We start from the raw sequence: 144,179 nt of genomic DNA on the forward strand, positions 1-144,179 counted from the left end.
GCCATGCTAACTTTCATAAAATGAATTGATGAAATATTCAATATATCATTCAAATTTTAAAATTTATCCTAAGGGAATAGCTTTATGGGAGATTGTAATGATGTTTCTAGAAATATTTATCTTAAAATATCACTATGTAAATATTTAAAATAGAGGCATGCTTGAACAAATTATATTGCGATTATGTCAATGACTGTCACAGTAAATATATCATATTTAAAAGAATTATTAGTAATGTAAAAGAAAGATTATGGCATAATTGGGAAAGTATATCTCATTGGAATATTTTAAAGGTTAATTTTGTTAAGGTAAACTTATGCTCCTGCACTTCAATGCACATTGAACTGCATTTGTGTGTATTAGAATTATAAGTTAATACAATTTTTATACTTCACAGTATAATGCAGATTTCTGATTGTAGCAGTAAATACAATTACCTGGAGAACTCTTTACAGTACGTGAACATAAGTAAAATATAATGAATGCTACAGAGGTCGAATTCAGGAAGCATGTACAGGGAATATTAGTCAGAAACCTTACCTTAACAAATGATAAATACAAAGTGTAAACCCTCTGACTGCTATTGCTTAGTACTGACATTTTAAACAAAAAAGGATTTTTGTTACATCTGGATTTTAACTAATTTTTAAATGATGAAATTCTTTATTTTTCATTATATGTTAACTACCAGTCAAATAAGTTACACTGATTAATTCTTAATCACATTGTCTAATCCATTTTTAAGGGCTGCTCTATTTAGGATATAAATACTATTCTACATTAGAAAATCTTTTTGTTCAAAGTCTATAAGATCCCAGAGCAGTCATTTGATTTATTTTTATTCACTCAAAGAGAGATCATGCAGTTTGGGTAACACAATTTGAAGGAATGTTCCAATATAATACCAGAAGGATTATAATTTGTTCCTGTTTTTATCCTGATAGAAATAGTGTGTGTTAAATCATTTTGAGCCAAATTGTTACATTTAAACTCAGAGCCCCAAATGAGGTAAAGCCTGACACATTCTGAGACATTAGAAATTCAATTACATAGGAATCCAGCTGTATGAATTTGGACTTATTCCTGGAATGATATTTTTTGATGTCTTACACGCCAGTGTCTTCCTACTTTAATCAGCCAAGGAGAAAGACTGAATTATCAGAAAGTACATTCTAAAATGCATACACACATTGAGTATGCCCATACAGAAGACATTAAAAGTGTCATATTATTCTGAATAATTATATCATTTGAATAACCTGCATTAGTAGAATCAGAGTCATTCTGAATAAAATTATTATTATGGATAGTGTGGGTGAATACTACTATATTACTTTGAAAACATGGCATCTTTAATGTGTAACATAAATTTACACATTGTCAGAAATTTATAATGACTATATTTGGAAATAACCACACTTTCCTTACATCTAATAGATAAAATTTATGTTTATGTTTTTACTTTATTTTCCTGTATTAAGAACTGAACCCAGGGATTTTGTTATGGCAGGTAGGTGGTCTAAAATCAAACTATTTTAATGGCTTCTTTAAACTATTTTTTATTTGCTGATGTAGTTGCCAGACTAACCTTGAACTTGCCCTGAAATCAGGATTATCTAAAAAGTATAGTCTTTATGACCCACAATCGCCTGTGGTGGGATCACAGGCATTTGCATCCATTTAAGCATTTTTTATCAGCTTTGATTCTAGGTTCTTGATGGAAGTTTCTTTCCTGCCTGTTCCTGAAGTTTCTGCCCTGCCTGGTCTTGCAGCTGTTCAGTCCCAAATCAACACACAGAGGCTTATATTAATTATAAACTGTTTGACCTATTGCCCAGGTTTATTACTAACTAGCTCTTACAACTTAAATTAACCCATAATTCTTGTCTGTTTTTAGCCATGTGGCTTGGTACTTTTTCTCAGTAAGGCATTCTCACCTTGCTTCCTCTACGTCTGGGTTGCAACTGGGTCTGGCCTTGTCTCTTCTCAGAATTCTCTTAGTCTAGTTGATCCACTTTTACTTCCTATCTAACTACTGGACAATGAATGTTTTATTAAATGGATATGAGTGATAAATCTTTGCAGTGTACATGAGCATTAGTCAAGTAAAATATCACAGAATAAAAGCCATCATTATAGTGTTGAGCTTACGTAGAATATATATATATATATATATATATATATATATATATATATCGTGTGTGTGTGTGTCTCTGTGTGTGTGTGATACAATTGTAGAAAATGATTTTGCATTTTGCTGGGTTAGAAACAATTGCATGGCCGGGCGATGGTGGCGCACACCTTTAATCCCAGCACTCGGGAAGCAGAGGCAGGCGGATCTCTGTGAGTTCGAGGCCAGCCTGGTCTACAGAGCTAGTTTCAGGACAGGCTCCAAAGAAAACCTGTCTCGAAAAACCAAAAAAAAAAAAAAAAAGAAAGAAAGAAAAAAAAGAAACAATTGCATGTGGATGGGTACAAAAATCGTATGTAGATAAGGATACGGATGGCGAGAGATAGGAACAGATTTAGATTATTTAGATATCTATGGGCATCTGTGAGAATGGCCTATAGGACAGGTATGTGGTCCAAGAATGAGCAACTGCACACAGGAGTTGCTGATATGTTGAATCTGCTCTGTCCATTAACCTGTATTCTTCAGTAGTCCTATTCTGATATTAAAACAAGGTTGTTGGTTTTCGGTTCATACAGGACGATCGAAGACACTGTCACCTGAAATCTCTGAAAGATAGTGATAGATGCTACAGCAACAGTAAGAAGACCAGAGGCACTTACCAACAAGAAGAGAAAGCACGCAGCAAAGTCTGACTGCAGTCTACTCAGACTGCTCTCTTTTCCCCTTAGCTATTCTTTCCTGAAAATAAACCCACGCATGGGAATGCTTCTATATTGGCCTGTAAAGTGAAAAATCAAGATTTCCTTTGACAGATAGGAAATTACCAATTACTTTGTAAAATCTGTTTGTTATAGCATCCTTTAAAATACTGGAGAGCTTCCTTTATCCCAATCCTACTGTTTCCCCAAGCCCCCCCCCTCCTTCCCTTCTAACTTTTCTCTCCCCATCTCCCCTTACCCACATCCCACCCACCCCCAAGATCCCAATTTTCTCCCTGGTAATTTTGTCTACTTCCCTTAGCCAAGAGGATAACTATATGTTTTTCCTTGGGTTCACCTTCCTACTTAGCTTCTTTAGATTCACCTATTGTAGACTCCGTGACCCTTATTTATGGCTAGAAACCAATTATGAGTGAGTACATCCCATGTTCATCTTTTTGGGTCTGGGATACCTCACTCAGGATAGTGTTTTCTATTTCCATCCATTTGCATGCAAAATTCGAGAAGTCATTGTTTTTTACCGCAGCGTATACTCTAATGTGTACATATTCCATACTTTCTTCATCCATTCTTCCATTGAAGGGCATCTAGGTTGTTTCCAGGTTCTGGCTATTACAAATAATACTGCTATGAACATAGTTGAACAAATGCTTTTGTCATATGATAGGGCATCTCTGGAAACAGGAGGATTGGGATAAAGGAAGGTTGGACAGGGGAGCACGGAACCACAATTCTTAGTTAAGGGAGACACTTTAGGGTTGGCAAGAGACCTGACCATAGAGGGGCACCCAGGTGCCCAAGCCGAGGTCCCCAGTTAGTTCCTGGGGCAGCTGAGGATAGGGAACCTGAAATGACCCTATCCTAAAGCAATAATGACGAATATCTTGCATATCATCATAGAACCTTCATCTGGTGATGGAAGGAGATAGAGACAGAGACCCACACTGGAGCACTGGACTGAGCTACCAAGGTCCCAATGAGGAGCAGAAGGAGGGAGAACATGAGCAAAGAAGTCGGGACCACGAGGGGTGCACCCACCCACTGAGACAGTGGAGCTGATCTAGTGGGAGCTCACCAAGGCCAGCTGGACTGTGACTGAAAAAGCATGGGATAAAACTGGACTCTCTGAACATGGCGAACAATGAGGGCTGATGAGACGCAAAGGACAATGGCACGGGGTTTTGATCCTGCTTAATGTGCTGGCTTGGTGGGAGCCAAGCCAGTTTGGATGTTCACCTTCCTAGATATGGACGGAGTGGGGAGGACCTAGGACTTACCACAGGGCAGAAAATCCTGACTGCTCTTTGGTCTGGAGAGGGAGGGGGAAAGGAGTGGGGGGAGGGGGAGAAGGGTGGGAGGAGGGGGAGAAGGGTGGGAGGAGGGGGAGGGAAATGGGAGGCTGGGAGGAGGTGGAAACTTGTTTTTTTTTTCTCCTTTTCTCAATAATAAATAAATAAATAAATAAATAAAATACTGGAGAGCACTTAATTTGATGTATCTAAATCTCTAATTTAAAAATGCAGTAAAGACTCAAGACCATCAAAAAATGTGTGTGCACATACTATTTTAATTCTATTAAAGTGAGGTTTTAAAAAAAACTAAACTTCTAATAAAGGAGATAAAGAAAACACTACCTCAAATGGAATATAAAATACATGTAATATTAAATACATGAACATATAAAACAGGAATATTAAAATTAATAAATGTATACTTAGCATGAAGTTCTACCTGAAACTTAACTTTCTTTATGTTATAAAACACTTAGATTATATGTGTTTTATAGCTTTATTTGCAGTGTTCATAAAAACGCAAATACAGTCAATTTTCATATCTGCATATGTACACATTGACATTCACAGATGCTGTCAGAACACAGAACCTGAGAGCCAAAAATTAGGAAACAGACTCAAATTTGCTTCTCTGTATTACTGGAGTTTATCAAAAAAAAAATTATTTAATTTTCTTCTTTGAAATTCATACAATGTTCATATATTGTTGACTATATTTTAATATTTTTGACCTCAACTTTTACAGTATAATAATTAATAATAAAAACATTTTATGTCTACAACTAAAACTAGCTACAGTTTTGGATGTAAAAATTCTTATTAAAATGTAAAGTAATGACTGATGCTAAATTTCCATATATATACATGTATTGTGATAGTATACACATAAACACTGTGGAAATAATAGATATACTGATTTACAGTAAAACCGTAAACATATTTACACAAATATATCTAACATTAGCAAAATGCTCTTTTTCTACTTCTGCCTCTCATAGTTTCCTTACATTTATATATATCTTAGACTTGGTTGTGTTCACATAGCAAGAAAGGGAATAGATGCAGATGATAATTTTAGTTTTTAAGAGTACTACTAGAACATCAAGAGTAAAATCTTCTGCAGAAGTCCATTTTTGTCATGAAATTTCACCAGTGTGTTATGTTCTCATCATTAAATATTTCTGGCTCAGTAGATTTCAGATTTCCAACAAATTATTCAGCACAGAAGCACAGAAGCCCCTCTATGTTCAGTGAACCTTGTGGTGGCCTCTGTAACAAAGGCTGCATCTCAGCCCTGGAGAGGAGGAGTTTTCCCTGAGTGGTTCAGCCTGGTTAGTGGTTGTACCTTATTGTTGTGCCATCTTCCCAAGAAATCTCCTTACTTCTCTTCTTGGCCAATGTTGTCTTGGGCTAATCTTTCTTGAGAATCAATCATTTTTATATAAAGCTTCCTTAGTAAAATAACTGTATGGTTGCTTCCCAACGCATATCTTGCTGTTTAATTATATTGACTCAAACAAGCAGACTGAATATACTTATATCATCAGTTTTTATTCTGCTATTTATTTCAGGTCCTCCCAGCACTCACCATGTTGCAATTACTTCTGTATTTCAATTTAAAAATAGAAAAGTTGACTGTAGTGACTTCAGTGGATGTTTGGATGGTAAAATACCTTCAGGTTTGAGATAAATTCAGGAAACTCAGCATTTTAATTGAAAAACCTAGAAGGGGAAATTTGATTTCAAATATTTGAAATCTAGATTCTTACATGTCTAAAACGCTAAATTTGCTGTATAGTTTCATGGAGGGAAAAATGAATCATTATATTAGAAACACAAATGCTGTCAAAATAATAAAGATGTCTACTAACAAGTTTTCATATTAAAGTTGAGCAATAACTTATCCCCTTTAAATGTTTGAAGAAATCAAGGGTACCATCATCACCTCGTATATATTATTTATAGGCGATTTTTATTTTTAAAGTAGATAGCGTTAGACTTATGTCCCTGAAGGTGAATCTCTCACCAAATATGCTAAATAACTATGTCACACAAAACAAGTTGTGAAAGGTTTAAGATTTATCTTTGAAAAGACAGTTGTAAACGATCTTTCCATTTTTATCAACAATTTCATCTCTTCCTGGCCAGTTTAGTGTATGTGTGTCAATGAAACAAAACAATAAATACCATTCATTCAAATGTTTTATTAACTGAAGTCAGTTTGCTTGAAACATGCAGACATTCAGTAGAAGCAACAATAAAATCAATATTAACTAAAATGAAGATTAAAATATTGCTATAATCTCATATCCAAAATCATTTTTCTTTAATGACCACATTTTCTGTAATCTTCATTAGAAAATTAGGCACCGATGGGGCTCGTGAGAAACGAGAAACATGGGCTGCTGCTTAAAGTACTAGCTAACAGTTCAGGCACAGCAGCCTTTGAGTAAACTCCAGTGGTAATTTAAGGATACAGAATAAAATGAACTGTGCTGGCATCTGTCCCGGCACTGGAGTGACATGAGAGCTTCAATGAACAGGATCAGTCAGGAATCTGATTTCACTTTTCAGCCTTGTCATTTTAAATCCCTCTACCGTTCTTGGGTACTGGTGCATCTCCAACTTTTCTGAAACTGCAATATCTGATGATCCTTAGGCACCATTATGTACTGCCCTTAAAAGTTCTATATAGCAGGTTCCTAGCCTCAAACTTATAAATTCAGCTCTTTTCTACTTTGTATTTCTCAAGGCTTTTCTCCTAAAATAAGCTGGCAAGCATGCTGTTCCGTTTACTATTTTTCCAGTTATTCAATTTAATTATTCTGAGTGTATAAGTATTATAATATGACATATGGTTGTATGGAATGTTCATACACAATGTTCATACAATACCTGCTACATGCCCAGACAAGGCTTATATAGAGTAATTCTTGTATAAGAATGATTTTTATTTTCTCTAAATAGTAAGTTGCATCACATTGGAAAGCAATAAAATGCAATATAATTTACAGAAATTTTTATTTACAAAATAGTTTATGTTTAGTTAGGTATAGATTAGATTTCAATTAAAAGGCAAATATGGATCAAAAAAATCAATGATAATATTTCCCAAATAGATTCATAAGTAAAGAGTGAGATTCTTCGGGGCTGAATTTGCCCAGCTCACAATTTCACTTAGTGTGAAAATCTTGGAAGCTAAGGTTTACGGGAAATAGACAGGCAAGATTAACCTGGAATATTAGGTAGATATGAGGAAGGAAAGAGCATCCAACCCTGAATCAAATATAGTGTTTTATTTCTTTCTATGTCTTTGTACATGAGGCAACATCTCACTGGCATTCAGATGATGTAAATCCTTGATATCATCTTTGACTCTTTTATCCTTCCTTTAACTTCAAGTGAATCACAGACATAATGAAACAGATGGCATACCTGAAACTGAGTAATATTGACGTCAATTAAGAAGATGTGATTCAAAGGTGACGGGCAAAGACAGAGACAACCATGGAGATGGTGTTTGCTGTGCTCTGGGATGAGTGAGGAGTTGTCAGAGGCATGACAAAGTCCTACTGGGAGGGTTAGAGGGAGATCAGAGAGTAAAACTTGGGAAGACAGAACTCAAACTCACTCCTGCCTTTCTACTTAGCTCCCAATTTTATTGCTCATCACCCTGTCACCTAAACTGATAAAATCTGAGTCCCCACTAATATGTCTGCTGAAAAATACACTTTAAGCTTTCATTAGTAGAAGGGTACCTGCTTCAGTCTTCTAAAGAAGCTTCATGATCGGCATTACTGTTTATACTAACATTTCTCCTTTGTGGTAGTTCAAGACAGCAGTCTAAACAGAAAAAGGCATGGAAACACCAAAGATAAGACTCCACCGACAATGAAAAAGATTGTGGTCTAAAAGGAAGGCTAGAGGAAGACAAACTCCAGAGGGAGAGATGAAGATATTCAATCTTCTCTTCTATGAGTTTGAATTTTAAGTTCAAATAGGTACATAATTCATTCAAAGGAATATGCAAAAAAATCAATAGGTATAGGTTGACAAACTTTTATTAACATTAATTCAGATTATTTTAAACATAGTATTATATTATATCCAGAAATAACTAAGAATGATTATGTAGCCTAATAATATGGTTTGTTCAAGAAAGTAAGACTGATTTTACAGATAGGGAAATAACATGAAATGATAAGAGAAAAAATGATTTAAATCTATTAAAGGATACAGAAAATTATTTAATGAATTTCTATATTTATTTATAATATATTCTCAGTCATCTATATCTAAAAAGAAAAAAGACTCCTGTTGCTTTTAATGCTTTTTTTTTTAAAAAAAATTTTGTTACACTTTGCATGGGAGAATATAATACTCCCATGCATGCAGAGGACAACTTACATTGAATAGTTTTCTCCTTTTAATTTTCTCTGCATTTCCCAGGGATTAAACTGAGGTTATCGGAATTGGCAACTCATGCTACACCTCCAGAGTCATCTCTGACCTCATTCTGTTTATCAGTTTTCTCATAAGAGATATCAAGTAAGGGATCTCTCACATAGCTTGAGTTTGCAATGCAAGCATCTTTGCCATTTCTACTATTGAGTATGGGTGGAGGGAGACAGAAGCAGTAAATGTCAACGGATATGAAAGAACATGTGTAAAACATATCGTGCCCACCATTGACAACAAAGAGGGAGTAGATGTTTATCAGGGGTTAATTTAATCTGTGTTTGCTAATCAGTTGTGTGTGCCTATGTTAATTGATGGTGTTTCCATGAGGGGGTCACAGTGTTAGCAAATGATTAAATTAAATATGTTTGAAGTCCATTTAGGTAATGGTAGTGGCCTAAATATAGGAAGGGAAATATATATTTACTTGTATTTTCAAGATTTCAAGTTAGAAATTATGGCTTGATTTAGCATGTTTTTTTTTAAAAGTTTCAGTTATTAAAATTATATTTGATAATTAAACATAAGAAATTATATTTTACCATCTTAAAAATTCTGCTTTCTTCATATATAAAGAACCCCTGTAAGTTCACAATGCAATGCCTAATAATTCAAAAACATTTGAGAAAGGCCTGGACTGAAATTTCACAAGGCATAGAAAAGACAAATATCTCATATGTCCAATCAAAATTTAATAGTATTATTAGTTGTACGTTATATTTAAAATCATAGATAAAATTTACAAAACCATCTTTAGAACGGGTGACAAAGATTAAAGCTCAATATATCTCAAAGGAGTCATTTTCAGTAAAATGGAATGTGAAATAAACTCTTTAGAGAAATGTTGTGTTATAAAAAGTTAAAACTAGCTCTAATATTAAATGACATTTCCATTCATCATGATTATCTGAGATTATTGTAAGCATTTATTAATGAAGTTGTGGGAAACCATTTGTTTCATTCACTATAGTTTTAAACAGAAAATACATCAGGCATAATACAACAAGAGATTTCATAAGCAACTATCATAGTTACTCAATGAAAAATATTCTGAAATTCAGAAATAACAGTGGTGTAACTATTATTACCCGGAACCAACCCAAAACATAAGAATTTTTTTTTATTTTTTATTTTTTTAATTTTTTTTTTTTTTTTGTTGAGCGCAAAACAAAAGATACAAATAATTGTGTTGGCTGAAATCCAGAAGGGTCCAGCGAGCACCGCGGGGCGGGTGGAGGGAGGGAGGGAGGGACGGAGGGACGGAGGGAGGGGGGAGAGAGAGAGAGAGAGAGAGAGAGAGAGAGAGAGAGAGAGAGAGACTGCATCTCCTGTTTTTTTCTACCTGGGCTCCAGGCGGCCACACCCTAACCAGATGTGATTGGTTGAGCTTCCCCATCAAAAATGATATACTTATAGGGTTTTACTTATATGACACAGAAGGGGCAAAATGTTAATGCAGTCAGATAAATGGCTCCTCAGTGTGGAGGGTATGAAGGGATAAACAGAAATTTTTAGTGGAGACAGAAATAAATGATGTTTTGTTACAGACATACATTGCAAAAATGCACTAGTTTCACATAATTCATTAAACTACATACTATATATTTGTATAAGAATCACACAAAACTAACGAAACTAAAGTCAACTGAATATTTAATAGATTATTCTTATATTACAGGACAGCTTTTTTTTGTCTCCTAAAAGAGCTTATAGCATGTAATCAAACAAGAGAATTTCTTCCCATATTTACTGTGATTTATTTTCAGTGAAAACAAATGATTTTGGTTAATGCAAAACAGCTGAACTTTATTATGAAAGAAGATGATGGGGCTATTTAGGATACATTAAAAACTTAGTGATTATTTCAATATATGATGATGCTATTCTTTGAAGTCATATCTTGAATTTAATTAGACAAAAAGAGTGGCTCAATAATAGTCAGTTTGGGTAGGAAATAAGCTAATATCCATGTTAAATAATAAAAGAAATTCATCAAGACTTCTTAGAAAATGTCATCTATCAGTAATGGTGTGCTTTATAGAAGTGATCAAAATGTTGCCTGATGAAGCTACAATTAAACAGTATATTCATAAGTAATTTAGATTTCAAATTAAAAATACATTGTTGTATCTGAAGCAGCTCATAATTTAAGAAAAGTAGAGAAAAGTAGTTGATACACACCGTTCTATAGTAATGCACACTTCACTTCAGATTACAAAGAACAACTGAAGCTATTCATAATACATAATTCCAATAAACAATATTTTCTTGATAGTATTATTAGCTTTGAGGTGAGGCATCATGTCAATTTTACCTAGATTAACTGTCATATCTTACTTCTACTTTATCTTTTTTTCACATTTCACTTGGGTTTTGTTGATACAAAAAAAGCTGTAGCAAAAATATCAAAAAAATATTTGTTGAATAGTTCTATGCAGAAGTCAATAACTCTGAGACACAAATATTAGTGATGGTGGAGATTCAATTACATAAGAGAGGAAAACATTTGGGTTACTTCCTGAGCATGAATTTAAAGGTCAAGTAAAATTACAAATGGTTTTGGGGTTCACTCTTGCTACTGAGAACGCCATTTGAGAGACATAAGAGAAAGACAAGAACATGTATGAATAGCTATGGAGTTGGCTATCATATGTCAACTTGACTAACTACCCAGATATTTGGTCAGTTCTTCCCCAGTAGGATGAATGAGAGACTAAGTTGTTTAGAAGCAACATAAGACTGTCTTAACTCTATTAGACAGTTTTCAAGAGTGTGGGAGACAGCATCCACTTAGGTTAAAATCTAAGACAAACAATGAAACAGATCTTCTTGAGAAGAAGGAATCCTTCCAGCTGGTGAGTGACTTTTAACTTAGCAAAGTCTTATTGTTGTTTTTATATTCAGTCTGAACCTGGACATTCCTACGCTTTTTTACTGGCTTCTAGATTAGAAGTGTACTGGGATATTTCCTGTTTTTAGGTGTTCATTTTGAGTTTTGAGCTTATTGTGAAAATTATGGGATTTTTAATCACCCAAGAGAAGGTGAGAAAAATCAATACAACAAAGTCCCTTTTTACTGTATCTATTTCATTTTAATTATGTATATAATTGTGTACTGTATGAGAATAGACTGGTGCCACAGATGACAGCTTCCTGGAGAGGGTGTCCGATCTCCAGGAGATGGATGTATAGGTTCTATGATATGAATGCTGAGGACTTAAGTCAGGTCTTCTGCAAGAACAGTCTATGCTCTTAGCTTCTAAGCCATCTCTGCATGCCATCTTTTTGTATTTCTGTATACATCCTGGGGTTACAATATTCCTGAAAAATTCTCACTCAGAGAGAGTAGTAACAGCACAATTCTGCTCAAAAGAGAATAAGGCCAATTAAGGCTCATTAGTAAATCAAGAACAGTATTTTCCCTGAGATTTTCACCTCTGGATAGAGAAAAATTTGGTTTGATATATTCCACAACAAGGAACCTAAAATGGATGTTGCTGACAATGCGTCAAAAGCATGGGCGAAACTAAATTGGTTATTTAGACACAAAGGAGCAACGTTATCTGATACAATCCTGTCTTCTTCAATACACTAGTGACATTTTCATACTTGTGTTAACTCCCTCTGATATTTCTCTTTTTACAGCTGTGAAGATATGTGAGAATCTTTTATTATTTTGAAATTAATTCTGCACACCCAAACAACATGAAAAAAATGTAATGATCACAAATACACTTCTTAGGTAACAAATAAAATTTACACAAAAACTCTGTTTATCTTCCCCCTTCCATATTATTCCTCTTCTTCTATCACACATGACACAGACTAATTATTATATGGAATTAGACAAAATTTTTTACAGATGTTTCCAAATTTATCTAAGTCCTTATCTTGTAACCATGTATTAAATACTTTGTGCTATTTTGATTATCAAAATCAAATTTGAATGTCACTTTGTAGCTTTCTTTTTTCCATCAGATTTTCTATGTCTATCAAAATCCTTTCAGATTTCTATCAGAATCCTTCATGATGATATCTACTGACTCATTCTACTTATTTCCTATTTCCTACGCCCCTATTTGCACCATATCCAATGGAAATAAGCAGGTGAGATTTCACATGGATCATTTTGTCCCCTTTTTGTCTGTTTTCCTTTGGTGAAGTTGAAAGTAGCCTGATGAGTATTACAGGCATTTTCTGGGTGACAGCTTTGATTTTGGCAGGAGTTTGTATGCCGCAGTTGTATTCCCCTTTCAGAGCTGAGCTGAAGTGTTAATTACTTGTTCCAACTGGCAGTCTCGCAAATTTCAAAATTTCTTTGAAAGCAAGGGCTAAAAATGTAGAGATAGTAGCTATGAAATGAGAGCAAGACAACCCACATTTATACAAAATGAGGTTAAAAACATGGATTAAAGCAATGTCCCTAAAGCTAACACAAAGTCAAGAAAGAAGGAAAAGAAAACAAAAATAAAATATCCATGTATTCCCAAATCACATAGAGTGGTTTAGCTCATTCTCCCTTCAGTTCTATAGTGCACTCTAAACAGGAAGATGAGACTCTGCACAGCTTGCATAGGATGAGTTGTTTTGGACACATTACCAAGGAGTACTGAGCTAAGATTTATTTTTCTTTCACTTGTGTTTTGATGGCTTATGTTTTCTGTACATAGATGCAGTGAACATCATGATAACATTATTTGAATACCTACTGAGAGTTTACCAGTATTCTACATGTTTTCTATGTAAATGATTAATTTCTCAAAATAATTCCATGAGAAATAATATATTAGTTTTGCAAATTTTAAAAGAGAAAGTTGAGCACAAAAGTACTGAGTGCCCATCTTATATATAAATCTTGTTTTCAAAAATTCTGAATTTAAAGCCATGCTAGAATTATGTGAGTCAGATGCTATCTACTGGTATGCAAAAAGTTATACAATGCCATGCTGTCAACATAGTCCTAGGTAAAAATCCTCCCAATTGGATAACACAAAGCCTATTTAGATATTTGGAAGGCTGACTTCAGTTATCCCTCACCAGTCAAAACAAAGTGAAAGAAATATTTATGAATTGATTCAAGTAGACATTAATTCAATTTAAATGTAGATATATTTTTTTAAATTGTAACAATGCTTGTGCATTGCTTTATTGTTGTGGTACAGTACCTGAAGCATTGTTAAGATAATTAAACTGTGTGTAAGAACTTATCTAGAATGAGATGTGATAACTATTACTAAGGACAAGTGTTCTAAGTGCCCAGTGTTGTGAAATCTGGGATATATCAGATATTAATATTTTTAAATTAACAAGATATTCTTAAAACAATCATTTTGACAGAATTAGTTCAAACATCTTATTTATCATTATCTGGACTAATAAACATAAAAATTTGAAAGAGAATTAGATATGGTAAGGTGATAACAGTTCATGATAATTATATTTTCACTTTTAATTCTATAAAAAAAAAGGAAGGATAAAGTCCTTAAAATAAAAAAAAAAGAAAAAAGAAGAGTAGTTGGATGTGGTTGCACACACCTTTAATCTTAATCCCAACACTTGGGAGGCAGAAGCAGGTGGATCTCTGTGAGTTCGAGGCCAAACTGGTCTACAAGAGCTATTTCCAGGACAAGCACCAAAGCTACAGAGAAACCTTGTCTCAAAAAAACAAAATAATAAAAAAGAATTTCTTATAATAATATTTGAAAGTAGTGGTTTTATTTAGTATATTTCTTCTTCTTGATTTAACCATGATTTACAAAACAAGTACAGTATTTGCAGACTTGATAAATAGTATGTCCTTTGCAAATAAACTTATATATTCCTGGATTTACTATTTCCTTAAATGTTATAGGAATTTACCTGTATAATAAAGCATGGAAATACTTATGCAAGAACCTTGCAATAACAATATACATATATAATGTATTCATATATATTGCTAAATATATACATATGTTATGAATACATATACAAATACACAAAAACAAACAAATATGTAAATATGTCAGAACACAGTACAAGAGTAGAGTCCTGTGTGGTTTCTGAGTTATAGTGAGAAAACGCCAAGAAACCAAGAGTCATAACACCTCAGTTTCCTCCAAAACATAGTGTTGAGGTAAGAACAGGAGTGTTGAGGAAAGAACAGGAGTGTTGTATGAGATAAAGGAGGTAGTATTTAGCATATATAGAGATGGGCCTTACTATATGTGAGTGTAGGTGGGCTTTCACATGGCTTTATAAACACCTGGGACCAATGTGTCCCTTTGTATTATTCTATTGGGATAAATTAAATAATTTTAAAGTAAAATTAACTTTTTACTTTGAAATTTATGTGGATGGAAACATAAAGACTCCTTTTCTAAAAGTAAGAAAATATTTTGAAAATAACTTTATTTTGCTCATTGAATTAACTGCATAACTTGTTGTAGGGAAAAGTTAATTTCTGTGCCATGGCCATTAGCATTTGTGTCAGCAAATATGCAACAATCTTACTATGACATGTGTAACCTGATATGTAACTTCATCACACAAAATTGTTTAAAAATAGTGAAAGAAATTCTGTATTTTTAACCAAGATATTAAAATACATACTGCGTGCCAATCTCCTTATTGACATGGCACATATATCAACTCATTCTACTGGCATAGTATTTCCATAAGGTTGGAACTCCTTATGGATAATTTAAATATGAAAAATCGAGTTACTGTTTGCTCAGAGGCATATCGAGAAACTGTTTTTGCCAGCATTTGTAAATAGGCAACACTGTATTCAATTTAGCCTTTTCATTTTTAAGAAAATTGTATCCTCATTCATCTTTGACTTTCTTCCTATTCGTCTTATTTATATGCTAACACCTAGGGAGTGCAGGTCAAAGAGCCAAGAATAGAGGCTTCCATTTCAACTCCAGTAGGTTTGCAATGATGTATTTCTTTTACTGAAGGTCACGGAAGTTACTGCAGCCCACAGCTTCCCCAGAGAGGCTTTCCTTTATGGGAATGCATTTTATAAATTCCCCTGTGACTCATTCTGCCACTCTCTCTTTCTTGTCTCCATCCCTCAGGTGATGGAAGAGAAATATGGTCCTTAATGGCATTTTTGCCATTCGGAATGATGAACAATAGCATAAACTAAAAGAAAATTAGGGGGTTTTTAATTCCAACTTCTGTTTAGTTCAGTTCTTTTTTTAAATGTGACAATTTAAACAATTAAAAGGAAAGCCCATTTTGATACCATTTGGTTCACTGAGAACTTAATTTTCACAGGGTCTTCAAACATGTAAAAAGCATACAACAAGCACTCCATGATTCTGTGTCCAGGAAGCTCTTCTGAATTTTAACAAATATTTTATTTTTTTTAACAATTATTTTAGAATGATTGAAATTGGAAGCGATTCTTAGCTGCAACAAAAGCACATAGTCAGAATGTAGCTCTGACTTGTCCAGCACTCGCACTTTTCACATCTGTATTAAACCTTTTACAAAACTGGCAACACTAATTATATATTGTGAATTTTGAATTGAAGTATTTTTTCTTTAAGATGGCAATCTATAAACTCAGTGTACACTATTTGTGATTTACAGGTTTAATGCTGAAGATGCTTCAGTTCATGAGGCAGATAAACCTCAGCTGAGATTTTGATCCTGTCAGAATTAAAATAACAACACCTTAAAATAAATGAAAACTATAAATTTTATCTGTATAAAAAGGGAAGCTGAAGAGAAGGAAGAAAGGAATTTGGATAGGTTGGAAATAGAAGGCAGACCCTATTTCATCTGGTGTGGATATAGAAGTCTCACCCCGAGAAAGCAGAGACATAAATGAAGTTGTCAGTAGAGCAAGGAAAATGTCAATACTTTAGGCCAGGCATTAGACTAATAGTCTAATAAGAGAGATGGAAACTTAGGTGCATGTTAAAGTTGAGTTCTTTTTCCTGAGGGGCTGGACTGTTTCTGTATGTCAATGTAGACCTTTTGCATGTGTGATCTCTCAAAGAAAGAATCTATGTGAATGAGCTACCTGTAGCAGCATAGAAAAGTTTAAGAACTAGCCAGCAACAGTTTTGACATCCTTGCACCACATTTAAATAACACATGTGATGATAAATAATTTAGGGAGACAGAAATGAGTCTATTAAGAAATTCACAATTGATTTAATTTCACTGGCAAATTAATGCAAGATTTAAGGGGAAAAAAGAAGAATGCCACAAAATTTATATTTTCAGAAAATCATCTCCAAGGAGAACATAAAAACATGACAGTAGCATTTGAATGTGTGGATACAGATCATAATTGAAAGAAATCAGACAAAGGCTACAAAATATTTCAGAAATAAACACTTAATATTCAGATATAAGCACTATGCATGGGTTGATTTGAACGGATATGGCTAATTGTAAATTCTTAAATTTCTAGCTACCTTTTTAAAAAAATTCAAAAGAAACAAGACTTCTAGTATTTTCAGCAACTTGTGTTTTACAAAACCTTAGAAACCGACACTTTGCAGAAACTCAGAAACACATGAAATTGCACTGGTCTACTTTGCATAATTAATTTGTTTCAGTTCATAAAAACCACTTAATTGTCTTCCTTCTTGATTGTTGAAAAAGCCCAAGAATTGTTAAGGGTTAGATGCAAACCAGCACTTCATCTTTCTATGAATATATTGATATTTTTTGTCAATCATAAGCAAAATTGCTGCCTTTTGCTCAAAGAATTTGAGGAAACTCTTATTTGTTTTATGAGATTTATTTCTACATATTAAATGAAAATAAAAAAGAACAACAGAAAAAAATCATGATAACAAATAGGAAAAAAATGTTAATTTTTGACAAAGATAATTATTTAAACTTTTGTTTATGTCTGGTATGTATGTTTGAAGCACTAAGAAAAAGGTTTGCTTGTATATTTTGTGTAATGCATCTTTATATACAATAAAACTGCTTTTTATTCTATGTTTCTCTTCAATAGCAAGTTTTAAATATTGCAGATGCTTGCCTCATTCTATAGTATGGTCATATTATTTCTTCACATGCTGACTACCAGCTGGGTGTTCTTTGAAAACTAGAGTATTTACTAGTAATTTGTAAAAGACATTTTTACAGCTATACCTAACTGGCTCTGGGGAAATGGACTAGGTGAGCCCAAGAAAATCATTTGAGAGAGTAAAAATTAAACATTAAAAAAGTAACAAAATATAAGTGTGATATTTAACTTTTCAGTGTAGGAGGATGGAAGTGAAGAGGAGACAGAGGGAACTATTTGCTTCTCCCTCTGATCAAATTGTACTGATAATAGTCACTAGTCATAACAATCTTCTAAACATAATCAATAGAAAGAAAGCACTTAGCATACATGTAAACCAGCCTACACCAGCATATTATAATATAATTAATATGCATAATCCATTTTGTGTATTAAAGGATATAAAGGCCGGGCGGTGGTGGCGCACGCCTTTAATCCCAGCACTCGGGAGGCAGAGGCAGGCAGATCTCTGGGAGTTCGAGGCCAGCCTGGTCTACAAGAGCTAGTTCAGGGATGGGCACCAAAGCTACAGAGAAACCCTGTTTCGAAAAAAAAAAGGATATAAAGACTGGGAAATGATGGGATGAGTTGTAAGGTATACATACTCTCAAGAAGCGGTGACTTGCTTTAGTCTGCAGCAACTGAAAGACTGTGTTGCGTTAGTCACTGGATTAAGTAAAAGATGAAATGAAGAGAAAATCGTGGTGAAGTAATTGGTATCTGCCTTAGTAGGCATAGATAGTTTCTGTGGCTGTCACTGTTCATATGAGTAAATATCAACAATGTTACTGTTTATGGAACAGGAGAAAATTCTCATGTGACACTGGCAAGGAGAGAAGACAATGAAAATTATGCTAGGTGATCCTCAGATCTGTATGATCTCTTGGCAATTAAAATGATCCAAAGGAGTGAAAAGTAAAGCATGGAAGAATCTTGTTTCCAGAATATTGGGCAAAAGCATCATTTTCAGAATTTGACTAGTTTAGGCTTGGCCCTGTTTTCAATTTGACAGACACATGATGGTGGACAAATAAGGAAAAGCAATGGATCAATAAGGTACAGTAGGAAGGGTGGAAAATATAGGGGCCTGTGGACCCTGAGCCCATCTTCTGGGTCCTGACCATAGCTTTACATTTAAATAGAAAGAATTGGGATGAGAGAAGATGTATGCATGAAGTAATAAGGGCAGCGGCGGGGCTGCGTCCCCAACACCCCAGCCGCCTGCCCTGCTAGCTTATGCCCAAAATAACAACACACAAACTGTATTCATTTAATCACTGCTTGGCCCTTCTGCCCTAGCCCTTACTGGCTAATTCTGATATCCCGATCAACCCATCTCTAATAATCGGTGAGCACCGGTCTTACCGGGAAGATTCTAGCCTAGTCCATCCTGGGTAGAGCTTCATGGCATGTGTCTGCCTGGGAGCTGGGAGTATGGCGTCTCCCTGAGGCGTCTGCTCCCGAGAGCAGAGCTGTGGAGTCTCTGAGCTCACTTCCTCTTCCTCCCAGCGTTCTGTTTACTCCACCCACAGGGCCAAGTAGTTTCTTTATTGGCCAATGACCTTCCTCCATCATATGCATAATTAATTAGTAGGGACAAAGAGTGGTCAAGTTAAACACGCATTTAGAATTGTAGGACTGCTTGCACAATATTTTATAATTAGAGACAACACTGTTCATAAAGCAAGGGAATAAATAATAAGCTCTTTTCAGCCATCTGACTCCCAGACACCATTTGGGATGTGTGAACATCAGTATGCCAGCATCCTCTAGCACAAATATTATCATAAACAACATAGTATTTGTATTAGGTAGTATTAAGTAGGCAAAAGGTGCTGAATTTGTCTGGGCAACATCAAGGACATTCTTTAATACGAACTTCCTGCACTGAAAAAGTAATCTCATTCTACATCCTAAAAATGATCAGCATAAGTCAAAATGTGAAAATAAATGGGATATACCCAAGAACAAAAATAAAAATTATGAAGAATAACACACCCTTTATGAATTAGGACTGTATTGAAAGCACCCGCCCTGATACACACACCTTGAAGCATTATGCACAGAATCTCCTTGGTGACACTTCTGTCACCCTGCATCTACCAACATAGAGAGTTTGTTTGCTTTGTTGATGAAGATGTCTTTCTAATTTTAACAAGCTATCCTTGAAGTCTTTCTTGTGTCTATTGTTAATACTCTTTTAGTTATAAGAAAAGCCAGCTAGAAAGGTCACTCCGTCTTTTAACATGAGACATTAGAAGACAGTCATTCATTCTTCATTAATTTGATGGGTCAAATAAAATATTTCATGTATTTTAAACAAAATGAGGAATATGTAAATTAATAAGGACTGGCATGATGCCCAGAAAGATGCTGTGAAAAAATAACTAATATTAGAATAAATGAAGAAAATATTTAGGAAAATCTGGGACTCATTGATATAAATTTTAAATATTTAACAGTAATTTAATAAAATAAATAATGTGAAATAGGAGCAAGACTAGTGTAGGATAGTAGCTTTAATACTACCTGCCAACACATGTGCACGCAAAAACAATCCTTAGTAACCCTTATTATTCATTCTAATCCTCACATGGAAACCATTACATTGACTTTTTTGATACTGTGGGAAAACAAATCACATCATTAAAGTGTGCCAGGACCTCGTATTTGCTATTTAAAGGGATATTTTCTTGCTTACATTTTTCCCTATTTTTAATGACCGGCTTGTTTCTAAAGTAGACACACACAATTTGGCACTATCTTCTCTGGTTCAGCACAATGTGGTTGAATTGGCAGTTTCTGCTCTGAAGAAGCCATTATTGTTTGGGCACTGAAACTTCATTAATCAAATCCCCACAGTATGAGATTTTACAAGTCAGGAGTACGATAATGGCAAGCTGAGGTCTCCTGTATGCTAATCCTCACACTTGGAGGGAATTTACTCTAGAGAATATATAGTTAACCAGTTTTTAGAGACAGTGGCTTTTCTTTGGCCATTAGTAGTTTCCTTTGTTCCTCAATAATTTATTTTAATAAAGAAAAATAAAAAATCTTTAGTATAAGCATATATTAATCTTAAAATTATGGGAAATTTAAATGTATTAAATTATAAGCAATATATTAAAAGTATTTTATAATTTTTATATTTATAAAGTAGAATGTAGCATAGTATTATATAAACTCTGCAGTTATCAGAATTATATAAGTGCATGTGCCTTTATAGTGAACAAAATCTCGTAACCTACAGGTTTACTAACTAATCTTTGAAGATATTCCATGAATAATACTTTCTAAAATTGTAGATAAAATGATCTAAAAATGGAGAAAGGGGGTAGGAATGGAGGGAGAGAAAAAGAGAAGGAGAGAGAGAGAGAGAGAGAGAGAGAGAGAGAAATTACTCTTAATGACATTCTGTTGTACTCATAGATCAGTACAGTGTTCGGTTATCATCAGAGAAGCTTCCTCCTGTGGCAGTTGGGAGCACCCAGAGATAACAACAACCAGACATTATGTAGAGAGTAAGAGACTGTAGAATAGTCAACACTAAATAGGGTGGCCCCATGAAATCACTCTCTCAGAGCTCAGAAAAGTTTGTGGAAGTGTAGACAGAAACAGTGGAATAGCCAGAAGAGATAGAGGACACCAAGACAACAAGTACCTCTGAATCAACTGGATTGACATACATGAACTCAAAGAAAATGAAGCAGCATACACTGGCCTTCATGGATCTGCAAGGGATAAGGATTTCTAAAGCTGAAAGAAGTGGGCACATTCCCCAGGGCCTAACTCAGAAGCTACCTTCAATTTATAACCATTTTCAAACAAAAATTTTGTTGTTTTTTAGGAGGTCTCACTAGGGAACAAATTCCTTACTCCTTTTTTTTTTTTGTTGAGTATTTTTTTTTTTTTTTCATGACAGGGTTTCTCAGTTTAACAGCTCTGTTGGCCCGGAACTTGAGTTTTAGACAAGGATAACTTCAAGATGAACAGAGATCGGCCTGCTTATGCTTCCCAAGTGCTGTGATTAAATACAAGTGCTATTACTGCATGACAATAACTTCTTTAAAAAAAAAACGTGTTATTGATTCTTTGTGAATTTCACATCATGCACCCCAATCCCACTCATCTTCACCATTCTTCCATCCCTCCTTATTGATTTTTTGTCCTTGCAACACCCCTCAAGAAAAACAAAACAAAATCTTGCCATGGAAGTTACCCTTTCCCCCAAAGTTTTACTTGCAAATGCTGATCGCAAAGAATTACCACACTGGTTCAAGATCTCTGGCTTTGTTACATTACCAATACTGGATCTTCACTGGGACAGCAGTGATACCCAGCAGAAAATGAACTCCAATGTATCTTTGGAGGTTCCCTGTCACAATATGTCTGTCTCAGCTTTTTCTTTCTTCCTTTTAAAATGAATTATGTATGTAATTTTCTCTCTTTATACCCCTTGGGTCTTTTCTGTATATGTTATGGTTGTCACTTTAGTTTGTCTATGGGATTCCTGGGTGTGCGCATGAGTGAGTTTCCAGCCATTGGGCCTTCCCTTAGGCAATTTTCCTTCTGTTTATTTTGTCAGATTTTCATTCATTATTTTTATTTCATCTTATATCACTACTACCTTTAGATGTCCATTTGTTTATCATGAGAGACTGAAAGTTCTTGGATCAAGATGGGAAGGGAGACAGGGAATGGAAACCATAATTCGAATGTATTATATAAGAAAAGAATTATATTAAATAAAAGAAATAATCTTTGTAAAATTTTGATAATACCAGTGTACCGTGATCCATATTGCATATAAATCATGTCATACTTAATAGTGGTGAAGATATTACATTATAACTGGTAGTTAAATTTTGATTTACATTTACTATGTGATTTTTATATATTTATCTCCTCTATCTTTTCACTCATCCGGAATGTTACTATTTCCTGGGTGCTGTGTTCTTTATAGTATTTAATTAGAAAGCTTTTAGATTGTAGGAGTCCTTGAGATTTTCTCTTAGATGTTTCACTGCGACATAACTGCGTATTTCTCACTGCTTATCTGAAAACATTTATATGCCATTAACAAGAAGGAATGTTATTTATGTTTAAGTTTGAATCAATAGACCAGGAATAAAGTGTGCAGATTCCTTTTTCTAAATACACATGGAAAGTCATTCGATTAAATGCACAGAACCTAATATCTGGTATTTAGGAAAGTGAGTAAACTCATAATTTTATCAGAAATAACCAGCTTCAGAGACTATTGTAACTAAGCTATTAAGAAACTTCAGAGGAAAATCTTACAAGTTCTATGCACCTTTCAGGTTCTGTATTTTTAATTATACCAACTGAATAATTTCTACTAGTATCACTTAGTATAAGGGGTCACTTCAATCTTTCCTAACAAAGGTACTGTTGAAGAAATTGTGGTAACATCTACAGTCTGATCTATTGCTCAACCTTCCTGAAAGTTCATCTTTTGAAAGATTTCTTCCTCTAAGAATTTTATGGAGGCAATAGCCTCTATACCTCTGAATGTGTGAAATACTAGTTCATGACTTCCAAGAATTATGGAAGACATTTCATATAATTCTAGTAGTTCACAATTGATATAAATGAGCAGAACAGCTGCTGAGTACTACAGTTTCATGTCTGCTGTGGGCTACAGTTTCATACCTGCTGTGTGCTACAGTTTCATGCTTGTTCTGTATTACAGTTTCATACCTGTTTTGTTCTACAGTTTCATGCCTGTTGTGTGTTACAATTTTATGCTTGTTGGGATTGACCATTGCTGGATGAGGAGTATTACCTTGGGCAGTTGACTAGAACATATAACACATAGAACAATGACCATGAGAATGATTGAAATTACCTGGATTTTGGTTTCTTTCATAGAAGGCTTTAAGGGTGACAGACTATTTTTATACTTTACATGTGTCTTTGGTACTGAAACACAAACAAGGATGAAAACAGATTCAGTTTTGACCATAGTCAGTAAAATTAGTACCCTCTTGGGAAAATAACAAGTTTCTGTGACCAAGGATAGGATTTTTTTTTTTAGATTTGTTATATTTCCTTTCACTAATAGTATTATGATGAGAGATATAAATCTGGTCTCATTTTATGTTTGTTTTCACTTTTCTCAGAGAATAGCTTTTGAATGTCTAGAACTGAGAAAAAGTCATATCTGAGCACAGACATCTTAAAAGTTCATGTTTGTCCTCCTCATGTTTTACCTGCCATCACCTCCCATGGCTTCCATATCAGTCGATCAGATAAGAACTCACAATGAGTGAAGAGATAGGAAATGGCTTCTTCCCCAAAGGCATTTCAGAGCATTGCTGATCATTTCCCAGAAGAGATGAGCTAATGGAGTGAATACGGTAGAATGGGAGTGATGCAAATGGACACCACGGCAGGTAAGAGTGAATGATTTGGAAAACCTATGACTCAGGATTTAAGTTCCTGGCAAAGAAGCAGGGAGTGGAATTTTGAATTCTGGAGATATAATGGTTCATAGAAAATGCAGAGACATTACAGAGTAGCATTGGTAGAGTACCGAGAAAGGGGTCAGATGTTTGGATATTTGAACATTATAGAATACATTCTTCACTTAAATCTAGACCACCGTTGATTCTGTTTCCCCTGAAACTGTTCCTCACTATAATGATAAAGAATTTGTTCTTGAGGGAGCACTACGGTGGGCAAGGGCTCTGGTGGCAGCACACTGCAGTCTAGCTAGGCTGAGCTTGATTTGCGATAAAACTGCTCAGTAATGGCAAAGTGAATAATATCATTTGAGAAAAACAGAAGCCAGGCAGTAGTATCTCATGATGTCAGGGTCAAGTTAGGCAGTTTTTAAATGCACAAGAAGTGAGGAAGACCTGCCTTACTCAGAACTCATAGCAATTCCTTGGAAATAGCTGGGGTCTTTGTGGCTAAGTAGGCAGCCAATGGCTTCAGTTTGCTAAATTAATTGGGAGGCTATGGATATTATTCAGTAGTAGAACACTGACTTAGTATATATATGAGGTCTCAGGTTCCATCCCTAGCACCATAAACCAAAAGGATGGTCCTAGCGTTTGAACCTGATACTTTATATATTTTAGGTCAGTACTCAAATACTGAAAGAAAATTATAGAACCTATAGTCTGTTGATGGCAAACACCATTGTTCTCAGAGTGATAATCACTCAAAAGGAGCAGTGATAAGAAATCTTTTTTTATTATAATGGAAATATTTATTTGAAAGAAGAAAAAATGACACGATTTGCCGTTAAGTATTTCAAAATGCATATTTTTGATCATTTATACACATGCAAATAATGAACATTTGTTAGAGTGTTTACTGAATTCTGAATTAGACTTCATGGTTAAACCTCTATGTTGCATTCAGGTATATTCACAAATCTCTCATGTGAAAAGCTGACACCAGAGACCCTGTCTTCTTGCTATGAAGACAAAATTCTTATCTGTTTATATCAGTGATTTTGAAAGTCAGTCTCTCTGTTGAGTGGATTTGATGATGAGCAGATGCCACAGAAATGACCACCACTGATCTCAATGAATTGTATTTCAAGTCTTTTAATTCCTCATATATCTAAAACCATAAATTTCATCATTTTTCTTACTCTATGTTGTGCAGGAATTTTTTTAGCACACAGGAGCATGTTGAGACTATATACCATTATGTATCCTAATAAAATTAGCTATTTATGAACTGATGTGCCACTGTAACATGATATTGTGAATATTCCTATCAGCCCGCAGTTTGAGGCACTAGTGTAATGATATTTCGTGTTGATAATGAAGCTCCCAAAATGTACTCTGAATCATCAAAGAAAGATGAGATTAGCTTCAGAATAGCTTTAGTTCCAAGTGACTCATCTGTCTCATTAATCTACTAAATTAAGCCTCAAAGTCCTTTAGAGTATTTCTTCAGAGAAATACTCCACAGAATTTCTATTAAATTGTGTGAAAATAGGAACCCTTCCCCTTCCTGGGGCTTGGTGTCAATGTGAGCTTGCTGAGAAAGACCTTCCCTTGCACCTCTTACTGCACGGGAGGCTGTATGCGACAGAACAACCTCCATAGATTTTTGTCCTTGTCTGTGACAAAGTCTACTTATGCTTTGCTCAAAATAATTTTGAAAATACGTGTAATTTGCAAAGCTTCAAGTTGTAAATACTTTCACTCTCCAAAATGGAATTGCTGTGCTAATTCTTTAGAAATATTATTTTAATCACATTTTTATTGTTTTCAGTACCAAAAATTAGGAATTTTCTATTCTTTTATATTCACTATTCCAACTCTCTGAGCATTAGCAATGTACTTTTGATCTTCCAGAAGCTAAAACAGGGCAATATCTCTTTCTTTCTCCCTTGATCTTCACATCCTGATTGGATTTTATCAACAATAACTTGACTTTATTCATGAAGTTCAGATTTATTGTGATTTTAAGCTTACCTAATTTTCTCTTTTATATATGTGTTTCCACTTTTAGTCACGTTTGTTTTCTGAATGATGAGTGCTCATGAACCTTTGAATTGTGGATTGATTCATTAAGCTATATTTGGAGTCAAATAATAAAATTCCTGAGAAATAATTGGCATGCATTATTAGAAGCAAAGTTTATAAATAAGCAGTTTTTAACTCCAACGTCTCCCAGTAAATGACTGATATTACTGTTTCCTCTGACTCTTCTCTTCCTGATGTGGATTGTACTGTACCAAACTCATGTGTGTGTTTCCATGGGTGAGTATAGGCCCAATGAGGTGCAGCTCTTAGGAAGTAGGAAAACAAACTCTCCTGTTGGTCTTCATCTTCTACATCTTGTCTGGGACAAGGTCTCTTTATTTGCTACAGTACTTCTCAGACTAGCTGGAGCTGGGGCTTCTGTGGATACTCCTGATTCTACCTCTCACTGAGCTGAAGTAACACAGGAGTTGCACACATTACTGTGTCTGACTTAAAGTGGGGATTGAAGATTTGAACTCAGGACCTCACGATTGCTTGGCAACCATTTTATACACTAAACCATGCTCCCAGCTCTTGAATTTTATGTATTAATCTATCAACCCCCTTTCCTGAATAAACCTTCATGATTTTCCAAGAAGAACCACAATTTGACATAGAAAATTTTTAATTTGTGTGAGCAGTATTAACTTTCATTATGACTTTTATGATCAAAATTTGCTTTGATTTTCTTTATCCTCTTTTTCTCCATTTCCCTGATCAACCCTTTGAACCTTCCACATATCCCTAATAGTCCAAGCATCTGCTTTCTACTCTAAAGTCTCATGTTCTGTATTGGCGTTCCACTTTCTTTAACATTCTTTTCCTCATTTTCTGATGCCCTTTCTAATTTCATAATATTAGTATAAAGAAAGGGAATTATTTTATTTATAAAAATGCAAATTCATAAAAATATAAATTGAATGTTCACTGCCAAGTTTATGGATTTTTTTCTGATCTTACCTCAGTTTCATAATCCACAAGGATATTTTCATCATCTAAAATTCTGGACTCTCATACAGCAAATACTCATTTATGAACATTATCCTTGGAATTTGTATTAAAAACTGAATATGGGCATAGCGATGCAAATGAACTAGGTTCGAAATTAGTATGATCCTGAGATAATTAGATCATCAGACTAAATATTGATGAGATCACAGCTTCTGTATGAGGAATGGGAGCCCTGTGAAATCATTTTGACTGGTAAGTCAAAAGAAAGAATAGTTTTAAAACAGCAAGTTCACAGAAACTGTTTCCAAAGGAAATAGAGTTAGAGCAAACTGCTTCTTCCAACTTCTGCAGTGATTTCTTATGGGACTCCAGTGTTAGTGAATTTGAATAAAGTTTGTGTAGCTTAATTTTTAAGAACTACATATAGCCATCACAGTGCTGCTTATAGAACTACATATGTAACTACATAGTGAAATCATGCAATGGAACTAAACATTGTGATAAATCCACACAGCTCCTGTTCATGTACAAATACCCAATTGAGAAGGGCAAAAAACAGAATCAGCAGCTGCTGTTTCTTTGCCTAGCTCTCATGAGCTTGAAGGATCAGGGAGAAATATATGGGATGGAGGCTGGAGGAAGGCAAGAGAAATGATAAAGTTTGAAATGAAAATGCAGTCTCCAAAATAAACAACAAAACCATATTTGTTGTCTTGTAATCTCTTGCAATGTCAGACAGGTCACTCTGCTGGAAATGAGTTATGCACATGCTTAGTAGGAATCAGTTAAGTGACTAGGCAGCCAGTAAAGAATGTTTGCTGTCTTTCCAGAACTGAACATGGTTCTCAAAACCCAAGTTGAACTATTTATTACAGCTTCGAATTAAAGTTCCAGATGATCCAACACTATCTTCTAACCTAATCAGGAAGACACACACACACACACACACACACACACACACACACACACACGTGTGTGTGCTCACTTGTGCTGAAGATTTTACATTCTAAGTTCTTGTCATTTTTATTTTGTTTTTAATTTTTATTGAGCTCTACATTTTTCTCTGCTCCCCTACCTGCCTTTCCCCTTCCCTTCAACCCTCCCCCAAGGTCCCCATGCTCCCAATTTACTCAGGAGATTTTGTCTTTTTTATTATTAATGAATAAAAACAAGTAATATCCTGTAAAGTATAATCATTTTATTTTATTTGTGTATCTTTCTTCCTCATTAGATTGCAAACAGTACACTTAAAGACCCTTAAAATCCAAAATTTACCTCTGATATTTTCTAATCTTTGACTTAAGTATAGATTCTGAAAGACATTAAAGATATGGGTATATATCCTAGATATGATATTATCATACGAATGTCCAGTCTGTATGTTGTTAATGATTGTATGCTTGGAAATATGCCTTATTTTACAGGAAAAGACTAGCAAATTATCTGCAGACTTACCAACAATTGGCTGCTTCTGTTCAGAAAATTCTTTTAATTCATTGATATTCAGATAAAAATAATTAGTACTCATCTTTATGGGAACTATCCTAAGTCAACTTCTTCACAGTATGTAAATTTAAGACAAGTAAAAATACAAATGTTGTATGAATCTATCAGGGGAAGACTTATCTCAGCCACATTTCTTCTCTTGACAAGCAGGGAGTACACACCAAAGTAACAATTCCAGTAATGTAGTATGAGGTTGCTTACACTGGACTTCTCTATGGAAACCATGAAAGCCAGAAGGTCCTGGATAGAAGTACTGCAGACACTAAGAGACCATGGATGCTAGCCCAGACTACTATACCCAGCCAAGCTATCGTTCACTATCAATGGAGAAAACAAAATATTCCAGGATAAGAACAAATTTAAACAATACGTATCCACAAACCCAGCCTTACAGAAAGTAATAGAAGGAAAATCACAACCCAAGGAATCCAACATTGCCAACACTGCCTATAATAACTCAGACAACTAGCGACCCTTCACCAGCACAACTCAAAGAAGGGAAACACACAAACTCTACTACCAAAAAATAATAACAACCGGAGCCAACAACCACTGGTCATTAATATCACTTAATATCAGTGAATCTGTCTTTATTGTGTATTTGTAATCCTTTTCTCACCGGGACAGCTTCTTAAAATGCTAAGCATTTCTTTAAAACCTAAGTCACAGCATTTCTGGGGAAAATATAGCCCTCCCTGTTTGCTTTCCCTAGTCCAACATGGCAGAAGTGAATTAACTGCCTCTGAGACTGCTGGTGGGAGCTGTCCTCACCACCTCAACTCAGATAATTAGTTAGCCCATGCTGCCACCAAGTAACTTGTGGCACAGTGCCCACAAACCCCATTCAAGTGCTTGGCCTCCTGAAAAAGCCAGAGTTTGCTCTGGCACCATGCCCAGAAATCCACTGTTTCAAGTCCATGAGGCTTTTTTTTCTGCTACCGCTGAATCAGCAAAATCTTTCTTAAAGGAGCCACAGAGTTAAGCAGTGTTTAACTGTTTTTATTTTTATTTTATTTTTATTTATTTATTTATTTTTTCCTAGAATTTCTTCTCAAACTTTCTCAGGTTTTAAATGGATTTTAGTTTTTAAGTTGGCCACGATGGTCATAAATTTGTAGTAAGAAGCTGCTTGTTTCTGCCTGCTCATGCCCTAAGTAACCACATAAAAATTGTATTAATCAAACCACTGCCTGAACCATTAGTTCTAACTTCTTATTCGCTAACTCTTACATCTTAATTTAACCCATTTCTAATAATATGTATATTGCCACGAGGCTGTGGCTTACTGCGTAAAATCTGGCGTCTGTCTCCAGTGGGGCTACATGGTTTCTCTTGACTCCGATTATTTTCTCCCAGCATTCAGAGTAGGTTTCCCCACCTAGCTCTACTCTATCCTACCACATGCCAAGGCAGATTCATTATCTATTAAGTAATCATAGTCACAGCATACAGAGGGGAATCCCACATCACACTAAAGTTCAATCCATTGAAAGAAGAACTCTTATTGGAGCTACTTACAGGATGATGGAAAGTGATCACTTCCAAAAGCAGGGAAGATTCAAGTGGAAGCCGTGTCAGCAAATATTCCACTCCACCATGGGCAAGGACTCTCTGAATCTTCAGGACCTTCATGGAATCTTGGGGGAAGGACTGTGACGAATCTTGAAAGTTCAGTTTTCCCAGGCATTTGACGGTTAGTGACTTCTTTAGTCACATGAACCTTGCCCTTATTCTTTGCAAGGAATATTTTAATACAGAGGCGATTGCTATGAAACAGTTGCTTCTTGCAGAAATCTTCCCGACAAAGCTATCAAAGAGTAAGTAGTATAACCCAAGGGAAGCAAAAGTGGTAACAGTGCATGTCATGTCTGTCTTCAGCCTGAGAACTGGGAGAACTGTGGAATCTACACATTTTTTTTCCTGTTTATCCAAGAGCCAATCTAACTGAACACTGTGCTTCTGTAAATAAATCTTTGTCTGTCCTGGAAATTTTATTCACTAGACAAGCGAATGTAAGGGGCCACACTTAGTCCCCCGGAGGGTACAGCAGCCACAGATATTGGAAATAGAGAATATAGACAATGTTGGACTATGTATTAAATGATATTAAGTGTTTGGACACATTCCATCAGAGCATTGAAAGCCCCCTGTATGACCTTCCAAATATTTGCTTGAAGGGTCAGCCATTTCCAATTGAAGGGCTAGAATGATGCTGCACCAGGTAGATAACAGTATTCCTCCCACAGAAATGGATGTGGAAATGGGCAAAATAATGGAATACAGAAACAAAGTGGAGGCTTCACCAACATTTCTCTGAAATCACGAGTGGTTGATACAGTTTCCATTCACTTATGATCTACATATTTTCTTATTCCCTATATAGAACATTCCTGCCATTTGATGATAAATTTCACTTACCTACCCTGTTTAATTATCTCTAAGAACTGCGTTCTCAGTAGAAAGCTTTCATTTGGAAATCCTGGAATGATCCCTGTGAATTCTGAATGTGTTAAGAAAACTAACTAATCTAATGAATCATAACTTCTCAGAAAGTAGATATACTATAAGCCAGCCAAAAAACTTTTATTTATTTACTTAAGCAGTCTACCAAAGTGTCCAATATGTTCAGTGAATTGTGGCTAATGGAAGACGCAGTAAAGTCTCAAATTACTCTCTGCAAGCTTCATTTCTCCCTGACTCCACTACCTGCTGAATAGAAGGGATGGAAAAGAACATTGCATTGGAGATAAGCAAAGCAAAATGTGGAAAACATAATTATAGGATATGTCATTAAGAAAAAAAAGTTAGAAAAATGATTATTCAGATGTTGTCTCTTTATAAGTTGCTATTCCAAATAGAGGCCTTCATTGACTAGATGGTGGCAATATCTGATTCAGAGCATTGACATCAAAATTTATTAAGTGGTTAATGTGTATATCTGTCAGCATTAAAGGTATGCTATCTAGGAATTTCAAATGCAATTTTTAACATGTTCTAAGACTAGTGCCATTTCCCTTTGTATATTTTGAAATTTAATAAAATAAGACTGATACAGAAGTAAAACAATATGAACAGAAATATAAATATGGCTTCATGTGGGATGATGTTAACAAGGGAAACACATCTACTTTGAAATAAGTATCCATCAACTAAAGCTGCCCCCAAATATCCTATAATCAGAAAGGTATACAAAATGAGAAGTGCTAAAACTCAACTCACAATGTTTTTACCATTACAAAGCAGCGGAAATGACTCTATTGAAAGTTTTCTAAACAGAAACCACTGCAACTAGACTATTTTCATGTGACAAAGTAGTTTGGAATCAATCCTTTGTTAATTGAGGCAATAATGCTAATTAAGCAAACACCTTGTTTCAACCCTTCATAATGATGGCAAATCAAGAGCGCTATTCAATATCAGATGTTTATCTAGAGTAGAAGAAAATAATGGTAGGATCTACTCTATATTTTTTCTGGAAGCTTTGTCCAACCAGCCCCTCTGAGATTAATTGTTTTGACTGAAAATGGCTCTACAATTTTCTTGAAATGATTACTATTCATGAGAAAAAATAGTGTTCCTGAAAAGTTTGACTAGAGAGCATGCTAAAAACTATACTGATAGTCACAACTCTGTAAAAATATGAAGTAGAAACAGCTCCAAATTATTTGCAATTGAATAAAGGGAAGGGCTTAATGCTATATTTGTTTGTTTGTTTTCTTGCTTTGAAATATTTTCAGCTAATATTATTTATTCCTCTAGAGTCAGTTAGGTGATAAATATTCTGAGAGAAAATGAAAGAGACAGTAAACACTTCATCATTTTATAAGCCTAATAGTAAATTTGTAATTTTTAATCTATTGTTAAGATTGGAAAGACAGAGTGCTTGCATGCTGATATCCTATCCACAGAAATAAGCATTAATGCTACCAAGTCATATAGCAATATTGGAGAAATGGGAAAGGAAATGAAGTGAGAAAAAAACATTGCCAATTTTCTTAAAATTTTTACTTATTTGATACACGGTCTTTCAGTGCAGCTCTGATTGTCTTGGAACTCACTATATAGTTCAGGGTGGCCTCTAATTCATTGAGCTCTCCCTGCCTTTGCCTCCTGAGTGATGGGATTGAAGGTGTGTATAAAACAAAAACCTTGAAGATGACTGCGACATGGCTTGAACCATGTCCTATGTGTAGGTTTGGTTGTTGGTTTGGTTAGGCATTCCTATGCTGAAAAGAAAAAAGTATAAACAAATATGTTGATAATTCATTAATACTGTGTCATGTAATGATTCAAATAATGTGGTATTTACTTCTCAGAAAACTGAATATTTTTTTATTGTGATGGTAGCCAGGTCTATTCATTTGAATAAAATTAACATATTTTTATTCTTCTTCATGGCTAAATTGCACTTCATTTTCCATTTTATATCACATTTTCTTTATACATTCTTTCATGAATGCATATCTGGATTGATTCCATAATTTGGAGAAAGTATAAAGAGTTCTATTTCTATTAAACTGAAGATAATTTGCTTCATTATTTTCATGTCATATTTTGTTGACTGATTACATGGATTGAAAATATCTTTCATTTGTGTATCAAGTGGTAATTTTTATTAAATAGATTCATGTATATATGAATGATATTCCTGCATGTATACATGCAGGTCAGCAAAACATAGGTGAGAGAAATTTCAGAAGGCACTGTGACTAAATTAATAAATAAATGAATAAATAGAATCAAGGAGGGAGAATCTCATTTGTTTTACAACACTTAAAATTTGATAGTACTTTTCAAAATTGTCTTAGACTTAATGGAAGTGACACACTCAATACATCAATGAGAGTTCCAATTCCCATTTCCTTTTATTTCATTTTACACTAGGTGACGGATGAGAGGTAAATGTTGGGGTGAGGAAATGAAATTATTGGGGGAGGTAATATGCACTCTTGTAATCCTGGATGCCTTAAACTGTCTCAGGAAAATTATTTCTTCATTTTCAAACTTCAAATGGAATCTATAGACCTAAGTTGTTCCGTTCCTCCAGATCTAAGAACCAATGAATAAGCCATCAAGCTTTCCATCAAGTGGATCTAGCTTTAGATTTGCTACCATTAATTCTGTGTCCAATTTTATTTGATCACTCACCATGACACCCAGTGGGAGGAGAGGGGAGGCAAGCTCCGTGAAGAAGTTTTTCAATCATGCTTTGTTCCATCATGCCCTTTTGGACAAGGAAGCTACAACCACACCAAAGACAAACAAAAGGTACGGACAATAGGGAACAAAATAGTTTGTCAGACACATTTAATTTTGTGTCACCAAAGTAGAAATTTGTTTCTTTTTGTAAGGGAGCAAAGGAAGATTTTTGTGAAGTCACATAAAACTGTTGATTTGTTTGGACTTATGAGATAAATGTGGCTAAACTTTGTTTTTTAGTATCTAGAATTCCTTCCCAAACTCTCACAGGTTTTAAGTGGATTTTAGTTGGCCACATTGGAGTTCCAATTTGTAGTAGGAGGCTGCTTTTTTTTTTTCCCAGCTGCAGACTCCTGAAATAACAACACATATACTGTATCAATTAAATCACTGCTTGGCCTATTAGCTCTAACTTCTTATTGGATACCTTTTACATCTTAATTTAATCAATTTCCATTATTTTATATTTTACCATGAGGCTCTTGGCCTACCGGCAAGTTTTCAAAGTCTGTTTCTAGTAGCAGCTCCATGACTTCTCTCTGATTCCACCTCCTTTCTTCCAGCATTCAGTTTAACTTTCCCTGACTAGTTCTACTGTACCCTATCACAGGCCCAAGACAGTTTCTTTATTAACCAGCGGTATTCACAGCATACAGTGGGGAATCCCACATCACAATGAGATATTTAACTATTGCATTTAGAGAAAGGAGAAACATAATTGAAATAAAATATGAATTTTGACTGTTTTCTACACTCCGTAAAACCATAAAGCTAAAAGGGAGGATACAATTCTCAGTAGAACCTAAATTATAATCTTTTTCCCAGTTTTGCAGTAGTTTCTTACACATAAATGATAATTAAAGGTGTGTTAAATGTTATATTGCTTGAGAATATTGTATATGTATATAATGTATTTTTATCAAATTTATACCCCATAATTATCCTTTCAATTCTTTCCATAGATCATCCATGACTATTTCCATTCATGTGCCTTTTGATTTATATGCCAATTATCTCTGCTTACTGTTACCTGTACGTACATTGTTATAGGACCATCTTCTGGAAGGTGGGTAGGTAGCCTCTCTAGGGTGAAGTGATCCTACTCTTCCTCCCTTAACAGTCATCGATTGCAATAGCTCCTCATATTTTAGTGGGTCTTCATTATCTACTCATCCATCTATTCTGGGATTTTGTCCAGATCTTCTGTAAGTCTTGGTCATGTAGTCAAGTCACAGAGACTTAACGTATGTGAAGATCATTTCATCACCCCAAGTCTCCCTATACATAAATATTTTGCTGAAGAAGTCCACTCCCTTTAACTGTTATATCTCTTGCATCTTTCGCATGATAATTCCTGAGACTTGAAGATATTATATACATGTCCCACTAAGATTTGAGCACTCCATTTCCCTTCTTCTCTTAATGTTAGCCATTGTGGGTCTCTTTATCAATTGCAAAACTATCTTTTAAGATGAAAGTTAGGAGAGGCAATAATCTGTACAAATAAGCACAATTTGTGGTCATTTTAATACTATATACATTCCAAGAATAATAGCTTGAGGCTTTTCAGTCTTGTGACCTAGCAAGTCATGATTGCTCTAGATGATTCAACTTCCTGTTTTCTTTGGTTTCCCTTCATAGCTGGAAAAAAAATCCCTGGATTTTCACTTAGAACCAACACATATTATTTCAATGATAAGTAATGATATACCCCAGAGACTTCCCTATTCTCACATGAAATCTTTTTTTACTGAGGAAAACAAAACGGTTACATGATTTAAACTGTAGCTTTTTACCAAGCCATTATTTACAAACCCTCAGGAATAAAGAAATGCTATATAATGAGGAAAACACAAAACACAGCTAGCTAAGTAAGACTCTATTTAGCTTTCGCATCAAATCAACAGATAAATTTTGGCCCATTCCTGCTCTTTTCTTGTACTTTTTCTTATAGTTGGCAGCTATAATGTTTAAGTCAAGCAATAACTGGATTATGAATGTGTGCCAATTGCTTTCTTCCTTTGCTAGCAAAACAATTTTTAGAATCTTGGCTCAGTCTAGTAATTCCTGAACTGAATTAAAAATAATTAACCAATGCCAATTAAATTGAAAGAAATAAACTCAGCTAAATAATCCTGGACAATTTTTGAATTGATTTGTTCTTTGATGTAAGAGAGTGGAGATCGAAATTAAAGAAAGAATACTTAAAATTAAAAGCTGCATGTCTTTTCTCTTTACACAGCTACAGAAAATCAGTATAAACAGCAATTTTTAATCAGTAGAAGTGTACTCCTCTCTCTTTTCTGTAGCCTGTATATCCCGATATCAGAGCAATCTTATTTCAATCTGGGGGAAAGACCACGCTGTTCATATGTAGTTTATTCATGATTCTTTCATTTGGACCACTGCATGGGACAAAGGTCAGACTAGTTCTATACTATCTCCCAATGACTCACTTTCTAATTTTGCTACTTTGGGATCAATATTGCAATGCTAATTTCAGGAAAATAAACATTCATATTGGGGCACCATATACACAGTAAATGTTTGTTTTGATCAGTAAACACATGTGTATGTTTATATATTTACATTCACCAAAAACTGTATTAATAACAATGATTTTTCACTAAAAGTTTCAAGAAATCTTTATTTTACTTTTCTTGCTGTGTGCTTGTAGAACAAAGAAAAATGTTGGTAAGTATTTTAATAATACTTGACCATCTGATGCTTTGAGTTGGGTTTACTTTAATGCTGGTATAAAAGGCAATGAACTGTGAGATAATTTATAATTAGGTTCATCTTGCTTTGTTAGTAACTAAGTGTTTAAGGTGGTACAAGAAATAATTGCCTCCACAGAGTGATTTTCTTTGTGAAAATGCCACAAGCAATTTTTAATGCTCTTTCTAAAGCAAACCGAAATCTTTGTGCTTCCTAATACTTGATTCCATTAATTACACTCTCTATGTGAAAAATATATGCAAATCTATTGACTGAAGAAACTTGCCCTACTTTTTAGAACAATAGCTCCTTAAATACAGTCACAATATATTTAATGGAGCTAACATAAAATCAGATACTTAAAAGCAAAGAAGAGAGGAATGTAAATTAGTGTTATTGGTGTTCTAGGATGAAAACAAATAATTGAGCTAACAATTTGGGAATTTTACTATGGTCAGGATGACAACTGTGTATGATGGATTTGTTTTGTTTTCTTTTGTAAATACAAATTGTAGCTTTTGTTATTAGGCTAAAACAGCCATTGAATGAGAAGAATGACCAAGGAGGATGGTGAACATATATTTACTCAGTGTTTACACTAGAAAATTTATTGCCTACAAGGATGGAGAGATTAGGAAATAGTCTGATGTTAAAGAACTCTTTGTAAACTAAGTCCATTATTTCTACCATAAAGCATGAGGCTTCAGAAATGAGAAGGCATGAGTACATACTTACTTTTATAAATATTCTCTAACTCTCACAGGGATAGAGCATTGCAGTCTGAAGCTTGGTGGAAAGCATTGTGATCTGGAGGAACTCTGAGGATAGAGGTTAAAAACTCTCTATTGGCTTGGTTGCTTTGCTTTTCTGATCTTCAGCTTGACTCTCAATATCTGTCTCTGAGCTTTTATTAGTCATGCAACAGAACTGGAGTTACAGACAGTTGTTAGCTATCAGGTGCGTTTTAAGAAGTAAACCTGTATCCTTTGTAAGAGCAACAACATTTTACAACTGCTGAATCATCTTTTCTTCCCAAAATTGTCTCTTTCTTCCATTTGTTACTTCCTCTTCAATGCTCTGTCTTATTGCTCAAATTTTCTCATACTTTCCAACACAAATATAATTTTAATGAATTGTACCTTGTTATGACTCCAGTGATTTAAGATATAATCAAGTGCAAGTATTGTAGGATAGAATCTTGATTCTTTTTATTCAACATTAGTGTTATAGGGAAAACTACTAATCAAATTGAAAATAGCTAGTAATCTTGATAAAATGAGAAGATCTTTCTTTTGATAAATACATAAAAGTCTTTTCTAAAATAATTCAAATATATCAATGATATCAAGAGCAAATCAAATTCCCACATGTTTGTAAAGAATAAATTTATACCTCATGGCTGTATGCACACAGAGGTATGAATGATGGGCAGATAGAGAGATGTGGTTAAGATCTATTCTGATTATAAAAGGTGTGGTTATGATGTTGAATGTTCTTTTGTATATAAGTTGCTTTTATTGCTTGATGGATAAAGCTCTTTTGGCCAAAGACTAAGTAGAGTAAAGTGTTGTGGGAAATCTGAACAGAGATAGAGAGAGTAGACAAAGTCAGGAGACACCATGTAACTGCCAGAGAACACCAGAACTTTACTGGTAAGCCACAGCCTTGTGGTGATACGCAATTAATAGAAATTAGTTAACTTAGAAATACACCTAAGTGATTGGTCAAACAGTATTGTGATTAATATAGTTTCTTTATGATTATTCAGGTCTGTATGGCCAGGAAATGAATGAAATTCTCAGTTTACATGGTAATAGGACAGATACGACAAAAGCATTTAATTTTTAGCTATATAACAGAATTAAAGTTTATGCCTATGTAGAGATATAAAGTAGTAAGTAACATCTTTAAGAAAATAAAGAATTCAATGTTTGTACAGGATTTATAGCTTTTGAGAGAAAATGTATTCAAAGTAAGTTCACAAAATATTTTGAATGGTAAAAGGGATTTCATGATTAATAAAAAATTGAAATTATTCTCAAAAGATAAAATCAAATCATAATCACATATATATTAACTATTCAGCCTATGCATTCTCTTGTATTTATATTATTTCTAAATACACTATCTTCTTCTACTCCTACCAGGTCTTCCATAACTTCTCTTGAATTCACAGTCTCAGTCTCTTCTTTAATACCTTACAGTTACGTTTACACACAAAAAACACCCCTCGGTCATACACAAAAAGTACACATTTTAGACACATATCGCTCACAGAGAAACTTACATCATAAACACACATACATCACACACATCATACACACATTTGCTAAGTATTTAAGGAAGGTTGTTTCCTAATTTTCTGAGAAATGGCCACATCAACATCCAAAGGGGCTGTACAAGCTTGCATTTCCACCAAAAATGCAGTGTTCCCTTTACCCTACAACCTCTCTAGCATCAGTTGTCATTAGTGTTCTTGATCTTGGCCATTCTTCTTTATTAGCAACTATTAATTGTCATTTGCTCTTCATCTATGGTTAGTTTCTTTGGTTTCAAAATTAAACAAATGACACGAATGTTTTTGTAATATTTGAAATCTTTTTTTATGCAGAGTTTTAATTATTTCCTTTTAATTTATACTTATATGCAGTATAAATTTGTAATTGAATATTTAGTAACAGAAATGGAGCATAATATTATTTATTAATTCTATTTTCATGCACTACTACAACAATATTTATTAAATGTTTTATTGATTGCTCAACTTATTTTGCTTAAAATATTAAGGAAATAAAACAAAATGTGAGCAGCAGTTTCCTTGGATGATGGTTCAGAAGAAAAAAGTTTATTTTTCTATAGAAAAAAATAATACTATCAGAAAAGAAAAACAAATTAAAATGTTGGGGAGGAGATACGATGGAAGGAGCCAGTGGTATTTGGAAGGAGGTAAATGGGGATGAGTTTGATTAATATAAATTGTTGAGATACAGGGAATTTTTAAAAAATAAATAAAAAGTTTTAATAATAATATAAAATAAAATTTTAAAGATGATTACATGTAATGCAAACATATCAGCAAACAATCAAAGCAAAATAAACAACAAAACTAAAATGATGAACAGACTAAAATGGAAGACCTAATGGGAGATGAAAATAAAGTTATATTATAAAAGAGCTTCAAGTGTTTTCCTTCATGAAAAGATTGTAAAGAGCCAAATGTCTGGTAGGGACAAAGTAAAAACTAATCTCCTGGAGATGAAAGAAAAACACTGTACTCATGAACTCATCAATGTTGAGGTTGCCTATTCATGTCCTGAACAAGGTCAATCTAGCTAAGTTCGCATTTCAATACAGTAGGGATGCTGTTTTTGCTCCCCATGCCTATATATGAAGCTATGGGTAGAAGATGGACACTGAAGGAGAGAGAGAGAGGTAGTTTTACCTAAGCATGTGGCACAGGGAGATGGATGACATTCCAGTGAACAATTTCATACTTGGTATTATAAGGGCAACATAAAGTAGACACTATACGTTTTTTTAAAATGAGGACAGATATAGGTTGTGGTGATAGAGAGGCAGTGGTTATCTTGGAAAAATTAAGGGGAGGGTGAGGTTTAAATATGATCAAAATCCATGGTATGAAATCATTAATGAATTGATACTGTTCTGTTCAATAAGGGATCTGGAAGCATGAATTAATTGTGGACACAAGGAAAGCATGACTGCTTATTTTTTTTTTAGTTTATAAAGAAATAATGGACACACTGCTGAGTTAAATTCCTATTAATGTTATGCATATCATCTTAGAAACAAGGACTCCAGAGGTTAGGCACCAGGTCTAGGGGTTTCCATTTCACCTGCTGCCAAAAGCAGAGGGAAGACAGGAGGTGAAGTGCAGGATAAGATATTGTTTCTCTATCATCCTGACAGGGTATGCATTTTCACAATATACAACTAAAATCAAGTACTAAAACAACTAACCACATAGTTGCTTAACAGAATGACATTAACAATTAAGCAATTAATAATTATATTAATAATTAATCAATGAACATTAAAAATTCATAAAAATATTCAATGTTTTACTTGTGTGGGAGATACAAATCAAAACATCAGTGAGATTTCATCTCAGCCCAGTCAGAATGAAGACAACTGAAGAAAGAGAAACCAAAAAAATACAATGGTTACAGCCAATAGTTGTGGAAGACCATTCCTCAGTTTTGTAGATCAGTCTAGTCACTATGAAATTCTTTGAGAAGTGTCTTTAAAATATGAAAAAATGAGTTATTATTCTACTCTATCATTCCTTAGTTCATAATCAAAGTACTTAAAACTAGGCTATTACAGTCATACTTAAACTTTTCAGTTCAGCATGGCAGTGTTCACACCTGCCAAGTTATGTAGTTAACCGAAGTGTCCAGGAATAGATTAATTGACAAAGATATTGTAGTATATGTGAATGGGAATATAAAAGTTAAAGGAATTGTGTCATTCTCAGGAGAATAAATGTAAGTGGTGATTGCCCTGGTAATCAAACTACGTCAATCACCATGAAAAGTATCATAAATTTTTTTCTTGTTGTTAATTCAGAGGAAGAAATGCGTAGAATGTGGGAGGTGGTGTATGCTGCGAATATGTTTTATTCCCATTGGTTAATAAAGATGCTGTTTGGGTCTGTGATAGAGCATCATAGAGCTAGGTGGGGAAAGTAAACAGCATGCTGGAAGAAAGAAGGTTAAGTCAGAGAGATGCCAAGTAGCCACCAGAGGGGAAAGATGGGAGCTGCCAGCTGGAATCTTGCTGGTGGGCCATGAGCCTCATGGTAAAATATAAAATAATAGAAATGGGTTAACTTAAAAGATAAGAGTGAGCTAGAAATATGAATAAGCTAATAGGCTAAGCAGTGTAGTAGTTAATATATTTTTTTCTGGTTATTTTGGTTCTGGGTAACTGGAATGAATGAATGGCCTCCTTACAACAGTTACCCATGTCTTTTTTTTTATTATCACTTTTGGATATGCAAGAGTCTTGTGAATGTTTTATCCTGTCATAATCACAGATAGGCCATGCTTTGTGCTAATATTCTGTGAAAACATTATTTTCACTAAGAGAACAATTCAGCTTAGAGGATAAGAACCAGGTTAGCTAGTGTTGTCAGACTCCAGGCTTACATGGCCTCTCATTTTCATGAGGCAGAACTTATAAGCCAAGATCTGTTTTTATATGCAGAGTGCAGATGATTTCATGTTTGTAATTGTCAAGACACTAATCAGAAAAGATGCTCAAAACAGTGGAGAAGTAAATAAAGGAGAAAGTGACAATAACTTTACATTAAAATAAATGAGCAAATATTTAAAAAATCCATAAAGCCTGTAGGAAAGACAAATTGACAGTAATTTGTAAAGCATGCTACAATTATTTTATTTAAGGCCATTTTATATGTTTAAAAACTAGATATGTGCTATTTGATGATGAAAAGTAGTGATCTTTTAAAAAATATTATGAATCACTGAAGAGTTTCAGTGTGAAAGTTATGATTAAGACATTCATTTCCTTATACCATATCAGGTACTGTCTTCACTTTCTTGAATTATAAAAAACAGTTTTCTGAAAACATAGTGGGATCCTTGAATATCAAGCATAATTTTACCACCTGTCATGTGGGCATGGTTCTTGTTATTCTAATGATACAAAATTGAGATATTACCCTCAAGAGCTCTGACAATGGAGTATAATAAAAGATAACAAAATACATAATAAAAACTGGAGTAGGAGTTAGGAAGGTTCCATGTGGAAAGTGCTTGCTCAAGCATGGTGACCTTCATTTGATTTTCAGCAAGGGTGTAAAAGCAGTTGTACCCCAGTTGCCACAGAACAATAGAGACAGTCAGATCACTGGGACTAACTGACTGTCCACTCTTGCCAAATGGATGAGTTCCTGATGCATTGAAATATACTGTTTCAATAAGTAAGATAAAGTTCATTGAATCTGTATTCAGTGTCTGGCGTACAAGCTTATGCACACAAACATTGTAGTACACCACAGATGCATTCTCATGCATACACACATGCACTCTCAAGGAAGTATAGCATAGTATCATGTAGTACAGTATAGTGTAGGTCTTACTAATATTCAAATAATTTACACTTCAAAGTTTATAAAAGTTTTATTACTAATAACTTAAGTCTGATATTTTCCATATTATTGACAAAAGGAAAAAGAATTGAGTGACACATATTTTCAATTAAAATAATAGATTCTGAAAGCGTATTTATCAGAAGTAATATTGAATGGTATCATGATTATTGAACTTACAGCTTTCCTGCTAACATGGAACATCAACGACTTTTAAATATCATACAAGAAATGGGAAATGAATATTTCATCACACATATACACACATATCACATACACAATACACAAACAAGGAATTTCTCCAGTTTTTTCTTTTGCTTTGGTAACTGTTGCTTCCATTCACGGAATAAACCCTCAAATGAACTCTAATGTCTTATTTTCATTTGTTGCACAGGCAAATCCAGCAGTTCTAAAAACAGTGCCTTTCTATAGTTTCTGAAGTTGTGTTATTCAAAAACATGCTCCACTCCCTTGGCTTGACAAATGCATTATATAGATAAAAAAGAAGCAATGGCCATGGATCGTTAACTTAAGTGTGGTACATTTATGAGGCTTTATTTTAGGTCCAGGGTCATTCACGAGATTGCTGACATTCAATAAGCACTACCTAAGCCCCTGTTGTCTCTCTAAAAAACTGGACTTCCCTTATTCATTAACAAATTTTGTTCCCACATTAATAACTATGAACTTCTATTAAATTATATTTATGATTCCTTTTTCTACATTAATTACATTTGCTTTTAGATAATTTCCCAAATGGATTGCAAAGTATATGAACCTCTCATCTCACACTTTGCCACCATCTGTCTACATGCTTCACCCTTACCCATTTATTCCATTTCCTGTCTGTCTGTTTCTTGTATTTTGTGACACACTGAGGTTAACCAGGGCTTTATGTCTGTCCATGGGTTAGCCATCAGAACCTGGTAAACTCCCCAGTAGGTACAAAATAGAAGAGAGTGGTTCTTCTCTCCCAAAGTCTACCAATATTCAGAAGTTTAAAAGAGAGATAATAAATACAATGGTTATATGATGGGTCTCTTGACATTGAGCGTGGTGGTTTAAATAAGAATGGCCTGCATCAGCTCACGTGTTGGAATGATTACTGACCAGGGAGTGGAACTATTTGAAAGACTTAAAGGATTAGAAATTTGTAGCCTTTTTCGTGGGAATGTGCCACTGGGAGTGGGCTTTGAGGTGCAAAACCCATGGCTCACCTAGACTCTTTTGATTTGTCTCTGTGTAAGGGTGTATAACTCTGCTGTAGCTTTAGTGTTCTCTTCTGCTTGCCACAATGCTCTTCACCATGATCATAATGGACTAAACTTCTGAAAATTTAAACAAGTCCCTAATTAAATGCCTTCTTTCATAAAACCTGCCTTAGTCATTGTGTCTCTTCACATCAATAGAGCAGTGACTAAGACATTGAGATAATAGATTTAATTGAAAATAAGGAGAATAAAAAGATCAACCACAGAGTTATTATTCACAAACATACATTTCAGTTTTTAAGGGCGGATCTCAGTTTTCAAAACAACCTGTACTTTTATGTATGTTGTAGTTTATATCTGATACTTTGAATTACTTCCTTTCAAAGAATAATTTTCTGAACTGTCACTTCTTGCAGTGCTTTAGAGCATTTCAGTTGTAAATTCATCCTCTATTCCACTGAGATGTAAAAGTTCACCCATGACCCCGCCTTTCTCATTACCCGCAGCTTTCTCCTTGTAGCCCTCCCTCCATTTTAGGTGAAGTAAGAAGTGACCCTGTCTTGCTGTGTCTGTAGGGAAGTAGGAGACATCTCAACTGTGGAATAAGAATGGCAAATCATGCTGACTAGCCTCTCTCTAAATTCCACCAATATTGTGTTCAACATCTCACCTTGGTGCTTTAATCTCTCCTCTTTGAGTTCTGTAAAATTCAATCTTTCTTTCTGCAATAGTCTTGACCTTTACTGGCAGTATATTTACAAAAGTATTCCTTGTCTTACTTCTGGTGCAATATTTTTTGAAAACAATGTTTGTGTTCTTTTATTACATTTGAAAAATGAGAGATAGTGATCAAATAAATCAAACTACTCCAATAGTATAATTTATGGCCTATTGTTTTGAGACCAAAGACAATACATATTTAAATTTCAGTTTATGTACTAAATATTTTTCTGGATTAAGAATAAAAATATTTTCTCTGTAATGATTTAATTCAAAAAGTATGTATTTGATCTTGTTTTTGTTCTGTAATTGTACAGCATTTAATGATCATTAAAGATATTGTTGAAGACACACCTGTTAGACATAATGAAACATTCCTCTGCATTGACTTTGCATTTATGATAATGTCCTAAAGAGGATTTCAGTGGACTTCTACTGTAAATGCTTTCTTGAGATTGTCCAGCACTTTTATTGTTGTTATTTATCACAGAAATCCCATTGTCAAGATAGGATACACTTATAAAATGCAATTAAACATGATGAGAAATAACAAAATATTATTGAATATAGAAATAACATCTCAAATCTGTTTAAATTTACTGTTACTATATTTCAAGCTGAATTGGTTTTGTTGTTTCTAGGATGAATCTGTATTGTTGACAACAGTTAGGAATTGTAATGTGCTTAAGCCTATAGTTACCTCTGATAGTGGATACTTTTGCTCGCTTATATATTGTGTAATAATATTCATAAAATATGAAAGACAAAGTATCATTTTACATTTTCAATATGTTAGGCATGGCAACACAGTATGGCTTGGGCTGATAAGCGAATCCTACAGGAGCCTATCAATCCTGCACTGCCATGCTATTGAAGAGAGAAATTCTCCAGCCAGAGAGATGAAAAGCAAGCTATAAATACTATGCATGTAAAGTACCCCTGATAACGTTGGCCCTGGTTTTGCTGCAGCTAGATTTATACGGATGTCTTTTCTCCTTTACCAGAGTACGCAGCTTTACAATTCAAATATAAAGCATATGGCATTCCTGTTCAGTGGATAAAGACTTTGAAATAATTAGTTTTCCACTTATGCAAAAGGAAAAATCCACAGGCTCTTTATACAAATGTTGTAATTTGATTCTGATTATCATTTAAGTGAGCCTGCTTTCATTCTGTACTAAGATGTGAGGATCTTTACTGATCTTTATTTTCTAAACATTCATCTTAATTCACATTTTAGATCAGTAAGTCAGTTAAGAGTATGTCAAACACACATTTCAGACATACTTCAGTTCAACTTCTGTGTATTATGACTCTGACTTCATGGATCAGTATTAACAATGTCCTTATTTCTTTCTCTTTTCTTCTTTGCTAGGTGGAAAGATAATTCAAAATCAGTTGGAATCATCTTGTAGAAATCCCAAGGTTTTATCTTAAGGGCAAATTTCTCTCTGAGAATTATATGTAGATTTCATTTAAAAATCAATATTGTATTTTATGCGAGTGGAGGTCAATGACAGGGTATCTCAGTACAACTAAAGGATGTTTCCCCTAAATATACGACTTATTCTGTATCACTAATGCACTTTAGAGTTCAGTGAACTTCTCTTTTGGTGAATTCTGAAATGTGCTGGTTTATGAGAAGTGATTTAAACAGCTTCTCCACGGCAAATATGATGGAAATAATTTCTTGATCACCACACATCATTTATCCCATAGCAAGTACTGTCCACTTGGTACACCATGCTATTCCAAAACATAATTAAAGGTATTCAAGATACATTCCATACTTAAAACTAATTATGTTATACTTTCCAGAAGTGAATCAGTCTTTCTTTTATATTCTTTTGTAATAAATTTATTACATTTATGGTCTTTGGATTATATTTTCAAGAATTTTTGCATTTCATATTCACTCTAGTTTATAAGTTCATGATGACTACAAATTTCTCAAGAGGCATAATACGTGATAAATACAAAGTCTATAACATTAATTAAACTTATTTCAGAGAACAAAGATAATGCTACTTTATTTTATTACCTGTGTTCCTATTAGCAAGAAATAGTTCCATTCTGGTATATATTGATATAAGTAAAATTTCCACACTTCCTACTTAAGTTAATACATTTTGAATTCTATTCAAAGATATTTTGGGGGTCATTTGGCACATGTGAAAAATTTTAACTTTGTCCTATTAAAATTTTATAATTACTGTCATGTGATTTGTTTCTGTTTCAGTTGTTAAAAAGAAGACTATATCATTTTACTTGTTGCATATTGCCATATCCTAAATGCTTTTGAATGGTCAAAGGTCAAATTAATATGTGCCATTTGTCACCTGCTTATAACTAGGAAAGGCATTTTACTTTAAAATTACTTTTTCATAAAATTAACTTCTAAATATAAAAATACATATTTTCTGTTATTAACATTGTAATTACAATATTCCTCTCTTTCTTTTCTCAAAATCATTCTATGTATTCACCATGCTCTGTTTTAAATGTATGGCCTTTTTTTTTAATTGCACAGACACCAAATTTCCATATATATATATATATATATATAATACATATATATGAAATATATAAATACAAAATTCAACATCATCATTCTAAGTAATATTACATATGTGTGTGTGTGTCTTCAGAGCTCTTCAAAACTTGCATGAAGAACAGATAATAAATATAAAATCCTCATGTTCCATTTGGCAATTTTGTTTTAAAGAAAACATGGTTCTGATGCAAGGTTCACTACAAATCTCATTTTATTGTTGTGTGTTCACTCACACTGTACGAAGTGAAATAAGGCATAATAAAAATCTATGTAGAGTTAAGAAACAGAGGATAGAAATGGAATTAGGTGCCAGTCTTTGGGGAAGGAAGAGTTGATTTGAAAAAAAAAATGTTCTTTCTAGTAATCGGTCTCCAAGCTAGATGGATATAATAAAGACCAGAAGACAGAGCCAGTATTACTGTAATATAGCACCATGTTTTCTCACCAGGAAAGGTAATGTGTGGTGAGAACAGGGTCACAGAACTTCTCAGTGTTAACAACGAGGATCCCCCTGTGACTAAACCTTCTGCCCTGAAGTCATATTTGCAGAAGCTTCTTACATATGTTCTTACTTTTTAAGTTAATCCAGTAATTATAGTATTGTTGATATTAGCTAGGATCTGAGTAGTGAATACTTTATGCAACACTTCTAACTATGGCATTATACTCTGTTTTTTAAATAAAGTTTGTAATTACCACATGAATAAAATCCAAGTTGACTTCTTCTCTGCTACTTTAGCAGAATGTCTGAGACTAGGTTAGTTACAAATAACAGATATTTTGTGACTTAAATTTCTGAAAGCTGAAGTTCATCGTGAAGGCTGGAGCATCTGATAAATAATGCATATATCTTCACAGGATGAATGGTTGAAAGGCAAGAGAGAAGAAGCTCTATTGTAAAGAAATCAAATCCATTGATCTTTCACAAGGAGGCCACCCAACTGTGGTATCAACTTTGAAGGCTTCAACTTCTTTTTGGAATTAATTGACTTATCATTGCACTTTAATTAAAATGAAAGTGAATTTCCCTTTCCTCCCCCCAGGACCACTCCTTCTACCCTTTCCCATATACCTCCACAGTGAATGTCATACTGATACCAAATTCCAGAAATACACTCACACAATGGAAGGCATCCTTTTCATCCCATTTCTAAATGGAAGTACTGTGATACATTGGGGAATTGTTCAAAATGATTTTCTGGAAAATAATGTAAAGTACTGAAGCCACTGAAGAAAAAAAGGTTGGGTGAAATTCAGAAGTAATAATATAAAATAACTCCATAACTATCATTTATAAATTTTAGTACCCAAGTCACATTACCTTTAGACAATGGTGGTCACGAATGTTAAAGCTACACACTATTCTAAAACTGAACTCTGCGTTTTAGTTGACTGCCTCCCTTTTACTGGAGTCAGTAAGTTAAATCTAAAATAGTTTAAAATGAAAGGGACAGTAAGAAAAGTAGTATTTAACGTTGTGTAGAAGTAGTATCCTTTATTTTTAAGTTTGTGTATGATTTGATTCAGGTATCCATGTCTAAGCAGATTAAAAGTCAAGTAAAGCATGAGATTTGAGAACATATGGAGCATTTGTCAACAGTGACAAGACCGATGGTAGGAATTATTCATGAGCTCGTCTGGTTTTAACACTTGCTCTATTTTCTAAAGCATTACTATTAACATAAATAAAATCTAAAGACAGCATTCCATAATTAAACACTCAGTGGGTTAAAAATGAGGACGTTGATATCATTTGCATTTGTCTCTAGGAGCACCTGCATTTATTTCTAGGATCTTTCGGTGACAGAGAAACACAGCTGGCAATGTTATGACTAATGAAAGCCATGAAGTTAGTGTCATGAAGAAGTAGCAACATTATTTATTCCTACAACCCTAAATACTAATAGAAATCAGAAGACCTGCATCAGACTCAAGATGGATAAGGAATATTTTAATAATAATTTTGATGTAAACATGTTGATGAGAATTTTGAAATGCTGGTAAGTAAAATATTTAATGATGAACAATATAGATTGCATCTAATGGATGTAAATTCATCAGGTCTCAGCATATTATGATATTTAAGCACAAAGTCTAAGGCATACTTGCTTAGACACAGAAACATTAATGTGATTGATTAATTTGAATATTTTATCTTCACAAATAGAAGGAAGTAATGTTTATTGTATGCTTTTGCCAATAAGTTACAAGATAACTGGTTTATTTGAAATTTTTATATAAAGAGCAAATGTATCATGCATGTATTAAAAATGTAATTATTTGAAAACTTCAGGCATATTTTTGACAACAAATAAACTTGTATTGAGAAAAATAATATGCAATGGTTAACAATCTTTGTTTCAACCCTGATCCTGAGATATTGCAAGGCTCAAAAATTTGAAATAAGGACATATGAAAGCGGTGAAAATGAAAACCATCCTTCCTGCTGTCCAAATAAAGACACTCATCTCCTAATTGCTTTGTTCTATTATTTTTAAATAAGAGCTGAAATTTAATAAGATATACATCTAGACAGTTCATATCTTTACAGTCTTAAATTTTCATTTAAGTTGTATTTAGATCACTTTAAAAATATATCTTTTAGTATTCCTAAATATGATTTCATTAATTATACTATTGAAATATAACAGAAATAAAATTTTGAAATATTCATTTATAATCTCTGCTAAATTTCATTCTTATTATTTCAGATAGCAATTATTAGCTCATTATTATTATTTTAGATATAAACCCTTCACTACAGACATTCATTTATTAAATGACAAGGAACTTATCAAATTGAATTATTTTTTGTAAGAAATTTATAAATTTTATACCTTTGAATAATATTGAAATGCTATTTTCTCTTTATCAAGTTTTATTCTAATTTATGATTTACATTTATCTTTTCTATTTCATTTTGTCTTATAATTCTTGGTTATGGCATATTGATTTCAACCTGTATTTTTATTTAAATGTGATTTCATAACCATTGAAACTTTCTGTGGGACAATGGTCTTATACCCTGTAAAGTTTTGAAAGTTGTACTGTTTAATAATATGTTTAATAATATGCTGATTGAATTTGGTTTATATTTGTACTTCTGTAGAGGCCAAAAATGTGGTTCTATTTCTACCTTGTCTGAAAGTCATAGAGTTTGAGGTTGTTCAAAGCTATTAACAAGTGTGGTTACACACCCTGACCTAGGCTGTGGTTACTTTGTGTTCAGGACATTAGGATGGCCTGTACAGGTAGATTTTCTCTACCCCGAACAAAGGTCGGAGAATTAAAGCACACTTCTGCTCCTTCTTTGTAATTAAGGGGTTTGGCCTAGGGAGTGAGTTGAGGATACCTGGTCTAGGGTAGGTTCACTCCCAAACAACTGAATGCTTTTCTCATGAATTTATGACTTGATGTCTCACGTTTTGGGAAAATAGCTGTTTTAATTGTCCTTTGTATCACATTAAATCAGTCTTTTGCTTTCTCCCCTCTTTTGCATTGGGGTATAAAAGTGTATGGAAATTTAAGCATAGACAATTTCAGTATTCCCCTGAACTCCCTTCCAGTACTATCCTATGTTTCTGTTATATTATTTTCACTCATGTCTTCATTTTCTTTATTAACTTTTGTAGTCTCCATGACTCTACCCTGGTAAGTTATATACTTGTTGAAGCTGGTCTCTGACATACTTCTCCATTTATTTTGTAAACCTGGCAAACACCAACTTAATTTTACAGTTTAAAAATAGATTTTTTCCTAACCTACTTCTAAAAAATTTATAAAAATTGGAAATTAGTTTCTGCACTTTTATTTTGGTTTATATGGCTTGGCGTTTTATGTGTAAGTTTGTATCAAGGTGTCTATAAAACAGCTTCTAACAGATTTTCTAATTGATCTTGAAATGTATTTTTCAAAGCTAATTCTAATCACATGTGGCTTGACCCTTTCAGATGAAAGTTGGTTTGATGCCAGTTTGCTTCCCATGATCTTGCTGAATTGGTTTGATTTAATAACTTTGTATTTGTTCATTAAACTAATTATGCTTTATAAATAAATTTCATACCTTTTATGTAGAGTAATTTATGTTTTAAGTCAGGAACTAATCAAAATATTTACAAGAGTACATTGTAAGATTTTTAAGGTTCATTTCACAATGATTTTAAACATCTTAGTATATGCTTACTTGCCTATATGAGGGTATGTGCTCTTGAGTGAATGTGACTATGAGTGTCAAGAGTCAGAGGTGCTAAAAGGACATGGGCATTTTGATGTTGTTTTGTAGCAGTCTTCTGAATACTAACACATCCAACAACTGAGGGACAGGATAGGGAAAGAAGGCTCCCATTCCCATACAGTGTCTGGTTATGACACAATGGAATTTGTAACATGAATATAACTGAAAACCATTATGGTAAGTAGAACAGGATGGAAATGATGTAACATTCTCTGTGATACCACAGTTAGATGATTTGAAAGTTGATGTCAGGAATGGTTCCAAAAGGTACTTGGGAGCAGCAAAGTGTGTGAAGGGATGAGGAATGTGAATGGGTGCTAAATTTTATGTTATTAGAAGTAAGATGTTTAGTGTCTCTTTGCAACAGGACCTGACTAGGTAACAATAATGTACTGTATATTTGTAAAATGTTAAAAATGTGTTTTTACAACAAATAAATGATCATGGAGACTAAAGACAGTCATCTATACACTATAAAGTATATTAAAGTATGTAATAACACTTTTTAAGTATGTACAGTTGTTTTGTATGTTAGTTAAAAATAAATTTAATTCAGTTATAAATTTTATGCAAGTAAAAACTAACGACATAAAGATAAATAGGTATAGGCATGTGGGAACATTTCCAATGTGCTTAATAAAAATTCATTTTCAAAACAGGATATTTTTCCTTATAAATCAATTGATTAATGCATGTTGTCAGTATTATTTTTCTGACAAAGAATAAGATGAAAAGATTACATATTGAAAATAGAGAAATAGAATAATTTGGTTATCAAATGGCTTGTTGAAAATGTGTCCAGGGATCCTACTAAGAACAAAGACAGCCAAATGCTAATAAATCTGCTCGAGTGACATCATATCTGAGATTATGCTTCAAAATAATAGTGTCCCACTTTGGACCACTCAGTCCTAAAGTGGTGTCTCTGTCTAATCCCTTACCCTAGGGATCAGGGATCCCCATAGAAGAGGAGGCAGAAGGGGACTAAGAGTCAGAGGGGATGGAAAACACTAAGAAAAAAAGGTCATCTAAATCAACAGAATCAAAGTTCATATTAACTCACAGAGTTCTAAGAGACTGAGGCAGCTTGCACAGGGTTTGCATAGGTCTGCACCATTTCCTAGAGTGGAAGCTCCAGAAGTTATCTCCAACTGATAAGCACTTGCAAATGAAAATTTAGTTTTCTCCAAGGAAATCTCACTGTGTAAACAAGCTACTCGTAAGGTTAGGCTCATTGCCAAGCATAGGCGGACAACAGAAAATGAGCTCAATGTGATCTTTGGAGGTTGTTCTGTCTCATAATATACTTTCAGGCTTCTAAAAATCTGTAATTTTTAATCTGTTTTATATTTTCTTAAATTTTACTCTCTCTTCTTATCCTACAGAACCTTTGCGTATAATACACTTTGTCTTCTAATTAGGTGTTTTTATTTGAAACCCTGAGTTTGTTCAGGAACTGGTCTCTGCATCTCTACCTGTGTCTTCTGTGGTATTTGGGCCCTTTTTCATCTGTTTGTTTATTTTGACCAATCTTGATGTAATTATTTTTTGTTTTACATCATTTTATTCTATTACTATCCTTAGGAAGCATGGTTTTATGATTTTATTAATTTATAAAGCTTTTTATCTAATGAGAAACAGAATGGGATAGATCGAGATGTGCTAGGGAAGGAAAGAGAAACTGGGAAGATTGGTGGGAGAGGAAACCACTATCAAGTATGTTATATGATGAAATAAATTATGTATTTTTATTCTAAATTTAGAGAATACCTTCTAAAAGTATTGTTATAGCACTATTTGTTTTTCTGTTTATCTTAGGATATATTTTTCTAAAATATTGGTTCAAACATACATAATTAGAACAGACATCATTACAATAATAATCTCTCATATAAATATGTGAATTCATTTCATCTTTTTCTAATATTCTTTAGAATAGTCCAATATTCTAAAGAATGTATTTGACAGATATGTTGGGAAAGAAAAATGAGATTTCTCCAATGGAGCTTCAGTAGGTATATCAACCCTACCCTGGGGCAGACCAAATGCCCAGGAGTATTAGCAAATACAAAATGGATTCCATAACATATTTTTTATGTGTATGTGTGTCTCTATGTCTCTCTGTATTTTTTTGGGGGGAGAATCATTTCATTTCGTTTCGTTTTGCTCTGTTTTATCTTACTGTTATTTTGCTGTTTTGATTTTCATTTTGGCTTGTTTTGCTTTGGCAGAAAGAGACAGAGACAGAGAGAGAGAACGCGAAATGTAGGTAGGAAGGTGAAGAGTATGTGGGAGGCGTTTGCAAAAGGAAAACATGATGAAAAATTATTGCTTCAAAAAAGTTATTCACAGCCGGATGATGGTGGCACACGCCTTTAATCCCAGCACTCGGGAGGCAGAGGCAGGCAGATCTCTGTGAGTTCGAGACCAGCCTGGTCTACAGAGCTAGTTCTAGGACAAGCTCCAAAGCCACAGAGAAACCCTGTCTCAAAAAAACAAACAAAAAAAATAGTTATTAACATGTTTTAAAATGATGAAATGCCTAACTACTTTTTAAAAAATGTCTTTAGTTGAATTATTACATTCTGTAATGATGTTTTATTTGTATTTTAATACATAAAACTTGGCTGAAATTCAGGGTACAATAGCTGCACTAATCAGCCTTACACATCAGGCAGTGGTGACACACACCTTTAAGCCCAGTAGCCATACTAGTTTGTCATAGAAATCACGTGGTAATAGTGCATGCCTTTAATCCCAGCACTGGAGAGGAATATAAAATAGAGGGAGACATCTCACAGACACAGAATTATTCTGAGATTCCTGGAGGCAGGATTGCCATTTCAGACTGAGGTTAAGTGCCAGTGACTGGCTGTTTTGTTTTTCTTACCTTCAGGTTGAACTCCAATTTCTGTCTCTGGGTTTTTATTAATTGTGCTTCTGATGAGAATTCTCTTTAGCTCTATATCCCATCCTTTAATTTGATTATTTGCATTTTGATACCTAGTTTCTGGAATTCTTTACATATTTAGGAGATCAACCCTCTGTCAGAGGTAGGTTGATAATGACCTTTTCCCATTCTGTAAGTTGTTGTTTTGTGCTATTTACTGTGTTCTTTGCCTTACAGAGCTATTCAATTTTAGAAGGTCCCATTTATTCCTTGTTGCTCTCAGTGTCTGTGTTGCTGATGTTATATTAGGAAGTTTGATGGGACCATTTGGAGTCTTGGCCTTCAGCTGCTCTTCTTTGCTAGAGCCTTCTAATTGGAGTTACTAAAAGCTGTGCCTTGCCTTGAGGATTAGAGGTTGGGGTTTTCACCTGCTAGCCCACTTGACTGCTGATATATAAGCCTCCATGGTGCTATTGAATAAAGGGCTTCTTACCAGTGATGAGACGTCCTTGTGTCTGTCTGTCTCTGTGTGTTTGTGTAATTTGAACCTCCAGCTCCTTGGCTGAAGTTCACAACCTGTGTTGTAGCGCATAGAGCGCAGATGGGGGCGCAGTGTGCAGCCAAAGTTGTCTTCAGTGCCAATGCGTTCAAGGCTGCTTTCCACTTTCTCTTCAGTCAGATTCAATGTAACTAGTCTTATGTTTAGGTCCTTGATCCACTTCACTTGAGTTTTGGTCATGGCAATAGATTTGGATCTATTTGCAATCTTTTACAAGTTGACATCCAGTTATGCCACCACCATTTGTTAAAGATTCTTTCATTTTTCCTTTGTACTATTATGGCTTCTTTGCCAAAAATCAAGTGTCCATAGGCGTGTGAATTAATGTCAGTGTCTTCGGTTTGATTCCATAGGTCCACATGCTTAACTGGTTCTAATTAAAACATAAATTCTGAAATTTTGAGTATGATAATTTGTCCACAAAGTATTTACTAAGAATCTCTCAAATATACCTTGATCAAAATTGTGTTTTAGCAGAAAAAAATTGATAAAATATTCCATCTTATGAAAATATTGTTCTGATTAACATGCCAATTAATTCATACCTAAAGTTTCTTAAAAGGAATTTACTTAGTTACTTGTATATGCATAGGCAGATATTTTCAGAGTAAAACTTTAAATTACTTTTATTATTAGTAATTATTTTATTTTTGATATCATGCTATTTTATTTTTTATATTACACTTTAAATTTAAAGTCTTATTTAATTAAGTATAATTTACATTTATACTAATTGTTTCCACACATTATGATAGTAAAAGATTGAATTTTACCTTGACAAATCTATTTGTATAGTCAGGGTTCTTAAAGGTGCTTGCAAGCTTACAAACCCTTAAGATAATGCTAAGTTGTCAAAGGGATTAAAATTCTTATGGGTATTAGGCTTAGCATTTTTATACTTTAAGTTAAATATTAGTCATTTTTTTCTTTAATTGAAAATAGATTCTTTTTTCATACAATGTGTCATGATTGTACTTTTCCCTCCTTCTACTCCTCCATGTTCTTCCCCACCTTCCCTCCACCTCATGTTCATCCCCTTTCTTCTCTCTTTAGACAACAGACTTCTAAAAGATGACAGTCAAAATGATAAAATAAAATAGAATAAGTTGAAGAAAAATTATCAGATTGAAGTTGAACATAGCAACTCAACAGGAGGAAAAGCATCCCAATATCAGGAATAATTCAGAGACTCTTTTGGTCCTGTAGCCAGGAGTCCCATGCAAATAGGAATCTAGTTACATATGTAGAAGTATAGACCCTTGTAGAGCCTGTGTAAATCATGTAGGACCTGTGCTTGTTGCCTCAGTCTCTAAATTCTTATTAGCAGTGCTTTGTGGATTCACAGAACCATGTTCTGCTGGTGTCTTTCATCACCTTTGACCTCTACAATCTTTGAACCGGCTCTTCTGCAGGAGTCTTTGAGCTCCTAGGAAATATATTTGATGGAGACCTCCTATTTAGACTCTCTCTCCACATAAATCTGGCTGTGGGTCTCTGCATCTGTTTCCATCTGCTGTCAAAGGAAGACTTTGTGATGACAGGCAGGCAAAGAACATAACCAATCAGAAAAAAGAGCACTGTGCAGAATGAAAAGAATGATTTACCAACTCTATGATTGATATCTGAGGACTAATAGTGAAAATATATGAATAACTAAAGAAATTGAACTCAATGAAAAATATGTAGATCTAAACAGAATTCTCAAGAGAGGAATCTCAAGTACTTGAGAAACATTTAATGATATGTTCAACATCCTCAACCATCAGGAAAATGCTTCTGTTTTCATTTAGTTTTGACAAAATGCATTATAGTTTAAAAATGAACTTTAAACTTAATGAGCAATTTTTTAAAAATAAACTTATTACAAACATAACGAATGCATTAAATGTGCTTCTGATCAAATTAGAGCCAAAATATCATGTTTCTTATACTTAAAAATGATAATATAAACCAGACAATAAAATGAATGTATTCATGGGTTGATTTTCTGCAGTATGTAAACCAGATAGTCTATATGATAATAAATTTTAATCCTGGACTATTTTATCTTTTGTGTTTATCTAGAACCAAATTGAGAGTTAAAAAATTCTCCAGAAAGGTATATGTAATAAATTATGCCAATATAAAGCTATTAAAATTTAGTAATGTATTATTAGCATAATAGATAAGGTGGTAGGGAAACTAACTTACAGGTTTATTTAATATTGGACAACTATTTAAGAGCTGAGTACCATGTACATTTCATAAGGGATTAATAAAAGAGATGTCTAAAACCCAAGAAGGCAGAGGCAGAGAAAATTGTTTCTTATTTAAAAGGTAGGGATTTAAAATGAAAAGTAGTTTTGCTCTTTTACTTTGATGTCACATCAATCTGATTTATTTGCTATTAGAACAATATGCATATATTTACTCATACTAAATCCTTAGAAATAACAAGTTTTGCTCAGATTGATTGAGCTTTGGAAATTATGCTTATCTCTATCATTATCTATCTATCTATCTATCTATCACACATGTTGACACAAAATATAGATGAGTTGGATCAATTGACTTAAATTTGAGCCCTTTGATAAATAAAATGAAAATAGTCAAATGCTTAGGTTCAAGGCATTTTAACCTAAAATTTGTATGCATGCGCTTGATTTCCACTTCAAGGCCTCCTTGACAGATTTTGTATTAACCGACTAACTTAATAATAACCCTATTTAAATGTGCCTTTGAAATTAATCACAGGAGTGATTCCAATGTCTAAAGACGGCATAGTATAACTGTCCTTGGACAGCAGTTTGAAAATTAAGCCCAAATTTTAATTCCATTTCACAGGTAAAGAAAAGCTCTCCTTTTAAAAATCAGTTTTGTTTGTGGTTTAACTATTATTAAAATACTATCTTTTCACATATCTCTTTTATTTTCTTCTGATTATATTTACACATGTGTATCCTGTTTTTCTAGTATGATAATTCAGGGTCAGCAACACTGTGGGCTCAGCACGAGTTTTCTTCATAAAAGCTTAGTATATCACATTACATTCCCAGCACATTCTAATTAAATTCCTTTTCATTTCAGTCTGTCTCACAGGGTTAGAGATCCTCAAGAATATTTAACAGAATTCAACAAAGCAACTACCTGAAGTTGATGCATTAACCTTGGCACCAAGACTTAATCTATTCAGTTCACGTACACTAGCAACATCATTCCCACAATGACCTAAAAATGGCATTATTTCACTCTAACTAGAGAGGCTATAAATGAATAACGATCATTTCTGACTCATTATATGCATTATGCATTTTGCCCTGGGAAACTTTAAGGAAAAAAAATTAACAACAGCAAAAGTCTCCTTTGACTGCCTACAAATACTAAAATATGCAAATTTTTTTTATTTATTCATACTAAGGACAATGGACTTTGATCCTTTCAGTGAAACAGTTTATATTACAATATGCCTCACCAGCTAAATTATATACTGGACACTAGCATCCATTCACTGATTTTAATACAGCAACATACAGTTTGAGAGAAAATAACTTTTCTTATGTAGCATTGACTTAGTGAAGATGTATTCTGACTATGCTTCATCATATCTTGTATAAAATAAACCATGAGCACATATGGCTGCTTATGTATTTTAAAATTCAAGATATTTCCTTTGGCTGATGAAACACCTGAAAATTTATGATCATTTTGTTTCTGATGTATTGCCAGAAGCTGACACAGATACCCCAGATATAGGTTTGGATGTTGGTAGCTAAATTATCTGTCTTGCTTAAATTATCTATCATGCTTTTCCCTCTTCTCTTCGCTTTCTTTCTGAAAATTCTTCAACTGTCTGAATATCATCAATGCTGTGTCTTCATTCCTAGTACCTACATAGACTGCAAAATGGTTCATTGAGAGGTGGCTTATTCCTACATTGTTTTTACAGCTTTATATATTTGAAACAGAGACATTGAACACCTAAAATGAGTTACTCATCAGTAGATACTCACAAAATTCAATTTTCTCAGAAAGGATATTAGTCTAGAAAAAATCTGAAACAATCAGAATGCCAAAACTAGAATAATATCAAAAGTCAGTACAGTGACAAGATTTATCTCAGTTTATTAAAAGTATAATAATTGGTGCTTTTTGATTGAAAACAACTCAAAGTGGTAACAAAAGTAACCTGACCACCGCTGATGGAGTTAGGGCAGAACATATAAAGTCCTTGACCTGATTCCAGAAATAAAAGGATATAATGAAGGTTGAGAATGAGCAAATTACAAAAGAAAATATTTACTTGTTTCCAGTCATATTTATTGTCAGATATTACAATCATATGTATTTGGAATCATCAGCGTAACAGCAATGGAAAAACAAAGTCAGCCACTGTAGAGTCTAGAATGGACAGAGATGAGACTATAAACACATTGGAAGTGAAGATTGCTAAAAAGAGCCATGCAAACATGTCTTTGGGACAGCAAATGATAAGTGTTATTGCTTAAATAATTATGCTCATAACTTATCCTTTGTTTTTCTTCATTATACTTTATTTATATATACATACATGTTCTTTAGCTTTTCTCTTGACCATTATCCATAACAACCTGAAACCAACATTCTAAATAACGGCAAACTCCATAATCCATTTTTAAATACACTTTAAGTCATTTATTTTTTATTTTTACTGTATATCTTTCTTTTTGTGACCAAATGAGTGTTTAATTTGCTATGCCATCTGGCTAGGATTAAGGGCAGGTCTTTGATGGCTGGATCCACCCCATTTCTTAGCTTTCTGAGAGTCTAGCCTCATGGTGGAAGTACTGGCTGGAGCCATGTTTTTTGCCAGAACTCTGTTGAGTTTCAAGGTCTCTGCTATCACCAAAAAACATGTGATTAGCTATTTATCAATATCATTTACCTGTTTTGTGGTGGGGCCTTTTAAAAGAGCTGCATGGTCTTTGCAACTAAACTGAGTAAGAAAGCCTCTTTTAAATGAGACATGCTTTCCTCTAGCAAATAGAGCAGTCCCTTGAAAATGCTGCTACTAAGAAGCTGTGCTTAACTCTGTTCTTTTGTGTCTAGACTTCCCAAGCTCTTGAAGGTTTTATGTGGATAAAGTTACCCATGTTGGTGTCATTCTATTGATAGAACTTTCTGGCCAGCCTGGTCCCACAGCCGTTAAGTCCCCCAAAAAAATCACATAGAGGTTTACATTAATTATAAACTGATTGGCCTATTAGCTCAGGCTTCTAATTAACTAATATAGCTTATATTAGTCCATAATTCTTGTCTGTGTTAGCCAAGTGACTTTGTACCTTTTTTGGTGTGGCAGGCACATCTTGCTTCCTCTGTGTCTGGATGCCTACTGCATACTGAAACTTTTCTCTTCTCAGAATTCTCCTGTTCTTGTTGCCCAACTTCTACTTCCTGCCTGGCTACTGGTCAATCAGCATTTTATTAAAATACAAGTGACAGGGTACAGACTATTGTCCCATATATATCACTTTGATATATATTATGTATCAGTATTTTATATGAGATTTGTAAAAGTATGGGTAGGAAATCTGAGTTATAGGCGGTGGTTGTTAAGATGGATAGCTTTGAATATACATAGGATCCTTTTATACAAATGAATCAATGGCAGTATCAGTATTGCATACTGATGAACTGGCAGAAAATCATAAGGAAAGATCAGACATAATCCATCTTTCCCTACAAAACAAAGCCTCGGGATAACACTGTGAATGCAATCTGGGAATAAAGGGATAGAATTAATTTGATAGGATTACATCTAGTGAAGAACACCTGATAGATAGTGTTGGAGGATTTGGCGGAAGGATGAGGCAGATTGGTTGTGAAGAAGTGCTAATGTAGTAAAGCAAGTACTTAAGCTTTTCAACCTAACATGCATATTTATATGTCCTGCCCTTAGGGCTGCATCTCAGCATGCGCTCTTAGAGATCTATAACTTCCCCACACTAGCATAACATTTTCTTTATGTTCTTCTTCTGATGTCACTACCTTGTAAAAAAGGAAAGACTCTAAGGGACAAATGATATTTATAAAATTATTCACCTTGATTCTTTTTCAAAATAATGACATTTTCAATTACTTGGGGCAATGCAAAACTAGTTTACTGAATATTCCATGGTAGCTCAGGTATTGAATGAAGATGTAACATGTTTTGACTTTGGACTTATGTGTCAGCCTTTAGAAGAGAACATTGACTGATATATTAATCAATATAGTGAGATGAGTTGTATGGGATTCAATTAACATCTCAAGAGTTTTAAAGTCACAGAGGCAGCATGTTTAAGTCCAGAGTTCTTAACCCCTTTAACCAAATATGCCTCTGTGTGGAAACAAATGCTCTTTGCACTCTTTAACCAACAAAGACATAATATGACATCTGATGATATGGAGGAGAAACAGCTTTAATTCCATTCATATGCTTATTCGGAAATATCCAAAGCATTCAGATGTAACCCCACTCATTTTGCATATTTACACTTTTTTTGTCTTATACTCTATGAATATATTCTATAAAAATGTAATTTAGCAGGCTGTCATTTGTTATTTTTCAGCAAATGAATACTTATTAATAATGACAGATGGGTAGTAGGATGGTTCAGTTGAGGATTATGAACTGTCACCAACAGAGTGATGGAATTGCATTATATTGTTCACTGTACAGTGATTTCCCTGTGTTCAGCAGTGTTTAGGTACCTATGTTATATATTTGTGTGTCTATATCAGTACACCCTGAGTTATATTCACTATAACTGAATCAAACATGAAACTCTCATATCTGGTTAGACTATGATCTCAAGCAGGATGTAACTACTTTGAATTCAAATTGCATTTGGTCCACACCCTCTGTAATAGTGTTCTTATCTTCTCTGAATATCTCAGATTTGGTCACATAAATTTCTAGATCTATATTCTACTCTGTGAATTCATACTGAAGCATGAAGTTTATGTTCTTTTCTAATCATATAAATTATGCGTCATTTGTTGCATGGCTACATTTACCTTTCATCTCCCTATTGCTGAGCATAATACAAAAAAAAAACCTTAAGACTATTAGCTTTACATAAATTATACAAGTATCTGGAAACTGAAAAAGAGAAATTTGAGACTGTGTTTTAATGGGAATATATTACGTATTCAGAAAGTAGGAGGAAGTATAAGTGGGATAATGTTTTTTGTTGTTGTTTTTTATAGAAAGGGATGTATAAAACTGTCTTAGAGTTTGAACTACAAGCACGGCCCTTGCTATAAAGTGATGAAAACAAAACAGATTCCAGGTCATGAAAATTTTGTTATGATAGATTAATTATAGTCGATATTTAAGTGGGATCATTTGAATTGCCTAAATTCTATGAGTAAGAAGTTGCTATGGACTGTTTTCCCACTAAAATGTTATTATTTCTACTCATATTTGAAAAACTGTATGACTTAAAATGTAATGCTTAAAATTAGTGAAGTATTGTTTTGATGTCTTATCCTTTCATTTTATAATACGTGCATTCTACCTAGCACATATTTCCCATAAAGATTTGAAATAATTTTACAATATGTTTGTCAGCAGAACTAACTTTATGTTAAACGTAAAGTGATTTTACTTATTTATTTATTTCAATAATTTCTTTTTGAGTATTCAGTCTTCCGTAGATATATACCTTTCTAGGGCTAACAATTCAGCACTAGATAACCAAGTAGGAGGCTCAGTCCTGTGGAAGACCAATCTCAATCCAATCTCTCAGCAGTAGAAAATTGCCTGTTTCTTTTCTGATAGGAATAAAATTTCAGCTGTTAAACTGGGATGCTAACTGTTGTTGGAATTTTTTAGGTATTGTTAAAGCAATTTTAATTGCTGACATTTTACAGGTATACCTTCTTGGTGATAGCTAGACTTTCTTTCAGAAGAGTTTTTGGTCCTCAGAATCTTTCCTAACCCTTTTCCCAGTTGTGTCCTCACCTAAGGTATAGGGGTTTTATTATAAATATATCCACTGAGGCTTGCCATGCTATGGTCATTCCCTGCATTTTGACTAGATTTGGGTTTTTTGTAATGATATCTTTCTGAGACATAAATTTTACTGGTTTACTAAAATGGTAGTAATAGGTTTCATTTAAGATCCAAGGTCTAGGACCTCTATTAAGAGACACATGTAGTTGGCTGTTTAAACCTGAATATGTTTAGACAGCTGTTGTTTACTTCCATGGTAGGAGTGCCTTGATTGCTGCTTTAGGTCCCAGATGTGATTCAGGCATGACAGCTAAGCAGGACTACTCGTTGCTTTCCTACTTTAACAGTTTCCACATTAACTCCTAGCACTAAGAAAGATAGTTCTCAGGGAGGAAGATTTTAGGACTGGCTTAAATCGTTTGAATCCCTTGTCCAAATGCATGATGTCTCAACAATAGGGATTAACCCAAAACTTTGGAGAGGCAACAAGGGGCAATAACAATAGTCTATTCTGTTTGGGGAATATCTTGGACTTCGCTTACCAACAACACAAAAAAGGTTTCTCATATATTAGACAGTCTTCACCATCTTTGCCTTTTCAGTTCTGCCTCTTTCTACAGCACATGAATCATTCTGTTTCTCTTTCTCTCCCTTTAGTCACCATGTATTTACTCACATAGTGATATCTACCAGTAATGCCCTGCAAGGCACTGGGTGTGTGTGTGGGTGGAGTAGGGGTGTGTATGGATGTCTTCAGCTAGCTCTGAGAGTGAGGACACAGGTTAATTTCTTGGTGTGTTTTACAGGCCTTGGCTGAGTCTCCATATATAATTCTTTACAAAATAAATGTTAGTTTGTCACTGTCTCATGGTCACTATATTAATGAGATGTATATTTGTTAATAATTATTAGCATATTATGTTTTATTTCTGATGCAGTATTAATTTGTATTCAATATCTCTATGTAGCACTTCTGGAAGTCAAACTATTGCAAATAAATTTAAAAAAAATATTTAAAATATTTAAAAGTAGGGCATTGGGTCTCTGTTGTCTTTTGTTGTTACCTACCATATTGAATATGAATTCATTTTTATTTATAAGAATTAGATTTTTCTAAAATAAAATGTACCTTATTTATAACCCTTTTGGTTATTGCAAACAATTACTTTTCATGTTACTTATGAAAACACGGTATATCACATAACTGTGTTGTTTATTTGTTGTGATACTGAGTTTATCAGTGGAGTTCTAACAGTTCTGGAACTCACTTCGTAGACCAGACTGGCCTTGAAATCAGAGCTCTGCCTTGCTCTGTCTTCTAAGTGTTTGGATTAAAGGTCTGTGCTACCCCCTCCTTATTCACATAATATTTTAATTAAACAAGATGTGAAAGAAGTTTCTGTAAGTATATGGAAGTGTTTCAAAGTGAAGATGCTTCATTCAGAGATGAGTTTTCACAAATGTCTTGAAGGAGGAGATAAAGGAGGGGGATAAGAAAAATAGATTTAGTTCAAGAAGTTCAGTAATGGTGAGAGTAGGGTAGGGAGTAAAGATAAAGAAATGAAGAGCTTGTTTGCCAGGATGTCTCTGATTAAAGAGTCAATTCTGTACATGCCACCACACAGATGATGTTATAGATTTATTTGAGTAGTTGCAAGTTTATCTAGGTAGTTGCTAGAGACTTGCATGATGTACCTAGAGAAAAATTCTGACTTTGTTCCACATTGAAAAGGCCCATAATAAATGAATGAGTAACACTGAAAATAATTACACACTACTTTTAATGCATGTAAGCTTTGTGTTACAAACAACTATCTTATTTATGTAAATTTACAAAAGAAAGCCTATAGTACAGAGAAATTGAAATGTTTTCACTAGTAAAGGCTGAGGCCACGACTTTCATTCCTGCACCCCACAAAGTAGAATAGAGAACTGACTCAAGTCGTTATCTGATGTGCACATGCCAAATTCCACATCATGGCAACCTCATTCCACCTATACATACATAAACAAAGAAAGGTTAAAAAAACAGAGTAATAAAATGGTGTAAGTCAATGCAAATAACAGCTATTTTGAGTAATAACTGCCTTTTGTATATGCTGTCATGTGAGGTTGTTGAAAGTTAAAATTCCCTTTAATCTTCTCTCTGAATGTAAACTGAAATTAAACATTATTAAAGTTGGAAGTAAATTGATGGAGGAAGGTCATTGGTTATAAAAGTTGTCCAGTTCAGACTCTGAATCTTCAGTTACAAGTGCTCATGGGTCAACCTCATAGACTGACCATTGTGCTAGGTTTTCACACTTTCGGTTATATCCCTGTAAGTTCCAGGGGTTGTTCCCTGCACTCTCTCCCTACATTCCTTCCCCACAACTAATCACTTCTGCTTCCAGTCTCATCCACCTCAGGGGGATCCATTCTTCTCCCAGTTACCCTCATCTTTACCCAATCATTCTGTGTTTGTAGACTGTAGCTTGGTTATCTCCTACTTAACAGATAATATCCTCTTATAAGTACGTACATGCCATATTTGACCTTGTAGCTCTGGGTTACCTCACAGGTGATGATTTTTTTCTTGTTGCATCCATTTGTCTACAAATCACGAGGTCATTTTCTAACAGTAATGTTCCATTGTGTAAATGTATCCTATTTTCTATATTTTTATTCAGTTGAGGGAGATCTCTTTCATGTGAGAAGGTATTCTACAGGCTATGGAAAGTGAATAGTGGATATCAACCCAGCCACAAAACCTTCCATTTACAATCTGTCTTGTACATCGAATGTTCTGAGGCAATGGTGTATCAGAACTTTTGGGAGTCATCTTCTAATATTTGGTTTAACTTGAAGCTCATACCACCAAAGCAAGACCATCCCCTCCACTCCCTGGATAGCCAGAACCCATAGATGGAATAGCCTAGAGTGGTAAAAAATCAATAACATTATTCCTAATGATGCTCTCTTATACTCATAGACCAGTGCCTTGTATAGTTATCATCAAAGAGACTTCCACTGACAGAAGAAGGATACAGAGATCCACTGCCAAACATTATGTGGAGAGTCTAAATTGGAGCTTAAGAACCCCATAAGCCTGGTGGTGGTGGCGCATGCCTTTAATCCCAGCACTTGGGAGGCAGAGGCAGGCGGATCTCTGTGAGTTCAAGACCAGCCTGGTCTACAAGAGCTAGTTCCAGGACAGGAACCAAAAGGTGCAGAGAAATCCTGTCTTGAAAAATCAAAAAAAAAACCCAAAAAACAAAAAACAAAACAAAACAAAAAAAGAACCCCATGAAAGAGGAGAAAGAAAGATTCTAGGAGTCAACGGTGATGGAGAACAACAGGACCACATATCCCACTGAGTTTACTAAACAAGGTTCACAGAAGAAGCAAGCACAAGCCTACCTGGGTCAGTACAAGGCCAGTTGAAAATTTATTATTATTTGTTATTGCTGTTAGCTTGGTGTTTTGTGGGACTTCTAAGTTTGTAGGAGTGTCTCTCATGCTTTTGCCTGTTCTTGGGACATTTTTCCTCTTATTGGACCTATTTGTCCAGCCTTGATTTGAGGACTTTCACTTGTTATTTTATATCTTGTGATATCTTGTTGACTATCATTTCTTGGAGGTCTTCTTTTTTTCTTATAGGAAATGGAACTGAAGCGGATCATGGGGAGAGTAGAGGTGGGGGGGTAACTGCGAGGAATGGAGAAAGAGGAACATCTGGATGGAATGTATTGTATGAGAGAAGAAGCTATGTTCAATTAAAATCCAAAAATACAAAAAAATAAATGTTTATATCACATCATGCATTAAATATTTTAGTAAATACTTGCAATTCACCATTATTCTTGAAAATGCCAAATAATATTGGCTATGGAAGTCAATATATATTTTAGTTATCATTAAAATGCTTTATACCATTATTCAGCTTAGTAATAGTCATAAGATTTTAGTATGCAATTGTTTTTCAATTTTTAAGCAATTATTAATTGAAAATACTATTTTTCATGATTATAAAACAAGAAATATTTAGTTGATAAATGTTTAATTAGCTCACTCAGAGATACTGAGTTTGCTTTCTTTACTTGTGCTTCTGAGTTCTATCTTGGAAATAAAAACATTGTATGTTCAAATTAAACCTTTTGGCAAATAGAAGAGCGTAACATCATTATTGTTAGTTCTGAGTTAATTTTGAGAAATATTCATAATATGATTAAAATTTTTCTTAAACCTGATTTGTGTTTAACATATTACTACCAAAAAATATAATATTTATTTTATGTATGTTTGTCTAATCCCTGTAGAAGCCAGAGCAGAACCCTGGAAACCCTGAAAACTGAATTCCAGTCGTTTTAACCACTCTTATGAGTAGTAGTGCTTAAACCCAGGTCATCAATAAGAGCATCTAGAGTCCCTAATTGTTTCTCAAGCTTCAACATTCAGTGCTTCAATGTAAGTTTCATTGTTTTACAAAACTGTTAGAAGAAATTACTACAAAACTAGAGAGCAAAATAGAGGGTAAGTCTAAAAAAGGATTTCCTCATCACCTTTCTATCACATATTTGTAAAACTATGCACAGACTTAATCTCAGAACTGGATGTATAACCACTTTGAATTTTTTACAAATTTTCTTTTAATAAAAAAATTTGTAAGCTCTATAGGAATAATATATGTGTGTTAAAAGGAAATTTTACAATAGAAAATGCTTAGAAGAACAAATATTTAGAAAAAAAAGTGGCTAAAATGGAACAAAACATTTGTTTCTAAAAGGATACAAGTGAAACTTTAAAGAAAAGTGATTGACGTTGTATAAAAAGTAAGCGCAATGACTGAATGAAGACATGGGCAATGTGGAGTTAGATTTTTGAATATATTTGCTGTAATATATTTTCCCCCTACAGATGTCATTATAAGTAAATTGGGAATACATAAATGTAATTCAAGAGATAGGTGGTCACTGTGAATGCAATGTCCATGTAAAATGTGCATAGAGACAAAGAAAAAATGTGCAAAAGCCTATTTTTAGAGAAAGTTAGAAAGCCTGTTGACAATCCATGATATTGAATCATAAGACAGTTTATAGAATCATGTTCAGTTGACTGGCAGATTTGACAGTTGATGAGGTGGCTGTGGTACAGCTTGTCCATCAGAGTTCTTGAAGATAAGATAGGAATGATAAAGAATTACAAAAATCATTTAACACCATCTAAAATTATCATTTTAGTTATTTTGTCCTTCCCACAACTTTGGAATGACATAAAGACATTGCTTAGTTGTATTAACACTAGTGCCACTTCCTGTCTAGGATTTTGTACAAAACACTTCTCACTTGTCTACTTCAGAAGCTTCAAGTAAATGAGGGAGTTTGAGTTAAACTTAATTTAATGATTAAAGCATTTAGTTTTGGTTATAATAAACTCTGCAGGCACATACTACTGTATTGGCTTTCATTAGTAATGTTCCAAACATAAAAGGTATACATTAATTCTGGAAAAGTCTAATCACAAGTTAGAAGAAAAACATTCATGAGGCATTTCTTTTCACATAAAAGGAAAATCACTAAAGTATTTTTATTTTAGTTTTTATTTTTTTAATTTTTAAAACAATCTTATTTTACATACTCTAATAGTCCCCTCTTTCTCTCATCCTCTTGTTCCCCCACCTTTCCCCACCCCACTCCCCATCCACTCCACAGAGAGGGCCAGACATCCCATGGGAAATCAATAAAGTCTGTCATATCACTTGATCCAGACCCTCCCACTGTATCTATCTATGCTGAGCAAGGTATCACTTCACAGGACACTGGCTTCAAAGAGACAGTTCATGCACTAGGGATAAATACTGGTTCCATTGCTAGTTACCCCACAAACTGCCCAAGTTACATAACTGTCACCCACATTCAGAGTCCCTAGTTCAGTCATATGCATGTAAAGTTTTTAAGAATCAAGATAATATAGATACACCCTGGGGTAATTATTTTAACAGAAGAAAAAAAAATGGGCAAATGAACTAATCTGCATTAAGCATAAGAACATAGTTTCCAGTGGTATGGAGTCATTTCTTGCAGTGTTCTAATCCTGGATTAAGTGACAAATGCTGAAGGAATCCATGATCAAGATGTGGCACCATCATCTGTGCAGATCTGTGCTAAAGAGTTACAGTTTTCATCTCTGCCTTCAGCATGGCCGGATAAGTGTCAATGGCACCATAATTCATATGGACAGACATTTTAGACTCTAAAGATTTGCTACACTTAGAGAAGGATGAGGAGGTAACAACAATAAGGAGATGAATAAACAACATGTGGAAAAGTAGAGAAAATCTGTACAGTGTGTTGAAGAGTTCTACACTATTGATGGCGTATACAGGAGTCAGCTTTTAATGTCTTGGTATTTAATTACTATAGGTTCAAATGTGGAGAAACATTGAAGTTTCACCTGCATCTCATGAAGGCAGTATATTTTATGTCATTGAAGCCAATAAAATTCCTCAGATGATTTTTAAACAACCAAGGACATTTTAGGGAAATAGACATGTGCAGATTTGAATATGTCCGGTATAAATTTTACCCCATTATACTGCCCCCAAATTGTTTTTTATTGTATTTGGTGTCATATTGGTTTATATTTAATTTTATCATAAATCTATGCTTGCCTCAACCTATGTTATCATTCATGTCTTCCTTTATCGATTGTACACTATTCTCAAAACTTAATCAAGAGTTTAGTTTTAAAGGAAAATGATATTATGAAGCTCTCTTATATGTGATATCAAAGGAAAAACCATTGCTGTAGGCAATAGTGAGTCTTCAAGTTCAAAAGATGTCATCTGTTTTCTGCTTCTTTCCTGTTCTCTTTGATCCATTTTATATCTTCTTAAAACTTAATTCTCCAGCAGGGTTTCTCCACGTGCTTGTCTTTAGATATTACAAACCCAAAGATCACCTGGTTCTCAACAACAACTCAAAAGACTTTCTTTTCTTCCTAAAATAAGCAATAATACTTTAAAAAATATTGTATTTATTTAACCATTCATCTCATTATCTGTACCAAGTGAAATGAAATAGATCAATGTTGGGTATTTGAAAAATAGCTATGTATGAATAATTATACAACTAAGAATTGCATTGATAAATGAAGAAGTGTGGTACCATCATTTTCTGCAATATCTTCTTGGTTAGAGTCAAAAGAGCCAAATTTAATTTCTCATCCGTGTAGACAGAGAAATTTACACTGTAGATGTGAGCACAAGATTATGATTGTTTGAGTTCAGGTTTCTATTGTTATGGAGAGACACCACGACCACGGCGACTCTCATAAATTAAAAACAACATTCAATTGGGGCTGATTTCCAGGTTCAGAGGTTTAGTCTATTATCATCATGACAGGAAGCATTGCCACACAGTGGCAGATATGGTGTCAGATGTGTAGCCTATATTTCTGCATCTGTACTGGCAGGAAGCAGAAGAAAGAGAGACACTGAGCCTGGCCTGAGAATTTGAAACCTCAGTGTCCATCAATAGTGACACATTTCCTCATACAAGGTTACACCTGCTCTGATAAGGCTAATCTTCCTAATATTGTTGCTCCCTTTGAACTTATAGAGGTCATATTCATTCAAACAACCACAATGGTATTCTGAAAATGGAAGCTGTTATAATGAGCTAGTTGGATATCTCATTATGGACCAAAGAAAAAGATAGTTTTATAAAACATTCATAATTGTATTGGTTGTAGTAAAATAATTTGACGACATATTTGTGATTTTACTTCATTAATTATAAGCATATTTGATGAATGATTTCAGATGCAGTCCTGGATAGTCTGGAAATTTGTAGGCCAGACTAGCTTTGAACTCACAGAAACTGAAGTTGCCCAACCCTGCCTCCAGGGTTGGAAACACTGTCAAAAAATTTAATTTACTCTTTATTGTTTTATCATACTATTCATTCTTGACTCACTTCTCCCCTCCTTTAATCATATTTCTGTTGATAATAAAAGCTTAAACCATTCCTCCACCAGTGTTCACCTTTCCTTTTACATTACATGTATTCTATTTTTCTCCCATCCTTTCTCACTTGAAACCTTCTTTTTTCCCACCATTTGCCCTTCTGTAGTTTTATGCAATCTATACATACAATGACATACATATGCAGGCATAAAAATTAAAAACCAAATTAAATTTTGTTTATTAAAAACAACAGGCATTTTTTCTGATGTTGGTTACTTTACTAAATATTATCTTTTGGGGTTCAGTCCATATTTGTGAAAATTTTATAATTTTATTTTACTTTTTAATAAAATCCCAACTTGCATATATGACATATTTCCATTATGCATTAATTTGTGGATGACATCTAAGGTGATTATATTTCCTCAATATTGTGAAAAGGCTTAAACTTAGATGGATAAACACACCTGTAGTTGGAGAGAGTTGTTTCAGTATATGTCAGACATGTTATAGCTATTATATCTCTAGTTCTGGCCTCGAGGAATCTCCTCAATAATTTCCAAATACTTTTATTGAGACATTTGCAGCCTGATTATTATTTTAGTTGCAAAATTGTTAATGATGATGTATCTGTTCTCACAAGTCTCTTTATAAAACAAATAATCAGTATCCTATGAAATGTTGATTGCTGCAAACATCACAATGGCAAGAGCTTCTCATCTGTCTTTAACAGGCAGCTGTTTACACAGATCTCATGCAGTGTGATTTGACATCATCCCGCTATACTAATGCCAAGTCTGTAAAACTGTACAAATACAAAGTACATCAGAATTGATTTTCAGAAGGAAAGTATAATAGGTACAGCCATTTCTGAAAAAAAATAAATCCTCCAGAAAATTGTATTCTCTTACTATGTCTATTATTAATGTTTCTGTCATAAGAAAATATATAATATATTTCAGTGATTTAATTTCTGACAATTCTTAAAGGAAGCAAATGAATTAGCCTGGACTTCTAAGATTATAGTTTGTTATTTTTGCTTCTATTCATATAAGAACCTTTACAAACTAAAACAAAGAAGATGATGTGAGCATACTGTTTAGTCACAGTTAAAATCTATAAATATCAAAGGTCATGGAACTGCTCTGTATTTTCAGAGAAACATTTTGTTTATTATTCAATACTAAGACACATTGTCTTTCTACATTGTATTCACCCATTTTAGTTCCCAATGATCAAAGTGCCATCCTCTCTACATTATAAGAACTGTACAACTAAGTATGCTTTCCACAACCTTGGAAATGTACTGAAGTTCTTATCCTAGGACATTAACGAAGAGCATCACAACTTCAGAAGCATTGTTTTCAATTTCCTATTATATATCGTATATGATCACAAAATACAACATATGTATAGATGAAATTCTCAAAAAGTAATTATTTAAGTAAATAAAAGATAAAATCTGTAGTAAGTCAAAAGATAAAGAAGAAAGGTATTATCTATAATATGGCTATTTGTAAAATATAGGATGCTATAATCATACCTAAATGTCATTGAATATATGTTGACTCAGATGAATTATTATTTATTTTCTACCATTTACTTGAAAGACTCTGATCTGCTAGATATAATGTACATTGAGTTGTATGGCACATAACTTCAAAGGTTAAAACAACAACAACCTAATTTCTTGAATTCTCAAGCACATAATAACTTTATCTTCACACAAACACATGCACAAACACACACACACACACACACACAAATATTACTGTTTCATTAAACAACACCTAAACTACAGTGTTAAAGCAAGGAACAAAGAGTCTTTACAAAGTCAGGCAGTACTGGTCCATGTATCTTATGAGCTTCAGCCCCAGGCGTTTTATTTTCATGCTCATTAAATCTGATATGTCACAATGGAGGAGATACTTTTCAAAGGTTATTATATTCAGGGCTTGTTCCTATGATTCATATCCACTTAAAGTTTATTCCATTGAGTGTTTTAAATTGAGAATAAAGCAGGGAGGGAAATGCTCAACATAGAATGTGAAATATGAGACAATCTTTGTGGAAATTCACCCAGAGACATTGCAATTTTACTTACGAGACATAAGAGAACCTCCAAAAATTATAAATATCATCTGTGAATTAATCACAAGTATCTTCTGAACTAAGGCAAAAATATCTTTGAAATTGTTAAATATTTGAAATCTCATTACCCAGGCACTGGTGCAAATGCAGGCAGAGATCCTTTGACTTATTTCACAAAGGAAAAGGAAAGTCGCCACCCTAGTAATCATCTCCTCCCTTGCTGCTCCACTTTATCTCTACATATGAGTTACCTCATCTTAGTCTCTTTTGTTTTGTAAAAAATGTCATGCATATCACTCATAAACTAAACTGCCACAGTCACTGAAGTCAAACTCTTCACTATGTCGAGAGATAAATGATGTTCAGAAATACATATATCAAAAAAAGGTCTTTAGTATTCACATTCGCAAAATCTTTGGTGAGTATAAGAAAATGTTCTATATTGTACAATGATTCCATACTTTATGTGCAGTGGCCTTCCCTCTGGTCTCCCCTTGTCAGAAGCTCCCCCCCCCATGCTATTAATCAAACAAGGAAAATGTTGGAAGTGGGTCAGAAGCTGAATGTTTCTCTATATCATATTTTAAAATGGTACCAGAGAAACAAATGATAATAAGGATGTTAGAAAGGCTGTTAAGGTATTTCTAAAACTTTTCTTTTTATCTGTGGGTATTCTAGAAAGAGGTGGTTAATACATGAACCATATTCATTTCAGTCTGACTGCATGGCAAGGATGGTTCAGTCACCCTCTCCTCTATTGCTTAGCGTCTTGGCTGGGGTCATTCTTGTGGATTCCTGGGAATCTGTCTGGTGCCAGGTTTCTTGCTAGCCCTAAAATAGCTCCCTCAATCAAAATATCTCTTTCCTTGCTCTCATCTCTGTCCTTCCTCCATTTTGACTATCCCATTCCCTCAAGTTCTCCTCCCTCGTCTACTTCTCCACTTGTCTTCCCCTTATGTCCTCCCCACTGTCCCCAACCCCATGTTTCCAATTGTGAGGTAACCCGGACCCAGAAAGATTAACATGGTATGTATCCACTCATAAATGGATACTAGCTGTAAAGCAAATGATATTGAGCCTGTAGTTCATTAACCTAGAAGGCTAAGTAAAAAGTTGAACCCTAAGAAAAACATACATAGATTCACCTGGAAAGGGGAAATAGACATGATTGCCCAAGGCCATTCGTGAAGGCAACATCTATGTCATGCTTGCTATTTTCCTACAACACTTTGCTCCCAAGTAATATTCCAGCTGAGATTTTTCATTGTTACCATCTTCAAAGAAGAGAATGACCTAATCAGAAAGCAAAGCTACCATCATATTTTACCTTACATGCATATTCTCCAGGGAAAAGAGCTGATAGATTTACTTGGTATATTGCCAGTTTGTCCTGTTTTTCAAACAAAGAAAAACTGAGAATCGAAACCCTCTGAAAAGCAAAGTGTGAGGTGCTCCAACAGTGTTCTGTTATGGCAGTATAATATGAACTAAAACACTGGAAAGGGGAAAGAGTCAGTCTGTGGTCGTCATAGAGGAAGCCAGACCCAGAGCAAGCAAGATGAGAATGTCTCACTGATATAAATTACCAAGCCACATAACTAAAATTGAGAAAAAATAATGGACCAATTTAAAAAGTAAGAATTAGTTAATAAGAAGCCTAAGTAAAAGGTCAACCAGTTTATAATTAATGTACACCTCTGTGTGTTTCTTTGGGACTGGACGGCTGCAGGACCGGGTGGGACAGAAACCCTTGTCAACAAAACAGAACAGCTTGGAAACATCAGATTCCTTACCTGGGAGAAGTCTGCAGTCAGACCCTTATCTCAGAATGCAGGAAAATGAGAAAACAATTTCTTGTCTCGAATGGGCTAGTTCTGCAGCATGTGTAGAAAAAAAATTCATTGTGTTTAGTTTCTCAAAAAACAAGTTCAGAGAACTCTACTTCATTACTCTCCAGACTTTGCAGTTGACTGGCCAATTCCTGAAACATTGAAAGAATTTTAAATAATAGCAATAAATCAACGAGCATATTAAAGATCTAGAAACTGAGTAACAGGAGTTATTTTTTTTAACAGAAATGTGTTAATCTTACTAAGGAGAATGAAATGTCCATGAAAGTAACAGAAGGCTGTAGAGAAAACAGATGCTTGAAAGAAGATGGTTGGCTGGGTACTACTTTGCTTGTGCCAGGAACTATACACAGTGAAATTTTATTCGCAAAGCTCTGAAAACACAAATGCATATTTCTCTCAGAGTTTATACCTGACTGCTCTCACCTGCACACAGAGGTGATTTTCTTCTCTTATAAATAATATTGAATATATACAAAGAAGTCTTTTGTGTGATGCCTTGATTTACAAAGGTGTCACTACTTTAATATCTTGTTAGACTATCTATTCTTGTTTATAGTAGATCATTTCATTTTTTATATTTTATATCACTGCACCTGTTTTATTTGATAATGGAAATGATACTAAACTTTCTAGAGGACTTCTACTTTTCTTGGGCTATACTAAATAGAAGTTATCTAGGGAAATCTCCCAAACACATAAGAGTGCTTTGTTCTGATGGTATTGTTTTGGTATATTTTACAGTAACAGACAATAAGAAACTATGGACTACCAGAAGAAGCTCAATCAATAGAAAAGTAAGTCTCCAAATTACTTCCGAGTAAGCAACCACAATTTCCTTACTATGTTATTGAAAATGAACAACTTTGCTGTGTAACTTGGAGGACTGATAATGCGTTGACAGAATGATAACACCTTTGAGTTGTGTCAGAAAAATGTCATTTTCTCGGAGCACTAGGTTGTTTAGACATACTCTGGTTCTCGAATATCTTCTATAATGCAATTTCTAAAGACATTGATAGAATGAAATATGCCTTGTTTTTCGGGAATAAGTAGGTTTATTGAGTTAATATTTAGAGAAGATTGTACTCTATGCTGACAATTCCAGATAAATAACATAGAATTTACACAAAAGTTGGACAATTATATCAACTGTAATAACACAATGCAGCTAATTAGTACTCAGTAATTACATGCACCTTATGATGCTGATGTAATTAATTATGACTAGAATTAAACTATAAATGGCGAATTTTGCATTAAAAAAGAGTTGATAATAGGATAGTTGGAGCAAGCTTTATAATATCTGCCTTGAATCCCTTCTTGAGGGCAGTTGTAAAATCCAATTAGAGAAAAATTAACTACCCTGTAAACAAATTGCTGCTATGGTATAAGTAGTCACAATTTTCTTGACACACTGATCTTACAGATAGCATGACTCACAGTTGAGTAAGAACTTTCATACATTTTCTGTCTCCGTAGATGGCGTAGCACCTTTCTAATCTATGAAACTTCACAGGAGAAAAGTTGTTTCCATCTCAGTTCCAGATTATTTTCTCAATGATGTCCAAGTTATGTGGACACTTCAGCAATAGGAAATTATAATCTAATTCTAGTGCACAACCCAGATAATGACAAGAGTTTGTGTTTTCTTAGGGATTCAGGGGTCCCTGGTCATTAACTCTTCAGTACATACCTCACTTACAGCCCTGAGGTTTGAGTTTAAATGACATGCTTTCTAGGAATTCTGTAATACATGAAAAAATTTTAAAATGTAAAAATGTAAAATATTTTCAGATGGTACCATTTGTAATCATGTGCACATTTCTGTGTATCATTTAACCCTCAATATAGAAGATACTCCTTACAATAAATAGTACTTAACTCATAATTAACTCATAGACCCACAACTGGAAAATGGGCACACAGTCAGAGCCCTTGGAGTATTTATCCACAAATATGATATTTTTATCAAATCCCTCTTATAAATGCCCAATCTATATAGGAGTGGCGATAGAACGATTGTAAGAGTCAAAGGTGATGGATGATTCCAAGGAAATGATATCTTCCAGAGATAACAGGGCTGATGCATATGTGAACTCACAATGTGTTTGACAGCATGTGCAAGACCAGCTGTCTGCAGCTATCACTCTCTTCCTGCATTTTGAGAGGAGAATGAAGGACTATTTTCTTTGATTATGCATTGAAGTTTGCGATGTTTTTTTTAATGTGTCTTACGGCAGAGAAATTGCTTCAATTTCAATAGAAAAGTAAAATTAGATTTCTGCACATTATTGGAATTCTTAAGATTATCATAAATTACTGTGATTTGTAGAGGGGACTCATTTAATTTGTACTGAGATGACCATGAACTTCTGAGGCTGAGGAACAGAATGTTATATATGATTCTAAAATGTTCCCATAATATTTATTTTTAATCACTTGTTCTCCACCTAAAAATGCTGTATTTGAAGGCTGCAGTAGGTTTTGTCAGCTGTTGCCAGGAATGGAAACAGACAACAAGGGAATAACAATTGAAAGCTATAGACTGACTTCCAGGAGTGGTTTTCCTCTGATTCCTGTCCCACTCTGATGAATGCAGGAGATTTGGAGAAGGCTATGATGAGAAAAATGAAATTGCTATTTAAATTTGATTCTTATCCCCACTGTGTGAAATATCTTTTGAGAATGACGTAACAATATGTAGTTCAGAAGTCTTAATGAAAGAAATGTCACATGTATTTCCAAAATTTTTAATTTTGGATAGGAGTCTGGGCATACAGACCATAGCATTTTCAAAAATTGAAATGGTTTTGTTTGTTATTCATATTAAAGTAGAATCCAAGTATGGTGTTGAATGATCCCAAAGACGCTAATTATATATTTTATATTTTATTCCTGAAATTATAATTATCTTAGCAATATGAAACAAAATGAAAGTTAATATTCCCTTGTTTCATAAAAATTTCAACTTTAAGTGTATTATCTGAGTTATATATTGAATGTTTTATATATTAATATATTCTAAATCAGAAATATTATTGTAAAGCTTATAACTATTTCACAAGTTATTTGAGAAATAAATACTGCAACCTACTCATTGCACTTTGTGGTAAGATACCTTTTGAAAAATCTTTCTGATGTTACTTTCTTTGAAAAGAAACAAAGTGGAAAATAGTTTTTTTTAGGGCTGAAATTCATAGCAAAGAATCATTGTATCCATGGATGCCAGGGGCAAGCAGAACATGCTATCTGTCTCACTGATGTTCTGAATCCTTAACAGACACACTTAATTTTCTCAAAAGAAGCCTAGGGACAATCTAAGATCACTGAAGGCATGTTGTGGATTAGGATGACTCAACAAGATACTATCTGTCAACAGCCACATATGTTCTCTGGAAATCTGACACTGAGATATTGCGACTGTATACAGAAATAGAAAGATTGAAATAAGAACCAAGTAAACTATTATGGATGAAAAGAAAGGCAGAATTTTTAAATGAGATTTTTTGATAGTTTGGAAATTTCATACATGTATCCAGTGTATTTTGATCTTATATATACATGCATACCACCTCCATCCAATTCTTGCTAGGTTTCATCAAGCAACTCTCTCTCACCCTCATGTATTCTTTATAATAATAGTTATTATTTTTCCCCTCCACCATGAGTCTAGTTAGTGCTGACAATATCTGAAGAGATGTGGTCCACATACTGGGGCATGAGCACTCTACCTGTGGCACCATCCACAGAACCTTCTGACTCTCCCTTTCCTAGAAGTCATCAGTTAACAATAACTCCCAAGTCAATGGCAGGACCTTGGATTAACATTTTGCGGGCCATGCTAAAATTTTGACTAGTTTCCTTTCCTGCCGATCTTTTACAGATAGTCAAAGCTGGTGTTCATCTCTTATGCCATCCAGAAGACAACTTTTTATGGTTCTCCTTCCTATGGCTCTTTTATTACTTTTATGCCTGCTTTTCTGAAAGGTTCTCCAAGTCTTCCATGGGGAGTACTCCTGAAGATGGCCCATCTGAAATGGATCACTCACAGTCCCCTATTGTTAGAAGGTAGATATGGAAGTGATACATCAACAATGTATAAAGTATTCAAATTCTCAAGACTCCTGAGATATAGCTCATTCAAACCACATCAATATATGTATTTATCTAAGAATAATAATGACAGAAAAAGATGTCACAAAACTAAAAGGTAATGGGGAAAAAAGAGAGATGGAGAGGGATGTTCGGAAATGATGTATATTCAATGTTCTCAAGTGCAAAATTACCAAAAGTATTTTAAAATTCAATAATGTTCTAGTATTGAATTAAAAGTATGTAAGGGCTCTAGCTTGAAGTCTTAAAAATTAAATACATAGCTTGGAATTATTGCAGAAACAAGGAAGGTAAAAATGGAAAACTGGTGATGCTTGAGCAATAGAGAAAGGAAAGTGGGTGAAAGTGATCTGAAAAAGGGGATGATTAGAATGGGAAGTCTAGCTTGGAAAGGGAGAAGGAGATGAATACAGAAATATGGTAAAATAAGAGTATGGATTTTGAAAAAGTCATAAGGAATCATACTTTTAACTATGTACCTAAATATCAATACAATACACATAAGTCAGTGCATAAATATTCATATATAGTTTAAATGAAATGCTTTCATCTGGTCTGACAATGTTCCTCCAAGAGACAGGATCATCTAACTAAAACAACCACATCAGGCATGAAAAAAACTTCTTTGAGTTTCTGGTCAGAGTTCTACAGCATACCCCAGTACAACTTAGGATACTATTATTGTCCTTCATTGTCATCCACACAGCAGAGGTGTATGGTATCAGAAGGCACCGTACAAGCTTCCAAATGAGAGAATGAAACAACAGTCTTAACTAGCTCTGATGTCTATAAACCACAACAAAGACTGGTATGGTTCAATAGCCCTAAAGGAGTAGTGATGAGACACATACCTCAGCAGTAGCCTACAGCTCTCTAATTGTTCTTTAACCTTGCTCAGTAAAAGGAAATCGTGCATGGGGCTAGAGACCTAGCCAATTACCCAAGGATAGTAAAGTCATGGATCTTGGAGGTGAACCTGAAACAACCACTCACTTTACTGAACCAGAACAATTTTGACAACATTCTAAATAGGTGTCATCGTACCTACAAAAAAAAAAGTGTGATCTTCAGCTCTCATCAAGGAAATTTCTCTTTGTACAGAAAATCAAAAGAAATCAAATTCATAGCTGTGTAGTCCAGTTCCAGTGATACATCATCAACACAACTTCTGCATCTAAGGCTCTAGGATTCCTTTCAGAAGAGGGGCTGGCAAAACTGCAGAAGGCAAATAATCAAAAAGTTTGTTTTGAGATTGTATCTGCTAACAGAGGTTGAAGTTATAATCATATAATGTCAACTACATGATGGCCTAAATGCACAAGAAAAGGATCAATAAACATGACTCTTTATTGTGACAACAGCACACCTACAACTCGAGGCGAATGAAGAATGCTGAGAGTGGGGGAAAGGGTCTTCACTAGGGAAAGCAAAAGCACTGGTTATTGAAGACTAAATAGTCAGTCCTGAAAAAGTTTACCTACAAGTAACATTGTCTAGAATGAGTAGGTTGTACTTATGAATTTAGCAAGGTATACATATACATATACATATATATATATATATATATATATATACATACATATACACAGCACACATACATCCACACTCACAAACAAATAATGAAAAGATGTCTTGAATTTGAAAGATATCACAGGGTGGCATCTGAATGAATGTGCATGGAGGCAAAAGAAGAGAAATTGATGTAATTATATTATAATATCAACAAATAGATTAAATACTTAAAATTAATGTGATTATTTGACACAAAATTGGGACAAACTATGATGTACATCTTAGTAAAATCACTTGTGCATATATCACAAGTTACAGTATATAACATTTACTGATGTTTTCATAATTGCTTCTATAATTTACTGTTGTGTGACTTTTCTGCGTTGACATCAACAACTATTCATTTACACCTAGTAGGACAATAACAGCAAACCGAGGACATAATTCTATTTGGCTCATGCTTAAATTTGGGAGTGTTTGAAGTTTCTTACAGAAGTATGGGTGATGGTTTGCTCGCAGGAATGTGCACCACTGAAGGTAACAGCGTCATTAATAAGCCCTCCTTTGCATCAGTGCTAATACAGGACAGATTAAGCCTAGGCCTTCCTGAGTAACTACTCATTTCTGATGGCTGGAGACTACTTTTCTCCAGCAACACTTATTATTTGTAAAGCTTTGAAGGACAAAATGGGCATGCTGGTAGACCTTGAAAGTTTCAGTAAGATACTTGTACATTTTGTGCCCTTATGTGCCTTTGTGTCTCCTACTTGCCTCCGCCCTCTGTGGGGGAATGTCACAATTTTGAGGAAATCACTGAAATTCTGACAAGGATGAATTTAGAAGTTTCTTTAACCTGCACAAGAATCAGCAGCATTTTAACAAAGCAAATAAGATATGTTTTTGTTATTTTTGGAAAAGCTATATTATGCCAGCTTTGTTGATCAAATTATTTTTAAGAAAAATGAACTATAATGCCATATGAAAGTACATATTTTAAGAATTTGATGAGAAATGCGTGACCTAGATATCAAAGCTATGCTGTCAACTTCTGTAATATCTTTCTTGCTTTGACGATTGTTCCACATTTTGAAAAGCATCAAATGTTATAGGTGCTTCTTATTGTCATTTGAAAAAGATCTTTACTTGGACATTGAAATTCAAAATATCTGGAAAAATAAATTTAACATTGCCATCTCATTTGACAAAGAACTGAGACATAATTATTATGTAAAACATTTTAATCACAGTATTTACTATTTAAAGTTATGGGCTAAGATTTATATTTGTATGGACTCTACATGATATAATTCATGATTATCTTAGTAATAAATTGATTTTTTTACCAAGATCACTTGTCCTTGTGTAAATATTATTTTGTATTAACTATTTAGTAACACTTACTTTCAACACATGTACTTTATTCTCATATAAGCATGCCTCAGTAATTTTACCATTTTACTCATGCTATTGTCTTTACTGTGCTCTAAATTTTCCTTCTCTTTACTGTTTTAAATGACTTATCTACAGATCATTTCTTCATGTTCTTTAATATATCTTTGAGATATTCTATACAGAATGGAGAGCTTTCTCTAACACTTAGTCATTTGAGCCAATAAAATCTAAACCGGTGTCCAAATGCATCAAATTTATTGAAGTACATCCTCTCTACCCCCAACTCTATATCTTTCTATTCCCCCATATCATCACATACACTGTTGTTTCTAGCTGTTCAGCTGAACTCAAAAGAAGTAAGAATGCTCTCATTTACAGCTTTTGTTTCTGAATGAAAGCCAGGCCATTAAAATGTTAGAACAGTTACAAAAAGTGGAAATGGGGGCATGTAACATGTATCTCAGCAAGTTGATGGAAGATCAAATAAGTCTGAGACCTTGCTATCATATATAACATGACACTATATCAATAATATGTATTTTAGATGCCAATGTACAGTCTGAGATTCTAAAAGTATCTTAACTTGATGTTCTTCTCTGATTGTTTGAATCATTGGGTCATAAATAGGCAGTGTAAGCAGGATGGGAAAATTGTACTATTAAAATCAATTACAAAATTTTTGTTATTCCATATGTCTTATTATTGTTGCGTACATCAATAAATGTTGTAATTTAGTCTGATATTTTGTGCAATCAATATATGATAGGCCATTTTCAAAAAACCAAATGCTTAGAAAAGGCAGTGTCTGTGTGTGTGTGTGTGTGTGTGTGTGTGTGTGTGTGTAAAAAAGAAATTTTCTATTTTGTTCACATTAAATAACAGAAACTGGAAAGATTTTTCTTTGAATTTTTCTGATTTCAAGTTTATTAATATTTGCAGATTAATGTTTATATTATTAATATAGGTTCTTTGAATGATGAATATTAAATCAAATAAAATTATGAATCTCCCTCAGAGTCATATTAATATTTTAAACAAATTAGAAGTACATTCCATGGTCTCATATTAGTTTTAACTTTCCTTTAATGTCATAATTGGACCTTTTGCTCTCCTATGCTTCTACTTTTTTATCAGATAAATATGTGTGTTTTGATTAATCTCTTCAGCTTTGAATTTAAAATCTCTTTCACACACTAATTCTTTAAACATACGATCCCCAGCTGGTGGTATTTTGAGAAGTCCCAGAAACTACAAGATGTGGTACAAATTTGGAAGAATTAGGAACCAAGGGCAAGGCTTTGGATGAGGTTTATTTTAGTTTCTGTTGTACTGTCTCTGCTTCTTTCTTTTTTTGGTGACATGAGCAACTTTTGCCATATCATTCTGATAGCATGAACTAATAGATATTTCATTCTTTCCTGAAATGATGTTTTGAAGTGCTCTGAAATGAAAGCCAAAAGTGTTTTCCTCAAGGATACAGGTAATGGGAATTTGGCTTACGTTATACAAGTAACCCATAGATAACTTTGTACTCTTATTCTTGAAGCCCCTTCCAAAATGCCATTTCATACTCACTTGGTTCTGTTTCAGTCTACTTGGTTATAAACACCTACACTATGGTTTCAAAACTATGCTACTCAAATTCAATATTACCCATTTTGGCAAATGGAATTTTCACCTTATTTTATTTGAAAATATTATTTTTGTTTACCCTAAACTTTTTTTTTCTCCTGGATAAAGCCTACAATAAATACTATTGAAATTCAGAAACAAGTTAAAAACACAAAACTTTTCTATAAACATAACTTTTATGTTTTATGTAAATTAATAAGATGTTTCACTTCTATTACCTTTTTAGATTTTCATAAAGAAACTTCATGATTTCTAGATTTTATCTTTGCTCCATTTATAATTTACTGCAACACAGAAATAACATGCTATTGGCATATGGTGAAAACAAAGATCCTTGGAACAGAACAGAGAGTCCAGGAAAAACTCCAAGAAGTTATGGTTTTCACTAAGATGTCAAAAACATAAAACTGAAAAAAATTAGTACATATTTCAGGCATAATTAAATATACAGAAGAACGAAACTAGATCTTCAAGGAGTGGATCTGGAGGAGAGGGGATGTGGGGGGTGTGCTGGGCAGGGAAACTCCAGTTGGAACTGTTGTATGATAGAAGAATATATTTTCAATAAAAAATAACAAATATGCCCAACTACCAAAAAGCAAAGCAAAACAAAACAAACCACCACAACAACAAAAACAAAGAAAGAAAGATCAAAACTTCAAAGCAAGATACAATATTGTAAAGTTGTTTGAAGTAAAAGCATGCAACTGCTTTAAGAATTTGACTTCCACAAAGCTTTCTACAAATAGTATAACCATGTGGAGAAAGACAAGTTTTATAAAAGCATAACACACAAAAAAACTTGCAAAGGCTCTTTATAGCAAATTTTGAGCCAAAGACAATGAATAGGGAGGAGAAACTGCTCTCCAAGAACTGTATATCTGGAGAGAAACTGATATCTAGAACATCTAAGTAATCCAAACCACTCCAAGCAACAATCAAATATCCTACTTAAATTCAATTGATGATCCAAGTACATGCTCCTCAAAAGAAGGCACACACATGGTCAAATTGAAAGAAAAAGAAAACTAAAGTAATCGCCAGGACTAATTGGGAACATACAAACCAGAAGAAGCACAATGTTTTGTTGCTCTGTTAGGTTAATAAGGGCACTGTCAAAAGCTGGAAGAGTAACAAGATATGTAACAGGAAGGAGAATAAAGACCTGATATACTATGGTGGCCATAAGCTACTCAAGCCACTAAGGACATTGTCGCTAGTTATCAAAACTAAAAAAAAAATAAAATAAAATATGTTAAAGTTTGAATTCTGGAATCCAAAAATCCTATTATATATTGTATATAGAAGAAATCTGAAGCATCATGCAAAAAAGGACAGCCATACTGTCATTTGTTTCAGCATTATTTATAAGAGATATGATTTTGTATCTGCACTAAATGTTCATCAGTGGGCAATAGATGAAGATTATTGCCATTCTATCTGAGGCATAAAAGACATGAAGTCCTATCATTCCTGATAACATGAAAAACCCAGAGGATGTCAATTTACATGAAATTAGCCAGGGATACATAGTGTCTAAAAATGTTTTTCTATAAAAATGAGTAAATCATGGTTTCTAAGGCTGAGAAAAACAGAAGAGAAGAAGATTTATAAGAGATTGTCACTAGGCACTGTTACAGTTAGGTCAAAAAATAAGTATGTGCATGTCATAAGACAAATATAGATAGATATGTGTGTGTTGTGTGTGCACTGTCTGTATACTCATCACAAAATAAGAATTTAAATGTTATATATTTTAGATACTTGAAGGTGATCATTATCTAGTATATAAAATCATACCACTATATTTACATGTATGTGTATACACACATATGTATATAAACAAAAGTAATTGTACATATATAAAATTAATGAAAACATGTGAAATTCTCTCTCAAAAAATGTAGTTTTGTATTATACTTTGAGTTACTTATGGCTATCAGTTTACTCCGGAAAGCTGCATGGTCTCTCAGGTCTCCATGTTCTTTCTCCACTCTTATGGCCTTTCCTCTGATCTTATATAACCAGTGTAATATAATGCAAGGACATTTTGCAAACATGATGATTCAGTATGAACCCAAATGTCACTGTTCACTCAGTGTCAGAAGCAAAAGCAAGCTGTTTTCAAGTGGTCTAAGCCAAGTAAAGAAAACTAAGGTGCTTACTTCAGCATTTTTGCCCTAGTAACATCATTCCCTCTTGAAGTTTGTCTCATAATTTACCTCAAACCTGCATTATCTCATACAAACGCAGTTCTCTGAGTAGATTATTTTCTTATGTATTGTAAGCTCTACACAAGCACTGAAATCAGGGATGTAGTGATAGTCATTAGCTGTGCTGTTTGTGTTCTACAAACAGAAGAAAAACAAACCTATGAATGAACCTATGCTATTTGCTTCTTGGTCTTAAAGATAAATTTATGCCTAATATATTTATTTAGTCAAATACATTCTAAGAGAAAATGTATTGAATTTGTGTATAATTAAACCAATTTCCATGCTGCAATATCAATATTCCTTAGAAAACTCTTTACATGGAACTCCACCGATTTCTTAAATGTTCTTAATTACTGACTTAATATTCTCTACCCTCTCTCCCTTTCTGAAGTACTAGTTATAGAGACTGGATTTTTTCCAGAACCTTTGCCAAGAAATACAGCTAGCATTACCAATTCCCTCTGGTTAAAATGGAATTACAGAATTTATGATATTCTTATATCTTTTTGAATAATGAAAAACTCTATTTAAGTGACTTTTAGTACTTTTTTTTTTTTTTTTTGGATTTTTCGAGACAGGGTTTCTCCGTAGCTTTTGGTTCCTGTCCTGGAACTAGCTCTTGTAGACCAGGCTGGCCTCGAACACACAGAGATCTGCCTGCCTCTGCCTCCTGGGTGCTGGGATTAAAGATTAAAGGCGTGCACCACCACCGCCCGGCCATTTAGTACTTTCTTGTACTTGAAGTATTGATAACGATATTTATCCTTGCAAGTGCTTTAACTTTAGGAAATTCAGTTATCAGAACCATTTACTCAAAGTCAATGACTTCTTTGACTTTCAATTCTTTTCTACAAAATCAACATTTGAACAAATACAAGAGATATCTCCTTAAACAGTTAAATCAGAAATGATCTCAAATGAATGGAGTTTTCTCTATAATCGAAGTTTCTTGTTTCCACTTTGCAAAGAAGAATAGAGATTAATAAAGTCAAACTCTCCGTTAAGGAACAAATGGAGCCTACTCAGTAATGCTTCAAAATGCCACATAACTGTTTTATGAATCAAGCAGAAAGACCTGCTGTCAAGCTATAAAATAATTAATGTTATTCATTGGGACTGGATTATTAATGGAAGAGTTCAGTACTAAGAACATTTCCAAGCAAAAGAAAGTATTTATCATTTAGCTCTAACTAAAAGTACAGTTTATATGTGAATGTTGTTTCTGTTATGCTGACAGAATAAATAAAACGTGTGAAGAATTCATTTTTGCAAGTCAGATTTACAATGTAGATATTTTAAAAAAATAACTCTATTCCAAAAATGATGAAAAAAAAAACTGTTTTAATGCTTCTGTAGATAAAATGCATTATCTAAATAACCAATTCAGTAATAATTTTAAGCTACTAAGTTCCAATGAATAAAATATAACATAAGCCACAAGAGACAAAATACTATTGGCTGTGTTTACAGTATGCAATTTTCTTGAGTAAACTGTGTAAAATAGCAAAGGATATTGAAGCACACAAAATATTCAATGGCAGTGGCCGAAACTGATAATTATATTTTAATAATTAGGACAGTTCATAATAAGGGCAGTTTATTATTCGATGTACAGATAATGTGCAGTCAAGTAATATGTGTATGTATGTATTTATACATATATATCTATACATTATAGACAAGAATAAATTATTTTATATGGAAAGAAGTAAGGGCAACATTTTTGAAGAAAAAGAGGAAGAATAATAAGACAAGTTAACTCAGTGAATAATGGGGAACGATTACAATCTCAACTATTATGTATGTAATTATGATTAACTATTAATTTGCATGTGGTCTGTTGGAAAAATGGAGTAGCAGGATAAAAATGCGTTAAATGCTGCCAAATCTTGACTTCAAGTTTCTATAACTAGATTTTATATTATCCTGTATCATAATTTGACAATGTGAAAATAGACTTTGGTGAGAAGAGAACCAAATTATATCAACTCTGCACATAAAATCTCATTTGAAGACTCAACTACTCTCACGTTTAGCTAGAGTATTTTATTTTAATGAGAACCAGGCACTCTGATGCCAATCAGCAAGTCTAGACACTATTTCAATATTGTTTGACCGGATGAGAACTTTAAATCTTATTCTCAGTCCCTGAAAATTAATATTCAACATTCAGGAGGTAATAGACATCTGTAAACCTCCCATCCCTGCTCTGAAGGAAAATTACAATACTGCTGCCTTACCTACATATGTTGAAGCTGGTATATTTCTAATAATGGTATTCGCTTAACCAAGCTTAGAACATAGTTGAGGGGAAGATTTTCTAACTCCAGTTCCAAGGATAATTCTTTGGGGTGAATTTTCCAACTTGAAGTAACCCTGAAGAGGCATAGTCCGTCATATTTTTAAACTTTCTTTGAGGGCCAACATAAAAGTATACGATCATTATCTCTGGATATGTTTCAGTTGCAAATATTATGAACAAACACTTAAACAGAAGCACTGTACCAGAAGACAAAGAAAACACATTATTGCAAGCTCTAACTATTTTTCAGGTAGCTATTTAACAAGTCATCTTTCCTTTTCCATTATTTTCTCATTATCGTGTTGTATATCTCTTTTGTATTTAGTAGCAAGAGCTTATCCCTTTCTTCCATGCCTCCATAACAACTAACATTCATTTCCCTTTATGCTTGCTAATATTACTGCTTTTAGTCTTCTCTGACTTTAGAGAACAATGATTACTATTTTCAGGAGATGGAAAAATAATACTTTAAAATTCTAGAAATATTGTAAGGTTTGTCTGTATCTTTTATTCTGTCTTAGAAAAAAAATCTTACTGAGACAACTCATGCTTAAAATTTGTTTGTCATTTTACCTGAAGAGCTTACTACCAGAGAGGTTAAGTGATAGATGGTTTAAACCTTTACATATTTATAACACACTGATTGGAACTAATTATGGAAGCACATAAATGTGGGATTTATTTTCAAGAGAGCTGGAATCAAGTTTATAACAAAATTTAATTTACATTCAGTTAAATATACAAGGAATCTTACTCCATTTTTAGCTTTATTTTCAACCAAATGCTAAGAAGTAGTTTGACTTTCAAATTTGTCTTTGATGTTTAGCTGATATAAGAAATTGGGAAAGTAAATTAATTTTTCTAACCAGTAAGCCTCACAGAAAAATTAATGTTTACCTCTGAGCGTTGACATTTACACAATAAGAACTTTCTGTGCCTTCTATTTTACAAGAGACTAATACACATTAGACTTCTTTTTAACAAACGTTCTGGCTTCTTTACTTTTATAGTTACTCTGAATGTTTGCACGTCCTTATCCATTTGAAATTACATTTCTTCTTAGGATTATTTTAGTGAAATGTGAGCAGAACTGATTTTTTTCCTTTTCAGGTACACATCTAAAATTTCAAAAGGTGCTTGGGGATGTTGGTTGCCTGCATCTCCCTTTACCTTAGAAATACCATTTCTAGCCCCAGCTTTGTTTTGATGGACACAGAGGGGGATCAGGAGGAACTGTCATAACCTTAGGTGAAGTATGGGGAAAGAGATGAGCTGTCAGTCCAGGTGGCTCCCATTCCCCTCTCAGGTTCAGTTGTGTAGATGCGTACAACCTTTTGACAAAGGTGCTCATTTAGGAGGTAACACTAAACTATGAAGCACTACCTGAATTTCTGGCTTTAGCAAAGACAGTCTCAGAACTTGATTTTGATACCTCACCCCAAATTGTCAACTTTTTTCCACCTCCTTCTTTCATCTTTGCCAAAGCAATGGTGGGCATATCTTGAATTTTATATGAATTCAGGAGACTGAAATTCTTCTTCAGGCTTGTTAAGCAATCAGCATTGACTTGGTGAGCCACTTTCTCTACGCAACTCTCCCATTTTAAGAACAGTAATGCTGAAGATCAAAGGCTCCAATATGTAAATTAATTAAAAGTAAAACCATAAACAAAGTAACAACCTTTATGACTTTAAGTTACTTTGGGGAGTTGTTTTGTACAGCATTATAAGTTAACTTAGTCTGCATCCATGATTAATGCTGAAAATTTAAATCTTGAAATCTAAATTTCTTGACATTGATTTTAAACAAAATATCTAAAGTTATTATTGTCATCAAAGTATAAGTTATCAATTTCCAGTGAGCTCTCAATATAAAAAACAATTTTGCATATTTACACAATCATCTTTATTTTTCTTAATAAACTCCACACTTGACTTAATGATTTCTCCTTCATAAACCCCTCCTATGTTTTATACTGATGTTCCAAGGCATAAGCCAAGGTCTTGGCACCTAAGCAGAAATCTTTTGAAACAACTGTTCAAGTAAAACCTTGCAATGTGGAAATCCTTCTCCTACTAATATCAACAATATTAGACATTATATCATGTATACATGTCCTGTTCTCATTCATGAAAAAGCAGTCACTTTATAAACATTTTGCTTCTGATTTAGCATGCTAAAGATTCTGGGTCATCAAATCTCTTCATTTAAAAACTAAAAAAAAATGAATAGATTTAATAGATTTAACAATGGTGTTAAAGAGCAAGTCTTAAATTTAAGCAAACTTCTTAAATTTGCTTGCTAAGTCATCAATATGCAAACTCATTATTAACTACTTTCAGCTCTATTTATGTCCTTCCTTTAGTTTATTAAGAGTAAAATACTTTTTTTCCCTCACTACATGACACAAATTTTGTAAATCATTCACACACATGAAAGTTCTCCAACTCTTAAAACATGTCAGGATCCTGAAGAAGAAAGATGAGCAATTATAATCCTCATGGGAAGTTAGTAAATTGCACTCCTTTTCACTGACAAAGACAATTAACTTTTCCAGAAGAAAAAAAAAAGTAACTAGGTTATGTTAATTTGTAAACCTTAAAAAATCTTCCCAGGTTCTTCTTTCACTTTGTACAGCCTCTTTATCTGTAACTACTACTATTGCTCCTTAAATTGTAACTTATCACCTATTTTTCATATAGTGATACTATGGATTTAATGCATATATTTATATAATTTTTAAAATCTTATTTATAACATAATGAGATATCATCTTTTTTTCATATGGGCCATTGGTTAAATGTCCTAGTTCAGTGCGCCAATATTAGAAAATATTAATTTAAATTTCCTAATGATGACTGTCTATTAATATAAAAGCAAGGATTGATTAATACACAGTATTATGGTGTTTGTATTAAAAATAGTTAAATAATAAATGTGTCTAGTTTTCTAAACTTGAATTCAAAATTTCTTTGTGTGATGTTCATAATAAAATATATTGATAAACTTGCAGAAACAGTATCTTAGAAAAACAGATAAAATTATAACCTTGATTAACCCCTATATATCTTTTCACATTTCAGGCTTCATAGGAATGACACTGGTGGGCATTCATAATAAACATAGCCATAAAGAAAGTAAGTAAGCAAGAATGAAATTTCTGCCTCCTAGAAAATCCAGGGCAGTTGGTAAAACCTCTGAAATGTGTCTGGGACTGAGGGTGTAAAGAAGCTGTTTTTGAAGTTCTACACCTCACGTTTGTGAGTTGTGGATCTGCTCTCTCTCTACTCCTGCCTTGCTTTGTACTTCTAACTTCGTAGTCACACTTTACTTTCTTACTGTGTAACTGGATGAAGCAAAAATTTCTTTGTTGATATTGATGCTGCTCTGCATACATAAACTAAGGGATTCATTCTCCAGTTTTGCTGTATGAAATCTGACTTGATATTTCATTGATTTGGGTTTGTGGTAGATATTCTCGATGCACAACCCTGAGTTGTGGTTAGATAATATGGCAAGCAGAGAGTATTCAATTTTACTCATACTTAGCATTTTCATGACTAATGTCACTTTGTAATACACATTGAAATCCATTTTGGACGTTGACTATTAAAAGCTATTTACCAAAGATTATACAAACAACTATATTAGTTATCTCCCCAAAATTAAATTATAACAAAATTAAGTTGTCTGACTCTAATGCTAATAGTGTCTGAGGAAAAGTTACAAGGAGTGATTTTAGGGACTATGGAATCCTTCAGTTTTGGTGTATCTAAATTCTCTAAGTTCAATAATAACACACTGACAAAAAGAAGCAAGAGAAAGTACAAACGATTTGCTTCATGCCAACAGACAGAAGTGTTTCCTATTATTTCTGCTGTTTCTGAACAAAAAGCTGATGACATGCCCTGAGTTATATCTGGAAAATGAGAAGGACAGTCCTGGCTCAAGACCTGCCTCTCATCTAATATTGAAATTATTAATATATGTCAGTGTTTACCATTTACTTTTAAAGAAATTGTGCTACTTTGGTTAAGATTTTAACATTATCGAAAAGGTGGTTTTATCAAAAATAGAAAAATGTTCAATTCACCCTTCACACAAATTAAATTCCTATTCTGGTTTCAGGTGAACTGAAATAATTATTGATATCCCACTTTAGTCTACATCTTACTCTTATTCTTGAAAATTAAATGCAGAAATGAAAGTCTCACTCTCAAGGGATTTTTTTCCCCATGAAAATAAATGACACGAATTACTTCTCCTTTCTGAATTCTCTTCCCAAAGTGTTGCTAACGGCTTTTTTTTTAAAAATGCTTCGCATTGGTAAGCACCATCCAGAAGAAAAGTCCATTTAGACTTGACATTAATTTTACACTCAGTGCACAATACTTGACCTTGTCATTAGATCAACGCTAAATGCTATGAATCAAAAGTAATTTTTCTTGTGAATTGCTATTTGTGTTTGCCATTTGTGTCTAAGGTCTAGTTGCCCTTTGGTGTCACTTTTATCCCCTTTAGTACTGCTTACGTCTTACTAATACTATACATTATATTTATGCTGATAGAGATTCTAGAAAAAAATGCACTTGAGTTTCTTCTTTACCATGTTTCTTCATGAAGTGAAAAATCTTCTGTAACCAAAATACCCAGTTTGCACAGGCTTCTAGGGAAGTGTCCTGGCAAGCTGGGAAGCAGAGCAACATGTGGTAGCTTTTTGTTTCATGAGCTCTGGATGTGAGCACTGCTCACCTTTTGTCTGTTTCGGATCAGAATTGCGTGATGAGCTAACATTGCCTCCTTCTTTTTTTTTTTTCCTGAAAATATACTCTCAATCAACATTTATATTTGCCATAATTGTGATACTTTTTTTTTTGAAAGGAGTCATAAGTTCTCACCAAGGAAACTTTTCTTTGAAACAGAAGGCCACTACAGAAAACCACAACCAATCAACCAATCACAGAGCCCAGTCCCAGTGGATACATCTACAACACACTTGCTCACCTATGGTCCAGAAGGCAGGACAGAAAGATAACAAAAGGCAGAGGGTTATGGAGTTTTCTGTGAGATTCTGTCTCCTAATAACGTCAGAAGCTACACCCTGGACGTATCACAAATGTGACTGCCTAAAAATGAGCTGAAAAAAAGATGGCATTAATAGACATACCACAGGGAAAAGCCCACAAAGCTTCAGACGTACAGAAAGAACTTCAGGCAACTAAGGGATGATGGGAGCAGGAGAAATAGTCCTCAGGGAAGAGCCCAACTGGTTATCCTTACCAAATGTCAGCCCTTGAAAGACACATACTGAAACAATATACAGTTTGAACAGGTTATATTTAGGGATATAATAGTGAGTGAGTGAGAGAGAGAGAGGAACATGACAATTTAATGCCATGAATTTGAAAAACATGAAGAGACAGGGTTATATGGGAATATTTCAAGTGAGAAGGGAGAAATGCTGTAAGCATATAATAATCTCAAAAGTAGCAAACCTTAAAAAAGAAATTTAGAAGTTGTTGACCTGTTATCGTAAGTGCTTAGAAAAATTAACTTGATTGTTATAAATTACAGATAAATCATTTGAAGAGTAATACATAAAAAAATAAGAACATGAAATTGAAATGATTATGCATACCATCACTTTCTAAATAGTAATTCAACCACATTTTCATCATCTTAGAAAGCTATATTTAAAAAATGTTAAAAGTCAAACTTTCAAAGAACAGAAAACAATATTGTTATTAGCACTTCAGTGTTATTGTTTCTCTTTTAATGCAGTGACTCTCCGTTTCTTTATTCGGATTTACTGACATATTCTTATGGGGCTGTTAGAATGTTTGTTATTGTGTCATTAAAACTGAAGATGAAGCATTTGAAAGTGTTTTTGTAGTATTTAATATATTCATTCAGTCACTTTTTTTAAATATCCATTTATTCACTTCCATTTAAGAGTCCCTCTACTTTCTTAAATTGTATAACATCATAATCATTTATTCTCTATTGTTTTTTGAATGCTTTACTTTTTACTTTTATTGAAAACATTTTTTTCTCACATGATACATACTGATTATCACTGCAAATCCCTCTACTCCTCCCAGTTTTTCCCAACATTCCCTCTCATCTGAAAAATATGGACTGCTTTACAAACATATATGTCATTTTTGTAGATGGCTATGCCAATCTTATTATTATTTCAATTTTAGTAAAAGTGCTGACAAAGCAAGGATGAATATTATGTTTTTATTTTGTTTTTTTTAGTACAATAATTCTACTCTTTTTGTAGGAGCTATCCACACATTTTCTATTAAAATAAGCACCATTGTCACCTCTCTTAAAGCCAAATGTCCAAAACCCTAAATATTTTCTTCCTTTTATTGCACTTATTCCAGATTTTTTATATTTTAATGTTTGAACTTAAAACTATTTGTATGTGATAATTTTCTACTATTAATAGTGGTTTATATTAACATTCTCTCACTTTTAAAACTCTGATGCTTTGAAATTCTTTGTTTTCGAATTATCTTTTCTGGGATTTTTTTGTAGAAATGTTTTATGTCTTGAAATTCATTTGGTTATTCTTTTAAGGGTCTGTTAGCAACTTTATGTTACTTCATTTCTCAAACTACTTTTACTGTATAGACTCACACTTTTCAATATGAGGCTGTTTGAAAACTAACTTTGGGAAAACAGATCACACACACACACAAACACACACACACACACACACACACACACACACACATAGAACAGAGTATTTACATATTTCAATTCCTCAAACAATTTACTAATTCGAGTTCCTGAAGTTGTTAAAGTTGTTAGATTTAACTACAGAAGCCCTTAAATTTCTTTTTCGACACACACCAAAGGCTTTGAATTTCTTGATAACTTTCATTCAAATTTGAACTATACAGAGTATCACAGTAAAAGCCAATCTAGTTTGTATCAAGACAAAATTATTCATCAAACTCCTAGCAAGATGTGTAATATAAAATCCTTCATATTAAAGTTTCAAAATTAAGGCTTCACCATTCTTGAAAATCTGCAATAATTTTTGTGATTTTCTTCAAGTAGTTTTTCACATAGCAATGCTTAAGTCTCAAATGAAGCATGATATGTTGGTCAAAGAAAGATTCTCAGATGCATAGATGCAAATTGAAAGAAGAGCACAAAACCACATGGTAGGGAATGAGACGTTTTTCTTCCTTGAGTTTTAAGGTTTTCACTTCAATAAGATTCATTCTCTTCCGTGTTACTGAACTGGCATCGGATCATGTAATTCAGAGATTGAAACGGAAAGTCAATACACCTTCAAATTGATGTTTTTAAATATTTAATATGCTCAGTAGCGCGCCCAACATTCGGTTTTAGAACACCCGCTCTCCCGCCCTGCTCTACTGAGGGCAGGCTTGAGCCCTCTGTCAGCTGGCAGCAACCTGTGCGTGGAGCCAGATGTTCATTTGGATATAGAACTGCTTTTCTTGCTGCAGACTGACCGTGGTTCTTTATATTATCCCATTACTTCCCTCAGAGCGGCTTCCAGTCTCGGCGCACTAACTCCAGTGTCTGTGAGGAAATTCACACGGGATATGGACTTTCTGGGTGTCTGCTGTTATCTTGTTAGCCCTGTGCTTCTGTGGCTACTGGCCAATCAGCGTGTTATTAAAATACAATTGACAGGGTACAAACCATTGTCCCACAGCAAGTAGCAACCCTTCTTAATGTCAGAGATTTTATTTAAGTTTGGAAAAATCATTATTTTATTCTTTTGTTTTATAAATTTAAATTTATTTTAAATATCAATTTTTAAGGAAAATGAAAGCTACCCAATATGATGGCAAACAGTAATAAAGTCATGTTGAAAGTGATGAAGAAAGATGATCATTAGCTTGGGCTATACCTAGGACTAAGAAAACAGATGAGCCAGCAAAGTGATTGGTGACCATGGTGGCTTAATCTGGTACCCTACTCTGGGAATGTGAACTCCCTAACTAGCCAGACTCGTAAAAACCCTGTCTCAAAAATTAAAAAAAGAAAAAAAGCAGAGTGAATAGCACCTAAGGCATCTAAGAGTGTGAACTAATCTACAGGCACATATACATGAAATTAAAGCACATATATATGGGTACACACAGGCACACTCAGCAATACAATCATGCCAACAAAACTATATACAAATATTAATTTCTTTATAATTACTAAAATCTTATACAATTCTTTTCATAGTATTAGTTTTCATAATATAGATATTAACTTTTAACTAAAGTATCTTATTAAAGATAAACTTGCAGATAACTATATAATTTTTATTTTAACTTTTGAGTAGAATGACAGAACCCTAGCTTTAACATTTTATCATGTGGAACATTTTTAAATTTAGGAAGTTAGAGTGTATTTGACATGATGAACCATATATTTAACATACCTGGCAATGAAAAGGCAAAAACTTTATTAATTATTTGTTATGATGGTATATGGTCAATAAAGAACTTAACAATAAGCTGAGGGCATGCTGATTGTAATTTTCAACATATATTTCTTGAATTCCAATAAAAGTTATATTTCACAGAAATGAATGACACCATATTTCTGCATCAAAAGCTACAATTGTGTGATAGACATAGTATTATAAAATGACATGCTCGTATATACAGCAAAGACAGTTAAGTCATGAGACACATTTGGCCATGTGCTCTCTCTGAAAATGAATTATATCAGTTATTTGAGATTTTCTAGAATGAAGTTTGGCCATTGGAATTGAACATATCAATTTTGTAATATTGATGGAAGAACAACAACTCAACACTCAGAAGGCATGTGGGAAGGATAGGAATGGATACAATAATGAAGCCTGAGCGAGAGAGAAAGAGACACAGAAACATACAACATATAGGCTTCTATGTGTTTTGAACACACCATTTATAATATTTTTAGGTGTGAAATATTTGGAGTGTCTTTTCTAACCTGTAAGCAACTTAAATTTTATTGACTTATGATTCTTACTACACTTTAATTGCTGATTTCCTCAAAACTGTAAATTATTCTATCAGAAACATCAGAGAACTTTTCTAGCTTCTGTAATTCATAGAAAGACCACCAATTTTCATCTCTGGATGTAAGTGCTGCTTTGTTGATATGGTTTGTGTTAAAATTCCTGCATTCAGCCCAGCAGTTGAACTGTAACAACTGTGACCGTACTGTTTGTTATCTAGAGAAGTGATGTTGGTCATACTCTCACCATGCTCATTTTAGTGACCTAGGTTCCCAGTTGATGCAGAGTTAACACAGAGCAGATACATGTATTTCAGCTGTAAAGCCTAGAGCCCTGAAGATCCTTAGTCTTTTCCTCCTCCCTGAAATCCATGTTCTACTATTTCGACTTACTATGTTCCTAGCAGAACTTCCTTTTTTTATGATTCCCTATTGTATGATTTAATTCAGAAGATACTAGCTTACTCCCCTCCAGGATTGGAACCTCATTATCTGCAGTTAATTTTTAACAATCAATAACATGAAGACAACTGAGCATTGCTCTGCTCTTTGATCATATAGAGACCATCAATTCCTTAGCATGAACATTTGCATTTTCAGCAGGACTGTATCATGTAGACACAGCATGCACAGTGATTTCTTCCCTCTTAACTGTACCTACTTCTCTCAAGTCTCCCCAATAACTTCAAAGGCAAGTGTGCCATGCCCTTCCTAATCACCCAGGCAGCTCTCATAGCATGTAATTTTCTCTTCCAGTCGTACTCTCTCTGTAGTTATTTCAGTCTAAAATTTGTTATTACAAAATCTAACTTGCCTTAATTTTATGCCTTTTTAATTTTTTGTGATCCATTTGGACCTCAGTTCTGACAGACTTCTGCTGCTGGATTGTGATTGGGCCCTCATAGACCTGCCGTTATCACATTTGCTGTTACTCTAAGAGGTATCCCATGACGACATACTCATTTGTGCCACCTGCAATTGAGCACCAATCAATGCAATGCAAACTCGGTTTCAATATTCAATTATCTTCTGTGGAATAACATAAGCAAGCCTAAAAACTCCTTATTTTCATTTAAGTTTCATGAAATTACATAATGATCTACTAAATTGAAATTGAAGTAGGAAATAAACATTTTTGGTGAAGTTATATAATTTTATCTTCTTTTATACTGCTATTGCTTTAAGACTCATCTTGTCAAAAGTACTTAGAAAAGTAAAGTGCTAATATTTCAAGATTATATGAATAATGAAAACTACTTTTACACACAATTAGCAATTACGTTTTCAACATTTTTGTCTGTCACTTCGAAAAAAATGTAGATCTTTGATCACAGGGATTCTAAGCCGTAAAGAATAAATTTGAGGCACAGCTCCACAAAACACAACAGATTCAGTGCAATGTCCTGGAAATATATATAGTGATTGCTAAAGAGATAGTGGAAGGGGCAGAAGACAAATGAAAAATTGAATTAATGACATTGTCTCCTCTCCTATCACCTATTTCTAATCTATTGCTTGGAAGACAAATGAAAAGTAATGTAGTCTACAACTGCTGCAGGAGCCATTAAGTAAGGAAGAAAGGCATTGCCTAATGGAATAAATAGGTTGCAAAGAGCTTGTCGGGGGAGGGTGCAGATGAAGCAATTTAAAAATCATTTTAAGTATAAAATAAAGTTTTGACATATGCATATGAAAAAATTCAAAACTGAGTGTTAAAAACCTAAATTCAGATACAGTTTGCTCTTAGGAGCAGACTTTTAAGTAATGAGTGGTGAGCAATCCAAATATCACAGAATAGTAATATTAACTTAATAAAGTTATCCGAGAAACACAAAATGGACATATTTTATTAGGTGCACATATTAATATTTTCTCTGAAATAGCCACCAGAATCTCCATGTTAGTATTATATATTTATTTCCTTTTCATTGTTTTGTTTTACACTGGGTTTTATATTGTTAACAGAAATTCTTTTTCTTTAACAGACTCTGTGCTTTGAGAAGGTCATAAAGACTTCCAGTTTTAAAATAAAAATTTTCATAAAATTAATAATAACTACCATATTTGTAGTGTTTTTTTATAACTGTTTTATCTAAAGTTTTCCTTAAAGACAGATAATTAACTGGGCTGTGGTGGCACATGCCTTTAATCTCAGTAGTCAGGAGGCAGAGCAGGTGGATGTCTGTGAGTTCGAGGCCAGCCTGGTCTACAAGAGTTGGTTCCAGGACAGTCCCCAAAGCTACAGGGAAAACCTGTCTCGAATCCTCCACCAAAAAAAAGACAGTAATAATTTTGAAATTATGTCAAAACATGTATTTACTTAGAGAATAAGTAAATTAGTCCTCAATTCACAAATAGTGATTCATATTTCCATAGTTATCAGAATGTATATATTATAAACTTACCTTTTAAATTCTAAGCTTGAATAAAATTACAATTAAAAGCTGTCTTTTTTTCTTGTCATGCCACTGCACAAAGACCAGAAAGAAGCAGATTATTGTTCTGATGCTTTCTTCTTTCACTTGTCTACATTACAATATCTCTACATCCAAAATTAAATTCCTTGTTAATTTAATTCAGATAATTTTGCTTTCACTTAAGGGAGGACGCATATGGGTCTATGTACTTCTTTTGTTACTTCGATTTTTTTATATATTTATGTTTGCTTCTTTAATTTTATTTTGAGTCAGAGTCTCTACATAGCAGACTGTCCTGGAACTCACTGTGAAGTAGAGACTGGCCTTAATGTCACAGACATATGCTTGCCTCTGCTTCCTGAGTGCTGGGATTAAAGGTGTATAACACACTGCTCAGCTAAAATATGTTTCAATAACAAAAAAAATAACATTATGTTCTCCTACTCTTTTTCCTTCAGACTGTCTCAGCTAAGCTCCAGCAAACCACTGTAAGGAAGAAGGATCCGCTCGTTCGTTCTGGTTGCCCTCTATCTTAGCCCCAATATAATCACACAGATACCCTACTAATTAAATCATTGCTTGGCCCATTAGCTTTAACTTCTTATTGGCAAACTCTTACATATTAGTTTAACCCAGTTCTACTAATCTGTATATCACCATGAGTTTGTAGCCTACCAGCAAAGTCTCAGCACCTCTGTCTCCGGCTGAGGGTCCATGGAGTCTCTCTGACTCTGCCTTCGTTTTCCCAGAATCCATTTCTGTCTTCCCAGCCTACCTAAGTTCTGCCCTATCAACAGGCCAAGGCAGTTTCTTTATTCATTAATCAATAAGAGCAACACATAGACAGAAGAATCTCCTATACCAAACCACTCCCATATACATAGTCTAATTTTCTCTAATATTTCTGTTATGTGTCTGTGCATATATTTCTAAGCACAAATATATACATATACATACACACACACATATATGCTTCATCAGCATTGTGACTACAAGTACATATAACAATAGACAATTCTTTATTTATAAAATAATTTAAATTTTTTAAATTATAATTAAATTCCCCATTTTCCCCATTTCTTTACTCTCTTCATTCCCTTCCATGCTCCCTAATTGTTCTCCTTTGGATTCAAAGCCTTTTTTTCTTTAATAGTAGTTTTGATGGACTGAGATCTGACTTCTAATATTAGCAAATAAATTTTGCTACTATTAATTATTGTAAAAGTTAATTTAGGTGTGTGTGTGAGAGAGATTTCCTAAGAAAGGTACTATGATCAATTAAAACAAACAAATCAAAAGAACTTTGAGATTCCATCTTATACCTGAAAGAATGGCCAAAATCAAAAACACTGATGACAACTTATGCTGGAGAGGTTGTGGGGAAAAGGGAACACTTCTGCATTGCTGGTGGGAATGCAAGCTAGTACAACCCCTTTGTATGTCAGTGTGACGATTTCTCAGAAAATTAGGAAACAACCTTCCTCAAGACCCAGTAATACCACTTTTGGGTATATATCCAAAGGATGCACAATCGTGCCACAAGGACATGTGTTCAATTATGTTCATAACAGCTTTGTTTGTCATAGCTAGAACCTAATGGAAACAACCTAAATGCCCCTTGACCGAAGAATGGATAAGGAAAATGTGGTACATTTACACAATGGAGTACTACAGAGCAGAAAAAAATGACAGCATCTTGAATTTTGTGGGAAAATGGATGGAGCTAGAAAACATTATTTTGAGTGAGGTAACCTAGACCCAGAAAGACAATTGTCACATGTACTCACTCATAAGTGGTTTTTAAACACAAAGCAAGACAACAATGAGGACACTAAGAGAGACTTACACAGATCTAATCTACATGGGAAGTAGAAAAAAACAAGATCTTGTGAGTAAATTGGGAGTATGGGGACCTTGGGAGAGGATTGAAGGGGGAGGGGAGAGGCAGGGAAGGGAGCAGAGAAAAATGTAGAGCTCAATAAAAATCAATAAAGAAGGAAAAAAAGAAAAAAATAAAGGGAGTATTGCAATTAACATTATTCAAAGTGCATTTGTAAATTTAATATCTAAATCAAGTAATTTTAATTTCAGTTGTCTTCATAAGCCATGAAAAATTAATGTGTTAAGCACTTATAGCTATACAGCTGTCTTTGCGAATCTCTTGCAAATGATACCTGGAAAGATATGTTAGCCAGCCCCATGTTAATTTTAATATTTTTTAAGGTTCAATCTATACAACTCAAAGTCTACATACATAATACCCAAGTATAAACATTTAGATCAGATGTGGGTCTTCAAAAACAAATAATAAAAATTCATTTTCTTAATCTCAATACATAAATTTGACAACTGAACATCTTAGATTCTTAAGCATGAACACTAGGAAAATAAAAATTTTGCATTTTTTTCTCAACACATCCTAAACATGAAAGTGATAGCTTTAGTTTTCTATTTTCTTATTTATGAAGGATGGAACTCACAGTAAGTGAGAACTCTTGACCTAGAACTCATGCTGTAACTGATTAAATCTCTGAAATTATAAACAGGCAACTTTGTAGTTGTTTAATATTATGAATTTTTGGTGCAGGAGTAAGAAAACATTCTGAACCACAAGTATATCTTACTGTTTCATAATAATTTCTGGAAAAAAGATACATTGACATTTTTCTATAAATCAAAGATATAGCAAAATCTCAGTGTAACTTCATTACCAACAAATTGCATTATCTCAGAAATACAATATTTTTAAATAACTTGAGGCAGGAAGTTAAATTTCTGGTATAAAATGCATAGGCATTAAGCTTTTCTGTGTGCTTTTTGAATAGTTTGTTGTATTCTACATATTTACAGAACAGACAGCTAGTGATAAATACAGTAAAGCAGACTAGTTTTTACTAATATATATGCACAGCTTATTCACCATAAAATGCAAAGATAAAACAGTAGAAGACATTACAACTTGATTTTAAATATCTTTTGCATTTTTACTAATGAATAATTAGTCATATTTGACCAGAACAACCACGTAAAACCCATTTTAACTGTAGAAATACCTTACATCTGTTATTTACAAAGAAATATTATCTCTACACAAATATAAAAATATGAAACATACGTGTATATGGAAATTCATACACTTATTACATACTATATGTTTTAAATGAAGGGCTATCTTTATAAAGGCTTACCCAAGCATCTCATGAAATAATCCTAACAATTCCTAGGATGTGATGTAAGATTGACAGAAAACCTGAGGCATAAGGAAGGCAAACAAACAAAAATCACTGTTCATCCCTCCTAACCACAAATTTCTAGCTGTCATGCATTGAGAAATTGAAAGCCTATTTAGTATCCAAAGGACATGTGCTCCTTTTCTTGTACTTAATGTGTAAAAACTAATTCTGAATTGCCTTAGGCACTTCTAGGCTGTCATACTTTCCTTTATGTGGATCACTAAAATAAAACTCTTGATCTCTGAGCCTCTTACACGACTTTTTATTTAGAGTCAGCATATTTTTCATATTTTATAGTATAAAACTTAATTTCTATATTGACAGTGTAAACCAAAGATGTTAATGACAAGATATGCTTGAAAACTTATGTACATTAAGCTCAATTCCAAATTTTAATCATGTTCTCTTGCTGTATACTTGGTTTCCTGTTATTTAAAGATCCTCAGTAAGGTAAGGAGGGGAGGATACTATTTCACAATTCATGAGTCATTGAGATATAAAAACATGCTAAATATTTTATCCAATTGGTTGAGCTTCCTCCCTGTCCATCTTATGACCAAATATATTGTGTCTCCTCTTTAGAGTAGGTATAAAATATACACCTTAGTTTTTGATATTAAAATATCTGTGCACTTCTTATGTGTAGAGCATTTAATTCCAAGAAAGCAGGCTATTTTTAAGATAAGACATTGAGCTATGAGTATGTTAGAATATTATTAAGAATAATTTTTATTTATTATTTATATATTAATTATTAATCTATTTATTATTTATATATCTGTTTGTCTATTATAAAAACAGTCCTCACACTAGTTAGGCTCTGACATTGCTGTCCTGGGCCAGATCCCATCGGTTACACTATGTACACGAATATCATGAACATAAAGATCACATCACCACTCTCCTTCATAACTTAGATGCATCCAAGTTTGATGTCCTTTTATTCTAGCATCATCTTAAAGGAGTTTGAGAGCCAGTTAAAAGACAAGAGAAGAAAAAGATTCAAAAGTGTCTAAGAGAGATAATAAGAAAATGGAAAGTCCTAATATGGTCATATGTACCATAAACATCAGTTAATTGTGATTTTAAAAACTGGAGAATAAGTCTTAGTTTGTAGAATGCTTATCTAGCATAGACAAGCTTTAAAATCTAAAACACAGGGAGATTGAGCCCAGACTGGAATACATAAGATGCTGAATAAAAGAGAGTGTGTGGGGGTGTCTTGTTTAGGGTTTCTATTACTGTGAAGAGAAACATCATGATGCAGCAATTCTTTTGAAGAAAACGACATTTAATTGGGGCTCCCTTACAGTTTCAGCAATTCAGTCCATTATCACCACAGCCAGATGTGGCAGACTGCAAGCAGATGTGGTGCTGAAGAAGTAGGTGAGAGTCCTAGATCTTACAGGCAACAGATGGCCTGTCACATTGAGCAAAGCTTTATCAAAAAAGACCCTAAGCCCACCCCACAGCCACACACTTCCTCCACCATGCCACAACTACTTCAACATGACCACACTTTCCAGTAGTGTCTCTCCATTCTGGGATCCTTTTAAAGCACTATTGGAATTGGGGCGGCGGGGGGAAGGAAGAAGAGAGAGGGGGGAGAAAGACCTAGACAGAGACAGAAAGATCAAGGGAACTAAAAGATGTACCACATATTTCCTGCTTATTGGCAATAAGAGTATGAGTACCCTTTCTGGTATTACTATTCATTTCACGACAATGATCTGAGAAATTGGAACAATGCAAAAGCAAGTGAATCCAATGTAAAAGATGGAAAAATGTTCAACACTTAAGTTATAGCATATATTGTAACCAAATAATGAATATTTCTCTCTAGATCATTTCCAGGTGAAGCAGTATGAACAGACACCAACAAAGGTGAGCAGTACCTTCAATTCCTGAAGCCTTTCCTCCACGTGTTTCGAAAATAAAAGAAGCACTGCCAACAAAACCACATCAGGCAATTTTTGAAGACAGAAAATGCATTTGCTTGATATGAGACTTCTAACAACTACATATGATGTGTAATTGTGTTAGATTGAATAGAAAATGTGTGGTTAGATTGCCATACCACGGTGCTTTTCTTGCTTCTTTGCAAGTCCTTACCCTGTGAATTATAAAACTGAGATCAACAAGTGAAGGACCTGCACACATTTGTGAATAAATTAAAAAAAATACTAGAACTGGCCACGCAGATTAGTATGCCCCAGGCAGCAGCACGGTCCTTCAACACCAACATGGTCTCAGGTGGCCGTCTAGACCCCGGGAATCCCATGGTGGCCCCAGAAGGCACAGACATCAACACACAGCTTGGCTGCTTCTGGACCATACTGCCAGACATGACCCACAGCAGCAGCCTGGACCACTACAAAGCCAAGACTTCATCTGGCAGCACAGTTCCCCTAGATGAACATGGACTGGGGGTAGCACAGCCCTCAGACACCAACATAGCCACAGGTTACAGCTCAGATGCTAGACATCTCTGTGGTTTGGTTGATACCATGGGTCACTGACATCAACAAAAAACCCATTGTTCTAGAAATGGCTCTTACTGCTCGCCAAAACATGGATAGCTGGCCCTAAAGATATCACTTAGAAGAGTTAACTCTGCCTCTTTCTGAGAAGGATGGAATCAGTGGCCTGGACTCATCAGCTCGGATACCACCCTCACACACATCCTGAGATGTTGACCTACAGTAACATCTACCTCATGTGTGAACTGCTAGAGTGTATGAAGGAACTGATCATAAAGGGACTGGTCCTGTGAAAATTTAATCTCAGAATTTGAGTACTTGGGACAAGAGCAGGATATCTGAGAGGAGATTCGGGGAGTATCCCGTCATGATGCTTTGCAAAAGGCCTTGAAACAGACCAATTACTCATGCGATGGACATTATGTAGGTGAGGCCAATTGGACAAAAGTGTATACTGGGTGACACACCACAGTTCCCGATGCCAATAGGATGGATGAAGAAGTGTTGGGATGATGGAGGAGTGACATGGATTATTTCTTGCTTGTTTTGTTTTTAATTAACTCATTGGGGGAGGGCTTTTTTGGGGGGCATACTGGAGGGGTGAGGAGTAGGTAAGGAGGGACTAGATTGTGAACAGGATTGCAGTGCATGATATGAAATTCCCAAAGAATCAATAAAGAACTATGTTAAAAATATTTTTCCTTGAAGAAATTCAATATACATCAAAACTATATATTAAAACTACCTGCAAAGAATTCCAAAATTCATGAAATCATTTTATAGAAAAGGAAATAAAATGTCAAGAGGGGTAGTGAAAGACATGGAAACTCTTCAGGGAGGGTTGCTACATACAAGGCCTTCTTACATCCGTGACAGAGTGCCAGCTGATGAGTGGATAAAATGTAAATAAAGAAGATGAAGAAAGAAATGCAACTTCTTGTTGAAATCCATAAGGGAACATGAATCCATGACAACAATACATGCTTCACCTATACTTCTATGGCTATTGAAATAATATATGTGGCTGAGAGAGGCCAATACAGATCAAGTGAATTTGTAATGAGTTTAAGAACTGGGACAACTCATATCTATTATTATTGCAGACTTCTCTTATTTTAATGTTTTGCACAGTCACCTAAATAAAATTTGGAGCATTAAAATAGGAAACCTATTGCCTCCTTTTAAATAGTGTTCAACAGTTCATCCTCTATCTTTTTCAAAGTGTATTTTCCAAATTATATGTTTATTTACAATTTATATATTTCCTTTAGATGTATTGCTGTGATCTTTGGGGTCTTCTGGAAACATAGTGTTAAATATCAAAGTCCTATCACATATTAGTATGTTGTTTTTTGAGACAATATTTTTTTAAATATCAGTGTTTATTGTATTACAAAAGTAGCTTCAGTTTTAAACTATAAAGCTAAAACTAATGTACTGAGAGTACTAAGCCAATTGGAGCTGTTGATGAAGGAATAACCCCTCATTCCATTCTCTTTACAATGATGTTTTTTTCACCTTAAGCTCCACCTTACCCAGAGGCATTCTTTTATAGGGCCTCTGAGTTTCAACACCCAGTGTCTGGTGCCCCTTAAGACAGACAAAAAGCACAGCAGAAGTTCTTACATCTCAGTGGGTGACTCAGATGAGGCCTCAATAGCTCAGTCCTACAGAATTTGGTTGAAGTTGGCCATCAACTTTGTGAAGCATATTGCTGCACTGAGATTTGTATACAACCAAACAATTAAACAGTGATTTTCCCACGTGTACTGGCACAAGTGCCAAGAGGGCATTATGATATTATGCAACCAATCCTGAAATTCTCATTTTAGTAAATGACACAGAATTTTCAGTATGCTCATGCATACAAGGTACCTGTTAGCTTCACTTCATTTTTATTATAATACAATAGCCAAAGTCAATATACATCTTTTTGTCAAAAATATAAGCTCATAGAGAGAATATTCATACAACTTGAACAATATTTTGATAATGTATAGGGTATTCATTAAACAGAAGATATAATAAAAATTAAAATTTTACTTCCATACAAATGCTATAATATCAGAAAGCCAGACTAAGTAGACATATTATGAGAGGGTCATTGTTGGAGTTAAAATATGGGCCAAAAGAGATTTGTGACTTATAGGGTAATATGATTTATTTATAGTACAGAATGGAGAAATACCTTATAAATATTTCAGTTTTCATAAATTTTAGAAAACAATAGTGCATAATCACTTGTAGTAATAATATAAACTAAACATAAAAACTAATAGAATATGAATAAAACATATTAAATAATAGAGTAACACACTGTTTACAAATGAGTAGGATACATTCACTATTAAATATATTGCACAAAATTAACACTAAAACCAGTAAAAAAATGAAAGTAAGTTTTCCATTAATTTAGATTTAAATATAACAATTGGAAAAAAAATATTTCTGTGTCCTAAAATGCAAATACTTGTCAAGTAGCTAAATTTTTGTGAGAAGGGGTTTCAGTGGGTAGAGAGGAGGAGGAATTATGTCTCTGCCTCTCTTTTCCAGTAGCGCATGGAATTCTCTGCACCTTATAAACAGGGTAATTAATCCCTCTACTGTCGCTTTTCATATTTTACAAAAGAAGCACTGTCTAACATATTTTTAGCTAATCTTGACAATTTTCCTTATTTATAATCATCTTTCTCTATTGAGGTCAAAGGGATACATTTATAAGGTGAAGAAAGAATTAGGAAGTGCTGTCAGATACTCTGCATAATGGTCTTTTTGTTTGATGTGCTGTATAAGAAACAAACCCTCAGACTTGACCCCATCATCATGATGATCAAGATAATGGATTTAGTTAGAACTGATATAACTCATTCATATTCTATTGTAGAACAGTTTTGTGTCTCCACTCATATTTGATTAAATTTCCATTAATCATTATTAAATATTCCTCTCTGCAAATGAAATGGCAGTTAGTTCATTTAACATATAATTGAGTTCTAATTGAGTAGGAACTGTTTCAGAGAATAGTTAAGTACTTTTTAAAGTTAAATAATACAGGTGACAGATTTCTATGGTAAGATTTTGCACGACTCTTTCCCCTCCTCTGTCCTTTTCTATATAATGCCTCAATAGATTCCTGGTACACTGTGTTTGATACTTTATCCATCATTTTTACTCTGTAATGTGGAACCATGATTTCAGAAAAATATCATACACTTTAGAATATCCTTTTTATATTACATATTTTTGGTTCTTTGTGGAAATAAATGAATTAAAGTTGTAAACGGTAGTTCCAAGATGTTATTTTGTTAGACAACCTCTTTTTTCTTGAAGAATACCACTTATAGATTGCAAGCAGTAACTCTAAATAGAATCAAAAGCATTTTATTTAGTCTGGCCATAATCAGAAAGCAATAATTTCCTTTTCATCTTTTTATTATTAATTCTAATTGTACACTTCTTTGACAGATAATCAATGTGTAATTTCCTACATTTTTGTAACAGAAACTAGATTTTGAAAACACCACTTGATTTTTCAAAAATTAATATTTTTATTTGACCTTACTCATTCATATATTTCAACTTTGCTATTTTTCCATTATACAGAGGATGTTATTTTAAAGCAGTTGTAGTCAACTTTCTTTGCTCATCTCTGGATACGCAGTGAAAAGTTTGAATCACCTTGATGCACAAATTCCTTGCTGAAATAAAGTATATTGGAGTTTTATTTCCTCTATCTGCACTCATTTCATGAATCAGTGTCCAATTCATAGTATGTGTCCTGGACTGATTATTTTCTCAGTCCCATGACAGACAGCATATACCCTAACCATTGTTTTCATCCTCTAACAACCAAATGTTAAAATGTTAGAGATGAAGCATAACTTTAATAGTAAGATAGTGCAAAATTCATCAATTAACTATTACTGCACCAATAACTCACAAAATTATTTCAGCTAAATAGTAGATTTTTCTACAAATAGATAAAATATTGATTTATTGATGAACATGTTAGTGTCAGAAATTCAGGCATAAGCTAAATATTTTTAAATCATAATCAAATCATTCATTTCTAAAACGAAAACTAATGGTTAATACTATATTTCAACTTTACCTAAGTGGTAAAGGACAAGTCTCTAGGCACATCTATAAAGGATTATTTGAATAATGTTGGCTTTTGTGATGCCTTGAGGGATTATGAAGATTAAGCGAACTGAAGTGGGATATAATCGCTGCATTGTTCGTGATCTCCCTCAGAACAAAGAGAAGAAAGTCAGCTGACTGCCAGCATCCAGCACTCTGTTTCTAGGCCAGGTGAATGGTACCTCAATGTACTACCGCCTCAGCTTCTCTCGATGATGGACTGTACCCTAAATCTGTGAAACAAAGGAAACTCTTTCTCCACTAAGTTGTTTTGATCTGGTTATTTTATGAGAGCAACAAAACGTAACTACCAAAGTATGAATGATTAAGGTTTCTCAAAGTTAATTAAGTTAACATTAATTAAAAATACAGTTCTATCACTTATTGATTTGATTGACTAAGTCACTTGAACCTGGCCTTCCTATCTTTCAACTTGTGTAGAATTCTTATTACTTAAGATATTTATGTTTTATCTTACCTATGACTTCTCTTTTTAATATTATATTATAACATCTTAAATTATTTTAGATCTCCAAGCTCCAATTTTTCTCCATTTTCAGATGTTTTATTTTTTCGTTTCTCCTCTAATCCAGTCTCTGTGTTATATTAGTTTATTTTTGAAATAATTATTTTAACTTCCTATGGATTCAAATAATCTTTATTTTTTCATTTCTTAAAATTTTGGTTTTTACTGGATAACATCACTTATAGCACAATAAGCATAAATCAACTATTCAACTATTCCATATATATAATATTTACTTAAAGTTTTGTGCCTGTAATAAATAAATCTAAACATCTGTGATACATGAATTAGCATGTAAAAAATGGCTCTTTACTCCATTACTTGTTAACATGTCATCTTTTATCTTTTTTTTTTCTGACAATCTTTGTCCTAAAGGGTAGTCGATGACATAATTGTTTTAAGTTGCATTTCCACTGTACCTAATGATGGTATACAATTTTCTATGCCTAGTGGAAATTTTTATAAGAACATTAGGGAAATGTCTTATATCCTACCTATTTTAACATATTGATTTTCTTATATTTGAGTTGTGTAAGTTCTCTATAAATTTTGCATAATTTTTCTCAATGCATTGGTTGCTATTTTGTCTGTTCTTTTCCCCAATTGTATTAGGATAACTTTTAATTTGATGTCACTTAATTTACTTACATGTTTAATTAATTAAACTTACATGTTTAATATTTTGGTTAATACTAAAGAAAATTTAGTCTAAGATAATAAAATTAACTTTTCCTAATATTCCATTCAAGAAGTTATTTTATTTTGTTCCGTTTTCTGATAGAATTTCAGAGTCTGAAACCCACCCTGTTAAGACATTCAGTACCTCTGTGTGTATGTTCTAATTGCTTGGAGATTCTTTATTTTTTTTTGACATTACTTTCTTTATTTTATTTTGAAGCTAATAACATCATAAGTAGTAGAGTTTTTTACTATCTTTTAAAATTATTTTTATTGAACTCTACATTTTCTCTGCTCCCATCCCTAAATCTCCCCTCCCCTTTAACCCTCTCCCAAGGTTCCCATGCTCCCAATTTACTCAGGAGATCTTGTCTTTCTCTAATTCTCATGTAGATTGGATATATGTATGTCTCTATTAGGGTCCCCATTGTTGTCTAGTTTCTCTGGGATTGTGATTTATGGGTTGGTTTTCTTTGCTTTATGTTTAAAAACCACTTATGAGTGAGTACATAAGATAATTGTCTTTCTGGGTCTGGGTCAGCTCACTCAACATGATGTTTCCTATTTCCATCCATTTGCCTGTAAAATTCAAGATGTCATTATTTTTTTTCTGCTATGACAGGGCTGGGAGATTCTTAATGGATTCGGGTTTCATTGTTATGTTTTCAACTTACCTCAAGTGTATTTGTATTTGCTTTATTGTGTGTGTGTGTTTGTGTGTGTGTGTGTGTGTGTGTGTGTGAGAGAGAGAGAGAGAGAGAGAGAGAGAGAGAGAGAGAGAGAGATGAGGAGGTAGAGAAAGGGGAGATAGGAGAAAGACAGAGAAAGGGAGAGAGAAGAGAAAGTGGAATTGGTATCAGAATCCAATTGCTTTACCTTTTAACTTGGAAAAGCAGTTTTCCTAGCACTTCTCACTAAAGAGAAAACATTTTCTCCCATCTCCCTGATGTGTCCCTTGCCAAGATTCATTGACCATCAGTATTCATGCATCTTTCTTATGGGATTTACTATGTTCTATTGAACCATGGGTCTTTGGATGTGAGCATTCTCAGCAGTGATTTTTGATAAAATGTCTTTCTTTTAGGAAAAAAGTTATGGCTCATGGGTTAAGGGAACTTGTTATTTTTGCAGAGGATGCAGATTGAGTTCCAGGCACCCAAATAATAACAACCATCTATAATTCCAGATCTAAGGGATTTAACTCCTTTCATGAATGCTGTGCGGCGCCACAAACACAGTGGGTACACACACACACACACACACACACACACACACACACACACAAGTGTGCGTGCTATGTAAACACTCATATGCATGTACAAAATAAAATAAATCTGAAAGAATATTACCTTTCTTTCAGGTAGATGTAGATATAGCACAAAAGAATCTAATATCATCAAAGAGTTAGTGTAACTACTTCCCACAGTGCCCCTAGATCTTATAGATACCAGAAAAACAGTCCTTCATAACTGTTACATATAGGGTAACTTTCAGCACCCACTTGTTTCTTCTCATTCTGTAGAGGTAGAAGTGAGATATGGGACATCATGTTTGATTTCATGTGAAACTGTGAATTTGCCAATCAGTTTGCCTCATAGAACCATAAAGAGGAGCAGTATGGGAGATGTACCTCCTTGTAGTCAACTTAGCACACATGTGTTGTCTTCTCATTCAGCTGATGTCCTCATTGTTTGCACAAGGCACTGGCCGAGAAGGAAAAACACTGAAAAATGCTTCCTATCAGTACGGTTCTTTTTTCTGCTCTCACTCCTTGGCTTGACAGAAAAGGATTTTCTTTTGCTCTGTTTCTCACTGTCCCTATAGTATTATGTAGGAGTAGCCCTCTTCAGGACCCAGGCTGGAACAAATTAGGTCAAATAGAGATGTCTGCAGGAGCTCATTTCATGTAACTCTTCAGAAAGAAAACCTTCTTGAACCTGCCACCTTCTTTTTACTTTTTTTATGTTGTTTTATATTTTTAGCTGCTTTTAGCATGAAGAATACCAAGGAAAATGTCTATTATTTCTGGTCTACAACTTAAAAACTGTTTTTCTTTTTGCAGCAGATTTGTTATGTTAAGATTAACTTTAAAAATATTAAGTTCAGGTGAATTTTTAAAAACTTCTTTAACTTGCATAATTTCAGTCAAATCTCTTTTTATCCATAGACACACATTAATAATGTCTTAGAAAATCATGACAAATAACCTGACAGCCCACTGCTTCTTAAGAGTAAAGAAAGCTAGAGTGAGCTCAGTGGACCCTAGCCCCTGGAGACACATCCCATGACCCATCCCTACCCAGCAAAGCACTTAAAACCTGGGAGCAGTCTCTCCACACCCCTCAGCCACCTGCAATGCACCATCTTTGACAACTGGAGTCTTGGCGCTGACTACTTCAGGAGAGGTGAATATCTGGGTTCATGGATGGAGGTTACAGCTCTCTGGGCCCTATTCCCTGAGGCATATCCTGTGTCTAACCCCATCCAGTGAAGTCCCGGAGACTGTAAAAAGCCTATACACACATGTATCCACCCCCCACTTCATCTCTGACCACCTAAGCCTTGGCATTGGGTCTCCCTGGAGAAGTGAGTGTCTGCATTCATAGATCCAGATCTATGGACTCTAGCCCCTGGATGAATGCCACATTTCCGACCCCCACACAGTTAGGCTCTAGGGACCTGGGAGCAGCCTCCCCATGCCTGAAACCATCACCCATTGCACCTATGACCACTGGAGCTTAGACCCTGACTACATCTGGAGAGGAGCCCCCAGAGCAACATCAGTGACTACAAGATAGAGGAATAGATGGGTAGACGCCAATGCAAGAATGCATCAACAACATAAAAAATAACAATATGACAACACCTGAACCTATTGATCCTACAAATGCAGACCTGAATATCCTAACACAGAAGAAGCAGAAGAAAACATTCTTAAATGTAACTTTCTAAAGAAGATAGAGATCTTTAAAGAGGAAATGAAAAGTTCCGGTTAGAGTAATAGAGGAAAAGATTAAGAAAAAATTGATTGGAAGAAATCAAAAAAATTGATGTGGAATTCCCCTCTGCATGCTGTCAATAGTTAATAAAGGAACTGCTTTGGGTTTATAGCAGAAGCATAGGGGAACAGAGCTAGTTGGGGAAAACTAAACTGAATCTTGGGAGAAAGGAGGCAGAGTCAGAGAGAAGCCATGGAGCCACCGCCGGAAACAGATGTGCTAAAACTTTGCTGTTAGGCCACAACCTCGTGCCAATGCACAGATTAATGGAGATGGGTTATACTAATATTTAAGAGTCAGCGAATAAGAAGCTAGAGCTAATGGGCCAAGCAGTGATTTAATTCATATGGCTTCTGTGTGATTCTTTCAGTTCTGGGCAGTTAGGACAAATAAGTAGCTTCCCTACTACAATAAATCTCTTAAAGAAAGCCAAGAATACAAAGAAAAATACAGCTTGTGAAGCAAACAGTTCTAACAGCTCAAGACTTGAAAATTGAAACAGAGTCAATAAAGAAAACAGAAACCAAGGGAATTCTAGAAATGGAAAATGTGGGCACATGGACAGCAACTACAGATGCAAGCATAACCAACAGATTACAAGAGATGGAAGAGAAAATCTCAGGATGAAAATATAGTACAGGAAATAGATTCATTGTCAAAGAAAATGTTAAATCCAACAAATCCTTAAAACAAAACATCCAGGAAATGACCAAACCACGAAAAGACCAAACCTAAGAATGATAGGTATAGAAGAGGGAGAACTCCAGATGAAAGAAACAGAACATATACTCAACAAAATCATAGAAGAAAACTTCCCTAAACTAAAGAAGAATATGATTATGAAGGTACAAGAAGCTTACAAAACACCAAATAGAAAGAACTGAAACGTCTCCTCACCATATAATAATAAAAACATTAAGCATATATAGAAAAGAAAGAATATTAAGAGCTACAAAAAAAAAGACCAAGTAACATATAAAGGCAGACAAGTCAGAGCTACACCCGGCTTCTTAGTGGAAACCCTGAAGGTCAGAAGGTTCTGGACAGATGTGTTGAGAACACTAAAAGACCACGAATACAATCCCAGACTACTATATTCAGCAATGATTTCAATCACTATCGATGGAGAAAACAAGATATTCTATGGCATGGAAAAAACAGATTTAAACAATGCTTACCCTCAAATCCAGCCATACAGAAAGTACTAGGAAAAAAAAAAAAACTCCAACCCAACTATAGTACCTGTATTCACAAAAATACAGGAAACAAATAACCTGTATTTTTACAATGCCAATGAAAGGGAATACACAAACACTATAACTTAAAAAAACAGGAATTAACATTCACGGGTCATTAATATCTCTTAGTATCAATGGGTTTAAATCACCGATAAAATGACACAGGCTAAGAGAATGGATACAAAAACAGAATACATCCTTCCACGGGATGCAAGAAACATATCTCAAACTCAAGAACTGACATTACCTCAGAGTAAAGTGCTGGAAAAAGATTTTCCAATCAAATGGACCTAAGAAGCAAGTTATCCTAATATCTAACAAAATAAACTTCAAATGAATGTCAAACAGAAGAGAAGGGGGAAAAAAACCATTTCATACTCACCATAGTAAAAATCCATCAAGGTGAATTCTTAATCCAGAACATCTATGCCCCAAGTACAATAGCACCCACATATGTAAAAGAAATATTACTGAAGCTTAAATTGTACATCAAATCCCACACACTATTAATAGGAGACTTCAAGCCTCTCCTCTCACCAACGGACAGGACAACCAGACAGAAACTAAATAGAGAAGTAAGGGAACGAACAAATATCATGACTCAAATAGACTTAACAGACGTCTACAGAACATTTCACCCAAACACAAAAGACTAGACCTTCTCCTCAGTACCTAATGGAACCTTCTCTAAAATTGACCACATACTCTATAACAAAGTAAACCTCAAGAGATTTAAAAATTTTGAATAACCCACTGTATCTTCTATAATTACCATGGCTTAAGTTAGAATGCAACAACAACACTAACTGTAGAAAGCCTACAAACTCATGGAAATTGAAGAGTGTTCAATTAAATCAACCCTGAGTCAAGGAAAAAAAAAAGAAAAAAATTAGACATCCTATATTTCAACAAAAATGAAGGCACAATGTACCTGAATCTATGGGACACTATGAAAACAGTGCTAAGAGGAATGTTCATAGCACTAAGTGCATACATAAAGAAAGTAGAGAAAACTCACACTATTGACTTAACAGCTCACCTGAAAGCTCTATAACAAGAAGAAACAGACTCACCCAGGAGGAGTAAATGACAGGTAATAGTCAAAGTGAGGGCTGAAACCAACAAAATAGAAACAAATAAAACAATATAAAGAATCAATGAAAAAAATAGATGATCCTTTAAGAAAAATCAGCAAGACAGAAAATCCTGTATCCAAACTTCTTAAAGGGTAGAGAAAGGACATTGTTTTAACAAGAGCAGGAGCAAAAAAGGGAATAGAACAAAAGGCAGTGAGGAAATCTAGAGAATAATTAGGTCATACTTCAAAAACCTGTGCTCCATAAAATTAGAAAATGTAAAAAAAATGGGTAATTTTCTGTATAGATACCACATACCAATTAAATCAAGACCATATGAGCAATTTAAATAGACCTATAGCCCCTAAGGAAATAGAAGCAGTTATCAAAAGCCTCCATGATGGGGGAGTGTCATATATCAATCTGTTGATTTCATTGGTTAAGCAATAAAGAAACTGCTAGGCCCATTTGATAGGCCCACCCTTAGGTGGGTGGAGTAAACAGAACGGAATGCTGGGAGAAAGAAACTGAGTCAGGGAGTCGCCATGATTCTCCCAGTCCAGGCAAACGCAGGCTAAGATCATTCCTGGTAAGCCAGCTCTTGGGCTACATACATTATTAGAAATGGGCTAGTCCAGGTACGAGAGCTAGCTTAGAAGAGGCTAGATAGAAATGGGCCAAGCGGTGTTTAAAAGAATACAGTTTCCGTGTAATTATTTGGGGTAAAGCTAGTCAGGTGGCGGGACACAGCCCCGCGTGGGCAGCCGGGTGCCAGGGACGCAGCCCCACTGCCCCTATTTCAACACCTCCAAACCAAAAGAAGCCCAGAGCCTGAGGCTTTGAGGTCATAATTCTACCATAACTTCAAAGAAGAGCAAATACCTTCTTCAGGAGCTAATACTCCCCAAATTTTTCCATACAAAAGAAACAGAAATATTTATCAAACTTTTTATGATGCTACAGTTACCTTGATACCAAAGTCACACAAAGACTCAATCATAAAGAAAGTTACAGACCAATTGCTCTCATGAACACTGATGCAAAAATACTAAAAATACTGGCAAATTCAATCCAAGAACACATAAAAAAATTATCCACAATGATCAAGTTGGCTTCATCCCAGAGATACAGAAAAGGATCATCATATTAAAATCTATAATATAATTCAACATATAAATAAACTGAAAGAAAAAACACACAATCATCTCCTTAGATGCCGGAAAAACATTAGACAAATTTCAAGACTCCTTCATGATAAAGGTTTTGGATAAATCAGGGGCACAAGGAACATATGTAAATATAATAAAAACAAAATACAGCAAGTCAACAGCCAACATCAAATTAAATGGATAGAAATTCAAAGCAATTTCACTAAAATCAGGAATAAGGCAAGGCTGTCCATATATCCATATCTATTCAATGTAGTACTCAATGTCCTAGCTAAAGCAATAATACAACAAAAGAAGATCGAGGGAATACAAATTAGAGAGTAAGAAGTCAAACTTTTGTTATTTGCATATGATAAGATAGTATACATAAGTAATGCCAAAAATTCAATGATTGATCTCCTACAACCAACGAACACCTTCATTAATGTGACAGGATACAAGATTAACTTAAAAAAATCAGAAGCCCTCCTACATACAAATGATAAAGAAGCCGAGGAACAAGTCAGAGAAACATGATCTTTCACAATAGCCACAAATAAAATAAAATTTCTAACCAAAGAAGTGAATAGCCTGTTTGAAAAGAATTTAAGCCTTTGAAGAAAGAAACTAAAGAAGATACCAGAAAATGGAAAGATCTCCCATTCTCTTGGATAGGTATGATCAACATAATAAAAATGGGAATCCTACCAAAAACAGTATATAGATTCAATGCAATCCTGAAAATCCCAACAAAATTCTTTACAGACCTTGGTAGAACAATAATCAACTTCATATGGAAAAACAGAAAAACCAGGATAGTCAAAACAAACCTGTACAATAAAGGAACATCCGGAGCCATGACGATCTCTGCCATCAAGTTCTATTAAAGAGCTACAGTAATGAAAGTAGCCTGGAATTAGCATAAAAACAGAGAGGCAGACCAATGGAATTGATTCAAAGATCCCCCTCTTAATCAACACAACTACAAACATGTGATTTTTGAAAAGAAAATAAATGTATACAATAGAAAAAGAAATTATCTTCAACAAATGGTGTTGACATAATTGGATGTCAGCATATAGAAGTAAGCAAATAGATCCATATCTATCCCCATGCACAAAACTCAAGTCCAAATGAATCAATGACCTCAATATAATGCTAGCCACACTGAACCTCTTAGAAGAGAAAATGGAATATAATCTTGAATGCACAGGCACAGGAGACTACTTCCTAAAAATAACACCAGTAGAACAGACACTGAGTGCAACAATAAATAAAGGGGAACTTCTGAAACTGAAAAGCTTCTGTAAAGCAAGGGATACAGTCAATAAGACAAAAAGGCAGCCTTCTGAGTGGGAAAAGATCTTCACCAACCCACTCAGACAGAAGACTGATGTCCAAAATATATAAAGAACTCAATAAACTATAAATCAAAATATAAAATAATCCAATTAAAAATTGGGGTACAGATCTAAACAATTCTCAACAGAAGAATTTCAAATGTTCAAAAGAGATTTAAGGAAATATTCAACATCCTTATCCACCAGGGAAATGCAAATCAAGATGAATCTGAGATACATCTTACACCAGTCAGAATTGGCTAAGATCAAAAGTATCAGTGATAGCTTATGCTTGAGAGGATGCAGAGTAAGGAGAACACTCCTCCATTGCTGTTGATGTTGCAAACTTGTACGGACATTTTGGAAATCAGTATGGCAATTTTTCAGAAAATTGTGAATCCATCCACCTAAAGAACCAGCAAATCTACTCTTGGTCATATACCCAAAGGATACTTAATCATAATACACGGATATTTGTTCAACTATGTTCAAAGCAATGTTATTTGTAATAGCCAGGACCTAGAAACAACCTAGCCACCCCTCAACTGAAGAATGGGTCTAAAAAAAATATGTACTCAATGGAGTATTACTCAGGGGCAAAAACAAAAACAATGACATCTTTAAATTTCCATGCAAATGGATGGAACTAAAATAAATCATCCAGAGTGAGGTAACCCAGATCTAGAAAGATGAGCATGGTAAGTACTCATTCATATAAGTGGATATTAACTGTAACAAAGAATAATAAATCTATAGTGCAAAACACAGAGAAGCTAGGTAACAAGGAAAACTCTAAGAGAAGCATGCATGCATCCACTGAGAAGGGACAAGTTCTTCTAAGAAAATCGGGAGCTTGGGGGTGGGGGGAAGGGAGAAAGGAAGATAGAAGAGGAGGAAAATGAGAGAAGTTGAGCAGGGAAGAAAATTGAGGGAATGGAATGGTTGAGACAGGGGAAGGACAGAGAGAGAGAGAGAGCAAGGAAAGAGATACCTTGATTGAGGGAGCCATTATGGGGCTAACAAGAAACTTGGCACTAAAGACATTTCCAGGAATCCAAAGGGTGACCCCAGCTAAGACCCAAAGTATTTGAGGAGAGGGTACCTGGACTGACCTTGCCCTGTATTCAGATTGATGACTATCTTAAATGTTATCATAGAACCTTCATGCAAGTCATGGAAGTAGATAAAGAGATCAACATTGAAGCCCTGGATTCAGCTTCCAAAGTCTAGTCGAAGAGAGAAAGGAGTGATATCATGAACAACGAGGTCAAGATCATGATGGGGCTACCCACTTAATCAGTTTACCTGAGCTAATAGTACTGCACCTACTCTGGATTAACAGCAATAAAACCAGCATGGAGCCACGCTAGGCACACTGAATGTGGGGCAAACTGTGGGCAACTGTCAGGGAGACCAGGATTTATCCCTACTGCGTGTACTGGCATTTTGGAACCCTTTGTCCTTGGAGGGATATCTTGCTCAGCCCAAATACTATGTGAAGGGCTTTGGCCCTGTCTCAAATCAATGTGCTAGACTTTGGTGACTTCCTATGGGAAACCTTACCCTATCCAAGGAGTGGACAGGGGTTGGGATGGGAAGGAAGGTGAAGGAAGTGGGAAGAGGAAAGGAAGTGTGAACTGGGGTTGGTAAATGAAAGGAGAAAATATATTTTTAAATAAATAAATAATTTTTAAAAATAAATGCTACTGTACAAGTCAGAAACGGATGCCAATGAAATGGACACAGCTGTGCCAATTAAAAGGAATATTCCCTTTCATGCATAGAAAGAGAAGTAAGGTTTTCTTAACTAAGCTAATACAGGAGTATTATATACAATGGACGGTTTGAAGAACGTATCATTCTGTGAAAGGATATGTATTTGTGCAGAAAATATGAGTAATGGCCATAGGATGGTGAGTTTAGTATTTACCACTTCGTTTCTGAGAAGTGCAATGGAATGATCCTTAAATCTACAGTATGAAATCACAAGTGATAGACACTTATCGTAATGTTCACTGTGGTTACATGTATAATTGTAACCTTCACAAACCCTGAATGAAATGTCTTTTTCTCAGTATAAGAAACTAAACCTAACAGATTTGCCAAAAATTGAAGTTTCCATCCATCTGAGAACATAGTGATAGGGTCATTGGGTTGTTATCATATCTGATAGGCCACAGCTGTTACACAAATGTTAATTTGAGCTCTGTTTTCACTACACAATCACTAATTGTGTAGCTAAACTGTCATAATGTGGGAGCTGATAGAGGAACAACCTTCATTAGAACGAAAACAGGTCACATTGATGCCAAGAGTCTGGAAAATCAAAGGTGATGAATCATCTCTTCATTTTCCCTATTAGAAGTTGTTTGTCCAGCTTTGAGGATTGCTGGGGTGCCTGCTTCTGTTCCTCTTGCTTTCTATACTTTAGTCCGTTACTTCCTCTGTCCTGTCTCAAGAGTGCTTATCCCCACAATCTTACAGATTAGGAAATCATGGTCAATTATTTTTCTCTTAGAATTCGAATAGCAAAATTTTTATGTATGCTAAAGGCCTTCAGTATTTTGGTTTAAGCTTAGATAATTGGCATTTTTTTCATTCTCTTATATCCTGTGCTATAATTATTTGGGTTACACACTAAGATAACACAAATATATTCAGCATATTGTACATTCAATATATAATATATTCTATGTAGTAGAGAATATATTTGCAGTGTTGGCAACATAAGCTGCAGCTTTTAAAGAATAATGCCTATGGAGACAATTTCCTTAATCTTCAGGTCAAACCAAACAAGAACAAGGATGTTGACACAATAAACCCTCATTTTGTCATATATAGGTAAGAATTTTTACTTGATTCTTCCAAGCATACCTGTCTCCCTGGCAATAAAGATAATAAGTAAGCCTTCAAATATCAGCATTTGACCTATCTTTAAATATCTGTTTTTTTATACTTTTTTTGAATTTTAATTTTGTTTTTTTGAGACAGGGTTTTTCTGTTGCTTTGGGGCCTGTCCTAGCACTAGCTCTTGTAGACCAGGCTGGTCTCGAACTCACAGAAATCCTCCTACCTCTGGCTCCTGAGTGATGGGATTAAAGGCGTACACAACCACTGCCTGGCTAAATATCTGCTTTTTATATTTTAAAATATTAAACATGTATATAATAACATATAATGTAAATAGCTATTTTAATCCAAGAAATCATAAGTTGATTCTTTTTTGATTTGTGACTTTTTAAATTTTTTTGTAAAATTTTTATTGTGACTCCCTTTTGGAAGTCATAATACTGTCCATGGTGAAGTTTTACAGACAAGTAGAAACATAAATAAGAAATGTTCAATTAGCTGGACTGGGAAAAGAAAGATGCCCAGAGAATATGCTTAGAGACAAAAATAGAATGCTGGCAGGGAAAGCATCCCAGAATATGGAGGGCGGCATGGTAGAATTAGGACAGATAGTGAAGACTAGAAGAATAAGGGGGGGTAGAACAGACAAGTTTAGATAGACTATTGGGCCAGGGAAATGATAACTAAAGTTAGTGTTCTGCTTATTACCCATTCAAGTTTGATCAGTGGTTCTAAAGCTTCTGTGGTAATCACAGAGTATCCCTTTCAGGCCATGTGCATTCTAAGGAACACATAAAATGAGGAAATGACTCACCATATCCCTTAAGGAGCCATCTTAGGGTTGGCAAGAGACATGAACTTCGAGGGGCTCCCAGGTGCCCAGGGCGATGTCCCCAGTTAGCTCCTTGGGCAGCTGAGGATAGGGAACCTGAAATGACCCTATCCTATAGCCATACTGATGAATATCTTGCATATCATCATAGAACCTTCATCTGGTGATGGATGGAGATAGAGACAGAGACCCACACTGGAGCATAAGACTGAGCTTCCAAGGTCCCAATGAAGAGCAGAAGGAGGGAGAACATGAGCAAGGAAGTCAAGACCACGAGGGGTGCACCCACCCACTGAGACAGTGGGGCTGATCTATTGGGAGCTCACCAAGGCCATCTGGACTGTGACTGAAAAAGCAGGGGATAAAACTGGACTCTCTGAGCATGGCGAACAATGAGGGCTGATGAGAAGCCAAAGACAATGGAACTGGGTTTTGATCCTACTTCATGTCTGGCTTTGTGGGAGCCTAGCTAGTATAGATGTTCACCTTCCTAGACCTGGATGGAGAGGGGAGGACCTTGGACTTTCCACAGGGCAGGGAACCCTGACTGTTTTTCGGGTTGGAGAGGGAGGGGGAGGAGGAGAAGATGGGAGGAGGGGGAGGGAAATGGGAGGCTGGGAGGAGACAGGAATTTCTTTTTTTTTTCTTTCAATAAAAAAAAAAGATGTCCATCCACAGGAGAACAGATGATCTATAATAGTCATCTATTTATAGTGTCCTTTTATTTTCAGTATAACTAAAACAGTTTAGGCACTACATATAAAATAACATCTACTTTGAAATCATTAGTTTGCAATAATTTTAAGCCTGGTACAATCAGAAATTTTAATTAAATGCTAAAAGCAGAGTGTAATTAAAATTACATTTGTGCTTCTTTTGTCATTTTTTTAATCTTAAGCTATCAAGAACAGATTGATTTTTACTAGACAATTTCTTCTTTGTACCTTATTACATGTGACTGAAAATATATTACTATTTTTTCTGCATGTGACTGATTAAGAGGCAGAGTCTCATACGCTATGTGTTTCCATGTGGTTGTCAAATGGCCAGTATAGAGGTCAGATTCTGAAGAAATCACATTAGCCCGATGAGCTGTCCAACCAGCTTCTGTGTCCACATTTGGAAATGTACTGTTTCAGCAATCTGTTCTCTAACTAGAACCTATAATGAACCGTGGTGATTGGAATACAGGGATCCTCTAGTAGCTGAGAGTCATAGCTAAACCCTTCATAACTCTGGGCTTGTCTAATTCACAAAGTCATCACTGCCCTCATGTTACATTATTTCAGTTCAACTCGAGCAATTTGTTTTACTTGCTACTGGATATTACTGTCTTGCTTGAACTATAACCTTGTGAAATATAACTTGTTTGATAGAATCTGCTAAGTACCATGAGCTTTCTGATTAACTCAAATTACCCGTAAGTCCTGCAGCTGGGCCTGTTTCTTCATGCGTGGCAGATCCCAAGTACTGGACTGGGTTCAAAGGAGGAGTGTATTTCTAGCTGCCAAATCGTCCTTAATTAGTACAGGCTTGGTCATAGTTTGTGGCTTCAGAAGACAGTCCCAGATGCTATAATACAATTAAAAAACTCTGAGAGACATTTCATGTATGAATGGATCTCTTTTCTGCCTAATATCATAGCTAAGGCTTATAGATTAACCAACCTGGAGATAGCTGATTTTATTCCTCATCTACTCCAGTATTATATTTGTTATGTAAGGTACATAAAATTATCTGCTTGATCATATTTTGACCTTATTCTGTGATTCTGATATTTCGATTTTGCTTATTCATGTTTACTTTCAGTGGTTTTCTTATTACATAGTGAAGTAGGATTTGAGAGCAGTATGAATGAAGAATAATTGCTATGATTACTTTTCAGGAAGAATGAAAATAGAAGCATAAGTTTACAGGTCAACTTAATAAATGGAAAGTAAACCACTTTCACCATTAGAAGGAACATTTTCTTTACAAAAATAAAACAAACTATCTTTTTTTCATTATACATACCAACCCAAGTTCCCATTCCCTCCTCCTCTCATTCCCTCCATACACATGAAAGCATATTTGACCGGTACGCTAGAATTAATCAGACCAGATCAAAACAACAGATATAATTTAATAATAGAAAGTGGGGAAACTCACAAGACCGGGGTAAAAGTTCCAGTGTCCAAAACGGGTCGGGCAAACACCGCAGGAAGAAAGCTAGCACACCTGGATTCCCAGGTTTTCTTCCCTAGCCCCAGGTGGCCACACCCTAGCCAAATGTGATTGGCTAAGCTTCCCCATCACACACATCCCACCCCACCCGTATCCACTCTTCTGAGAAGGTAAGGCTCATTGCTTGGGGAAGGTCCAAGGCCCTCCGACTATATCTAGGCTCAGTAGTGTATCATCCAAAGAAAATGGGTTCCAAAACAGCCAGTACAAGCACTAGGGATAAATTCTGGCCAATGGCCCTTCAGTCTTCCCCAGCCATATAACTGTCAACGAAATTCAGAGGGACTAGTTTAATCTGAAGCAGCTACTCAAATTATGTCTGTAGTAAGGATGCAGGGAGATGAATTGAGTGTTCACATACCTTCTCTCTTTAATTCAATCTGTGATCCCAACCCATGGAATGGTGCTGTCCACAAAAAAGAATGGTCTTCTTACCATGAAATCTCAATAATAGTAGTTTAATCCAAGCCAGGGTAAACTCAACATCCATATGATATGTCTAACCTTAGATTCAGAGCTATATTCTATTTACGTAATGACTGCTGATAAAGGAAAATCTGTTTTGCCCAAGGATGAGTGGAGTAATTAATTATAAATATTAAATAGTCAACTGTAAAACATAGATGTAAGAACAACACTAAATGGATTCAGTAGTTTGCATTTATGTATTTATTTATTATAATAATAAAAGTTGGAGAAAACCATAGAAAATTTAACAAGACTAATAATCAAATAAAAAGAAAATAGCTGTAACAAAAATAAAACCCAAAAGTTGTTAGAGAGAATGTTGACTGTTTATAGAGAAAGTTGTAAAAAGGAAGTAGAAACTTTGAAATAACCCTATTTCATTTCGTGTACTCGGGAAATTCTCAAGAATTAGAAATTTTAGTTTAAAAAAAGGGTTAGAGAAAACAATTTAAACATCATTCCTTTAGATCTAGTATCTTCTAATTTTATCGGACATGGGATGAAATAGAGAACATATGGAATTTAAAATAATAATTTGAGAGTGCATTCAGAGATGAAAGAAATATCAGAAATAAAATATTTGAAACAGGAAATGAGCAACCAGCAAGAAATCACAACAGTTCTGATAAGACTGAGAAAAGAGACAGAGCGCTTACTTCTGAAGTGAGAGGAGACGTCCAGAGAGAAACACAGAAGGTCTGGGAGGCAGCCACTTAGAAATGAAACAGAAGAAAAGGAGAGGGGAAGCTGATGTTTAAAGTATGAACAAGGAGAACAAGAGTACGTAAAATGAATCTGTATTTTGCTAATTCATTAATCTTAGAAGATGATCCTTGCTTTTCTCTAATAAATTTAGTTCTGACTCACTGTAATCATTATGAATACAGTGCAGAGACTCCTTTTTAAACTGGATATGCTGGCGACATCAAACTCATAGGCAATCACTATGAAGAATAATGACACTCACAGTCAAAAGCCACAAAATCCTGGAAGAATACTGCTGAGGTATCATTTACTATGTAACGAACTCCAAACTTCTATTAAGTCCAATTTAAATCAAACTGACAGGTTTCAGTAAGAATTTGTTATGACCACTAAATATTCTTGTTAAAGTGTACAAGAAATAAATCTTCTATTATAGTTTAACAGCCACATACTTGAAGTGAAGTGTAGATGGCATTCCTCTTTACCACTGAGCATATACAATTATAAAATAAGAATATATATAGAATCTTGAAATTTATCCCAGAAGTATTCTGCATCTCTGTCTGTTCATCTATCTCTTTGTCTGTATCTGTCTCTGTGTCTCGGTCTATCTATCTCTCTCTCAACATATACACACACGCACACACACACACACACACACACACACAATTATAATTCATCAGTCTTAATGCTTATTATTAAAGGCTTAAAGTGTCATTTTTGTTCATTTATTTTGTTCTGGTTCTGGTTCCTCACTATTGAATGTAACAAATCTTGGTATTAATAATTCCACAAGTTGGTCTTTCATCTTCTGCAGCATGTATTCTGAATATTTTGAGCTAAGAAAAAAATATTAGCAAGAGCGTCTGTCTCTTGATGCAACAATCTGTCTCATTATCATTGAAATGTACAAATAGCACCAGTTCAGTCCAGCCACCACTTAACAACACTTATTTGTATAGCGTCAGTCTCCCATGTGTGTGCAAGCTAGTTGCAGGTATTATTTTGATATCAATGAATATAAGTACTTCTACTAAATGTTCAGAACTTCTGAGACCTATATTTGCCTAGTGAAAGGAGTACTTGCAATCTAGGTCATTATATTTAGTGCATTGTTATTTCAGAATACACTGAAGCATGTGCAGTGAGTTGCTCATTAATATCAGTGATTGACAAAGTCTGGAACTGTGCCTAGAAAAAGAATCTATCATAATGCCATTAAAAGAATAAAGATCAGAAAAATTGCTATTGTACTCAGAAAATGCATGCTATTTATTATCATTTGCTGAACCTTCACTTGAAATATATTTTAATAAAATGATTGACATAAAAATAATTTTAATTTTAGACTACAATGACAAACTTTTATTATATTTACATGATCTATATCAGGACAATAAAATAAGTCAGCAAATATTCATAAGTGCAGAGAGGGACAGAAGACAAAAATATGTTAAATTTTATTTCCCCAAATATGATCAAATTCACCAAACAAGTGAATTCCTTTAGATTGACAAAGTGAAACATCCCACATGGTGGCTAGGGACCTAGGCAACTCGAGATACCACTCCTAAAAATGCTGAGGTTGAAAACATCATTATTATCATACAGAATACTGAAATCAATCTACGTGAATTAACCACTTTTTTTCATTTAACATCATAATTAACTCAAATGGTTCCAAAACACTTTTCTCTAAGTACTAATCTAATTCTAATTATGATATTTCTCTCCTCTTTTCATTCTTTTCCCTTTCTGCCCCTGCATAATCTTTTGGTTTTTCCAAAATTATTTACTCCACTTTGTCACTGAGACATCACACACAGATTTTCAAAACCCTTCAAATACCTAAGAGGTTTCCATGAAATCTAGGTACTTCCAATTCTCAATTTTTTTCAGCATCTATTATTTCTCAAAAATCTTGTATGATTAGTCTTTTTAGACTAGATTGTACACTTTTCAAACTAAGTATGGTTATTTCTTAAATTGGGACTAAGTTTATTTATTGAAAATTTTCTGGTATTATAATAATTTGCAGCTCTCAAACTTAAAATGTCTTTCAAGTAAATAATCTTCTGATTAAGAAAAAAGGCATAGTCTCCACAAAAAAACCAAATCCATTCATAAAGATAAGTAAGAAAACTCTGAGAAGCTATGGGGAAGGTCACATCCACAAGATACTCTTCACATTGGCAAAGCTTTGCTCTTTGTACACCACTAATGTTGTTTTACTTTAGCACAGTTGGAAATACCACAGGCGTTGTTAGAGTGTATGTACATAGCAACTCTTACTCTCCATGATAGTGTATGTGACTTACCATTACGTTTATAGTTTATGGATACTTGTAATCCCCTAGTTTAAAGAGTAATTACTATTTTAAGATTGTACAAAGATTAGGAAAAGATGTTGATATTTTTCAATGTCACATCTGAAAGTTGATTATTTTATTGTGAGAGAAAAATATACTAATATAATGTATAATTATACACAGCCAAAGTGACTTATATAACGTAAATGAAAATGATCAAAATCAAGATGTTTCAGTTTTTCACAACAGAAGAGAAAGTGAGTGCCATGAAATTCTGATGTTACCTTAGTTCTATGAATAATGGAATTAACAGCGAGATCATGACAAATTCACAAGTGAAAATATGTACCCTACATACACATATATATGTCTGCATCTTGTTAATTCCTGTATTAACTTACCCTTGAACTATATTTGCTAAAGTAATTCAGGGACTAAAAATCACTATAATTTCATAACAAATGGAAATTACTCTATACTTAATTAATAAGCATAATAATTAAGAATAACTTTATAGCACCATATTCATTATAAATTTATATTAATTTACAGCCTATAGAAATAAATGTTTGTAATATATTATACATTTATTACATTGTATAAATTATATTGTGTAAGTTAGTATAATTTTGTCATATAATTATATATTTTTAAAAAACACTTAGATAAATTGCTTTATTTCCCAGGTGTACTGAAACACTAAGTGAATGTTCACACAATGAAAACCAAGATAAAACTATAGCTTGAAGCCATCTTTCAGTGAAATAATTTTATAAAGGGAATTTTTATTGATATATTGAGCACAAAAAGTAAAATTTTAAGAATTCCAAGAGAATGTTTAAGATAGCAATGAAAGGCCTTTAATGTTTACTAAAATCCCACAAGCAGACAGATGTAAATATAACTGTCAGTGGAAAAAATAAATATGTGATCAAAATACTAAAAAGCAGTTAAAATAATTATATAATATGATTGAAATTTAGTGAGATATAGGTCTCTATTAATTTTTTAACAGAACTTTTTTTTTCATTTTACATACTAACTCTAATTTCCACTCCCTCCCCTCTTTCCCTTCTCTTTACCTAAACCCTATCCACTCCCCATCAAATTCTCAAAGAGGGTAAGGCACATTGCTTTGGAGGCACTTCCTACTATGTCTAGATTGATCAAGGTATATATTCAAAGAGAATATGTTCCAAAAAAAGCCAGTACAAGCAGTAGAGATAAATCCTGGTGCCGCTTCCAGTGGTCCCCTGTCTGACCCAGCTATACAACTGTCCCAAGCATTCAGAGGGACTAATTTGGACTTATTCTGTTTCCTTCACTGTCTGACTGGAGTTGGTAAGCCCCCATTAGCTCAGGTAAACTGTTTAAGTGGATATATTCATCACAGACTTGACCTCTTTGCTCAAATCCTCACTCCTTCTACTCTTCAGCTGGACTTTGGGAGCTCAGTCCACTGTTCCATTGTGGGTCTCTGCCTCTGTTTTCATCAGTTGCTGGATGAAGATTCTATGGTAATATTTAAGGTATTCATCAGTCTGTCTACAGGTGATGTGAGAATTGTCTGTATTCTGTCAATTATGTTTTAAAGTAAGTATAGGCAAGACAACAGACAGGAAGCAGAGGCAGGACAATAAGAACAGGAGTATTCTGGGAAGAAGGAAGCTTCTTCTGCAATCCCGCCCAGACACCTGCCCAGACAGGATGTGACCTACCCCGCTTTAAAAGGTACCAAGCCATGTGGCTAACATAGATAAGAATAATAGGTTAATATACGTTAGAAGAGCTAATACAAAGCCTGAGCTAATGGGCCAATCAGTTTATAACTTATTCTAGACCTGTGTGTGTGATTTTCTTTGGGATTTACTGGCTGTGGGAACTGGGCAAGACAGAAACCCCAATAACCAGGCACTCATGTTACATACAGGGCAAGGACAGTTCAGGCACCCTCTCCTCTATGGCTTAGGGTCTTAGCTGGGGTCATTCTTGTGGATTCCTTGGAATTTCTCTAGTGCCAGGATTCTTGCTAACCCCATAATGGCTCCCTCAATCAAAATATCTCTTTCCTTGCTCTCGTCTCTGTCCTTCCTCCATCTCAACTATCTTGTTCTGTCAAGTTCTCCTACCTTCTCCCTTTCTTATTTTTCCCTTCCACCCTCCCTACTCCTCCATCCCCACCTTCCCAACTTGGTAAGATGATTTTCTGTTTCCCTTTTCCAGGTAGATTTATGTTCCTAGTTTTCTTAGACTTTGCCTTGTTAATTAGCTTTTCTAGGATCATGAACTATAGGCTCAATATCTTTTGTTTTAAGCTAGTCTCCACTTATGTGTGAGTACATACCATGCTCATCTTTCTGTTCTGTGTCTGGTTCCTCTCTGTCTGAGTGACCACTGCAGACTGAAACACTTTCCTATTCGCATAATTCTCATGGCCATGCCTCTACTTCCTGACTGGTCACTGATGTCTCTCCTATACTTCCTGACTGGCTACTGCACAATTGGCATTTTATTAAAATTAATTGAAGTGACAGGGTACAGACATTTTCCCACAGCACTTCCTTTTTTTAAAAAACAAAATCTATGAATTGAATCTCCTTTGTTTAGCTTTTCTACTGACCATTATCCATAACAACTTGTAACCAACATTCTAAACAAAGGCAAACATCCATAAAAACACTTTTTGGAAATGTGAATACAGTTTTCCAGGCTACTTCCTGTTTCTTGGGGGCACTGATAATCTTATGCGGACCTAAAGAAAACTTAGAATTATGATCATATCATTACTGGAATATCCTCTGAGACTTGATTATCTCAGGCAGAAGTCTTTGAACTGTTCTTGATGTAGAAGTCAGACATCTGGGCCGTTTTTCCTATCAGAGATTTCTCAGGGGGAAATAACATATAGTATCCAGGCTCTCTGTGTATTTTTCATCTTTACATGGCTTTATTTTAACCTCTATTTCTTTTTTTTTTTTTAATTTTTGGCTTTTTGACACAGGGTTTCTCTGTGTATCTTTGGCTTTTCTGGAATTCATTCTGTAGACCAGGTTTTCCCTGAACTCACAGAGACCTCCCTGCCTCTGCTTTCCAAGTGCTGGAATTAAAGGTGGATGCCACCACACCCAACTACTCTCTTTGTTCTTTTAAGGACTTTATTTATTTTTTTGTTTGAGTCTACATATATTTTCAAATACATAGTAAACTATTTAGAGGTTTTCTTCATTTTTGACTATCTCTTTACTGTATATGTCTCTTTTTCTAACCACATGAGTCTTTAATTTGCTAAATGATATGGCTAGCATTAAAGCTGCAGCTTTGACAACTAGATCCAGCCTATTTCTTACCTTTTTTTTTTAAGAGTCTAACCTCATGGCAGAGGTACTGTCCAGAACCATGTTTATTGCTACAACTCTATGGCATTTCAATGTCCCGGACCCCACCAAAAAGTATGCAGTCAGCTTTTTATCAATGGCATACACTTAACTGTTTCATGGCAGGACCTTTTAAAAGAGCTGCAAGGTTTGGCAGCTAAGGCTGAGTCAGGAAACCTCTCTTAAATGAGATTAAAGACTTCAATATAAATCTGACCACACTGAACCTGATAGAAGAGAAAATAAATAGTAGTCTTCAATGCATGGGCACAGGAGACCACTTCCTAAATATAACACCAGTAACACAGACACCGAGACCAACAATAAATAAATGGGACCTCCCAAAACTAAGAAGCTTTTGTAAAGCAAAAGATACAGTCTATAAGACAAAAGGGCAGCTTACTCAATGGGAAAAAATCTTCACCCTCCCCACATTAGACAAAGGGCTGATCTCCAAAATATATAAAAAGTCAAGAAATTAGACATCAAAATCCCAAATAACCCAATTAAAAATGGGGTACACAACTAAACAGTGAATTCTCAGCTGAAGAATTTCAAATGGCTAAAAGACACTTAAAGAAATGATCAACATCCTTAGCAGTTGGGGAAATGCAAATCAAAACAAATCTGAGATACCATTTTACACTAGTCAGAATGGCTAGGATCAAAAGTAGCAATGACAGCTTATGCTGGAAAGGATGTGGAGGAATTATTGCTGGTGGGAATGCAAATTTGTACAACCACTCTGGAAATCCGTATGGCAGTTTCTCAGAGATATATGCCTTTAATAAATTCTATCAACGTTTGTTTATTTTAGAGCTTGGATAAGAGAGGGAAACTACAAGAAAACAACATGTATTGCAACAAATAATCAATTAATTATAGAGCAGAAGACAAAAAGCAAAATGATTATACTAATTTTCTGTGTGATACAGTGACTGCATATTTCTTGCTTATTCAAACCACTTTCTATTTCAAAATATCTTCAGTTTCTATCATATGCATAAATGATGCTTTCATTTCTTAATAAATTTTCAAGAATAATCTTTATCTAGTGGAAAATGTTATAAATGTCCTTTGCAGGCTATGCAGGTAAAGAGTTCATCACATATTTTAACACAGTGGAATGCTAGGTAAATCGGGTTTGGAGATCAAATAAATATACTCAGAACAGTTAGTTTAATCAACCTTCTCAGTAGGCTGTACGCTCTGTCTAAAGTAATAATTTCATCTTACCTCAAATTTCTTGCATTTGATAAGAACTTCCCTTACAACCAATTTGAAGTATTCTTCTGTTTGATAGGTAGCGCATTTCTTGGTAGCAGCTTAAGAAGCAAAGTCAGTTCTTTCTTTTCTTGAGCTATGGACTTCATCTCAACAGGCTGTCCTTCTCTGCCCACCCTAATTAAGAAAACTGGCATAGTGAAATTCTACAGATGGATCAACAGCAGGGACTACACAGAATGACTTCATAGGCATAATAGTTCTATCAGCAACTCACATCACTTAAAAGGCAACACTGCTTTCTCTACACTATAGGTTCCTGCCAATATCCCCTTGAAATAAATGCTCAGACGCTTCACAACATTCTCCAGAACAGTCTTCTATATGTAATCTTCTTCTGATACCACTGCCTTCAACGACTATGATATCTTTGCTCAGAGATAACTCTAAGCATCTTCTTAACCACATGTCAAAAATTAGCATTCACTGGATTAAAGGACTTAATGAGCAACTTTTGACTCTAAAACTTCGGGTGGTTTGAGTCACTATAAACTCTTAGAGAATAATTGCAGCTCTTCTGTGTCTTCCAAGTTTTTACACAAAGATTTTGTTCTGGCTTGATTCTAGCCAAGCCACAGCTTTCCCTGTGGAGAAACAGTGGAATGAAACAACTATCTCAGTATTATACTAGTTACTGCTAGCTGGAGTATATATGAAGCATCACATATTCCTTCCTGTTTTGTCTTATTCTCTTTTTCCCTTTCTCCATTCTTCCCTTATTTCCTCTCTCCCTCCTTCCTTCCTGTCTTCCTTTTTCTTCACTACCTCACTCCCCCAACTCTTCCTTCTTTCTTTTCCTCCATTCTTTTTCTTCCTTGTTTTGAGACACGATGAATGCATCTACACTCTTTGTGTCCTTTTGCCCCTTTTTCCTGAAAGGTCATGATAAATTATATTGCTAAGAAGAGAGGTAGTGAATACTATGTGTGTGCATGTTCTATTCACTTGCAATGTCCAATGGAAATAGGAACCAAGAAGCACTTGTTTTTTTTTTTCTTTTTCATTTTCATGGGAATAAAACCTATAAGTGTTTCAAGGCTTTTTATTATCATGACACATGTTGATAAATTCTAATTTTCAGTCATGGAAGTAAAAAAAAATTGAAATCTCATGAAAGAATTTAGAATAAGTTAAGAAAATCGAAGGTTATATCAGCCAAGTCAATTACATGCTTAACATTTAAACTATTTTAATTAGGAAAGTAAAAGCAATGGAAATACCGCTGTACTTCATACAAACTCCAGCAGGGATAGAAAACTGTGCCTAGAGGTTGTATGCATAACTAGGAAGATCATTAAAACCCATGGGCTCAGTTTTTGCCTCTGTGTGTTTTCCAGCTCTTGCTTCCTAAGACCAAAATGCTGTCAGTGAATTCCTGAAACACCAAAGATGAATCATTCAGAAAATGCTGTTTCTGGCCAAACGGAGATGCTTCATCTCGGGCAGTGCCCAACTTTCATCATGTATAATGACTTGTTAGTACAGATATAAAATCTGACTCCCTTGAGTCAATGAATTGCTCCCTCGGTCCATGGAATAAACAGTGATAGATGAAGGTTTCAACTTCTTTGCCTAATCTAATCTTTCACTCTAAATTTTCTTTTGAAACTATTTCCCTATCAATCCTTAGTGCAAAATTTTGGACCTGGACGGTATTTGTCAGGGAATTCCAGGCAAGGCACACGCAGTCTATGTCTGCAGACACCACTAATGAAATACTCTCCAGCGATTGAAATGTGGCAGCACTGCACAGAGCTATGAATTTCTAAAATTGCAAAAAACACAGTGGCATATCACCTTTATCAATAATTAGAAATGGTATTGATAAGTCACCTCATGTTGCTAATGTTCTATGAAAAGTCTCAACTTTGGCTTTAGGCTAAGAGTAGCTAGTATCATTGGGCAAGTACTGATATCAGCCTGGCCCATGTTCTTTGGTATGCTTCAACTATTGTGGAACTCGCTATGCTATACTTTCATTTTCTAAATATAATATACGATGTGGTTTGGTAAACTCCATTTCTGCTAGAGACACAGATATATGATATGACTTATTCCATCCAGTTGAATATCCTCCAAGAAGGCCTTCATTTTAAACAGACATCATTATAATAATGTTCTAAATTATGAATATTTAAACCTTTTGAAAAATGTTAATAAAGTTGAAATTCTCACATTGCCCATACTGTGATATATTGCCAATGATTTTGATAAAGTAATAATGAATTATTGTCTACAGCTTATGTGCAGGTGGAACAGCATACAGGGGTGATATATTCTCCCCTTTATTTAAGGATTCATTTCTTAAACTGCAGACATGAAACAGGTGTCATGTCATTTATCATTTATTTGTGAGTCAAACTTTTGGGAGGTAAAATGTGTGAGGATCAGGAATCCAAGGTAATCCAAAATAGGTTCTTTAAGATTAATTCAATCTACAGAACACCCTGTAAAACAAAAGACAACAACAAAAACAAAAAGGGCACAAGAAAAAATCTGATATAACTCTGAATTTTATTAAATCTTTTTCTAAATTTCTGTTTCCATTTTTTGAGGTATCATGAATTTCAAATCTTCCCAAATATAGAGTATCACTTATAATATGCACTTATCTCAATTAATCAAAATGTTTTAAATTCTATCTTCTTTTATAAAAAATTACATAAAGGAAATTCACGGATGTTTCTCAAGGGTTCTTCTCACAGTATTAATAATTGTATTATGTAACAGGTATTTAACCTAATTAGAATTGAGTAAAAGATAATATTTTTGAGCAAGCTTATTTTACAATAAACAACTCTTTTATTCAGTACTTCGATACAAGGCAAGATTTCTAAAGTTCTGATACTCTAGATAAGGCTGATGAAATCAGTTATGGTAAAACTTATATAAAAATTTATGTAAACAATTCCTCACCATGAGAAATAACAGACAATATGATTGTTTCAAGACAGAAAACACCAGAAACCTTTACACAATAAATGTCAAATTTAGTAAGCAGTAAGGATGACTGGAGGGTCTGCAGCATCAGTTTGTGGCATGTCTCCAATTTCTCTTTTTTCCCCTTCATTTCCAGTGATTATGGTCAGTAGAATCTTTCAGTCTCTGGTCTTAATCATGTTGATATTCCTGAGTATGTCCTGATTGTGGAAAATTACTACATCCAAGAAATGCCTGGCAAATTTGTACCTTGTCCAACTGTCTAGACTTAGGATGTGTGTTATCTAATATGTGTTCATAGATTCAACACTGTTTTAGAATTCATATAAAAATGGGAGCAATTGCTGGATCGTTTTTTTATTCCTATAAGACCAGGACTCCTTCTGTTATCTCATTGATTTGAATTAGAAAACATTCGTATATCCTAACTTATCTTCCAGCACATATAGTCAACTAGTCTCTTTATTATCTTACATGACATAATTTTCTCTACTAGCAATATAGTTAGTGCCTATAATATGACATATATTTATTTTCTTTTTTACAATGTATATTAAATATTTTAACTCCCATGTGATTAGTTCATTCATATATTATACAATTAAGAAATATATATAGATGTCAAATGCATAATTCAATGCTAGCTATACTACAAAATGCTATTAAACATTTGATATTATTAAATGAATATATGATTATATATATATGTATATTCTATGTGCAAATGTATATTTGTATTATATTGTTCTAGGGCAGGAAGGGGCAAACATAACACTCTGAGAGCATAAGGGTCAAATGAAAATTTTCTGGCAGCCTTTCTAATCATCATCTCCACTGAGACATGTGCTCCAGGGACTGTTTTCAGATTTCCAGGTCTCACTTCAGGGCCTTTACCTGATTCCCAAGATTTGCTTGTGAAGCATCCATTTGTAGGACAACTCTTTATGTTTTTTCTTTCTTCCTCATGTAGACAATTTTACAGTTGACTATGTAATATATTTTGGTTATTGTGCCTTTGATAACGTAATGCACCTTTAGTAGGTAGCACCCATAACTGACCTAACATCTTATAATTAAGCTTCTCAAATATTGAAAGTCTTCAATTAACAATTAAAGTAGGTATTGACAATTGAAGTAAGTGTCAATTCTGTCTTTGTTACTTGCATATTCTGCAGCTCCTACTTTATAAGTCCCACATTATTTTCACTTGTTTAATTCTGTGTCCTTTCATTATTATTTGACTTCCCCTTCCTCTTTAATCATTTTTAATGTTTATTGTGTATGTATATGAGTGCTTTGCCTATACATATGTCTGTGCACCTCCTGCATATAGTGCCCATGGAGTCCATAGGGTGCGTCAGATCTGAAGGTACTATAGTTACAAGTTTTGAGAGCTTCCTTGTGAGTACTGCAACCAGAATTGAACCCAGGTCCTCTGCAAGAACAACCTATGCCCTAAGCCACTTCAGTGCCTGCTTTTTAACTTAAATCTTTCAAAAATCTTCGTTTCATAGTATGATAAAGTATTTCATTAATTGTAATGAAATATTTATATTTTCTACATGAGAAATACTAATTGATCTTCTTATATATTAATGTCAGAAATGATTAGTCATTTCAAATGTTATTTGCTTAATCCTTCTTTATTACATCTTCTAATACCAGAGACAACCATTTCCAATAACTTTATATACTTACACTTGCATTAATCATTTCAATATGATGTAATGTAATTTGATGATACATCTTTTTCCATATTAGCTGCACTTCTTAATTTTTAAATATTATTTCATCACTTGCTCATATACAATCTATACAAAATGCTACCATATTGCCTGGATTTTTCATATTTCTCAATTCACAAGATGTTTAAATCATATCTCATTACCAAAATCCTTGATGAGATTATATTTTTAAAAACTGTGCCAACTGATTGATTTATTGCATTCAATTATTACCTTTACAGTAGAAATCAAAGTTTTATTAATATATCAGGTTGCCATATGATACACACAAAAGTTTCTACATACCAAAATTATACATTATCATTCATCAGTATGTGAATTAGCTATTTCCTTGAAGTCTTTTGATTTCTATTAAAGGACAGTGACATTTAGCCTATGATAGTCTTTTCTCGAGGAGTGAATAGCTACTGTGTTGTAAGTGCTTCCATCATTTTTGAACATAGAGTCATGTGGAGCCATGCACGGCAGAAAGACTATGATTATCTAATAATATTTTACACTGTCAAAACTGTGTTGAAATTATTATCATTGATATATTTACCTGAGTTAATAATACATAGTTTTATGTCATTATTTTTCTTTATTTTATTTTATGATACAGGTTCTCAGTACTTAGGCTCTGAGAAGTCTGAGTCTCACTATATAGAGGACTAGCTTCAAAATCACAAAGATCTGCCTGCTTCTCCTCCCACATGGTGGAATTTGAGGTATATATCACCATATCTGTTTTTTGTCTCTTGAGCTATGCATTTTTATTAACTTAAGTTTCATTTATCAAATTTTATTTCAGTTGACAGTGCCATGATAATGAATTTATAAAAATATGGAAGTGATCCAAAAATAAAAGTTACTGCAAACAGCTTTCAATCATTTGCGGGAAGATAATATTTTTGCATAATGTTAACTTTCAAAATTAATCACATGAAACTGACTAATGAATTATTTTACAGGAAGAATGTTCTAAAAATAACCTATAATAAGAAAGAATAAAGATGGATTAAAGTCTGGAAGTATATAAGAAGTTTGCTTATAATTACGAAAATGTACACAATCATGAGCAAGCCATTTGTCAAGATGGAAAGGAAATGATTATGATATGCACTGAATTTCCCCACAAAAAGCAGAAAACTATTTTGTGCACCTTAACTGTATTATTGGACTCAGAACCTATAAAGACCACTTTGAACAATGGGGGCATCTGTAGTGCAGTGTTTGATGACATTTTTGCAGCATCTGTGATGAGATGGGTCATTCACCTGCACTTCAGCTGGGTCACCCTCACTGGGTTTTGGTGGAGAAACTTTGAAGTAGCCCAATGAAGAGATACTATTGACATTTTCTAAAAATAAGACGTGGGAAAAGCAAGTTTCAACAAACTTCTTCAGTTCATTTCAACTCAATAAACATTTTTGAAGGCTCACTAGCATGTCCCTGACTGTGTTTCTCCTTGCGTTTCTCCTACCTATTAAATGTTCATCTTACTTTAGATCCCTGTCAGAGCTATCTTTCATGCTGCTGGTACTGGAGTCTTTTTCAGACATATACCTGATAGGGTCACCTCCCATCCAAAATCCCCAGGATAAAATCCAATACCTTCAGAAAAATACAAAATGTCATTAATGATCTAAACCCTCCCTGTCCTCTTATATCTTTTACTTATCTCCATGGGACTGACATGCAAAGCTATTTTTACATCCTCTGGTGTTATTTTTGTGTGAATATCTTACTCAGTGCTGATGTTATATTTTGTCTTCATAGTGACCATTTTGTCTTCATGAGGACATAAATATATTAATGGTCCTTTTGAAACTCAGATGCTGTGTGCTACAATGAGTATTCCATAGTTTTGTGAGCTTGCTTAAATGTCTGTCAGTTTTCAGCATTTGGATGTGAATAATTGAAAGGTGGAACTCTGCGTCATAAGTTTCTTTGTGTAACAAACCTCTACTTTTTCAGCAGTGTGGATAAAATACCGTATTTAAAAAGGATTTAAATTCGTAAGCAATAAGATAAAGAAACTAGATTTCCAAAAGAAAAGAATTCCTGTTTGTAGAATATTTGAAAAAAATGCATTTATATACTAGATAATCTTTCTTCATTGGGAAGCAAACAACGAATGTAAAACATAAAGCAGACTACATGCAGCAGTCTTATAACCATCAGTAATGAAGGTGATTCACTTTGTGTTAGAGCCCGTGGGCCTCAAATAGATAACCATTTTTCCTAACTGGACTGGTACGGAGCCGTAAGGAATAATCAGACACAGCTTACACAGTCATCACGGAAGGGCATCTCAGGCTTCTTCTCTCCTGAAGATCTCCCCACATTTATTCTCCAAACAACTTTTATACTAACACATAAACTGTGCAGAAAAATATACCAGACCTGTCCTCTAGGTCACCAGTTGAATGGCGTTTTGTCACGTCCGCATCTACCTGTCTACTGTGTATGCTAGCTGTCACGGAGGCTTGAATCAGCATCTCTATAAGGCATCCTCCAAATTACAAAGAAAGGAGCAACAATGTCCTGACCCTTTGTTAGGCAGAGACAGCCTGTCTGCAGGGCTACGTGACAACCTCAGATGGGACCTGTGGCTTTAGCACCTGGCTGCCACACCATATAGAAATATAGGCCTACAACTTTGAAAGATTAGAAGAGTCACATATGAGGGACATCTAAGCATAACTACAAGTATCTAACGATTTTGTTTAAAAGGCCAAATTATATTTTCATTAAGTATCATTGTCTGGTACTAAATAGGAGGTAATAATGTCATTTAGGTACCCCTACAATCCATCAATCCTATACAAGGAGCCATAGTCAACAGAGTAAAACTGGGAGCAGGAAAATGATGTCCCAAAGAATAGTATAGGAACTGGCTGTCTAACTGCAAAGGATCAATCCTGAAAGCATATATACAGGTAACATTATATGTGTTTAATGGGGCTTATCTGAGAGTATATATGTATCTTCAAAAATATACACACATGCAGTTACAATTGCTTTAAAAAAGGCTTTGAATCTGAAGAAGAGAGAATTGGGAAATATGGGATAATTTAGTGGGAGAAAAGGAAAAGGAAAAATGTTTAATTAAACTGCAATCTCAAAAATAAATAACAAAAAATAATGCCTTAGCGTCAGAAGGTTTAATTCACTGTTCATTATACTAGAAAGAAGGCTAGCAAAGGAAAAAAAGCAAGTATTGTAAGAAGACACTTACGTTCCATGTTTCTGAAAATAAAATTTATTAAAATTTAAATTTAGACACAAAATTAAATAAATAAAACAAAATAATATGTGAAGACTTGTTGTAAGTTGTTTTTTAGTCTAAAATATATTTTACAGTCACAAACATCTTTAGAGTATCTTTTTTTTATATTTTTAATTTTTTTTAACTTTTTTTTTATTGAAAAAAGGAGAAAAAAAAACAAATTTCCTCCTCCTCCCATCCTCCCATTTCCCTCCCCCTCCTCCCACCCTTCTCCCCCTCCCCTACTCTTCTCCCCCTCCCTCTCCAGCCCAAAGAGCAGTCAGGGTTCCCTGCCCTGTGGTAAGTCCTAGGTCCTCCCCCCTCCGTCCATTTCTAGGAAGGTGAACATGCAAACTGGCTAGGCTCCCACAAAGCCAGCACATTACGTAGGTTCAAAACCCCGTGCCATTGTCCTTGGGTTCTCAGCAGCCCTCATTGTTTGCCATGCTCACAGAGTCCAGTTTTATCCCATGCTTTTTCAGTCACAGTCCAGCTGGCCTTGGTGAGCTCCCAATAGATCAGCTCCACTGTCTCAGTGGGTGGGTGCTCCCCTCGTGGTCCCGACTTCTTTGCTCATGTTCTCCCTCCTTCTGCTCCTCATTGGGACCTTGGGAGCTCAGTCCAGTGCTCCAGTGTGGGTCTCTGTCTCTGTCTCCATCCATCACCAGATGAAGGTTCTATGATGATATGCAAGATATTCGTCAGTATTGCTATCGGCTAGGGTCATTTCCGGTTCCCTATCCTCAGCTGCCCAAGGAACTAACTGGGGACCTTGGCTTGGGCATCTGGGAGCCACTTTAGGTTCAAATCTCTTGCCAACCCTAAGGTGGCTCCCTTAACTAAGAATTGTGCTTCCGTGCTCCCCTATCCAACCTTCCTTTATCCCAATCCTCCTTTTTCCCCAAGTTCCCCCCATTCTCCCCTTCTCCCTTTTCTCTCCCCATCTCCCCTTACCCCCATCCCACCCCACCCCCAAGATCTCAATTTTCTCCCCGGCAATTTTGTCTCCTTCCCATAGCCAAGAGGACAACTATATGTTTTTCCTTTGGTTCACCTTCCCAAAACTCCACCAAAGAACTTTTACAGCTGATAAACACCTTTAGTAATGTGGCAGGATACAAGATCAACTCCAAAAAATCAGTTGCCCTCTTATACACAAAGGATATGGAAGCAGAGAGGGAAATCAGAGAAGCTTCACCTTTCACGATCGCCACAAACAGCATAAAATATCTTGGGGTAACTCTAACTAAGGAAGTGAAAGATCTATTTGACAAGATCTTTAGAGTATCTTATAAGAGACTGTTTGCTTGTCATATTAAAAACCATTTATCTATTTTTATCACTATCTATCTCTCTCTATTTTTGAGTAAGGTTAGAACATTGTAAATGAGAAGGTAATTCCCTTGTTAAAGAATTAGAAACTTGTCATAGATAAGAAATATCAGAGCTCAAGAATATTGATAACTATTCAGTAGAGAAAATGAAACTTTTATTAACATGTGTGATAACTTAAATGGTGGTGTATCCAATATTCACATTAGTGTAAATTTGGAATCAAAATTGGTAATAAGTAGTTGTGTAAGGGTCACAATCCTTGGAGAAATGATTAGAGCATGGTGACGGGCTCCTGGACAGGATTAATAAACATACATGCAGATTCAAGGAAGTTCCCTCCCTCCTTCCAGCAAGAGAGAACTGTGGAAGACAGGACCGTCTTTGAGAAAGCTGGTTCTTTCAGGATATTGAAAATGCTTTGGCCATTTATAAGCACCCTAGTTTAGCATAATTCTCTACAACAATCTTAATACAGTGAGTCAATAGTACAGGGTTAAATCAGAAAAAAAATATTTTTATCTCTGAGGACTAGGAGAAAAATAACATTTCAGAGATGTGTCAAGATTTGGTAGTTTTTCTAAATATCAAATGATGTTAAATGTTATCCCTGTGTACAGGAGGAAGCATTAGACTCCATCCAAAGTTGTAATATAAATCAACATTCAGATGCTTGAAATACAAATGCAAAGCTTACTGAAAGAAGAGGGAGAAATGGAAAATCCTCTAAGACCTATCCCCTCTTAAATAGATAAGTATAGAAATTAAGTCAAGGTGGTAAAATAATAGCCAGCATAGCAAGCACAATTAAAATACTACTATAAATTATAGAAGTAGACTCATTGTGAAATATAAGATATAAGAAAAAAACTAACAAATATATTCTATAAATATGCCAATATTTTAATCACGTAACTCCTTTAATTAGTAGTATCTTATACACATGTGATTTTCTTCATTTGTCATCATACTAGCCTTCTGAATTATTACTATCAGGAAAAGCTTCCTATACAATGTTCATGAATCTATATTTTTCCGTTTAGGATGCTGGCCTTAAAACTCTTTTTCCCTTGAAGAGTTGCCATTCCATTGTAGTTACTCTATCTTGTTCAAGTCCCCAAATATTTCATTTCCAATTTCCCTCATTGTGTGTTTTCATAGATTTTCCTAAGGGATTCCTTCACTTCCCCTTTAATATCCTCCTTCTGGTTGACTAAGGAAAGAAGATAGGCTAACTGTAGATTCTCATCCTTTTGTCCCCTCCTCCAGGCCCATCCCAGTCTCATTCCAAGCTCTGTAGTTAACACCTGCTCTGGCCTCCTCTTCTTCTCTTTCTTGCTACTGCATCACTAATGAAACACACTGATCTCCTACAGTCTTATTCCCACTCATTCCTCCACTGCAGCCGTCCATGGGATACAGGCAACTAAGCCAGACAACAAGCAGGCCAGTGGAGCCTATAGGACAGCTTCTGATCTTCACTCTCTGTCTTCTCCTCCAGAACCAATTCCCCAGGTTCATCCTCAACTCTGGAGAGATCTAAGTGTTGGGACCTCTCTGCAGTCTCTGCTACCATTCCAGGGGACTAAGAATATCCTGATAGAACATCTTATTTTCCTCAAACATTTAGATCTGATAAGAGCCTCCCCACAGCCAATTCCCATTCCTATGAATAAGTTCCCAATTCCTAGAAACACATTTTACCAGGAATCTCCACTAGCCACACCTAGCAATATGTCAGAAAAAAAAAAAAACCTCTTATCAGATTACCCATAGTTGAAGCGCTAGACAAAAAGCTTAAAATAGACTTTGTAATCTAACTTTTCTGAACTAATGATTTATTTTTGTATTAAATATGCTCATAATACATTGATTGATCTGGGGTAAGGCCTCAAGGTGGTAACAGGACACTGTGTTCGAACTGCAGCACCAGCAGAAACATTGAACTAGATGGAAGGAACACTTTTCTAGTTTAGTAGTTAAAAGACAGTATTTTCATATTGGTGAGGGCTACAAATTTGTGCTTGAGTGGAGCAAAGGGTTATCTTTGACAAAAGTATTTTATACAGTTCTTTATGATATCAATCTATAAAGCCAAGTAAAAATATGTGATCAGTTAAAACTATACACATTAAGTCATAATTGTTTCTCGGAATGCTATTGAAAGTTGTTTGAATGTGCTGAGCTTGGGTCATTAACAAACATTTCCTAAAATATTGCGGGTAATAAAATTTCAATTACATCTTTACATTTCTTTAATCTAAATTTTGGAAAGAGGTTTGTCAAAGGTAAAGAAATTAAAATTGTTAATTATTAAGATTAAATAAATTATATTTCAATTTTAGATTACCAAATGAAAACATAAATGTAAAAAGATAAATTAAACATTATAATTCTTATAAACTCATGTATTTTCCTAAGTCTACAAACATATCTTGTCTGACTTCTGCAAGTTTGGTTTTAACAATGACTGATATGTTTGCCTATATCAATATTTAACTCCAGAATGTAAATGGAAATAAAGAAGTCCTGATTTAGAACCTTTAAATTCTAGGATTTCAATAAGGTCAATTATAGTGGTGAAATCTACTGTGTGAAATTTGCTGTATTTTACTGTTGTTTTTATAAACCAGTGATAAGACTATTTTGAAGCTGTGTCAAATGGAGTAAGACAAAAGAAGGCTGGGTGCCAGCATAATTTCCAATCAGAGAAGGAATAATGCCATATATTCAAAGTTAAAATAGAAGAGAAGCCTTTGTGCATTTGAGAAGGAA

The 144,179-nt window shown here is 34.4% G+C and overlaps 1 pseudogene; it reads right to left on the reverse strand.

Annotated features, from left to right (window-relative positions):
- Positions 1-119,790: 119,790 nt before the first annotated feature.
- On the reverse strand, positions 119,791-119,913 carry LOC121464778 (annotated as a pseudogene).
- Between the last annotated feature and the right edge of the window lie 24,266 nt (positions 119,914-144,179).

The sequence above is a fragment of the Microtus oregoni genome, unplaced genomic scaffold (assembly GCF_018167655.1).
Source record: "Microtus oregoni isolate MIOR12 unplaced genomic scaffold, Mior012 000001F_ref0000356, whole genome shotgun sequence".
NCBI lineage: Eukaryota > Metazoa > Chordata > Mammalia > Rodentia > Cricetidae > Microtus > Microtus oregoni.